The 134,341-nt window shown below is 57.2% G+C and overlaps 10 protein-coding genes and 3 non-coding genes across 20 annotated transcripts in view; 4 read left to right on the forward strand and 9 right to left on the reverse strand.

Moving 5' to 3' along the window:
• SLC16A5 (solute carrier family 16 member 5) overlaps positions 1 to 6,545 on the reverse strand; it is a 7,487-nt gene extending 942 nt beyond the window's left edge. Inside the window, exons 1-3 of one of the 3 annotated variants that reach the window (XM_040989432.1) lie at positions 6,347 to 6,545; positions 3,952 to 4,095; positions 761 to 1,579 (exon numbers count right to left, since the gene is read on the reverse strand). In XM_040989432.1, the coding sequence (XP_040845366.1) occupies positions 761 to 1,579; positions 3,952 to 4,095; positions 6,347 to 6,545 (1,162 nt within the window). Of the gene's footprint in view, positions 1 to 760; positions 1,580 to 3,951; positions 4,096 to 6,346 lie in introns of those variants that run through there. The other 2 variants (XM_040989433.1, XM_040989434.1) reach the window with 2 other exon arrangements.
• A 12,966-nt stretch (positions 6,546 to 19,511) lies between these two features.
• LOC121162442 (E3 ubiquitin/ISG15 ligase TRIM25-like) lies at positions 19,512 to 25,782 on the reverse strand. The gene is made up of 6 exons (XM_040989435.1): positions 25,132 to 25,782; positions 22,415 to 22,510; positions 22,018 to 22,251; positions 21,102 to 21,264; positions 20,907 to 20,969; positions 19,512 to 20,107 (listed from the first exon to the last, which is right to left on the reverse strand). The coding sequence occupies exons 1-6, from the start codon at positions 25,708 to 25,710 to the stop codon at positions 19,524 to 19,526; spliced, it is 1,719 nt and encodes a 572-aa protein (XP_040845369.1). The 5' UTR covers positions 25,711 to 25,782; the 3' UTR covers positions 19,512 to 19,523.
• An 8,285-nt stretch (positions 25,783 to 34,067) lies between these two features.
• Positions 34,068 to 46,605, reverse strand: KCTD2 (potassium channel tetramerization domain containing 2). The gene is made up of 6 exons (XM_040989697.1): positions 46,264 to 46,605; positions 44,651 to 44,759; positions 42,618 to 42,709; positions 38,502 to 38,597; positions 37,608 to 37,733; positions 34,068 to 35,545 (listed from the first exon to the last, which is right to left on the reverse strand). The coding sequence occupies exons 1-6, from the start codon at positions 46,603 to 46,605 to the stop codon at positions 35,516 to 35,518; spliced, it is 795 nt and encodes a 264-aa protein (XP_040845631.1). The 3' UTR covers positions 34,068 to 35,515.
• Positions 46,606 to 46,839: 234 nt separating this feature from the next.
• Positions 46,840 to 52,121, forward strand: ATP5PD (ATP synthase peripheral stalk subunit d). Its single transcript, XM_040989702.1, has 6 exons — positions 46,840 to 46,939; positions 48,403 to 48,532; positions 49,645 to 49,741; positions 51,017 to 51,088; positions 51,738 to 51,800; positions 51,929 to 52,121. The coding sequence occupies exons 2-6, from the start codon at positions 48,411 to 48,413 to the stop codon at positions 52,058 to 52,060; spliced, it is 486 nt and encodes a 161-aa protein (XP_040845636.1). The 5' UTR covers positions 46,840 to 46,939; positions 48,403 to 48,410; the 3' UTR covers positions 52,061 to 52,121.
• Positions 52,122 to 54,949: 2,828 nt separating this feature from the next.
• TRNAR-CCU lies at positions 54,950 to 55,022 on the reverse strand. The gene has a single exon. It is a non-coding gene; the product is annotated as a tRNA-Arg (tRNA).
• A 386-nt stretch (positions 55,023 to 55,408) lies between these two features.
• Positions 55,409 to 55,481, forward strand: TRNAR-UCG. Its single transcript has one exon. It is a non-coding gene; the product is annotated as a tRNA-Arg (tRNA).
• A 444-nt stretch (positions 55,482 to 55,925) lies between these two features.
• TRNAR-CCU lies at positions 55,926 to 55,998 on the reverse strand. The gene has a single exon. It is a non-coding gene; the product is annotated as a tRNA-Arg (tRNA).
• Positions 55,999 to 59,286: 3,288 nt separating this feature from the next.
• MRPL58 (mitochondrial ribosomal protein L58) lies at positions 59,287 to 64,178 on the reverse strand. Of its 4 annotated transcripts, none has more exons than XM_040989701.1 (6): positions 64,065 to 64,178; positions 62,371 to 62,407; positions 60,657 to 60,716; positions 60,142 to 60,224; positions 59,859 to 60,016; positions 59,287 to 59,590 (listed from the first exon to the last, which is right to left on the reverse strand). In XM_040989701.1, the coding sequence occupies exons 1-6, from the start codon at positions 64,161 to 64,163 to the stop codon at positions 59,506 to 59,508; spliced, it is 522 nt and encodes a 173-aa protein (XP_040845635.1). In that variant the 5' UTR covers positions 64,164 to 64,178; the 3' UTR covers positions 59,287 to 59,505. The 4 variants fall into 4 exon arrangements, with proteins under 4 accessions (XP_040845635.1, XP_040845634.1, XP_040845632.1 ...); XM_040989700.1 differs by having other exon boundaries at positions 59,859 to 60,028; XM_040989698.1 differs by having other exon boundaries at positions 59,859 to 60,028; positions 63,978 to 64,178.
• Positions 64,179 to 68,567: 4,389 nt separating this feature from the next.
• On the reverse strand, positions 68,568 to 78,066 carry CDR2L (cerebellar degeneration related protein 2 like). Its single transcript, XM_040989436.1, has 5 exons — positions 77,991 to 78,066; positions 72,292 to 72,404; positions 71,631 to 71,779; positions 70,630 to 70,815; positions 68,568 to 69,511 (listed from the first exon to the last, which is right to left on the reverse strand). The coding sequence occupies exons 1-5, from the start codon at positions 78,064 to 78,066 to the stop codon at positions 68,620 to 68,622; spliced, it is 1,416 nt and encodes a 471-aa protein (XP_040845370.1). The 3' UTR covers positions 68,568 to 68,619.
• A 13,398-nt stretch (positions 78,067 to 91,464) lies between these two features.
• HID1 (HID1 domain containing) lies at positions 91,465 to 106,403 on the forward strand. Of its 2 annotated transcripts, none has more exons than XM_040989437.1 (19): positions 91,465 to 91,584; positions 96,681 to 96,830; positions 96,977 to 97,147; positions 97,246 to 97,362; positions 97,892 to 97,998; positions 98,166 to 98,282; positions 99,310 to 99,532; positions 99,671 to 99,727; positions 99,987 to 100,127; positions 100,321 to 100,411; positions 100,516 to 100,667; positions 100,752 to 100,830; positions 102,391 to 102,555; positions 103,557 to 103,784; positions 104,011 to 104,117; positions 104,572 to 104,652; positions 105,004 to 105,095; positions 105,208 to 105,366; positions 105,726 to 106,403. In XM_040989437.1, exons 1-19 carry the CDS (start codon positions 91,519 to 91,521, stop codon positions 105,787 to 105,789), a joined length of 2,367 nt encoding a protein of 788 aa, XP_040845371.1. In that variant the 5' UTR covers positions 91,465 to 91,518; the 3' UTR covers positions 105,790 to 106,403. The 2 variants fall into 2 exon arrangements, with proteins under 2 accessions (XP_040845371.1, XP_040845372.1); XM_040989438.1 differs by having other exon boundaries at positions 91,471 to 91,584; positions 97,249 to 97,362.
• A 1,161-nt stretch (positions 106,404 to 107,564) lies between these two features.
• OTOP3 (otopetrin 3) lies at positions 107,565 to 117,118 on the reverse strand. Its single transcript, XM_040989361.1, has 7 exons — positions 117,100 to 117,118; positions 113,660 to 114,037; positions 113,446 to 113,582; positions 112,772 to 112,830; positions 112,461 to 112,579; positions 108,600 to 109,408; positions 107,565 to 107,735 (listed from the first exon to the last, which is right to left on the reverse strand). The coding sequence occupies exons 1-7, from the start codon at positions 117,116 to 117,118 to the stop codon at positions 107,565 to 107,567; spliced, it is 1,692 nt and encodes a 563-aa protein (XP_040845295.1).
• A 1,539-nt stretch (positions 117,119 to 118,657) lies between these two features.
• Positions 118,658 to 125,138, reverse strand: OTOP2 (otopetrin 2). Of its 2 annotated transcripts, none has more exons than XM_040989440.1 (6): positions 124,826 to 125,138; positions 124,151 to 124,287; positions 122,420 to 122,478; positions 121,976 to 122,109; positions 120,489 to 121,360; positions 118,658 to 118,828 (listed from the first exon to the last, which is right to left on the reverse strand). In XM_040989440.1, the coding sequence occupies exons 1-6, from the start codon at positions 125,136 to 125,138 to the stop codon at positions 118,658 to 118,660; spliced, it is 1,686 nt and encodes a 561-aa protein (XP_040845374.1). The 2 variants fall into 2 exon arrangements, with proteins under 2 accessions (XP_040845374.1, XP_040845373.1); XM_040989439.1 differs by having other exon boundaries at positions 120,489 to 121,345; positions 121,946 to 122,109.
• A 1,229-nt stretch (positions 125,139 to 126,367) lies between these two features.
• USH1G (USH1 protein network component sans) lies at positions 126,368 to 129,858 on the forward strand. The gene is made up of 2 exons (XM_040989442.1): positions 126,368 to 126,689; positions 128,628 to 129,858. The coding sequence occupies exons 1-2, from the start codon at positions 126,514 to 126,516 to the stop codon at positions 129,856 to 129,858; spliced, it is 1,407 nt and encodes a 468-aa protein (XP_040845376.1). The 5' UTR covers positions 126,368 to 126,513.
• The last annotated feature ends 4,483 nt before the right edge of the window (positions 129,859 to 134,341 follow it).

Consider the following 134,341-nt stretch of genomic DNA (forward strand, 5'->3'; position numbering starts at 1 on the left):
CCAGTGCTTTGTGGCTCTGCAGGGGAAGCTGCCACGTGCTATGCCAGCCAGCACATGGTATCAGAGCCAGTATCAGGTGCCAGTCCTGGCAGAACCACTTCTGTCCCAGCTCCCTGATGATGTGCTTGGGGAAGCAGAAGAAGGTGGCCCAAGCACTTGAGCACCTGCTCCCACCTGAAGGACCGGGATGGAGCTCCAGGCTCCTTACTGTGACTTGGACCACCTCTGGTGGTCACAGCCATTTAGAGAGCGATGGGACATTCTCTCCCTCTCACCCCTTCTTTCTCTCACTCTTTTCCTCCCTCCACTCCCCTCTCACTTCTCTCTGCCTTTCAGGCAAATAAAATGAATCTTTAAGGGAAAAAAGGAGAAAAAGAAAATCAGGGGCCAGCACGATTGCTCAGCACACTAATCCTATACCTGCAAATGCCAGCAACCCATATGGGCTCAGCTTTGTGTCTTAGCTGCACTTTCAGTTCAACTTCCTGCTTGTGGCCTGAGAAAGCGGAGGAGAATGTCGCCAGTCCTTGGGTCCTGGGAAGGTTCCTGGCTCCTCCTGGCTTCCGATCAGCTTAGCTCCTGCCCTTGCAGCTGTCTGGGGAGTGAATCAGCAGATAGTTTTTCTCTGTGTTTCTCCTTCTTTCTGTAAACCTGCCTGGAGGTGTTACCAGACTAGGCCAACTCTGGGGCGACTTTTCCCCCTTTGCCCTACTCTCCTTCCCCTGCCCCCACCCCCAGGCCACATTTCCCAGGGTCTCACCTGCCAGGGGCGGGGAGATGAGGGCAGCTATGCCATCCAGGACGGTGGAGAGGCCCAGGGCACTGGGGAACCGGTCCATCGAGACGATGTCCATGAGGACCTGGAAGATGAGGACGCCAATGCCACTCATGGACACGCTGTACAGCAGGCAGTAGGCCACCAGTACCCGGAAGTCAGCGGACGCTGCACCGATCAGGTTGGTGAGCCCGTTGAGCAGGACTGCGAGGCTGAACAGGTACTTGCGGTAGCGGGCCAAGGCCCGGTGGCCCATAAACAGCCCGCCCACGGGACGCAGGACGATGTTGCTCAAGCCGATGATGGACACGAGTAGGGCAGCCCGGTGCTCGTCCACGCCGTGCCACATGGCGTAAGGGACCAGGAAGATCTGAGGCAGTGGGAGGCCCATGATCAGGCACATCACGCCCACGGTGTACACGCAGTAGGCCCGGTTGTGTAGCAGAATGTCGAAGGCCAGGTGGCGCTGCACGGCCCGGCCGCAGGCTGCCAGGCAGCTCTGTGCAGGTGGCTTTGACAGTGGAGGAGGGGCACTTTCTGTAGTCTCAGAGGTCCGGGTGGTGGTGGTGGCCACTGGCCTCAGGAGGGCCCCGCAGACGCAGCCGTGGAGGAGGACCCCGCCGAAGATGAGAAAGGAACCTCTCCAGCCCAGTTCCTCCAAGAGGTAGCGGGACAGGAGGGGCCACAGGGTGATGCCCAGAGAGGCACCCGCTGACGCCAGCGCGTTGGCCAGCGCCCGCCGGCGGACAAAGTACAAGCCCAGCACCGTGATGCCCGACTGGAAACTGAAGCTCATGCCCAGGCCTGTGGTGCGAGAGGGGAGACCAGCTCAGGGGAGTGCCCTGGCACACCAGTACCCACCTTCAGTTGGGCCTCCGTGTCCCTGAGGGACGAAGAAGGCCTCAACCACAGGCAACCCCCTTTTGATCTGATTTCCCAAAGCTGTCCAAGGCAATCCAGTTCCCTTCTCATGGCACCACATTACCCGTCCACCACAAATATGTATTTATTTATTATCATTTTTGTTGGGAAGTCAGGGAGAGACAGAAAGTGATTTTCTGCCTGCTGTCTGGCTCACAACGAAAAGCATTCACAACAGCTGCAGCTGGACCAGGCTGAAACCAGGGGCCAGGAGCTCCCTCTAGATCACCCACGTGGGTGGCGGGAGCCGAGGACTCGGCCATCACCTGCTGCTTCCCAGGACCCACGTCAGGAGGAAGCCAAAATCAGAAGCAGAGCCTTGGTGTAAACCCAGGCACTCTGATGAGGGCTGTGGGTTAGGTCACAAGCAGTAACTTAGCCAGCTGTGCCACAGTGGCAGCCCTCACTGGCCATCTGGCCTGCACTCTGTCCTGACCCCTGCTTCCTCCCCATGCGGGCCCTGGGAGGCGGTGATGATGACTTGTTGAACTGTTCTTGCCACTCATGTGGGAGACCTGGCTCGAGTTCCTTGTTCCTGCTTTTGGAATGAACCAGGGAATGGAAGCTGTCTCTCTCTGTCTCTCTCAGCCATCTAACCCTCTTTCTATGCCAACACCCCTCCTGGGCACCGGCATGTCCTTCTAGTGCCATGCAAATACTGGAGACCTCTGTCATCCACACTTGCCTCCCCTTAGTGCTCCCATCGGGCCCTGCCACCTGTGCCAGCCTGGCTCTGCTCACAGCCTCCCATCCTTGTGGGACTCAGGGGTGGGTCTGGCCCTCCGTCTTTCTGACTCCCCTGTGCTTCCGTACCTTTTACTCACTATGGAAGGAGAAATGATTCTTGCTTCTCCTTCCGCCTCTCTGGCCAATCCTTCCTGGCTGGACCACTAGGCGTCTTCAACTCCCCACCCTCCATGCCGTGGGGACAGCAGGCAAACCTCTCCTCTCTGTGTCACCCACCGCATAGCTCTGAAGGGCTGGCTCCAGCTTGCGCCTTCTGCTTGACCCCAGACTGAACACGCCCAAACTGGCCTGGCATCTCCCCAACCTGTCCCTCCCCCATGTTCTCCCCAGGGACTTGGGGCAGCAAGTCATGGGGGTCCTCTGTTCTGCGCTCTGGCAACCTCTTCCAGCATCTCACCTGTCTGTCAGAACCTCCCCACCGCCGCACACGCCCTTCCAAGCACTCCACCCCCATGCTGTTCCCACCCTGGCCACGTCACCGCTACGCCCTTCCCCAGGGAACCACTTATCAAGTCTCCTCACCTCAAAGGTGTTTATCCGTGTCCCCCCTGCCCCGAGTGCCCCATTGAGGTAGCGACTCCCCAGCCCTGCTCTTGGCTGCCTTGGATGTCCTGGGACTTCACCTTCCTTTACTTTCCTTGTTTCATATCCTGCCAGCCCTCCTGCCCCCAAGGCCAGGAACCTGCCACTCTGTCTTCCCAAGCATCGCTGCCATCATAAATACTTGAACGTTTTCATGTATTCGTGTGGCTTTGTGTCTGCCGCACTTGGCTGTGAGAGTTCTAGAAGATTAAGAGGCTGGTCCTGGGGAGGGCAAACATTTTAAAGCGGCCACTTGGAATGCCCACAACACACATGGAGAACCTAGGTTCAAGCCCCAGCTCAGCCCCTCATTCCAGCTCCCTGCAGCAGGTGCCTGCCTCCCGCACAGGAGTGCTCGACTGAGTGCTAGGCTCCTGGCCTCTGCCTGGCACAGCCCCACTTGTTGCAGCTGTTTTTTTTTTTTTTTTTAAAGAATATACTTATTTTTATTGGAAAGGCAGATTTACAGAGAGGAGATACAGAGAAAGATCTTCATCTGCTGATTCATTCCCCAAATGGCCACAATGGCTGGAGCTGAACCTATCTGAAGCCAGGACCAGGAGCCAGGAGCCCCCTCTGGCTCTCCCACATGAGTACAGGGTCCCAAGACTTTGGGCCATCCTCCACTAAAAGCTTTTCCATGACACAGGCAGGGAGCTGGATGGGAAGTACAGCATCCTGGACATGAATTGGAATACATATGAGGTCCTGGCACTTAAAGTCGGAGGATTAGCAAATTGAGCCGTTGCACCAGCCCCTGTTGTAGCTATTTGGAAGAATGATCCAGTTATGAATAGAATCAAAGTCTCCCCTCTTCCCCCAATTTCTCTGTCTTTATTTGTAAAATAAATTAAGGTGGAAAAAGTGGTTTGTTTGCCCTGTGCACGTGCGCATGGTCTGTTTAGTCACGATGGAATGGCGGTCACCTGTGATGAATCCTGCAGTAAAGTAGAGCTGGCCGAGAGTGCTGGAGAAGGAGCTGGCCACCATGCCCAGGCTGGCCAGCAAGGCCCCCAGCATCATGGTCACTCGACAGCCAAAGCGTCCCACCAGGATGCTGCACACGGGCCCTGTGGGGAGGAGACGCCAACAGGTGGCAGGTGAATGGTGGAGGGAGAGTAATGACGGGTGAGGGAAGGAGACAATGGGCAGAGTCGGCTGGGCAGCTTCTCCAGCCCTGGAGCCTGTTGGCCTGGTTTCCCAACTCATCTCGTCACGGACTAACTAACCACGTGTTTGAGGATGACCTGATTTCGTGCTGTACCTCACTTTCCCCCCACAAAGTGAGTGGTAGGATTGGGTGGTGTTTGACCATGACAGGGGTCCCTGTGGGACCCACCCTGGCCCTGGGCTGCACTGACCGAGACGGATTCCAACTGGGTGAAAGGGGACTGACTCATCACCTGTGGGGATACTCGTTGTAAGGGGTCTGTATGTGTGTGTGTGTTGGTGGGGGAGGGCTGCATCCCAGGGCGCCCTCAGCCTCTGTGTCACTTGCCTCCTCCCCTCCAATCTTCAGGGAGATCTGGCCACAGCCCTCTTTTCACTTTCCAACGAGCAGGAGGGGGGGACCCTGGGCCATTCTGTGCCTCTTTGCATTGGTCTCTGGAATGTTCTGGAAAAAATCAGGTGGGATAGCTTCTCCTCTCCCCGTCACCTCCTGACACCAACAGTCTGCATGGGGACTTTCAATTCCCTGCGGGCCCCCCGACCACCTACGTTCTCTCCAGCCTGCACCTGAGCAAGCAGATGCCAGCCAGTTCTTCCTGGAAGCTCACAGAGGTCTCCTTCCCAGAGCACCCTGCCCCCAAGCACACGTCACGGGGCTTGTCACAGCCCTAGGGTGCACCTGCCATTGCCTGCCATGTGCAGTGGAGAGGGGAAAAAGTGTGTGAGCCAGCGTGGGTGAGAGCGGGGGGCGAGGAAGCAGCCCACTGCCGGAGACGACCACACTCAGGCTGGGAGCAGCAGGAGAGGTGAGGGTGGACACGCCCCCATCCACAGGTCCTGCACCCTGAGCTTCAGGGCTGACGCTGAAAAGGCGACTCTAGGGAAAGCCCTGAGTCATGCAGGTGGGGCGGGGCCTTGCAGGCAGGCAGGTGTTCCCTGTGCAGTGGCTCTCACCCTGCTGCTGCTGCCACTGTGGGCCGACCTTGGACCCTCTGCCTGTTTATTCTCCAGACCTCTCTAAGGTACAGGGACGGGGAGGGCTTCAGTCATGTTCAAGTTCAATACGTCTATGACATCCCTAATGAGCCTCAGCTGGAGGGGGGATGTCTACCACCATGAGATGGACACACAGGAATCCCACAGCGACTGGGTGCCTGCTAGGGCGTGGGGAGCCCAGAGCTCACTGTGCAGGAAGGGGTCCCCACAGGTGTTCAGCTCTGGTGGCCAGCCCCTTCTGGACCTGACTGAGAAACAATTACCCAAGAGCCCCATTACCTTCCCCAATCCTGCGGGCCAAAACGAAGCTGGCAAGCTCTCCCAAGCTGGGAAGGTCTTCTAGGGCCAGGTGGAAGGGGTGGCAGCAAGGGAGCTGGGGTCAGCTGGGGCAAGATGAAAGGGGGGTGTGGAGCACCCCCATGAGTTCGCCCTCTGTGGGAGTGCCCCCTAGGAGCCCCCAGGGTCGAGGACAGGCCCCTGTGCTCCAGGACTCTAGTAGAGAATGTTCCATGAATAGTTCCTGCCCTGTTTCCATCACTGGAGAGGTGTGTACATCTCTGGGATTCCCAGCCAGGACCCAGGGACGGCTGACAGAAGCAGAAGGGGGAGATTGGGGTGCCCCAGCCCCTGCCAACCTCCTCCTGCAGGGAGTCCCCGGGGACAATGCTTGCTCTTCCCCTTTCTTGCTTTAAGATTTTCTCTTACACATCTGTGCTGATAACTCCTAGGCCGGCTGAGTTCCCAGCCCCCACATGGTCTTCCCTGTCTCCCATACGGGAGATGGGCAGAATGTTGGGTGTCACTCCCATATTACAGACACAAACATTGAGGTGCAGGCAGATCGTCTGGTTTGGACAAAGGCGACAGAGCCGTGGCCGCTGCTACTGGCAGCCACCTCCTCCCAGTCTCCACACACACTTTGTTTGGCTCAGGGGTCTGCGAGGCCCCTCTAGGGACTGTGCCTAACCCTGCACCCATGGTGCTTCCCACTCACCCCATCCTCAGCCTAGCTGGACTCTAGCCAGGGGCCGGACTTTGCAGAAATCAGGGGAAATCTCAGGAATTCACCCAGGAGGCAAAGCTGGTGGCCTCCTCCTCCTCCACGGCCCCCTCCCATATCCTCCTCCTCCCCTGGCCCCTCCCCTTGCTGCTCACCTCCAGCGTGGAGCATAGCTACCAGGATGGAGGGAAACCAGGAGGTCTCGCTGTTGCTGGCCTGGAAGTCATGCTGTAACTCGGTGAAGAAGATGCCGATACAGGACGGGAACCCCAGGGTCAGGCCCTGGGTCAGCACAGCAGCCAGCAGAACGACCCAGGCCCAGCTGCCGTCTACTTGCTCCAGGGCCCGGGGCATCCTGTGGCCAGCACCACTGCGGTCCCACTGCCTGTGGAGGTACAGAACAGAGCCCCTCAGTTGGCAGGCTGCCTGTCCTCCCCTGCCCTCCTGCCACCTGCCCTGGGTAGATCAAACTGCTCTCTTCCTTGTGCTGCAGCACCAGGCATCACCTGGGGGCACCGCCCCCTGGGAGGTGGCCAGAAGGACTCAGCATCTCCTTTCACCCACTTCCCAGCCTGGCAGGAGGTGGCAGGGGTAGGGCCGGAAGTGCTGGGCTGGTGGCATAAGGCAAGTGTGTAGAATTCTTCCCAGGTATTACATCACCTGGCAGTCAGCAGGTGAATCGTCCTTGGAGCAGACCTCTGGGGCCAGGGGAACGCCAAGGTCCCCAAAGGCACAAAAATGGGACACTTTCTCCAATACTTGTGGCCAGGGTTCCTGCATAGACTTTCACAATGCCACCGTCCAGTGCTGCTGCGAAGGCCAGAGTGAGAAAGCTTGTGCTGTGTGCAGCCAAGCGGCAGACACACAGCCAACAGCTCATGGGGACACCCAAGCAGCTGCTTTCGAGGATGAGGCACGGTCGTACGGGATGGCCGTTGGAAATCACCCTACATGCTCCTCTTGCAGGGAGCTCAAGGCCAGAGTCACACCCTGCAATCAAGCTGAATAGTGAGCCACTCTGAGCAACCCCAACCTGGTCCACGCACAGAGACACGGCCGTGGGCACACTCACAGCCACAAGCCAGGACACACAGACCTGCATGAGGGCACACACACACAGGCATACCTGGGGTAGACAAACAGCCGCACACAGTGCAGACACTTCTAGACCTACACACAGAGGCAGGGACAGGCATGCCACACACACACACACACACACACACACACACACACACCCCTAGTTGTATGCCAAAAGTGCAGGCATACATACCCTCCCACCTCTGGCTCAGACAGGTGTGTCCTGCGTGTCAGTTCAGCATTGCACTCAGGCCACACTCTTCCCAGAGGGCAGCCTTCAGTTCTCCTCCCTTTCTAAATTCACAGCCATTTCCAACTCCCTCCCTCCTTTCTGGACTCTGGCTTCCTGGTGCCCCCACACTCTCTGGCCTCACCCACCCTTGTGGTTCCAGGCCGCTCAGCCACGGTTCAGCCAGCTCATCCCACAAGCTGTGCTTCTCACCACAGCCTCTCTCCCTTTGGCTCCAGGTCCTGGGGAGATCCTTGGAAACTCAGGAAACTGCCAGAAATATGAAACCCCCTATTCCTGCCTGGCCCAACCCCCACACCTTGCTCCTGGACCGGGGAGTTTTTCAAACAGGCCTAAGCTGGATCCACCCTACACACTGCACTCTCTCAGCTCGAGTCCTCCCCTCCCCACAGGGCTCCAGGAGCCCTGCCAATGTGAGCGCAGTTATCACTGCCTCAGTGTGCCTGGGAGTGGCAGCCCCAGTGTGGGCACCTCCAGGCACGCTTACCCCCTGCAGGGCACAGGTGGCCCTAGGGACCCTTCAGCCCCCAGCTCCCTGCTGGCCCAGCTCCAGGCCCTTGGGGATCCCTCCTGTGTAAACGAGCCCCACACCTCCCAGGAGTTCTGCTACCCTGGCAAATGCAAAGGTCATGGTTGCCACTTGATCCCCCAAGCTGTCCCAACGTCAAGTTTCCACACCCTTCTCCGTGGCGCTTCCCTCCCTCAGCATCCCCAGCAGCCGGGCTCTTGGCCTTCTCATCTGCTCCTAGGAGGCCCCCCTGCCCACACCAACCCTTCCCCACCCCTGCTGCTCCAGCCTGGGCACTCCATCTGCCCACTGACCAGCTGTGGCTCCTCTTGCTACTTCCTCCTCCTGCCCCCTCTGGGGCAAAAGTCTTTCTCTGTCAGTGGCCTTGTTTGCAGTTGCCTTTCTGGACAGCCTTTTTGGGGACCAGGCTCCTCTCCTTCCCTCCAGAACCCTTGGTGCAATGGATGGTGAGGCTGAGTAACCCCAAGCATCTCTTCCATTCAGGAGGTTGTTGGCCTGAGCCACACGCCAACCACCTTTTACTTCACCTGTGCTTGGTGGGAGCCCTCCTTCTCCGAAGTCTGTAGACCCTCCCCAACACACACACAGAGACACTTGGCATGCCCACATCTGCAGAACTTATGGCTAGTTGGTCAACCAGCATCCACCCCAGCCTGCTGGGTCTTCCCTCTGACCTTGGCTGCTAGGATTCCAGAATCTCAGAACATCTGATTGGTCCTTGAAGATTCAGCCCTGGCAGCATCTCTAGTATGCCACTCTGACACTGCTCCCCGCCGCCCCCCCGTCCCACTCATCTCCAGCAGCGCCAGGCCACCTATCCGTGTCTTCTCTCCAGTGTTATTCACACCACACTGGGACAGATTCTCCCCTCTTCCGACATCACCCCCCCCGCCCCCGCCGATCCCTTCTACACTAATAGTAGGGGTTCTTTCATGCACTCCCCGACTCAGCACAAAAGGGTACCCACCTGTGGTACCCACCCAGGTGGTAGGCAAGCTCAGGAACAAGGTGACTGGGTTTCCTGGCAGGCAGGTGCATTCTGGAAGGGCCCAGTGCACCACAGAAGTGGTGGGGCCAGAGCTCTGAGTGTGTGTCCTTGGCACAGGGAGCCCTAAGTCAGTGCCCTGCCTGGTGTGTGTCTGGGTGAGCAGGGAGATGGGGCTGAGACCTCGCCCCTCTCTTACTCTTGGAATGGGGCTGAGACTGGATCACAGGAGCTGCCAACCTCTGCTCTTGGGGACTCCTAAGCCCGGTGAGACTGGTTTTTAGGGCCAGGAGTCGGCAGATGGGTTTGAACACAGAACCAAAATCTAGCTGGTATTTCTGGTCCTGCTCTCAGCCACAAGCCCCAGTCTGTGTTTTGGGGGGCTCCCCACCAAGTCACAGGGGCCACTCTAGGTCCTCAGAATCCTATCTGCCACTGTCCTACGGTCCTTACAGACATAAGCACAGGGGTTCCAGGGTACGCAGGAACATGTTGTCCTGGGGGAATGGGGGTGCTCTGTCTCAGATCCCAATTGGAGCAGATTTCTGACCTTGAAGCCCCCAGGAGTGGGGAGACCCACCCCCACCACCCTCAGAAGCAGGAGAGCAGCAAGAACCTGCCTAAACTTGGAGTACCCAGTCAGCCCACAGGAGAGAGAGGCTGGGCAGTTTCTGCCCATCCCCCATCCTCCTCTCCCTAGAACTCCTCCATGTTCTGCTGCCCAGTGGGCCACAGCTTACTTGGAACGGCCTGGGCAACAGGAACTTCCTGAGCTCCCCTGGTCCTGGTCCAGTCACTGCTTCCTGCCAGGATCTGGGGTCCAGCCAGCTTTGGAGGGGGAGCTGTCCTTCTTCCCCAGGCTGTTGAGGGCAAGGAGTCCCTCAGTGGGGGTTCCCAGTCGCCCCAGGTCCTGGGAGCTGGCCTGGGTCCAGGAGAAACGTGACAGGGAGACCTCTGGGTCACTGAAACCATCCTCCCCTGCCCCAGGAAGGGACCCAGACGATCATATTAGCAGGGTCCCTGGGCTGGAGCCACTTCCGGAGGCTGTGCCTGCTGGCCTGGGAGAGATGGCTGGCTTTGTGGCCCGGCCTGTGCTGTGGCAGCGGTGGCAGGAGGGCTTGGGATGGTCTTGGAGGCGGTGGGCAGAGACCCCACCTTCCAATCTCTGTGGCACTTCCGACCTTTGGGGCAGCAGCTTGCAGGCACACGGAAGGTCACCTGGGGTCCCATTGGGGTGCAGACAATCCAGCAGCCCCTCCGGGCTCTGGACGCTGCCTGATTGGAATAATTTGCATGTTGTCAGCATTCGATTTGCATAGCCAGGACCACAGTCCTGTGAAGGGACTGCAGTGTGACCCAGAGAAGGGGGGATTAAGTGGGCAGAGGCTGATGTGGAAGATCCCTTCTTTGCTGTCTTTCACTGTCCCTGGAAGTGTTGCGGGGAGGGGATGCTCCAATGAAAACCTAGAAGGTTTATTTGTTTGTTTTAGATTTATTTTGTTTGAACCGTGGGGTTAGAGAGAAAGGGCGATGGAAAGCACTTCCACCCGTTAATTCAATTCTCCAGATGGCAGTAACAACCCGGAGCTGGGCCAGGGCAAAGCGAGGAGCAAGGAGCTCCATCCAGGTGCCCACGCACTCAGGCTGTCTTCCGCTGCTTTCCCAAGTACCTTAGCAGGGAGCTGGATCGCAAGTGGGGGCCGTCAGGACAGCAGCTGGCACCCATATGGGATGCTGGCTTTGAAGCAGGAGGCTTTCCCGCTGCCCCAGAAAACCTAGAGCTTTGAGGGTTTTATCCATTCCCCTCCCAGCCCTGTGGGTCCCCTTCCAGGATGCCTGCCTCCTTTCAGAACCACAGCCTCTTTCCAAGTTTCTCCCCAAGCCAGCCAGCCCCTCCATGTTCATTATGTAGTCAGTCTGACCCAGCCTGGCCCAGGGGTGGGGTGGGAGACTGCTGTGGATGTCCAGGGAGTGGACCAGCAGACGAAAGGTCTCTCTGTCTCTGTCTTTGAAATAATAAATTCATTAAAATGACTGCACTTAGAACAGGCAAGACTATGTGCTGCATCAGAGGGATGGAGCCTACCCCTTACAATTGCAGGCCACGCCCCAATCACTGTGAAAAAGAAGAAGCCGCATTGGCAGAACTCTGCATGAACAGGAGAGGCAACCTTTACTCTGCCAAAGGTTATTCGGATATGTACAATAACCTCATTCTTGGGCCATACAAAAATATCAACTTAAAAATGAGCCTGCTCTAGATTTGTTGAGTTTCCAGTCTCACCGGTGGTTGCCTTGGCAGGGCCAGATCAAACGTGATAAGACCTGCAGGCCTGACGATTCCCCCAAAATGAAGAATGCTGTTCTGTCTACCTCTCACGGGCATGCGCCCATAGACCACAACACTAACAGCTAAGATTTGAAAGTTTTTTTTTTAAAGATTTATTTTTTATTATTTTTTTATTGGAAAGACGGATATACAGAGAGGAGAGACTGAGAGGAAGGTCTTCCGTCCGATGATTCACTCCCCAAGTGAGCACAACTGCTGATACTATGCCAATCCGAAGCCAGGAGCCTCTTCCGGGTCTCCCACGCGGGTGCAGGGTCCCAAAGCTTTGGGCCGTCCTCGACTGCTTTCCCGGGCCACAGGCAGGGAGCTGGATGGGAAGCGGGGCTGCCAGGATAGAACCAGTGCCCATATGGGATCCCGGGCGTGCAAGGCGAGGACCTTAACCACTGCGCCACTGCGCCGGGCCTGATTTGAAAGTTTTTAGAAGAAAACTTAGCAGTCAATTAAAAACAAAAAGATTTATTTATTTTTATTGGAAAGGCAGATTTACAGAGAGGAAAGACAAAGAAAGACAGATCTTCCATCTGCTGATTCATTCCCCAGATGGCCACAATCGTCAGAGCTGGGCTGATCTGAAGCCAGGAACCAGGAGCTTCTTCTGGGTCTCCCACACAGGCATAGGGAACCAAGCACTTGATCCATCCTCCCCTGCTTTCCTAGGCCACAAACTGGGAATCAACAGTGGAGCAGCTCGGACATGGGCCAGTGCCCACACAGGATGCCGGTGCTTGTAGGCAGAAGATTAGCCAGTTGAATCATTGCACCAGCTACAGCAATAAACTTTTGCAAATGTGGGTTAGGCAGTGAATTTTGAGACCAAAGACAAGTGAGCATATAAACTAAACTTCTTCAAAATTGCAAAGCTTTTACACCCCAAACAACAAATCAAAAAGTGAATAGATAATCTAGAGAATGAGGGAAAATAGTTTCATGCGATAGATCTGAGAAGGCACCTGCACATAGAATAGATTGTCAAACAAGACAACCCCATTACAAATGGGGCAGCAATGAATGCTTGTGGTACAGCAGGTTAAGCTGAGACACCTGAACCTCCTCTAGGAGTGCCTGGTCTCAGGCCTGGCTACCCAGCTTCCCATCCAGCTCCCAGCTAACGTATCCTGGGAAGCGGCAGATGGTTCCAGGACTTGGGTCCCTGCCACACACACGGGAGGCCCCGAAGGAGTTCCTGGCTCCTGACTTTGGCGGGGACCAGCTCTGGCTGCTGTGGGTGTTTCAGGAGTGAACCAGGGGACAGAAGATGCTCTGTATCACTCTGTCCTTCAAGTAAAGGAAAATAAATGAGCACCCCCATCCCCCAAAAACTGGACAAAGATGTGAACATGCTCCAGAGGAGACATGCAAAATGTCTAACAGGCACAGGAAGACTCAGTTTTCTTGGGCATCAGGGCAATGTAAATAAGACCACGGTGTCACTTTATACCCATTGGATTAGCTCAGCATCCGGGTGTGTATGACAGATAGCGCAGTGTTGTGGCTGGCTGGACCTTTGCAGTTACACCTGCCTCACCATCCCTCAGGATGCTGCAGGCCACCCTGAGAATATCCCCATGGGGATCCTTGCCTCTCCCGAAGATCAAGCAGAAGAGGCTTGCCAGGGTCCTACTGTTCTGTGGAAGAGCCTCACCCTAAACTTTAACCTCAACTTTATCCAGATGAACTTGATAGCATTCTGGAATATCCAGAACTCTGGGTGCCTGTCTGTGGTGCAGCTTCCACAGGCTGGGGACATAGTTATTACAGCTGCAGTGCCCAGAGCTAGGTGTTCCCTGCCCCAGCCTCTGTCCACCCCATGCCTCCATCCATTGACTCTGGCCCTCAAGCACTGGGCAGAACACACAGCTTAGTTACCTGGCTTAATTTTTTTCTAGGGGAGTGGGGACGCTGTGGCACCTGTCAGAGAGCGGTGGGTGAAAACGGACTCAGTGTGGAAGGCTCATCCTAAAGAAAAAAAGACGTGAGACATTTGCCCCAGGTGGGAAGAGAGAAGCACCTGCTAAAACCCGATACCCTGAAACCCATAGCTCAGTCACCATGACAGTGGTGGCCATAGCACGCACCACCCCCATCCCTTTTGGTTGGTCCAACACCTTGAACTCCCTGTACCTGGCTGATAAGAGATTTGTCTGTGGGAGCTGTTGAGGACTTGCTCCTGGGCGTTGGGCCTCCCTGCTCCCATGTGTCTTCACACTCCTTTACTAGGAATGAGTGGCAGGCTCCGGCAGTAGGTATTTGCTGACCCTGTGCCCTTGCCCTCCCAGCTCTTGGCTCTGGCTGTGACTCTGTGATGACCTGGGCACAGCCAGGGTGCCCTCCGCAGTCCAGGCTTTCTTGGATGAGGCTGGGAGGCTGGGGCCCACTCACTGCCTTCCTAGGCACACTCCAGAGCCAGCTTCTCCAGAACCACTCTGCCCCCCACCTATACCATCATATTCACAGCGCAGCCCTGCAGGGCTTCTGGTCTACCCACTCATCGCCTATGTATCCCACAGCTGCTCATGCCCTTTCTTTCTCTTTCTTTCTCTCTTTCTTTCTTTCTTTCTCTCTTTCTTTCTTTCTTTCTTTCTTTCTCTCTCTCTCTCTCTCTCTCTCTCTCCCTCCCTCCCTCCCTCCCTCCCTCCCTTCCTTCCTTCCTTCCATCTCGCTCTTACTTTTATTGAAAAGGCAGTTTTACAGAGAGAAGGAAAGACAGAAAGAAAGATCTTCCATCTGCTGATTTACTCCCTAAGTGGCCCCAATGGCAGAAGCTAAGCCAACCTGAAGCCAGGAGTCAGAAGGTTCTTCCTCGTCTTCTATGAGGATGCAGAGTCCCAAGGCTTTGGGCCGTCCTCGACTGCTTTCCCAGGCCACACCCAGGGAGCTGGATGGGAAGTGGAGTAGCCAAGACACAAACTGGAACCCATATAGGACCCTGGCATTTGCCAAGTGAGGATTTAGCCATTGATCTAGTGTGCTAGACCCCTCATTTCACTTTTTTTTTTTTAAAGATTTATTTTTATTATTTTTTATTGGAAAGGCGGATATACAGAGAGGAGAGACAGAGAGGAAGATCTTCCATCCGATGATTCACTCCCCAAGTGAGCCGCAACGGGCCGATACTATGCCGATCCGAAGCCAGGAGCCTCTTCCGGGTCTCCCACGCGGGTGCAGGGTCCCAAAGCTTTGGGCCGTCCTCAACTGCTTTCCCAGGCCACAGGCAGGGAGCTGGAAGGGAAGCGGGGCTGCCGGGATTAGAACCGGCGCCCACATGGGATCCCGGGCGTGCAAGGCGAGGACTTAACCACTTGCGCCACGGCGCCGGGCCCCCCTCATTTCACTTTAAACACCCTCTCTCCCTCTTGTACTCAGCCTGGCACTGGTTCCCTCTGTCCTCCTCATCAACTCTAACCAAAATCCTAATGAATCTGACCCTGCCACCTCCCTGAGGCCTCTCTCTGTAGAGCCCAGAACACTCTAGAATCCGTTTTCTGCTGGTACCTCTCCTGCATCCTGGTATCCAGTTGGGTCCCTTTCCACCAAATGCTATCTGCCGGAAGGTAGCCCTCCCTGGTGTTCCCCAGCATCACAGCTTCCCCCGAGGACTCTCTGCCATGGTGTCTGCAGCATGCGGCTGAGCACCTGAGACGTGTGGTCTCCTGCAGATGCCAGAACAAAGTTCCCAGGGGCTGGTGGCTTAAAGTCACCATCGTGTACCGTCTCATGGCTCATAAGTCCAAAATCTCGTTGCTCACAGGCTTGGTCCCTCCTGGAAGCTGTGGCTCACAAACCCTCCCAGGCTGCTCTCCCAGCTTCTGGGGCTCCCAGCGTCTTGCCATTCCTTAGCTTGCATTTGCATCTTCTGCTTTCCACTTCCCTTGGTGACTGTCTCTCTTTCTCATCTTCTACACTTGATCTTAGCCAAAAGACCGAAGAAGCAATTCTGTCTCTTCTTCTAAAAGTTTTTTTTTTGTTTGCTTATTTGAAAGACAGAGAGAGAAAGAGCCATCTTCTATTGATGCCCCAAATGCCCACACCTGCCCAGGGCTGGGCCATCGGATCTTGTCATAGAGATAATTCTCAGGTGCCACAAAATAGTCATCTTTCATGATTTTTCTCCCAACTGTTAGAAAGCTGTGATACTCATGTTTGACGCAAGCAGATAAGACACCACTAGGCAGGCCTGCATTCCGATTCAGAGTCCTCGCGTCTGACTTACAGCCCCTCTTGTGATTCAGCTTCCTGCTGAAACACACCCTGGCAGGCAGCGGTGAGGTCAAAGGAACTGGGTAGCTGCCGGTTGGAGCCTGGCCAGAGACAGGCATGCTGATGCAGGATGCACACTAATCCATGGCTTCGCCACTAGGTAAAGAACTGCCCTGATAACTGGGTGTTCTGATAACTCCCCAGGCGTCATGCTTGTCCTCAGAACAGACTGTTCTGATTAGCACAGCAATCCTACAGTCCTCGGCACACATGCCTGATCTCATCAACCGTGCCAGAAATCAAGGTTCTTGCCTCTCCCATTCCCCTTGCATGAGCTGCTATGACTCCCTGCACTAGAGGAGGAGGAAGAAACAGAGACCCTAGGAGAGACGGAGAGATGGAGACAGTGGCCACAGGGATGTAGCTCCAGGAGGAAGGCTGGGCATAGCAGGGAGGGGGAGGGAGTAGGAGAAGCAGAGTGCTTGGGTTGCCCACACCCAGCAGGGGAAGCACAGGGCCAGCATCTGTTGATGCTGTTGATTCCATCTGTTGATTCATTAGCCAAATGGCCACATGGCCACGGCCGCTGAGGCAGGCCCAGGCTGAAAGCCAGGAGAAAACTTGGAACTCCATCTGGGTCTCTCCCATGTGAGCAGGTGAGCTGGTGATCTGCTGGGACTTTAACTCAGCATTCTGAAGTGGCATGCTGGCATTACAAGCAGCTGGTTGACCTGCTAGACCACAGTGCCGGCCCCTGGGTGAAGCATGGAGACAGTCTGAGGATACCTTCACCTGGGAAAAACACAAGACTGGTGGCAGGAGGAACACTTAGGGAGGACAGTGGGGAGCAGACGGGAGGGAGCCCCAGGGGCTTAGGGACAGCAGGGTCTGAGACTGGCTTCCTGTAACAATACAGCGAATCTTTCCTGAGACTTAAGGAGGAAGGGGTGGAGGAGGAAGGGTGCTCTGGGCAGACACGGGCTGCAAGTGAGATGCCCCAGGGGAGGGACAGAGCAGGGTGGAGCTGCATGGGGATGGGCAGGAAGCTCCTGGGACTCTGGAGACTGAAGTTCATGATAATGAGCTGGGGGTAGGGCTGTAGTTCTCCAGGCTGGCAGGAAGCAGTTGGGGTCTCTGGGAGCTGCCTTTCTCCAAGGAAAAGGGGCGGGGTGAGTTTCTGCTCTCTCCAGGGACACGTTTCCTACATCATAGGATACTCACTGTGCATCAAGAGGGGTCTCTGCCAGAGGCTCCAACACCCCCTTCCCCTGTCCACTGAGGGAGCCAAAGGTCAAAAGCCACCTTCTGGGCCCAGCAGCACAGCCTAGCGGCTAAAGTCCTCGCCTTGAACCTGCCGGGATCCCATATGGGCGCCGGTTCTAATCCCGGAAGCTCCACTTTCCATCCAGCTCCCTGCTTGTGGTCCAGGAAGGCAGTTGAGGACGGCCCAAAGCCTTGGGACCCTGCGCTTGTGTGGGAGACCTGGAGGATGTTCCTGGCTCGTGGCTTTGGATCAGCGCAGCACTGATCATTGCGGTCACTTGGGGAGTGAATCACCAGACAGAAGATCTTCCCTCTGTCTCTCCTCCTCTCTATATCTGACTTTGCAATAAAAGCAAAATCTTTTACAAAAAAAAAAAAAAAATGACTTTGGTAGGGTGAGTATTGCAAGCATTGCAGGTAAAGTTACTGCTTGGGATGTCCGCATCCCATATCAGAGTGCAGGTTCGAGTCCCAGTCATTCAACACCTCTGATGCAGCTCCCTGCACATGTGCCTGAGAGACTGCCTATGTGCTTGGCCCATGCCAAGCTCTTGGCTTCAGCTGCTGTGGGCATTTGGGGTGTGACTCAGTGGAGGAAAGAGCGCTCCTCTATTTTTTTTTTCTGTCACTCCACCTTTCAAATTAAAAAAAAAAAATCTTTAGAGAACAAGTGAGAGTCCTTGGGCTGGTCACTTAACCTCTTACCCACACAGTGGGAGGGGCTCATCACACCTCTGCATAGGGTGTTACGAAGATTAAGTGAACTCATAGTTTTATGGATGTTTCATTTCACAGTGATTGGTACAAAGTGTATGTGCATGTTTAAAGCAAAGTTAAAAATTTAGAAGACACAGCGTGAGCCCCCACCCGCAGCTCTGCTCAGCACGGCTCCGGGTGGCAGCCTGCAGGTCAAAGCCTGGACACTACTTCCCGTGGGAGCCGGCCAGGTGCACGGCATTCCAGAGCACCTTGTGGGGCACCTGTTGAGTTGCCCCAGGGAGTTTTCCCTGTGATTTGGGCCATTTCCTCTTGGGAGCCAATCATTAACCTTCCCAAGGGCTCTCTCTGTAGAAGCATTGGGGACAAGTGGCAGGCGGAGGTTAGAGGCGCTGGGACAGTCTCCCAGTGGCTGGAATGCTTAGCTTCCCCAGGAGATTGGGACCCCATCACTGTCCTGCCTGGGGTCCCCTGCAGGAGGGGCAGGTGGGGTGGTGGGAGCTTCCTGTGTCTACCCTTTCCTGCAGACTTGCACCTGCTGCACGGGTTGGGTGCTAGAGACCCAGGAGTGGGCACCTGCTGCACGGGTTGGGTGCTAGAGACCCAGGAGTGGGCAGAGCTCCCCGATAGGAGCTGAGTGGGGTGTTCTGTTTTTTAACGTTTGAAAGGTAGGGCCTGGCACAGTAGCCTAGTGAGTAAAGTCCTTGCCTTGCATGTGCCTGGATCCCATATGGGTGCTGGTTCTAGTTCCAGTGGCGCCACTTCCCATCCAGCTCCCTGCTTGTGGCCTGGGAAAGCAGTCGAGGATGACCAGAGCCTTGGGACCCTGCACCTGCATGGGAGACCTGGAAGAAACTCCCGGCTCCTAGCTTCAGATAAGCTCAGCTCCAGCCTTTGTAACCACTTGGGGAACCAGCAGACGGATCTTCCTCTGTCTCTTGTTTCTGTATATCTGATAAAAAAAATCTTAAAATAATTTTGAAAGACAGAATTATATATATAGAGAGAAGACAGAATTTCCACTCACTGGTTTACTCCCCAAACAGCCACAAGAGCTAGCCATGGACCAGACCAAAGCCAGGAGCTAGGAGCTTCATCTGGGTCTCCCATGTAGGCACAGGGGCCCAGGCACTTAGCTCATCTTCCACTGCTTTCACAGGCACACTAGCAGGGAGCTAGATTGGAAGTTCAGCAGCCGGGACTCAAACCAGCACCTTTATGGAATTCCAGTGCTGGAGCCGGTGGCTTAATCTGCTATACCATGGTGCCAGCCTCAGAGTGGAGTGGTTTGATGGCACTGAGGGTAGCTTTCAGAAGCCTGAGGGGGCAGAGGTGGTTCAAGGTTTACCCACCCAGGACAATAATATTTATAGCTTTGCAAGTTCTGGGCAGTGGGGTCAGCGGCCTTAGCCTGGTATTTTGGGTCCAGGATCAGCTCTGCATTGCCAAGCTATTGACTGATAATGAGCACTGCATCCCACTCCACTGGGTGCCACCTCGCAGTCTGGCTGCCCTAAGTGAGGGGAAGCTGGTAAGAAGCCACCAGGCCCAAGCCTTGCCTGCTTTCGAGTGACAAAGTCTTTGGGGACCAAAGAACCTGGAGAACTCTGGCCAGGGACTTCTGCTGGGGTGAGTAGAAGCGGTTTGGGTAACACAGTGGGACTGCGTTCTGGGGTTGGGAATCTAATCTTAAAGGTCACAGGACCCTTGGACAGGCTGCACGAGCATAGCACCTGCGGCCACGGCTGGAAGCCCAGGTCCGGCGGTCATCCTAGGAGAATTGCTTCCATCATCAAAACCTTCGAGGTTAGTGCCAAGGCAGGGGACCACTTGTGTGCAATTCCTGGGACCTGCCCCCTCCCCCCTGGCAGGTGCTGCAGGCAGAGTACCTTCTACTTGAGGTATGGGGGCATTCCCCTCCTCCAGCATGCCCTGCCAAGCCACATCAGTAGAATAATGCTTTATTGGCAGCTGGCCTGGGTTGGCTCGGTTGGCGGTAGCTCTGAGTACTGCTGCAGAGTGACAGAGGCGCCCCTGCTGACCATGACCGCTGGGTAGAGCGGCTCGAGGAAGGTGGCGAGGAAGCGGTAGATGAGGCTCACGTCATCGGCCACGCTGTAGAAGGAGAGGCAGCCGGCGGTGCAGTCAAGCACCACGCCGAGCGTGTGCTGGTAGGCGCCCTGCAGCACGATCTCGGTGTTGTTGTGCCACACAGAAAACTGGAGCGAGTCCCACTGCAGGCACCATGAGTAGGCGTTGCGGCCCAGCAGGTAGACTGTGTGGTGGGGCGGGAGGCCGCCGGGCTGGGGGCTGCGGCGGTAGGTGACGCCCAGGCACACCCACGAGTTGGACACCTTGGCCTCCCAGTAGTGGCAGCCTTTGGACAGGCTGCGCGAGCATAGCACCTGCGGCCACGGCTGGAAGCCCAGGTCAGCAGTGGCCGACGGCTCCAGCAGCACGCTCAGGTTCAGCACCGAGTGGGTCTCCTTGAAGAAGTACAGCTCCTTGGTGGCCGTGGCGGGGTCGAAGTTCAGGTTGCAGTAATCTTGGGGAGGGAGGGGTCAGGGGAAGAGAGTGAGTGCTAAGCGACATGGTTGTCGTGTACATGTGTCACAGGATGATGCGTCTAGTCCAAGCTCCTAGGGGTGGCCTGTCCACCTTGGCCATACAACCTCCCCCTTCTGCTCTGGGCATTGCAACAGAGGCTGGAGGGGTGAACTGGGTGCTATCCAGACCATGTCCAGGGAGACATGGTGGGGGGCAGGAGTTCGTCTCCCCCAGACCCTGACATAACCTTCCCTTTGTACTTGTTGGGGACACAGGGTGATCGGGGCTGAGAGACAGCCCAGCGCTCCTGTAGGAGGCCACTCAGAGGTGGACACGAACTTGACCCCTGCCTGAAAGCTTAGAACTAGCCAGTGCGGTTTTGCCCCTGGTCTGGCGGGAAGCAGCACAGCAGGGACCTGCATGGCATGGCCAGTCGCTCCTTTGTGTCTGAGGGAGGGGAGCATGGAACCACTCAGGCCAGCTTGGTCAAAGTCTGATGGGGGCGCTGGCAGGTGTCTAGTGGAGGGCAGAGGTTGAGCCACACAGGGCCTGGGAGTGCTGCAGAATGAGCCCTAGGCCAGAGGCATGTCTTCTGTTCTTATCAGCGGGCTATCTGAGGCCCCTGGTCCACAATGAGAGAGGTTGGGGCGAGACCATCCTCTGGGCTGGTACCATCCTCTGCCCACCAGCCCCAGGGCAGGTGACAGGGCCTGAATACAGGCAGGGCTTGAGAAACAGGCACGAGGACCCCAGTACTCCCCACCCCCATCAGGAAGACCCCAAGGCTGTTCACTCACACTGGAGAAGCGTCTTTCTGTCCACGGCTGGGGGCAGCACCTCATAGGAGTTCATCTTGATGCCTGGGGAGGGAACACTTGGCTGAGGAGCCTTCTGAGAGAGATCTGGGCCTGCAGGTTGGGGTCTATGGCAGGCATGCAGGCAGCCCCTGGCAGGGTAGGCATCCCTCCCCCAGGAATACAGCCAGGACTGACCCTTCTGGGGGAGCTGCGCCATGAAGCCGTGAGCCACATCCGTGAGCCACGTCTGCAGCTCGGCCATGGACTCTGGCAGCTGGAAGAAGCTCTGTGTGTCCTCACAGTTGGTGCCCATCAGGGGCTCCCTGCAGGACGGGAACTGCTGCAGCCTTTCGATCTCCTGGTAAGGCAGGGAGCGGCCAGTGGCACCATCATCAGCCGGGACCCAGGCGGAAGGTGGAGGCTCCTGCTTATGCCAGGGGCTCCCACTGGTCCAGAGAACCACGGCAGGTGGGACAAAAGGTGCCTTCCTGATGCCGGACGCCTCTCCCCCCGTCCTCCTGAGTGTTTGGCTCGGTCAGATTGAGGGAGGGGAAGAGAGCTGACCAGAGGCGGGGTCATCATGGCTAAGTGTACTGAGCAAAGAGGGTCTTTAGAAAATCAGGGGAGGATTTCAGAAAATCTGCCAAGCCTCTCACTGTTTTGTGAAGACCACTGCCCAATGCTTTCTGTTAAGTTTGGGGAAGCAAAGCGAGTAGCAACCATTCTACTTTGCAACAAGAGAGGAGCTGCGGGGCTGGCTGGGGCTGGGCATGGGGAAGGGATCTCAGGCCAGGATCTACAGATGACCCTCTGCTCCCTTCCAGCTCTGGTCTGGCCACGTCTGGAAAGACTTGAAACAGTGGGTGCCCTACGGCACACCCCACTCCCTCCTGGGGTTCCAGGAACTGAAGGCAGGAGAGTTAGGCTCAGGTTGAGACAGAGGGCTGGACAGTGTAAAGCAGCCCCTAATACGGTGGTGTTGACTGCTTTATCCGAGGTTTGGGCAGATCTGGGCATCTGTGGGCGGAGGGGTGGAATCTGGCTGGCCCGGGGCCCAGTTGGGGAGGGCGGGGTCTGGGTATGGTGTGGGTGGGGCAGGGGCGGGCCTCGCCTGCAGGAACTGCTCGTCACTGCAGTTGGTAAGCAGGGTGTGTAGCCAGATACTGTCGCCCTCCAGTTTCAGCAGCCGGCTGTCGCTCTGCTGGAGGGAGCTTGTCAGCTTGTCCAGAGTGACTGCCTCCTCTTTCTTGATGAAATCCAGAAGTTTGGCCTGCAGCTGTTGGGCCTCGTGGATGATCCCCGAGAAGCAGGCATTCACCTCATCTCGTATTTTCTGGATTCTCTTCTGGAGGGGGCAGGAAATGGCTTAGAAGGGCATCTCTGAGATGTGCGGCAGTGCCCGCATTGCCTCTGGACCGCCTGGCCTTCCACCAAGCTACCCTTCTCCACCTCCTATTGGTCCTCTAGGGCTGCTGCAGGTTCCCTAGGGCAGTGTGGGCCCCGCTTACCGACAGAAAGGCCAGCTGCCCCCGGTGCTTCTGCCTGTTGGCCGTGATGATCAGCATCTGGTTTTCCACATTGGCTTGGACCTTCCGGACTTGAACCTGGAGTGGGGTGGGTGGGGAGCAGCCCTCGGATCAGAGGGCTTGGAGACATCTGCAGACACCTTCTGCGTGCAGTGTTTGGCTCCAGTGAGAATGAGAACGGCAGAGCCGGAGGCTGGGTGGCCCAGGCCAGCCCATCCCTAGTAACCAGGTTCTTTGCTTCTAGCAATGATGCCTCCCTGGGGCAGCACTGTCAGGCCCAAGTCTTTCTATTAAACCTCTTGTCTCCATTCCTGCTAGCAAAGACCATCTGCCTTTCTTTTAGCTTTTCTTCATTTGAAAGACAGGGTGATCGAGCAAAGTTACAGGGAGAGAGAAATCTGGCTGTGGGCCAGGCCAAAGCTAGGAGCCAGGAGCCAGGAATTCTGTCCAGGTATCCAACGTGGGTGGCAGGGGCCAAGTGCTGGCGTTACTGTCCACTGCGTCTCCAAGGCACATCAGCAGTGAGTTGGGTCAGAAAAAGAGTAGCCGAGACTCCAACCAGGCCCCTGGTGGCGGTTGGACGTCTTGAGTGGCAGCTTAAACCCCTGTACCATGACGCCAGCAATGGCATTTTCGTAACTAATTTATGGGACATGCTGTTCCAAGCACCCGGCCTTGAACTACTGCTGGTCTATAACAGTGTAAGAAGTCACACCAGACTATAAAATAAGGACACAGGTGTAACTGTGGGCTGTGATTGTGTGGGTTTGGTTCCAGACCACCACAGTAAAATGAGGGTCATGATAAAGTGAGGCATATGAATTATTTTTGGTACTCTGGCCATATAAAAACTAGATTCATACCATATAAAAGCCTACTAAGTGTACAATAGCACTGAATTGGAAAAAATGTATACATTGACTTTTAAAATATTTTTCTTTTTTTAAAGATTTATCTATTTTTGGATCTGGCACGGTAGCCTAGTGGCTAAAGTCCTCGCCTTGCATGTACCAGGATTCTGTATGGGCACTGGTTCATATCCAGGTTGCTCCACTTCCCATCCAGCTCCCTGCTTGTGGCCTGGGAAAGCAGTCGAGGATAGCCCAAAGCCTTGGACCCTGCACCAGCATGGGAGATCTGAAGGAGGCTCCTGGCTCCTGCCTTCAGATCGGCTCAGCTCTGGCTGTTGCAGCCACTTGGGGAGTGAAGCAGTGGATGGAAGATCTGATTTTCCAATTAAAAATGAAAAAATAAATCTTTTAAAATTATGAATTATTTATTTTTATTGGAAAGACAGATCAGATTCACAGAGAAGAAGAAGCAGAAAGATCCTCCATTTGCCAGTTTACTCCCTAAATGGCTGCAATGGCCGAAGCTAAGCTGATCTGAGGCCAAGAGCCAGGAGCCTCCTCCAGGTCTCCCGTACAGATACAGAAACCCAAGGCTTTGGGCCATCCTCTGCTGCTCTCCCAGGCCACAAGCAGGGAGCTGGATGGGAAGTGGAGCAGCTGGGTCATGAACCTGTGCCCACATGGGATCCTGGTACTTGCAAGGCAAGGATTTAGCCAATAAGATGGTGTGCCAGGTCCCAAAAATATGGTATATTTTTGGATGCTAACCACTACCTGAATTGTTGGAAAAATGATATCAATAGCTTTTCTTAATGCAGGGACTCACAAACCTTCCATTTGCAAAAAACTACAGTCTTCAGGAGCTGCAGTAAAATGAGATATGCCTGCAGTGGACCTGTGATGCAGCGGGCCAAGTCTTGCTTGTGGGTCCGACAGCCCGCATCAGAGGGCTGGGCTGAGCCCCGGCTGCTCTGTTTCAGATCCAGTTTCCTGCTGATGCACCTGCGAAGGCAGCAGATGGCGGCCCAGGTGCTCGGGCCTCCTGCTACCCACACAGAGATGCAGATAAAGCTCAGGGCTCCTGGCTTCAGCCTGGTCCTGCTCTGGAGGTTGTGGCCATTTGAGGAATGCACCAGGAGATGGAAGATTCTCTCTCTGTTGCCCTACCTTTCAAATAAAGAAATCTTTCAAAATGAAGTATGCCTGTAGTGTTACCTTGTTGAGAAACTCTTACATTGAACAAAGCATCAGCCAAACTAAATGGAACTCAGTGATGAACTGACTGATATTGCGTCCCAAGCTCCTTGCTTTGCCATGATTGGCTGCCCGTGGCTGTTGGGTCAGCTCTGCTATAGCTACACCAGGAACAACAGCTGGAGTGGAAACTCTAAAAAGCCACACTGGGTGGGTATTCCGTGCAGTGGTCAAGCTGGTGCGGGGGCCGCTGCCCATGCCAGAGGACCCAGATCCAAGTGCTGGCTCTACTTCCACTCCTGCTCCCAGCGCCCTGCTCACGGGGCACAGCTGGAAGCAAAGGGTGAAGGCTTGAATACTCTGACCCCCCCTACCCCACCCACAGGGGAGATCCTGGCTCCTGGTCACAAACTGACTCGGCACTGGCTCAACTAGAGGATGGGAAATCTCTGTGTCCCTCTGCCTTTCAAATAAAATGCGAAAACAAATTTAAAGGCACTATTAAAAACCGTACGAATATAGAAGCATTAAAATTTGAAAATAGCAGTGGGAGGATCCACTCGCCCTGTGGTGGTGTGTGTGTGTGTGTGTGTGTGTGTCTGGACCTTGGTCCTCTCTGCCCGCCGGCGCACACTCGCTCGGGTGCCCACTCACCTCCAGGCGGGCGCGCTCCTTCTCCAGCGGCACGGTGCTGTGGTCCTTGTGCGCCTCCAGGCGGCAGGCCCTGCACACGCAGCAGCCCTCCGTGCGGCAGTAGAGCCGCCGCAGTTTGTGGTGCTTCTGGCACAGGCGGGCCTTGAGGTCCCACAGGGGCTCCACCAACTGGTGGTCCTCTGCGTGGCCGTGCAGGTGCCTCTCGCACATGGAGGCCATGCACTGCAGACACGACTTGACTGACTTGAGCTTCTGGGACGGACAGAGGTCGCAGGGCACCTCCCTGGGCCCCACCGCAGCCGCGGGATTCCCCAGGGACTCCTTGGCCTGGGTGAAGCAGGCCACCATCTCCCCCAGGATGACGTTCTTGCAGAGGCGGGGCCTGGACGGGAAGCTCTCCCGGCACTGGGGGCAGTAGTGGTCGGGCCCTGCCGTGGCCTGGTAGTCCCAGCAGTTTTGCAGACAGCTCATGCAGAAGCTGTGGCCGCAGACAGTGGTCACCGGGTTTTGGAACACCTCCAGGCAAATGGGACAGAGGACTTTGTCCTCAAAGGTGCAGGGTTTGCTCGTGGTACTCATTGGGAACTGGCTTTGGGGGAAGGCTTGCGGGCTGGGACTTGTCCTGGGCTGGCCATGGGAAGACAGAGCAAAAGCAAGGCAGAAGTTAAAGGGCCGGTGTGGAGGTGCGCTATCTGCCCTAAGGTACAAGGACTGAGTACAGTTGACTAAGTTGCTGGGGTGGGGAACGTGCTCTGGGGATTAATTCTGGATGAGAGTATGTGGGGAGGGCGGAAGGAAGCGATGTCAGGACAAAGGAAGACCAATACTCACGCAACTCTGTGTTGGGGTGGACCAGACACTCGCCTGCCTGGTCCTGACAAGGAGGGGGCTCCGAAACCCTGTGCTAGCCCCTGCTCACAGGTACCAGGGGGCCCCCCCGATCAGTCCATTGAGCACCCACTTCAAGTGCTTCGTATCTCTTGGGGTCTGCTGCCCCACTGCTCGCGTTGCCTCTGGCTGCTGTGGCAGTCTCCCTGGCAGGGAGGCGGAAGACCACTCCCATCTTTGCTTCCCAATGTCATAATTCCAGTGTGACCAGCTCCTGATTGTGATGTCATCAGGGCATAAGGGGGTGCTGCTGCAGGTCCCAGACACCTGCAGAGACCCAGGCTGAGGCCGACCCAGGCTGAGGCCGACCCAGGCTGAGGCCGACAGTTGGGAACTTCACCCTGGGTCCCTTCTGGGGATTGGCAGGAACCCAGCCCTAGCAGGAAAGTGGAACCTGGAGCAGAATCAGGAGCCAAACGCAGGAATTCCTACCCAGGACACAGATGCCTTCACCACTTCACCCAGAAGCCACCCCTGGGGGTGGGCAGCTTTCCAGGAGGTCATGCTGATGAACCATAGTTGGTTTTGGTGTTTTATTATTTTTATCATTCAATCTGCTAACATTAGGAATCTTGCATAAAAAATGGGGTGGACATACAATTTTCCTTTTTTAAAAAAAATTATTTAATTTGAAAGGCAGAGTTACAACAGACAGAGACAGAGATCTTCCAGCCACTGGTTCACTTCTCAGATGCCACACTGACTGGGACTATGCTGATCTGAAGCCAAAAGCCAGGAGCAAGGGGCTGCTTCTGGGTCTTCCACATGGACACCAGGTCCTACGGACTTCTACTGCCTTCCCAGGCCAAAAGCAGGGAGCTGGATGAGAAATGGAACAGCTGGGACTTGAGCTGATGCCCACATGGGATGCCAGCACCTTGGGTGGAGGACCAGCCTGCTATATACCACTGTACCAGCCCCTGTAGTTTTTGGTTCATGTGATGTCCTTGTGCCCTTGTCAAATGTAGGCAGTAAGTGATGCTGGCCTCATCAAGTTGTGAGGCCTTTGTTTCCTACTGTGGACTTGGACGAACGAGAATGATATTACATTTCCCTTAAATGCTGAACTCGGGGGTAAAGCGATCTAGGCCCATAGTGGGTTGCTTTGTTTTGCTTTTGGTGGGAAAAAAAGAATTATTAATCTGGTGCCCATATGTGATGCCAGTGCTGCAAGGTGCAGAATTAACACTGCCTTCCCCCCACGATTTTAATGTGTCATAAAATGTGCCACCTTGGGGCTGGCTCCATGGCTCAACTGGCTAATCCTTTGCCTGCAGGCACTGGCATCACATATAGGTGCTGGTTCTGGTCCCGGCTGTTCCATATCCCATTCATCTCCCTGCTTATGGCCTGAGAAAGAAGCAGAGGATAGCCTGATATGACTTCGATAGTTTTGAAATACTGTCGATCTCACTGATCCAAGGATGAGGTCATCTTTCCAAGGTCCGTTGGCTGACATGATCCACCCCAGTCTCCATTTGCCCAGAAATGTGCTGTCAAGCTTAGCTGGAGTAGTTGATCAATTTGTTCTGCACTCCTTCCTCAGTTATGGTACCAGATATGGTACCTCTGCAGGCTCCAGTGGACTGCCAAATCCATGTGCATCTGGGTATGTGGTCCAGTGCTCCATCAAAGCCACTGAGAGACCCAGCTCTGACACATGCACTGTCAGACCACAGGTCCTGCCACTATCCCCATAGTTGGAGTTCTGAGTCCAGTGGTTTAGTTGGGGGGACTCTCAAAGAATCTCGTCTGAGGTGATCCCAGACCTGACTTTTGTGTGTGCCTGCCTGTACAGGGTCTGGCTCAGCCTGTCACCCACATCAGCCTATATACAACCTAGTATTTGCAATTGTTAGGTCAGATCTCTCTCCAGCCCCATCTCTTATGCAAACCAATGGATGCTGCGGCTCAGCCCAGCCCTGCTCTCCACACACTCAGCCCTCACGTACAGCATGGGGAGCTGGAGCCTCATTAGAGCAACAACCAGTATCCCCCACTATCCAGCCTCCTGTCCTGGTTCCTGTGCCTGCCAGCATGTGCAGTGGACTGATGAGGTTTGTCCCACACCCCATTCAGCAATTATATACATCATTGGGCATTGAGCCTAACTCAATCCAATTACCTCTACCCTCCGACCCACACTCACGCCAACTGGTGCCATCACCTGTCCAGCTAGGCCCACCCCCAGTCCTGTTTTTCAAGTTCACCAGTGGGAGTTGCAGCCCATCAGAAAGGTGTCCACAGTTTCCCTAATGGACCCACTTCCCGCCCCACATCTTGCACTCTCTAGGTGGTTCTGCAGTCTAGCTCGACAGGACTTGCCCCAGTCCTGGCACTTAAGTGGCTGATGCTGTGGGGAAGCCTAACCAGCCTGCCTTATTCTGGTTCATGCCTGCACCAATAGATACCATTGATTAGTCCAGCCTGGTTCTCCCCCTAACCCATTTCCCATGGAGGCCGACAGATGTTGTAGCCCTTCCTGGCCTGGTCTTCCCCCGCTTCCAGCTCATGCTCACCAGCACAAGCAGTGGCCCAGCAGAGGAGTGCCTATAGCTCCCCTACTGGACTCGTACCCTGCCCCCACACCCCTTATCCTTATCTCTCTGTTGTAATGCTGCCTTTCAAATAAAAACAAAATGAATCTTAAAAAAAAAAAAGTAAGCTGAGCGTAGTAGCCTAGTGGCTAAAGTCCTTGCCTTGCATGCGCTGGGATCCCATATGGGTGCCAGTTCTAACGCTAGTGCCCCTATTTCCCATCCAGCTCCCTGCTTGTGGGCTGGGAAAGCAGTCGAGGATGGCCTAAAGCCTTGGGAACCTGCACCCAAGTGGGAGACCCAGAAGAAGCTCTTGGCTCCTGGCTTTGGATTGACTCATCTCTGGCCATTGAGGCCGTTTGGGGAATGAATCACTGGACAGAAGATCTTCTTCTCTGTCTCTCCTTGTCTCTGTATATCTGACTTTGCAATAAAAATAAGTCTTTAAAAAAAGTGCTACTTCTGAAGTGATTGGGCCCCTACACTCACAAATGGGACACAAAGGAAGCTCTCAGCTTCAACTGGCTTAGCCTTGGCTGCTGTAGTCCTTTGGAAAGTGAAGTAGGGGGAAGAAAGATCTATCTCTCTCTGTAATTTTGTCTTTCGGATAAATAAATAAATCTTTATAGCTCTAAAAAAACCTGAACTGCTCTCTGTCATGCGGGTCACAGAAGTAACAAGTGGCACAGCAGGCCAAGTTGTTGCTTCTGCTGCGGGCCTCCTCTAGCAGAGCCTTGGTACCAGTCCAACTGCACCTCGAAAGACAGAGGGTAAGGCTCAAGTCCTCGGGTGCCCGTGCTGCCATGGGAGCCTTGCACGGAGTGCCGGGATCCTGGCTTTAGCCTGGCCCAGCACTGGCTGTTGGAATCATTTGGAGAGTGAAACAGTGGATGAAAGATCTCTGTCACTATGCATTTCAAATAAATCTTAAAAATAAAAAAGTGACTCATTGACAAATCACTGTTGGTGTTTTGATCTTAGACACATCCATTCTCTCTAAACCAGACTCCAGAGCTACTACTAAAAAATATATTTCGTTGTCTAAGTCACCCAGTTTATGGTATTCCTATTATAGGAGTGTGAATGGGCTAAAACCCCAACTTCTGCATCACTCCTAACAGATTTGGAATCATTAAGCAGTATATTCCCCACCCCCACCACTAAAAATCTTTTATTTATTTATTTATTTTTTGGTCTCTGTACATTTGCCTGTTGTGAATATTCCAGAAGAATGGAATAGTACAGGGCTCGGCGCCGTGGCCTGGAGGCCAAAGTCCTCGCCTTGCATGCGCCAGGATCCCATATGGGCACCGGTTCTAATCCCAGTGGACCCGCTTCCAATCCAACCCACTGCTTGTGGCCTGGGAAAGCAGTCGAGGACAGCCCAGAGCCTTGTACCCTGCACCCGTGTGGAAGACTCAGAAAAGGCTCCTGGCTCTTGGATTGGCACAGCTCCAGCTGCTGCGGTCACTTGGGGAGTGAATCAATGGGCGGAACATTTTTCTGTCTCCTCTCTTCTCTGTATATCTGACTTTCCAATAAAAATAATTTTTTTAAAGAATGGAATAGTACAATAGTTGAGCTTTTGTGTATGGCTTATCATGTTAAGGCAACCATTCACCCATTTTGTTGCATGGGCAGGATTTCATTCGGCTAAGGCCACTGGAAGGGTATCCCACACCTTCCTTCCCATTTATCTTGACGGGACTTAAATGAACACTTTGGCTTCAACTTCTGTGCATGTGTGGAAATGCTCATACAGTGGTAGGCACAAAGGGAGCTGTGGCCTCAACCCTGAACTTCAGCCATGATGCTTGTCTCCTGCTGTGGTAGCTGGAGAGGCCTCACCACCACATCTACCTTATTCCCCCAGCTCCCTGAGAGCTGTGTGGCCAGGGGCAGCCCCCCTAACTCTGCATTGCAGAACAGGGCAGAAATACCTCACTGGGCTGTGGAGAAGAGGAAGCAGCGCAGGTGGCCATGAGGGGTTAGGAGGGCAGGAGTGGGAAGGCCTGGCTGCCTCCATCCCGAGCCCACAGCCACGGGGTCACCACTCAGTCACCCTCGGGATCCAGTCTTGTCCACTCTCTTCCAGACCGTATCAGTGCCGGCCGGCCCACTCAACCTGGCAGGAACTGAACTCACAATCTCGCCTCAAGCTGGCTGCACCTTTTTCCAAGCCCACACCTGCCCATGAACTCATGTGACTCTACCCTTCTCTAAATCCTAGAGTCAGCTCTTCAGCGTCAGAGGGGATGGGTCAGGCTCTGTCATTGTCCCTCCCCCTTCAACTGGGCCTGGGCTCTGCAGCCAAACCCTCTCCCTTGCCTGCAGCACCCTCCCCTTCTTCTGCAGGCTTCTGGGATTCGGCTATAGGTCTCCAGGGCCCTGGCCATCTGGGCATGTGTTGGTTGGGCAGCCCATGGCAGCAAGCGCACCTGTGCTTCCAGAGTGCTGGATGGCAGCCATGCTGGGAGGCCCACACCTGTGGCTCAAGTCCTCCTCCACCTCACGGTCTAGTTCAAGAGCTCCGTGGCACCTTTCAATGGCTTGGTTTTCAATCTGTGCTTGTTGGCTACATTGTAACTGAGCAGAACAGGGTGTGCTTGGAGCAGTTTTACCAGCAGTGGAGACTGCACAGTGTGTGAAGCTATTGGGGCGAAATATGAGTAGAAGTGACAGCCCAGCCTTGGAAAAGAGCACCCCAAGAGCATGCAAGGGAGCGTGCACTTCCTAGTGAGAAAGCTTACTAACACAAATGGTCATCTTCTGTCTCATGAACCGTTAACATCAGACTTAAGGCTGCAGCCTCTGATTTGTAAAATATAACACACAGAAGAGATATTAGTTATCAAAGAAAGTGTAGTGTTGGCTTAACTGAATTAAATTTCCACTGTCCATTATCTTGGAAAAAGAATGATCTTCAGATTTTCATGTTAAAAGAGAAATGGAAGGCCTGACACATGGCCTAGTACATGCAGGGATCCCATGTGGGCACTGGTTCTAATAACCCCCACTGCTTCACTTCCCATCCAGCTCCCTGCCTGTGGCCTGGGAAAGCAGTGGAGGATGGCCCAGAGCCTTGGGACCCTGCACCCGTGTGAGAGACCTGGAAGAAGCTCCTGCAGAGCTCCTGGTTTCAGATTGGCTCAGCTCCGACTGTTGCAGCCACTTAGGAAATGAACCAGTGGATGGAAGATCTTTTTCTCTGTACCTCCTTCTCTCTGTATACCATCCTTTCCAATCAAAATAATAAATAAGCCTTCTTTAAAAAAACGGAAATAGAAAAGTTGGATGCAATTTCATTGTACTGTATAGAACAATCGATTGAAGAATTAGAAACTGGCCTAATGGAGAGTTTACCCCAGGAGAAAGCTTTAGGGGTGCAAACTTTTGGGCCACCCTGTCCTTGTCAGAACTTGAGCCCTGCACTGCCCTTGGTTTCTGCAATCGAGCCCATTCTGTACCACCCAGATGACTCAGAGCAAACAATGAGGTTGCAGCTGAACTTGCAGCAGGTTCCCCCTGGACACTGGTCACACAGGACTCGGGGTCTGGGGTAGACCTGTGCTCTCTCTCAGGCAACTATCCTCCCACAGCTCTTGCGCCCTGGGAGAGACGGAACCCCACCTTCAGACTGCTGAGGGCCCGAGTGGCCTGAGCCAACCCCCAGCTGACTGAGCAGTGCCTGGCACAGCCCCACGACGGGCGCAGGTGCACTGTTCTGGCACTTTGTCATGTTGGCCAGCAGACTGTCTTTGTGTCAAGGTCCGTACTCTGTGGTGGCATGGGTGTTTCCGTCTTCTGCAAGTTCAAGTGTGTGTAGGATCGAGCCTGACTGAAGGGGCAGAGACACGGAGACACCACCCTGGACGGTCCTCTCCCAGGCCCTCCTGCACTGCTGCGGAGCGAGGCTACAGCCACGGCTCCTTCCTGTCACAGCTGCACTGTGGTGCCTGCTCCCAGGAGTGGCTGTGTCATTCACTGTGGTTCTGCCCTCCTACAGGTGGCCTCATTGAGCCCCCCACCAAGGCATCAGCATCCCCCTCCCAGAGGGCTTTGCTGCAAAGCATTGGTTTCAATAACCGCAGCCTCGTCCCAGCATCCCCTTCGCCCTTGTTTTTCCCACTGCTGCCAGCACCTGCTGAGGCCTGTCTCCCATTGGCCCAGCTGCCACACAGGCAATCACTTCTCTCATCTACATGCCTACATCCTGTCCTTGGATATGTGCCCAGCAGAAGGGCGCTATCTCATGCCATGGGAGGCCCCTGCCCCAGGTCCAATGTGGAAGTGACCTGCCCTGGCTTGGTGTTCACTTGTGTTCTTGCAGAGGAAACGTCCAGTTGGCCACTTACGCCCTGCTGGGAAGGCTCCCTCCCCTTAGAAACCACCTCCCACTCCTCGTCTCCTGCCAGCTCTCTGGTGGGCCGTCCATCTGGCCCTACCTTCTGTTCTTCCCCATCTCCCAGTCTTGTCAGATCCAGTAAAGTGGAAGCCCAATCAGTACTCCTTCCACCGCCCACTGCACATGGTCAGTCCTGCAGCTGGAGACGTCCCTCCTCTCCCTACACCAGGGGGAGTGGCAGGGTTGGCTGCCGGGCAGCTGGTGGCAAGGCCACCCACGCAGTACGGTCTCCATGGCAGAGGCTGCATTGCATTGTTATTGGCAAGAGGTCACAGCACTTGAGACTTTGTCCAGACACACACGGAAAGGGCAACCCTGCCTGATGGTCCCAGCCTCCTACCCTGTCACCCCACAGAAGGGCCGAGCTCCTGCCATCACTCAGCGATACCCCAGATTCTGAGGAGTCAGGGACATTGGGACTTCAGGCCTCCGGTAGAAAGACAGAGACAGCCCTGGCTTGACAGTACTGGGTAGCAGAAAGCCTGAGCTCCCAGTCCGCAGCGCCTGAGCTAGCAGACAGGCCTGGCCCTGCTGTCCTTAGCCTGTCCCTTACTGGCAGCTTGGAGGATAGGGTTGGAGCATCAACCACCTTCCTCCCACAGGAGGGAGCCGTGGTCACCAGCGGTCCTCTGAGAGCTCCCAAACACAAGACAGGGCTAAGCAGTGGCCTGGGTGATAAAGCTGGACCAGAGAAGCTCTGTCCAGCCCTGGCCTACCCAGAGGACACCTCCCTGGCATGACCGAGCATGAGGCCCTTCTGCTCCTGTCTCAGCTGGGCACCACTGCCTCTGAGCCCAAATTTGGTCCCATTTGGAGCTTGGGAAGCGCCTTCTCCTGAATACAACCACATCTTTTCCCTCACTCAGTTTCATGGCAGCACGAACACGTGGGACCCTTTGCCCTCAAGGCAGGTGGAAGTTCACCTGATATCTTGCAGCTGTGGGGACACAGGACATGCCCAGGCCTGAGGCGTCCACCTGAGTATTTACACTGGCTTGTGGACACATGTGCACTGTGGAAACACCTACCTGGATGCTCCCTTGCTGCTCCAGCAGGAGACAGCCATCAGGAAACAAGGCGAAGCTTAGAGAAAAGCTATGATCAGGTCAGCAGCTCAAAAGCCACCTGGCATGGGCTACTGCCGCTTCTAGAAATCTCAACCTGACTCCTCAAGGGAAGGAGGTGAGGGTGCTGGGGAGCAGCCCACTCTAAGGGTGCACACAGGGAGGCGGGGCACACGCTGCCCAGTGGCGCTGCCCGTTTGCTCTACCTCTACCAAAGGGAACAGCCCTGCAGGAAGTACTCAACACCCATCACGCTGGTGCTCCCTGGGCAGGGGAGTGATGCTCGCTGAGACTATCCAGCGGCTAGGGAGGGTCAGGCATGGCTGGAGAGGGACAGGCATGGCTGGGGACAGACAGGCACGCTGGGGAGGGACAGATACAGCTAAGGACGGACAGGCACAGCTGAGGAGGGACAGGCACAGCTAGGGAAAGGGAGAGGGACAGACATGACTAAGGACGGACAGACACAGCTGGGGACAGACAGGTAGGGCTGGGGAGGGACAGGCACGGCTGTGGATGGTGTGGTGTCGTGGAGGCCACTGCAGGATGGGTTAGACAAAGTTAGAAATCAAGAGGACACACAGCCATCACACGTCCAGGCAAGGCATTTTCAAGAGAAAAATCACAGAAGAAAAAAAAAAAAAAAACCAACACTTTTGGGTACAACAACACTTCACATTTGGCAACTCTCAAAGAAATAACCTCTTCCCCCACGACTAGAGGGCCCCCCAGTCCTCATCTTTGGTGCCGCTGGAAGAGCCAGGAGGCACACGGGGTCAGCAGGAAGGAAGCTGTGCAAGCAGCTACAACCACCACGAGCTCCCAGCCAGCTGTCTGATTCAGCACATGGCTGGCCTTCCTCAAATGCCCCTGGGGGTGGGGTGGAAGCAAGGGTCCAAGGATCCCCACTGCCTCCGACAAGGGAGGCAGAGTTGTGAGGGGGCAGCTGCGGTGTGCCCTCAGCCAAGGATGGTCATCCCCAATGTCCAGCTCCAGGCATGGACACCCCTCATTTGTATTCCCCAAAGGCCACCGCTTACAGCAACATGGGGCTACTCCGGCAGCTCTATCCTTTGAATGACACCTCCAAGCTACCTCTGCACCTGCTGCCTGGCTGTGAGGGTGCATGGGAGGAGGGCAGCAGGTGCCTCCCAAAGCAGCTACAACGTCCCACGTGCTGTGCTCGGGGGAAGCACGGCCTGGCACAGGAGCAAACCTCTCGTGCTCCAGCTGTTCCGTGGTCTAGGCCACTTCCAAGGAGCTGGGCCTTTCCCCAGCCCCCACAAGGCTCCACCCTGTCATGGTTCTGGCGAGACAAACAGGGCAGCTCTGTGAAGGTGCTCCGTCTCCAGAGGCAGCGGGTGGGGTGGGCGCCTGTGGCTTCGCCCAGGACATGTGGCACAGGGGCCGCAGCTCGGTCACTGTACAGGAGCGGGACTCAACTTCACACGGTGCTTGGCTGCACTGCTCATCACTCAGGACTCTGGGGTTTACATCCGAGACCCCCTCTCCTGAAGAATCTGAAAGTGGAAAGTGGGGGAGAAGGCAGAGGCAGTTGGGCAGATGCTAGGGCAGGAGGAGCCCCAGCTGTGGTGGGCCATGTGGTGCAGGGAGGTCAGCTGACTCTTCGGACGCATACATCTCGGATCAGAGTGGCCGGTTTGAGTCTCAGCTGCCCCTCTTTAGCTCCAGCTTTCTGGTAAGGCAGCCCAGGGGGCAGCTGGGGAGGCTGAAGTGCTTGGGTCCCTGCCACTCAGATGGCAGACCTGGAAGGAGCTCTGGACTCCTGGTCTGGGCTTGGCTGTTGTGGGCATTTGGACACTGAACCAGCAGATGGCAGCCCCATCGCTTGATTTCTCTTTCAGGTAGATGAAAATACATAAACTTTTTTTTTTTTTAAAAAAAGGAGCTTAGCTGTGCCCCTCTGGGCCCTGGTAAATAGCACAGTGATCTTGCCAGCCCAGGCAGGGAGGCAGGGATGCAGTCTCAACCACAGGAAGGGTTTCAGCAGGAAGACTCTAAGCCCCTCACTGCAATAAAACCCACCTCCTATTTGGGGGCTGGTTCAAAAAGTCCCAGCTGCTCCACTTCCAATTCAGCTCCCTGCTACTGGCCTGGGAAAGCAGCAGAGGATGGCCCAAAGCCTTGGGATCCTGCACCCAGGTGGAAGACCTGCAAGAAGCTCCTGGCTTCAGCTCAGCTCAGCTCCAGTCACTGTGACCACTTGGAGAGTGAACTAGTGGATGGAACATCATTTTCTGTCTCTCCTTCTCTCCACAATTCTGCTTTTCTAAATAAAAACAAATTTAAGTAAAGATGTATTTATTTTTTTTTATCAGAAAGCATATTTACAGAGAGGAGAGATCGACTCAGATCTCCTATCTGCTGGTTTATTCCCCAAATGGCCACAATGGCCAGAGTTGAGTCGATCCGAAGCCAGGAGCCAAGAGCTTCTTCTGGGTCTCCCAGGCAGCTACAGGGTCCCAGGGCTTTGGGCCGTCCTCTGCTGCTTTCCCAGGCCACAAGCAGGAGCTGGGTAGAAAGTAGAGCAGTCAAAACATGAATTGGTGCCCATGAGGATGGATCCCAGTGCTTTGCAAGGGGAAGATAAGTCAATTGAGCCAATGTGCTGAGTCCAAAAAAAAAAATCTGCCAAAAAAAATGGACTCTCTTGTCAATTCAGCTAGGGCTCAAGCTGCTGAACCCACATTTTCCCTGCTAGAGCAAACACCTCAGGCTCCCCACATACTGGCTATTCAGGACAAAGTGAGGGGAAGAGAGAGAGAGAGAGAGAGAGAGAGAGAGAGAGAGAGAGAGAGAGAGTGTGTGTGTGTGTGTGTGTGTGTGTGTGTGTAGGAACAGTGGATAAAAGCAAAGGTAACAGGTAAAACAATTAGCTAGGAGCCTTGGGGGACACAGTCTCAATGGGCAGAGGTTACTTTTGGGGGGGGGTTGATGTACTGTTATGATAGGCTAACCTTCCACCTGTGGTACCAGCATCCCGTATAGGTGCCAGTTCAAGTCCCAGCTACTCCACTTCCAATCCAGCTCTCTGCCTGGGAAAGCAGCAGAAGATGGTCCAAGTGTTCTGCACCCACATGGGATACCCAGAGAAAACTCCTGGCTTCTAGTTTCAGACTGGTTCAGTTCTGGCCATTGCAGACATTTGGGGGAATGATCCAGTGGATGGAAGATTTCTGTGATTTTGACTTTCATGTAAAAATACATAAATCTTTTTGAGACAGCAAAAAGCAATAAAACATAAAACCAAACAACAATTTTGAAGAGAGGCAGAGACTTCTTCCCATTTCTGAGTTCAGAGCTCCCAGGAAGTCATCAGGTACAACAGCCTCTTTTGCAACTGGGTTGACAAGTCCCCCTTCTGCAGGCTCCTGTCTGCTGAGGACTAATCCGGGCCTGAAAACCCTGACTGGAATGATAAGGAAAGGAAGACATGAAGGGGAGGCAAAGCAGTGACCTCTGGGGAGCAGCTGGTCAGGCCTGACCACGGGGCGGCCATGCAGCACCAAGCCACGCAGTGCCCAGCTCGCCATGTGTGCACATATGTGAAGGGCTCCTTACCTTCGCCTTTTCGCTCGGCTCTATAACGATGCCGTTGGTGGAATTATTCAGCTCTCTGGAGACAACACAGAGGAACTCGGCCTGGTCCTCGTTTCCATAGTTATAGGAGGAGCCGATGCTGATGAGCTGAGAATGCAATTTGCAAAGCAGAATGACCTTCCAATCCTTGAGGGCCACACACCCACACCGCTTCCTGATGAAGCGTGGAGCTTCACTTCTCAAAGGAGGAAGACTTCTTTGGAACTGTCAAGGCCCTGGAGGGCAGCTCAACTTTAGTTACAGCAACTTGAGCTTCCGAGTTCTGCCACGCCCCTCTCCCTTCTCCACCCCCAACATCATCCACAGGCAACGAAGGCAGTGACAACTACAGAAAGTAGGCCTGACCCCTGTGAGGCTGGATCCACTTTGGAAGTCAGTGGAAGAACTGAGTGCCTCTGATATCTAATGGAAAGAGACCATTAGCTTGGCTGGCAGTCTCCTAGCTGATCTTGATGGCAAGCAAGCACCGAGCAGCAGGAACCCAGCCTCATGCCCCACTCTCGTGGCACTGACTGCTCTGCCCGATACCTGCTCACCAATTGTCCCGATGGACACACAGAAGCACAGAGACAGGGAGAGCTTGTTGTCAAGCCCCTATCCTCTTTAAGGCCTCATTCTAGAATGTGTCCCCAAAGCCCTCTACAGGAATCCCTCAGAGACACGTTCCCACCTAAAGAAGCTTGCTGGTTTCCCAGGCACAGCCAGTTCAAAGTTTGGATGGAAGCGGGGAGAGCTCCCAGCTTGCCCCACTTCACCTTGCACGACTGAGTATTACATGGCCGTGTCTTGGGCCCCACGATGTCCCAGGGTCATTAAGGCGGCTGTCTGAAGGGGGATCCACGTGGGAGGGGATACCTGCTCAAACTTCCAGCCGTCAGACATGGTGGAGACCATCTGCGTGAGCTCCTCTTCCTGGCACTGCAGGACTCTGTAGACATGCTTCACGGGGCCCTGCAAGCAGCAGGCAGATGCAAGGTGCAGTGTCAGGGGCGCGGTGGTCTGAACCAACACTGCAAAGGAGTAAGCCCCCCAGCTACTACGCCTGTCAACACACAGCACTGCGGGTTTTTAATAAAACTTCCTCCAAGGAAAGAAACAAAGAAGGCCCTTGAAGGTGAATCAATGAGCAAAAGAATTCTTAGGAAAGATGCGTCTGTGAACAATCATGCTGACAAACTTGGATCTCACTCATTTCCCCAAGCAGAAAAGACAGTCACAGGCTTTTGTAAAGGAAAGCCACATTTTCCCCGGAGTGACAGCTGACATGCACGCTGCAGATGTACTCTGTATCTGGGCTTAATCAGAGTGAGGTGACGATGGAGCAACACGTCCTATGGGGACCCAGGAATTCCACAATGCGCGAGTGTTCCAGCTACCTCCACTGTGTCTCCACCTTAACAGGAACATCCTGCCACTGATGTGTACTACAACAGGCTTGGTTTCCGCCTGCATCCAGGTGGGAGTATCTTTTGCTTGCTAATGAGCTGACTCCTGCAAGTGGTAGTGGAAGCCACAGAGGGTTCAGGACGGAGGCTGCTTGCCAGAGCGACCCAGCTGATGGTTGGGGAGCTAGATCCTCCGGCCCTAAACGTGACGTCCAGGAGAGTGGGGCTCGGGGACAGGGGGTAAGACTATCTATCCCTAAGGTATACAGTGAGTCATGGCTATGGGATGAGCACCCTAACATCCCATAAACAACAGAGTTCAGTCAGCTGTGAGCTCTGGGGAATGGGGGGTGTGTGGGGTTGGGGGTGCGCAGGTGCCTGCCCTTGGGAGCCGGTGGACTCTGCTGTGTGCATGTATCCTCCCCAGGTTATCATCTGCTGCACACTTCAGGACGCACTGTGGGAGTACGCAGAGCGAGTTCCTGAGGCCTGTCAGTTGTTCCAACACATGACTGAATCCAAAGGTAGGGGGCTGTGGTGACCCCTGAATTTTCGGCCCAAGCAGGTCAGATAGCCTGAGGACCAGAATGAGTACGGTCTGTGGCATCAAACCTCAGGTTCTGGGAGGCTCGACTCCTCTCCAGACAGGCAGTGTCAGGACTGACTCAATGAAGACAATCACTGGCTGGCCACGGACTGGCTTGCCCGGCCCAGCTCTCTGGAACAGGGGTGAGGAACACGTGCAGGCCACACAAGGTCTCCAAAGTCACCTGGTCTGGCTCTGCCAAGGTGACTGCAGGTGGAACCTGAAATTCAATCAACCCAGGGCAGGCTGACTCAGTGTTGATACTTTTGCTCTATGTGGCTTGTGGCAGAAAAAGGTTCCCCACTTCCCAGTCCTGCTCTGGGAGGTAACTGGAGCCAGAACAGCAGACAGTGGCATGAGGACGGCCCCTCAACTTCAGCATGAGTGCTCCTGTGCTTCAGGCCCAGGCGACCCCTTCACACTTGCACGTGGCCCACTGGGGACCAGCAGCCAACGTGAGGTGGGGGCAAGGGCTGCTGGAGACACATTCACCAAACAGAAGCTGCTACCACTAGCAAGACAAGCAAAGGCAGAGACTAATGCCAAATGCCCAGCCACCTACCTGGGACTATTCAGCATTGGTTCCCAAAACTGCACAGCTTCTGCCCACCCTGGAGGCCACACTCGCTGGCAGAGGCCACAACAAGGATGCTCAAAATGACAACTGGGCCTGGTACAATAGCTCAACCTCTACCTCCAAGCACCAGGATCCCATATGGGCCCTGGTTTGTGTTCCAGTTGCTCCACTTCCCTTCCAGCTCCCTGCATGTGGGCTGGGAAAGCAGCAGAGGACGGCCCAAAGCCTTTGGGACCCTGCACCCATGCGGGAGACCCGGAAGAACTTTTGTCTCCTGGCTTCGGATCGGCTCAGCTCTGGCCGTTGCAGTTACTTGGGGAATGAATCAGTGGATGGAAGATCTTCCTCTCTGTCTCTCCTGCTCTCTCTATATCTGCCTTTCCAATAAAAATAAATCTTCATTAAATAAAATAAAATAACTACAACTGAGTACTTCCCTGAGGAGATGAGCGCACGGAACAATCAGTACGGGCAGTCATGACAGTCACAGAACAACAGAGCCTGGGCGAGCCCAGACCAACACAGCAGCTCTCCCAGCGAGTGCCGCCAGCCCAGTGCCTGCCCCTCCTCGGCTAGCTGAGGGTGCCGGGGTCTGCAGGGGCAACTGGCCTGCACAAGGCTGTCCAGGAGAGGGCAGGCCAGGGGAGCTCTCAGACCAGGGCCACCCGCCAACCCTGCTTCCTAAGTGAGGTACAGCAGTCACCAAGCACGGCACTGAGGTCCAACAGCTCCTACGGAAGCAACAGGACCAAGTCCTAGTTTTTAGCCACACGTGCTGGAACAACCCTGTATTACACCACCCAGCATGCCATGGAGCTGTGCCCCACGGCCCCCTGATAAGGCCCTAGCATCTAAGATGTCTTACAAGCCTCTATTTCCTCTTCCAAAGCCCCACCACCCTGATCAGTCACCCAGTCACAGCATCATACAGTGAAGCAGTCAGGACGGCCACAAAGGGAGAGGATGGGGCAGCAAAAGGGCAGTGGGTGGCAAGGCCACGCCAGGCTCTGCCCGCAGACACACGGAGGACGACAGCGCGTGTGGAAATCCATACAGGGCCACTTTGTCGCGGGGGCCATGCCAAAGAGGGGGCTTTTGAACATTAAATGAACACTTCACAGGGTCACCAAATGAAAGACCAACTCAGCATCAAAGAGCTCTTGACATTTCCAGAAGAAAAGCCTTTAAACTGGGTAGTCACCACGGAGAGAAGCCTCACAATACTAGCCAGCAAGCAGCTGATGGCCACGATTTGGGCACGGCGACTGAAATGGCTGGAATCACGTGATGTATGAGATTGCCAAAATTTATACTTTTTTTATATAATCAATCCTTTTCAGACTGTGGAGAACTGGGATAAGGCTGGATTTCCAACCTAACTGAGTACCTAGCAAGTATCTACAACAGCGCAGGACGCTGAGAATGAACGAGAGGTAGCAGAGAGGTGAGTGCCACCACGCGTCATTTCAGTTATCAGCAATCCAGCAGCAAACCACCCCTCCCCACAGAGGGAGGAGCTGGCCAGAACATGGCCTGCTCTCCCTTCACTGGCTGTCCACTTCTGTCCTGGCTGTCAGTGAGCCCCATGCTCCCAAGAGCAGACCATGGCGAGGGCAGCGTTGCTCTAAGTCTGATGCTGAGGAGTCAGGCTGGAGCCTCAGGTTTGAAAAGACACGCACACCACATTGTGTAGGGCCAGAAATGTCTGCCGCCACAGACCAAACAGAGGCGACATCCCCTGGCAGCAAGCGCTGAGTGAGGCTCAATTGTGACAGAGGACAGTTGGCCGTGGCGGGACAAGACTGCCCATCGTACCGCAGACACACCTGAATGTGTAAGGGAGTGCTTGCTTTTCCTGCCAGCCGCCAAGCTTCCTGCGGTCAAGGTGCGTCTCCTGTGGCTGCTGGCGTGCTGGGAGCCACAGACGGGCTGCCTCTTCTGCTCAGGCCAGGGGCAGTCTGGGTTTCATGTCTTTTCCCAGTTGATAAGAAGCCAGACATCATCCCCCGGAGGAGGTCCAAGGCCATCTTCCCAGCAGCCTGACCACCAAGCAGCTTCTCCACTCTACCCTGAGGCTCCTTCCCGGCTTCCAGGAAGCGGAGGGGCCCAATCGCACAGCAAAGGCTCCTCCGCACGACAAGCAGCGTGAAGAGGGAGGACTTTGTGCATGCCTCGGGTCGAGGGAGAAAAATCCCACAGAGGGGACAGGCGTAGCGACATGCTCCTTGTGCTTAGGGAGCACAGGCTGTGCTGCTTCACCCTTCCCCCGCCTCTGTCTCCTTGTTCCACACCAGTCTGAGGATACGCCATCTGCCCGGCAGACGGACCGCACTGCAGGCAGACGTGCAGCTCTAAAGGGCACGGCACACACGCACGCACGCACACATGCACGGAGGCAGCCATGTGGGATGCTGCCCCCTGACCTGCGAGGTTCTGTTCTCGTTGTCCCGTATCCTCTCCTTAACCAGCCGCACGAGGGATGCGATGTTGTAGAACTCTGCTTCTTCCAGCACGCCTGCAACGAGGAGCGGAGTGTGGTTAAGGTGTGTGGGGACGGCCTGAGCTCAGACACAGTCCTGCTTCCATCTGTTCACCGCCTGGCACTGGACATCAGCTGCAAGACAGCTTCCCCCATGTGACTGAGTGCCAGGAACCTGCCACTTTACCCAGTGTGCCCCGAAAAGAACCTGTGTGTGTACCCTCACAGGGATCAAAGTTCTCAGCATGCATATGATCTGAACAGTAGTAAAGGCAAATCTCGCAAGACTCCTCTGCTGAACAGAACCAAGGACCCTTGGCAGGACAAAAGTGGAACATGGGCTCCCGCGCTGTGAAGGCCATTGCAGTGGTGAAAATGGGCCACAAGCTAAAGATGAAACTATTCTAAAGTTGATTTTTTAAAACTATTTATTTTTATTACAAAGTCAGATATACAGAGAGGAGGAGAGACAGAGAGGAAGATCTTCCGTCTGATGGTTCACTCCTCAAGTGACTGCAATGGCTGGAGCTGCGCCAATCCGAAGCCAGGAGCCAGAGCCTCTTCTGGGTCTCCCGCATGGGTGCAGGGTCCCGAGGCTTTGGACCGTCCTCTGCTGCCTTCCCAGGCCACAAGCAGGGAGCTGGATGGGAAGTGGAGCTTCCGGGATTAGAACTGGAACCCATATGGGATCCCGGCGCGTTCAAGGCAAGGACTTTAGCCACTAGGCCATGCCGCCAGGTCCCCAACAAATAATTCTTTAAAATGACATTCTGGAAGCCAGAACAGTGGCTTGCCAGGTTAATCTCCACTTACAAGTACTGGCATCCTATTTGGTGCTAGTTCTTGTCCCAGCTGCTCTACTTCCAATCCAGTGCCCGTACGGAATCCTGGTGCATGCAAGGTGAGAATTCAGACATTGAGCCACTTAGCCATGTGCTGGGCCCTGTTTATCTTTCAAAAGTATCTGTTAGAAGCAGAGGCCAACAATTCCCCAAATGCCCACCAGGTTCTCAGAACTCAATCCAGGTCTTTGCGTGGGCAACAGGAACCCAGGCACTCTGAGCACCAGCACCTCCCACGTTTACACTGGCAGGAGGCTGGAGTCAGGAGTTAGAGGAAGACATTGTGCCCAGGCACTTCAGCATAAGGCCAGAGCCCACCCTCCAAAACTTCAGGTTTTAAAATGGTACCCACATGGGAGGCTGGCACTTTCAGGCAGGCAGAGGATTAGTCAGCTGAGCCATTGCACTGGCCACTAAAGCAGCACTTTTACAGAAAGCAGCTGCTCTTGTTACAGGATGAAGGGGTTGTCTTGCAGCAGCTGTTTAGTAGCTAGTACAGCTAGTAAAAGTCTGATTATGCAGAGCTGTATTCCCAGACTGGGGTGCCCGGAATCACCTGAAGGCCTTGGGGGAACCCACACCACTTGGGGCCACCTACAGTCCTGACATCTCTCCCACCCCTCCGTCCCACCAAAGAAAACAGGATAAGGTAAGGAGTGGCCTGACAACGAACGGGAGGATGAATTAGGTCAGCTGTAAAAATACCCAGGCAAGCAGGCGACCAGAGCCTTAAAAGAAACGAGGCCAAGCTTTTATTCTTTTCTTTATAGCCATGAGTTCAAACAAAAATCGCAAATATAAATAACTCAGTGTCAGAGATGCACTGCTCCAGGCTACGGACCGGAAGCGTCTCAATAACGGAATAATAAAAGGACCGTGAGAACCCTGCAGCTCGGAAAGGCTTCTCGAAGCGTCGGCAAGCTCAGTTCGCCATCCGCCTCCCACTAGGATGGCAGCACAGGGGCCGGCACGCTGCCCTGGACAGGACTCCCTCAGCCAAGGTGCATAACTTACACCAGCTCCACGAAACCTGCCTCTCCTCTCCCCGCAACAAAAACCCAGATCTGTAGATGTGCCACACAGCTTTTGCATCTGCCTGACCTCCAGAAACGACCCATGCAGACGGCGCCCTTACCTTCCTCTGCCAGCTCCTTGGTGATGATCAGCTTCCCGTGGCGGAGGTAGTTTAGGATGGGACCAAAGTACGTGGGGTCTCTGTCAATCAGGTAGGCCCCCGTCTCATCCTGCCGACCAAGCACATGCTGTCACTGTGGGGTCTGTCTGCAGGGGCGGCGTGGCACCGCGGAGAACCTTCCCCCAACAGCCAGCACAACTCCGATGTGCGCAAGTTTTGTTAGGCGTTGGCTGACTGCAAACTACTGCCTGGCCAGAGGGCTGACTAGGTATCTCGGAGCGTAAGCCCATTGCAGACGCGGAGTTAGGGAAGCACAGTAGTGTTCATCATCCAGGTCTTTACCCACTGGCCTCAGCTTCTAAAATTTGTGCTAGGGCAACCCCCAGGGGTCCTTCTGGGGAGGGAGGATCTGGCATTTGGAAAGGTTGGAAGAAAATGCCATTGCTGAGTGATTTGAGTCTGGGTGTGTGACGGACGTTCCCACCTCTTTCCTGCCCCTGGAACCACATTCTTAATTCTAAGAAAAACCTCTGTTCTGTCAGCAACAACAGGCTTGAGCCCAAGGCCAGTGTCTGTGGGAGCTGGCCCTGCCAGCTGTTCTCTCACCGCAGCTCTGAGCCCGAAGGAAAAGCTCGGGGCTGCGGCGACTTGGCTGCCAGCAGCTTTAAGCCTACTCCTCTTTACAGCGAAAGGAACAAGAAGCTGGCTTAGGCTGCCACAAGGTGAAGCCTAGATAAAAATAATTCCCACGGAGATAAAGGGCTTTGTAATCCCTTTTCTTTCAACTTAGGGAAAGAGGTTTTCATCAATCCTATATCAAGGGAGAGAGGAGAATAAAGGAAGTGGACAGTGATGCAATCCCAGCTCAGGTACAAAGTAACCAGCTGAGTGACAGCTCAAGCGGTTTAATTAATCGGGCCTGTGCAGGTAAAGAGAAACAGCAAACTATAGTTGAAACTGTGGTTAGGTGCCCTGTCCTCTCTCAGTCCTTAGGTTAAAAGCCATGCAGCCTGTACATCAATCTTCGTCTTAGCCCATTGGCCTAGACTCGCCTCAGTCCCCTCAAGTGGTAAAGCTTAGCTTGTTTTCAAGCAATGTATTTGATTTGATTTGGGATACGGACCTAAAACGGTGTTATGACTAAACTCAAGTTCTGGAACCAGGACGCTAGACGCGCGCTTCCTACAGGTACGGGAGCCACCATCAGGTCCCAGCTTACATTCAACTTGGCCAAGGGGTTTGGATAGCAAGTCCGAGCAAGCTACAAAGATGCCTTAGCTCACTCTGACCCAGTTCACGATTCGTCTGGCTCCGGCAGTGAGGGCAAAAAGCTCATGCAAGATCTGGGGGAGCTGGCTGGGGTGTGGGGCAGGGGGTGTGAAGCAGGTGCAGCTAGCCTAAGAAGGGAGCCGCTGGGAACGCAGGGCGGGGTCAGAGCGCACAGGGGTGTGCCTGGGGCTGGGGGACGTAGGGGACTCCTTCTGCCGCTCCGGGGGCTGCCGGGGGGAGCCGAGGGGCAGCGGGCTCTAGGACTCGGGGGGTGACGAGCCTCGGACGATCGGGGCGCGGGGGGCGTCCGAAGGGCCGGGGACGCGCCCGAGGGCGGGGCGCACCTTGTCCGAGTCCAGCTCCGGGTCCTCCTGGCAGCAGAGGCGACAGAGGAAAGACTTGGGCTCCCGGCCAAGGGTCTGTCTGGTGGTCACGAAGTAGGTGCCGCCCACATTGAGCCGCACCCAGCGGGTCGCGCCGCCGCCCCCTGCCCGCTCGGGGGGTCCGGGACCCGGCTCCAGGGGCTGCGCGGCGCCGGCGGCGGGCGGGCGCGCGTGTCCGCGGGGCGTGGGGCCCGCGGGCCGAGGACTGGGGGGCCCGCGGCCCGGCCCACCCCCGTCGCCCCCCACGCTGCCGCCACCCCCTCCCAGCCCCGCCATCGCCGGGTCCAGCTGCAGCTCCGCCATCTTGGGCCGCCGCCGCCGCTGCCCGCGTGCCGCCGGGCCGGCCCATTTCTCGGCAGGGAGAGCCGGGCCGGCCCATCGGCGGGGGTGGGGCAGAGGAGAGGGGGGCCGGCAGCGCCCCCCAACCAGCTCCGGGGGAGCGGCGAGGCGCAGGCGCCGGGCCCGCCCCGAGCCTGCCCCCGCGAGGCCACACTTCCGGAGCCAGGCTGCGTCGCCGTTTGCTGCCGCGCGCGCCTGAGCCCGCCTCCGGGGCTTTGCTATTGGCCGAGGGGAGGCCTTCCGGTGCTCCCCTTCCGTCGCTGGCTGCGGTGGACTCGAGTGTCCGGGGTCGGTGAAGGTGAGTGGGGCTCGGGGCGCCGGGCCTGCGTGGCGGTGGCTTCCTCTGCTGGGCAGCGCCCCACGCGTGTCGCCCTTAGGCCGCCGTGCTCTCGGCAGGTGCCGCTTGCGGTGCGGGTTCTTGGCTGCGCGCTGTCCTCGCCGCCTGTCCCTCCGCGCGGGGTCGTGGGGGTCGCGCCGCGAACGGGGCGGCTGCAGGCGTCGGGGTTCGGGATCGGGTTGGCTACAGGCGTCGGGGTTCGGGATCGGGTTGGCTGCGGGCGTCGGGGTTCGGGATCGGGTTGGCTGCAGGCGTCGGGGTTTGGGATCGGGTTGGCTGCGGGCGTCGGGGTTCGGGATCGGGTTGGCTGCGGGCGTCCAGCTTCGGGCAGCGCTGTCGGCTTCTGGAGGGCCTTGTGGGGCCTCTCGCTGTGCACCTGCCCTGGGCATAAGGTGCATGGAAGACGGGCCGCTCTGCTGGGGAAGCCCTCATGGCAGCTTGCTTCCCCCTCCTATGTCATGTCTGACTTCTTAGTCTTCTCCTGATCTGACCCTGAGCTTGTCTGTTTATATGTGTGTGTGTATTATACACATGGTTATTTACATATATGTGTGTATATGTTGTGTGTGTATACATATATATCCACTTACATGAAAAGGAAGGTGTATAGCGATACGTGTGTGTGTGTGTGTGTGTGTGTGTGAAGAGTCCCTTAAACTTGTGTAAGATCGGAGGGCAAGCCAACAGGTGCCGTTGCATTGGATTTTCTTACAGTGTCTGAGGTCAGCAGGGCTGGTGTTGTCTTTGTTCTACAGGCAAGGGAGCTCCAGCTCAGTCGGCCCCGTCTGACCCTCATGCAGACTGTATTGTGGGCCAGGTTCTGTCTTTCAAGGTTTATTTATTTTTATTTGAAAAGGCAGATGTGCAGAGAACAGACAGAAGGCACTCCTTAAATGGCCACAATGGCCAGGGCTGAGCTGATCCCAAGATGGGAGGCAGGAGTCTCCCATGTGGGTGTAGGTCCCAAGGCTTTGGGCCGTCCTCCACTGCTTTCCCAGGCCACAAGCAGGAAGCTGGATGGGAAGTGGAGCCACCCAGACATGAACTGACACCTGTATGGGATGCTGGCGCTTGAAGGTGGAGAATTAGCCAGTTGACCCACTGTGCTGCCCCATCAAACAATTAACTTTCAGACAGTGTGTGAGCTCTTATAGCAGATTTCCAGGTGTGCTTGGGCTTTTAAGGACAGGTAGGCGTTGGGAGCCAGGCGAAGCACAGTCTGGAGGGACCAAGTGTATGTGTGCTTGTGAAGGGGGGACGTGATGGCTTTGCAAAGCTAACCTCTTTCTCTGCCTTCCTTCCCTGGTTGGCACGTGCGCGCTGAGCACTCGCAGCCGCAGTTCCGTTGCCCGCCTTCCACCATGAGGCCCTTCCTGGGGGATTCCCTCCCAGCACTCTAGTCATCAGCCCATTTTGTTTTCCAGGATCCAAGATGGCCGGGCGCAAGCTTGCTCTAAAAGCCATAGACTGGGTAGCTTTTGGGGAGATCATACCCCGAAACCAGAAGGCTATCGCTAACTCCCTGAAGTCCTGGAATGAGAGCCTCAGCTCCAGGTCAGTGTGCTGCTGGAGGGAGCCGGGCTTGGCGCTCAACGCAGACATCTTAACTTCTAATGCTTTCTTGACAAAGATGAAGAAATCCAGGCATGCCCCATGGAAAACAGCCTTTTTGCTTTTTTTTTTTTTTTTAGGATTTATTTGAAAGGCAGAGAGTTACAGAGACAATCTTCCACCTGTTGATTTCTTTCTCAAATGGTTACAATGGCCGGAACTGAGCTGAACAGCAGCCAGGAGCCAGGACTTCTTCCAGGTGCCCCATGTGGGCACAGGGGTGCGAGGAGTTGAGCCCTCCTCCACTGATTTTCCAGGCACATTAACTAGGAGGTGGATCAGAAGTGGAGCAGTGGGGCCTGGCGTGATAGCATAGTCACTAAAATCCTTGCTTTACAAGTGCCGGGATCCCGTACGGGTGCTGGTTTGTGCTTCACTTCCTATCCCTCTCCCTTCCTGTGCCCTGGGAAAGCAGTAGAGGATGGCCCAAAGCCTTGGGATCCCGTACTGACGTGGAGACCTGGAGGCAGCTCCTAGCCTCGAGTCACTCCTTTATTGCAGCCACTTGGGGATTAAACCAGTGGATGGAAGATCTTTCTATCTGTCCTCCTCTTTGTAAATCTGACTTTCCAATAGCAAATAAACAAATCTTTAAAAAAAAGTGCAGCAGTAGGGAATTGAACCAATGTCCTTATGGATGTTAGCACTGCAGGTAGTGGCTTAATGCACTGTGCCACAGCCTTAGTCCTATCCATCTTGGAGTTTCCTTTTTTATTTTTTAAAAATTTTTTTGGAATTCAGTCAGCCAGTGTAATTTATTTCATCACAGTTGATTTTTTTTTGTGGGTAATATTATTATTTCCATATTATTTCCTTCATGTATCTGAGGTCCCCACCCAGTTTCCCATCCACCCCAAGTCCCGTATGTGGGGCATGCTCTGAGATACTTGCTCAAGTGGTTTTGATAGTTCACCACTTCTTGGATTTTCACAGTGACTTTCCAGGAGAAATGTATGCTGGCATGTCGGACCATTAGAGTCTGGAAAGGAGACTTGCCCTCTGCATTTCCTGCTGTCCGTGGAACGGGCATAATACTGGTTTTCCCCTCTGAGCAGGTTGGCCACTCTTCCCGAGAACCCGCCAGCCATCGACTGGGCCTACTACAAGGCCAACGTGGCCAAGGCGGGCTTGGTGGACGACTTTGAGAAGAAGGTGAGTTGCAGACATGGGCACTGTGGGGCAGTTTGGATAAGGAGGGGAGCAGGAGGCAGGCCAGGGCAGGTTGAGAAGGCAGGTCCTCGGGGCCGTGGGGGCGGAGCCATGGCACTGTCGCGTTCAGTGTTTCCTCTCAGTGTCCTGAGCTCCTTCTTAGCTTCCTGCTGTCTCCTTTCAGAGCAAATGTCTTTTCTGCTATTTTTTCACTGTCTGTTACTGCTGTAATGTCTCACTTACCTAGCCTCTTGTCTTACTTCAAACAAACATACATGTATATTTGAAAGGCAGAGACAGAGAAGACAGATCTCCAGTCGGCTGGCTCACTGCCCAAATCCCAGAATGACCAGGCTCGTCTGGGCCAAGGTCAAACGTCAAGAACTCCATCCGGGTCTCCCAGCTCTCTGGGCCTTGGCGCTCCCCAAGTGCTTTAGAAAGAAGCTGGATCTGGTGGGAGAGCCAGGGCTTGGACCAACATTCCAGTACAGGATACAGGCTTTCCGAGCAGCAGCTTAATGTGCTGTGCCACTGCAGCTGTCCCACTTAACGTGTTTGAATCTCAGTATTCAGAGTTCAGTTGCTTGTTCCTTTGAAGATGCAGGGTCTGCTGAAGGGCAGGCTGCCAAGGCGACTGACTCCATCGCCATTAGGTGGTCACAGGTGCTGCCAGTCAGCCCTCTGAGGTTCCACAGAAAAGCGAAATCAGATTCTCGTTAGAATCAGAAGGCTAACGAATGGTAGTTAGCATGCTCGCTCACCGAGCCCACTGTCCACACTGGAGGGCTTTGGGCTGAGTCCCAGCTCTGCTTCCACTTTCCGATTCCTGCCAGGCATGCCCTGGGAGGCAGCAGCAGGTGACTGACGGCTCAAGGATTGAGTCCCTTGGCAGCTGTGTGGGGCACCAGGTGGGGTTTGTGACTCTGGCCTCACCCAGGTCAACCTGCTGAAAGCATTCTGGCATGCAAGCCCTCATTGCACACCTCCTTGTCTTCTCTCTCCCTCTGCTTGTGAAATAGATAAAAAAGTAAGTGTTCCAGGTCTTCGAGTCCATCTGTTGTTTTCCAGCCAAAAAGCAGACGCTTGTGGGCATAAAGAATTGTCCAGGGTCCCCAGCCAGGAGCAGGGCTGAGGAGAGCGCTGGGCCCCGTCCTGTCTCGGGGTCCTTGCATCCTGGCTTCCTCGTGGAATGGAGGCCGATGCAGATGCACCGGCCGGTGACCCCATCTCTGGGCTGCGGACGGTCCTGGTGGCAGCTCACTGTCCTTGTGTTTGTAGTTCAGCGCCCTGAAGGTTCCCATGCCCGAGGACAAATACACCGCGCAGGTGGACGCGGAGGAGAAGGAAGACGTGAGTAGCGGGCACCGCCTGGCGGCGAGGGCAGGGCAGAAGGAATTCAACAGAACATGCAGGCGGTGACAGCAAAAGTAAATACTACACAGGTGAACCGCACGGTGTGCCGAGTGAAGGAAGCTGGCAGGAAACTCGATACTCCGTGATTCCGTTTTTATACAGCTCGTCTCATACCCTGGTCGGAGGGTGGGGTGGCGTCGTAAGTGCAAGCCTATCAGATGGTGCCCTTTGTGTGTGGACATACTTCAGCAAAGCTGTTGGAATCAGGGAGAAAAAGCTGTTGGAATCAGGGAGAAAAAGAATCGTCTGGTAGCTATTTGTCTGAAAGCACTGAAGGCCAGACGTCAGGACCACATGTCTGCGTCTGTGTCGCCTGGCCGGAGGACCAGCTGGCCTGGCCTGGTGGTTAGTGACCGAACTCTGTGAAGCTGTCAGTTACCTGGCCTGGGACCTGGCTGTAGAACGCTGGTCCTTCCATTGGCAGTTGGCGTTCCTGCCTGGGCTGCTTCATAGGGTGTGGGGAATGCTGAGGTTGGCTCCGCGGGCCCCAGCTCCACGCAGCAGCAGGGGCCGCTGGCCAGCGCTGTTCTGGCCCGGGAGCCCTGGGTCAGGCTGCGTTTTGTGATGGAGTCTCCACCTCTTACAGGTGCGAAGCTGTGCGGAGTTCGTGTCTCTCTCCAAGGCCAGGATTGCGGAGTATGAAAAACAGGTAAGGAGGCCCGCCTTTGCCTTGGCGTCTGCGGTGTCTGCTGGCCGCACGTCTCTGACAGCGTGGCAGGTGGTGACCCCCTCGGCGGCCCCCCTCCCTCCTCTCAACATCCCCTTCCCCGCCTGCAGCTGGAGAAGATGAGGAACATTATCCCCTTCGACCAGATGACCATCGAGGACTTGAACGAAGCCTTCCCAGAAACCAAGTTAGACAAGAAGAAGTATCCGTACTGGCCCCACCAGCCGATCGAGAACTTGTAAGCCCGAGTCGGAGCGAGCTCTGCACAGTGTGCAGTCGAATAAAGCGTACTCAGTGTGCTGTATCGGTCGGCTCTCTGCCTCGGGGCCAGGCCGGGCTCGATGTGGCCCCGTGGGCAGTCGTGTCAGGATGAACACGTGAGGAACTGTGTGTAGTCCAGAAACACAGGAGCTGGGCTCTCGGTGCTAGGCTGCTGGGCCCTGCCATGATGGTGTGGCCCAGTGAGGGGGGCACCATGCCTAGGAGGCTGGGTGACCTGGTGAACTGTGGGAGCTGCCAGCTGCAGACTGAGGGACATTTCCTGCTAGTTTTCTCCCAACAAGCAGAGGGACTAATGAGAATGAAATGAGCTAATGTAGGAAGTTTCTAGATGGAAGTGATGTCAGCCCTCGCCCCACAAGGGCCGAGTTGCTGAGCTGGCACCTGGCTGTCCCCACTCTAGGAATTCAGACAGCAGCTGAGCGAGTGGAGGAACATCCCCACGGTGCCTTCAGCGAATGTTAGGGTGAGGCTAAGGGATGCTCATGAGGCCGCCCTCCCCGCACTGGAGCCTTTGGATGCTTCCTGAGAAACGTCCTTGAACTTCAGCAGAAGGTGCTCTTGGTCGGTGGCACTTGGTGGGCCACTTTCACACCTGCCAAGGCTGCTGGAGGTCTTTGCTTTGGATGTGCAGTTTGTGTTAAAAGCAGTCACGTGCTAGAGTTATTCCTGGCAAATTGCTAGGGAGGGCAAAAAAAAAATCTATAAAGTTCCAGGGCTAAATGAAAACATGAGTAGAGGAGCAGACACAGTGAAGAGAAGGATTCATCTGGCTGGACCCAGGCAGGACCCAGGAGCAGGCTGCCCATCAGCTCAGGAGCATCAGGGTACCATCTGCCTACCTGAAACTCAAAGCTGACATTGAAGGGGAAAAGTAAGCATCCTGCCTTGGAAGCAAAGTCAGTCTGTACCTACAAGCGCAGTAGACAGGCTCACTTCCTGTCTGCACAGCAGCCAGGGCTGCGTCGCACAGCATGCTCACTCTCAAGTTTCTTTTCAGATTTATTATTATTTGAAAGGCAGAGTTAGGGAGCAAGAGACCTCTCCGTCTGTTGGTTTACTCCCCGGATGGCCACATGGGTGGCGGGGCCAGAGCACTGGGCCATCTCCCACTGCTCTGCCGGGTGCTGGACTGGAAGTCTGCGTGCTTTGGAGGGCAGCAGCTCAAGCACTGGGGTTTCAGCCCCAGCCCCAGCCCCTGCTGTTTGGTTTAAGCGAACCATGCCTTTCAAATAAAAATAAAGAACAAGCACAATTTTGCAATCCCCCATAAAATAACAGGCACGTGAACAATAAAGAAACTAAAGCTGATGGGGGGGCGTGTCACCGCCCAGCACCACATTGATGGGCCCAGCGCTTTGTGCCAGCAAGGACCAAGAGAAGTACTTGGTTCTAGGTTCAATCTCAAAGCTTTAAACAAACGTTCAGTTTAGAGGCACAATCTGGGATAGGGGGTCAAGTTCAGGGAACAGGGAAGGACAAGAAGACAGATTTAAAAAAAAAATTTACAGATGAAGGTTGACGGGTTTTTCTAAGAATAACACCAAGGCAGAATCTAGAAACGAATTAAAAAAACGGAATCTGAGGGCAGTAAACTCCATACTTGCATGACCTTTTAGGCTTATGTGGTATGACCTTGAACTGCCCAGCCAAGTCTGGGGGTGTGGTGTCCAACCCACCAAGTCCTGAGCACCAGTTCCTGCCCCAGGTGCCACTGCTGTCACCTTGGCAAGCCTGTCCTCAAGCCTGTGTCCTGATACGCTGGCTCCCCACTGCCATAGTGCTGTCCACGCGGCTGTTGAAGGGACTTTCTGGAAGGCAAACATGGTCATTTTATTCCTCTGCTTAACCCTGGCCCCTGGCTTCGCGCAGTCCCCTGGCCCCTGGCTTCACGCGGTCCCCTGGCCCCTGGCTCCGCGCGGTCCCCTGGCCCCTGGCTTCGCGCGGTCCCCTGGCCCCTGGCTCCGCGCGGTCCCCTGGCCCCTGGCTCCGCGCGGTCCCCTGGCCCCTGGCTCCGCGCAGTCCCCTGGCCCCAGGCTGCCAGCTCTCATGGCCCCGTTCACACCCTGTTAGAGCAAGCTGCTGAGTGCGCTTCCCAGGCCACACTATCATGAGACATTTGAAATGCTTGTGATTAGCTTTAGGAGGTTCTAGAACATCCTTTGCTGACTACCTGATGTGCCCATATGGGAGCTGCTCTGCTTCGGCTCCAGCTTCCTGCTACCTGGCAGGTACCCAGCGGGAAGCGCTCTGGCCCTACCTTCTCCATGGGAGCCTGGAAGGAATTCTGGGCTCCTGACCCTGAGCTGCCTCTGTCCTGGCCATTGTGGCATATGGAAGGTCTCTCCCTCCGACCATCTCCTCCCTGGCCAGAGCGGTCTAGGGATTACGCAGACACGGTCGGGAAGACCAACGCCGCTAGGGCGACGCCCTTTGGAACTCCACCCCTGGTTCCGGCCCTGGAACAAGCGCAAGCCGCTTTCCTCCCTGCGAAGTTCGGGAACGCTGCGGAAGGTCTCATCCTGTGACTTCGCATGTCCCTGCCTCTACGGAGGCCTCCCCGGGCTCCCCGGGCTCCCCGGCTGCCGGCCGCATGAGGGCACGGAGGGCCTGTTAGGGTGTGGTTCCCCTGGGCTCCCTGAAGTCGCTGCCAGCAAATCTCCGCAGCCTTCTCCAGCCTCCAGGAACCGCGTTCTTGGCCCCTTGCAGGTCCTGGAATCCCCCAGGTTGGGATTTAAGGAGAAAAGAATTCATTATAGCCAAGGCATGCAGCAAAACGTAACTAGACTGCTGCTTCAAAATGTGGAAGAGAACGTTTTAAATTGGCTGCTTCTTTCTCATAATGAGACTTCCACCCCAGATGGGACTCGAACCCACAATCCCTGGCTTAGGAGGCCAGTGCCTTATCCATTAGGCCACTGGGGCTTCACGCAGGTGACGCGCGATCACGTGCCCCTTAGGCTGTGACACCGTGTCCTGCGCGGTGACGTCACATGCGGGCTAGCGTGAATTGCCGGACCCGCGCCCAGAAAGGGTTTGGGGACACTTCGGGGGATTCCGAGGGCCCCGAGGCCAGCGCGGACGCGGCGTCCGGTCGGAGACTGGTGGTCGAGAGTTGAAAGGGACCCAAACGCCGCGCCTTCCGTCTGACCCGCGCAAGGTCCCCGAACGGCCACGGTCATCCGGGGAGTCGTGCGGCGCCCGCCCGCCCCCGGCCCCGCGCGTCGGCCCTCGCAGCCCCCCTCACGCCCCACCGAGGAGCGCGGCCGGAGCGGCGACACCTGGGCCTGCGCTTCCCGCTCGTGTGTGGTGACCGCGTGGCCTAACGGATAAGGCGTCTGACTTCGGATCAGAAGATTGAGGGTTCGAGTCCCTTCGTGGTCGGTTCACCTTTTGGGCACCGCCACCGTTCCCTGTCTAACCCCTCTGAACAATCGCGTGTTGTTCCCCAACACCTGGTCCTCGCTCCCCTGTCCTGTTCCTCCTAAATGTTCCGGATCCCTTTACTCTGGTCGGTCTACCACAGGCTGTCAGTTCTCCTTTGTCATTCCCCAGTGGTCTAATGGATAAGGCACTGGCCTCCTAAGCCAGGGATTGTGGGTTCGTAGTCCCACCTGGGGTGACTGGGTTTTTGCGTGTCCGCAAGCAGGTTCTGTGGATTGTGCAGGAATTTGAGGGAACACACCAGGGGCTAAACTGACCGTAAGGATGAAGGAGCGTCAGTCTCATTGGGGTCTAATGCGCAGGTCAGAGTATAGAACACACCAACACCCACGGGAGCTGAGCCAAAATTGTGACTCTTTCATCCTCAAAAATACGTGACTCCTCTACCCCAGGTGGGACTCGAACCCACAATCCCTGGCTTAGGAGGCCAGTGCCTTATCCATTAGGCCACTGGGGCTGGTGGCGTGGGCCTTGTCCCTCCTCTCCCCTAATAGGCACCAGGCTGGCCTCCGGAGCGGGCCTGCCCGACGCGCCAGGCAGCAGGGTGCACGCGGTGAGCTGCGGGGCTGATCCCAGCGGAGCCGCGCCGTCCAGGATGCACCCACCCGACACCGCTGCACCTCGCCACCGGGGGTGCGCGGAGACTTAGGCCTTCCCTTGCTGTCCTCCTGAGTCAGCACGCCCACGCCCGTGCAGCACACCGCGAGAGGGATCCCAGGATTCTAGGAAAGCGTAGTTCTGGGCCCCACATAAGGGTACGGGAAAGCTCTGCATCTGCGCACGCGCAGCAAGAACCGCTCCTCCCACAAATCACATGTTCCTGCGTCCAATCCTGCAAACACATAGCAAGAAAAACTGCCAAACTGATAATTCACCTTAAAAAATGTTCACCTTTAGCATGATTAAGACACAATAGAGGAAATGTTAAGAAATTGACCTTAAAGTTTTTAAGATTTTTAAATTTATTTTTTTTTAAAGATTTATTTTTATTATTTTTATTGGAAAGGCGGATATACAGAGAGGAGAGACAGAGAGGAAGATCTTCCGTCCGATGATTCACTCCCCAAGTGAGCGCAATGGCCGATGCTATGCCGATCCGAAGCCAGGAGCCTCCTCCGGGTCTCCCACACTGGTGCAGGGTCCCAAAGCTTTCCCCGACCACACAGGCAGGGATCCCGGGGCGTGCAAGGCAAGGACCTTTAACCACTGCGCCAGGTCCTAAAATTTATTTTTTACAATTGTATCTTTATTTGAAAGAGAGGGAGAGTGAGTGGATTATCTTCCATCTGCTGATTCATTTTCCAAATGGCCGTAATGGCCAGGTCTACGCCAGGCCAAAGCAGGAGTGCCACAAGGGTGCTAGGCACTCAGCACTTGGGCCATCTGCTGCTGCTTTCTCAGGTGCCAGCTGTCGGAGTAGAGCAGCTGGGACCGCAGTGGGTTGCTGGTCTTGCACACAGCAGCTGATGCCTTCTGTACAAGGAAGTCCCCTGTTCCTCCTGTTAAACACGTTTAAAATTTGTTACTTTTTTCCCAAAGATTCATTCATTTTTACTGAAAGGCAGATTTACATAGAGAGCAAGAGAAACAGAGAAAGATCTTCCATCTGCTGGTTCACTTCCCAAATGGCCACAATGACCACGGCTGAACTGATGCAAAGCCAGGCTAGGAGCTGCTTCCGGGTCTCCCACGTGGGTGCAGAGTCCCAAGGCTTTGGGCCATCCTCTCCTACGTTCCCAGACCACAAGCAGGGAGCGGGATGGGAAGTGGGGCTGCCAGGACATCAACTGGCACTTGCCTGGCACTGGATCCTGGCACTTGCCTGGTGATGGGTTAGCACTACAACACATGCACTCATTCCAGGTTGTGCCTGTGTGGAAACCCCACCCACCCACTCCTGGCAGTGCAGGTCATAGGGACATGGAGACGCTGTGTCCACTTCCTCCCTGGACTGCTGGTCACAAGGGATAGTTGAACTCACCTGGCTCCAATCTCCTGCGTCCCCTCCAGTGTGTGCATTAGTGTGTGGCTGGCAGGCAGAGGAGTGTAGACACAGGTCAGGTCCTAACAGCTGTATGTTCATGTGACATCCCTGTGCCCCCTCCCAGGCAGGAACCACCTCCCCTTGTAAACCCCAAGCCTTGCTTCTCACTGCAAAGTGCTCTGACCTGGCCTTAACCCCTGTGTAAGCAGAACTGTGGTCTGTGGTGGCTGGCATCTTTGTTGCCTTGCCCTATGGGAATTACCTGTGTTTGTTCATTCCATGACTCAGTCCCCTCTCGACCTCTCCAAATTTCTCTCACGCGGGGACCTTTGGGTGCATCCAGTGTCTCCTAGGGCCTGGGGCTCGACACTGCACACCTGGGTCCGCTCACAGGGACACCCAGCCTGCTGCCCTGCTTGCCCCATCTAACCAGGCTTCCTCTGTGGGGGTTCTCCTGGCTCCTCTCTGGGACAGCACTGCTCACAGGGCTGACTCCTCAGGGACCAGCCAAGCTACATTCACCCAGCACACCTGCCCAACTCGCTGCCCTCGGCAACTTCAGTGTCTGCAGCGTGTCCCCATCAGAACCCTGCTCCCACACCCTCCAGGCCCATCTCTGCCCCATCGTCCTCTGACCTTTCCCCTCCATCCCCATTTCCCAGACAAGGCATTGACTCCGCACAGGGGACACTTGGCCCCAGCTATGTCCACCTCGCTGCAGGCTTTCCATGCTCTACCCTGGGCAGACCCATCTCCCTGACAGGCTCCTTAAGGGCCCGAATGTCCTGGGGTGGCCACCTCCTGTCCTCACTGGGACTCATCCCAGCCACAGTAAGTGCTTCTCTGCCCCTCTGCCTGGCACCTGCCACTTCCGTGTCTTCTACAATCCAGTTTGTTTACAACAACAGCTCATTTTTCTTGGCTTTCATCACTGCCTGTCGGTTCTCTGGAACGAACCCTATGTTAACTGCCGATCCCTTGACCCAGTGTTTGGCATCCAAGAACTGCTTGTTGCATGACTGAATAAATGAACGACCCTTGCACTCCCTGCCTAGGAGCCACAGCTGTTCCTGGCTCTGAGTACCCGAGGACAGGGGTCCTGTCTTCCGGCTCCTTTGTATTTTGCAACCATCCCCAATCGACTTTCCTTCCTTGTCTGAGCTCACACGCAGGCCAAGGGGCTGGCTTGCATGAAGGGCACATCCCAGCACAACCGACTATACAAAAAAGCATGCAGCCGAGATTTGCAAGAGAATTGGGACCAAGGCAGCGTGGAACATTCTAAGAAGTTATGGCAACCCGGGCTCTCCCCAACACCCACTGGGCAATTTCTCTCCTGTCCCAGCTTGCCCTTCCTGCCTGTAAACCCCCGCCCAGTACACGCCACCCCCACATATTCCTTCCCGCGGCCAGCTCCACAGCTGCCCCACCATCACCTATTGGTGTGAGGTCTCAAGACTCAGCCCCTCACTACCTGCCCATAAGTCTGCAGGCTTCCTGGCCGCCTCCGGCAGCCCAGCCCCTAAATGGCCAGTCTTCCTCCCTGTTTTCCAGGACCCACCCAGCTTAGATAGCCACTCCCCTGTCAGCCTTCCTGCCCGACTATGTCTTCCTTAGGGGGCAGATGCTAGAACCTTCTCTCGTCTCACTTGCCTTGTCTCACAGTCAGTACTGAAGCGGTCTCTGTGAGGTAGTCGTCAGTGGAGAGGAAAGGCAGGGATTCTGTTCTGGAACATTCTGAATGAGGTGGGAGGCCTGCTGGGTTAGAATTTTATTGTAGCTGATACATGAAGAGGATGGTTAAGGCTGGACAACACGGTGAGGGCCAGTAGAGACCCCTGTACCCATCTGGGGCTCTGAGCCCCACAGCACAGGCGATGGCGCCAAGGTCACAGAGGCACCTGGTCAGCAGAAAAGGGAAAGCTCTCCAGGTGGACTCAGTCCGGGCGGCACTCCTGGCAGGCTGCCCAGGGCACAGTTTCAGTCCATCTCCACCTTCCGGCTGGTCTTCAGTACAGAATGCACCTTCTTTTGTCTCAGCCTCTCCCGGTTCCTGTTTTCTATCCTGAAAATGAAATGACTGCAGTTAGCCCCAACACTCAGTGCCTCTCAAAGTGGCAATAGGGCCAAAAACTCAGTGAGAGCTCAGGGGGGCAGCCAAACTGGCAGGTGCGCCCCCACTACACCCTGCGCCAGAGCCCCTCCCCGCCTGCCTCTCCTGCCGCCTGTGAGCTGGGAGGTTCCGCCTCTACGCCTGCTCTTTGGGGGGGCCTGTTCCACCTCTCGTATGCACATAAATCCACTGGCAGAGGTGTGGGGGCTTTTCCTGGTACCTCATTTTCCACAGCTGAGCGTCCTCCTGGGACGGCTCCTTGGGCATCTGGCTGGCCTCGGCAATCATGTCTCGAATTTTCTGTAGGCAGTCTGCCAGATTGCGGAACTGGTAACGGCTGCTCTCCGAGGTGAGGATCAACTCCCCAGACCTGTTGATCTTATTTTTGTGCTGCAGAGAACAGAGTGCAGGAAAAAAGAAAAAAGAAAGCAGCGTCCCACAGACTGAAGGTTGACTGGCCACCAAGGATTGTGCAGCGCAAAAGGGGCAGGCAGGGCGGTTACCATGACGGCCATCTTGTGCCGCACCGGCTCGGCGATCCAGTCAGCGGTGGCCAGATGGAACCTGACTTCGGCCTTGGAGTTGACTGTGGGTGAAAAGGAGAGGTGTCGGGGTGCCCAGGGGCTCTCGGGAAAGTTGAGCATGTGACTAAAATGAAGGGAGGTCATCCCTGTAGCCCGTGACAGTAGAAGGCCCTTTGGACAGCCCTAGGCTTCGGTCATGTCCCAGGGCCTTGCTGACGGGTTCCAAGGAGTGCGTGCTGCCCACCCGGGCAGCTGTCCCCAACCCCTGCCTCACTCTGCGTTCTCTTTGTTTGGCACCACAAGACAAACCCAGCGATAACCACGCACAGCTGAGAGCTCGAGGCAGCCACGTCCAGAGAATAAAGAGGATTATTATAAGCCTGTGGTGTTCCGGTAGCTGCTGAAGGCTCCCTTTATTCCCCAGAAGTGTAAACAAAGAGGCGCTCGCGGGGCCGGCCCCTCCGCAAGCAGGCGGAAGCAGACGGCACCGGTACCTTTGTTAACGTTCTGCCCTCCGGGCCCACTGCTCCGACTGTAGGATATTGTCAAGCGATCTGCAAAATGTAAGAATACATGCCACGTGAGACCGCCTGTGCTGTGGCCAAATGTGCAAACTGCCCCCATGCTGCCCAGCTGGGCGGCTGCAGCTGGCTGGCGTCTGCCCAGGACAGGACGCCTGGACCCTCCTGGAACACGGGAGCCTGGAGACCATGTGGGGAGGAGCGGTGCTGCTTGAGTGGCGGATGGACCGGCATTCTTCTTCACCTCCAGTCGTGCTGAGAAGTGCGGCCTTCCGCCTCGTCCATGCCCACACCCGAGGGCACACTGCAAACTGTACAAGGCTTCCGCAGCAGCAGCCTTGGCTCCTGGCCCTGGCGGGGGTTACCCATGCCGTAGCCATCTGGTGTCTAGGGCCACAAGCGGCTGGCCCCCGGGGGCTGCCCTTCCTCCTACCCTCTAGGAGGACTCATAAACTCAGAATCTCCAAATGAGCACATGGTTCTCTCTAGGCCACACCCATTAGGCCCTGCCTGTGCTGGACAGGCAACCACTTCTAAAGTTACACAAATGGGGCCTGCTTGGAAAGCTGGCATCTCCAATGGCAGGGCTGGTTTAAATGCTGGCTGTTTTGCTTTCACTCCAGGGCCCTGCTAAGGCACCTGGAAGGTGGCAGAAGATGGCCCAAGTGTTTGGGTCCTAGCCACCCATGTGGAAGACCTGGATGAAGTTTCCACCCCTGGCTTCAGCCTGGCCCAGACCTAGCTGCAGTGGCATTTGGGAATCAAAGTGATACAAATGGGTTACATGTCTCATGCCTGTCCCCCCCAGCTACCAAGTACCTCTCTGTCCCCTGAGGCAGTCAGGGCATGCCTGGGGGCAGGGGTGAGGTTCTGTCCACCCATTCAGACCCGCAGACAGAGCTGAGGCCTTCAGCTCTGGGCTGTCAAAGGTAAACTCTCCTACGCCTTTCCCACTCATGTGCCCAGCTAGTGTTGAGGCTGCCTGGCAAGAGCTCTTGCCATGCATATGGCACCCCAGGAGCAGGGGCACCTTCATTGGGTGGCCAGTCCAAACCATGCTACAGAGGCTCTGCTTTGTAAGTACAGGCCCAACGTGGGGAGAGACAGAGAGGAACATCTTCTGTTGATTCACTCCCTAAGAAACCGCCAACAGCCAGAGCTGTGGTGATCTGAAGCCAGGAGCCTCTTCAGAGTCTCCCACGTGGGTGCAGGGTCCCAAGGCTTAAGGCCATCCTTGACTGTTTCCCCAGGCAACAAGCAGGGAGCTGAATGGGAAGCGGGGCTGCCAGGATTAGAACTGGTGCCCATATGGGATCCTGATGCATTCAAGGCCATTGTGCCAGGCCCCGCTTTTTTCTTTTTAAATTAAAAAAAAAAAATTAATCTTTTTCCTGTTTGAAAGGCTGAAAAGCAGAGAAAGAGAGAGAATGGGCGAACTATCTCCCGTTTGTTTCCACAAACATCCACAACAGCTGGGGCCGGGTGAGGCTGAAGCCAGGAACAGGAACTCGAGCTCAATCTCCCACGTGGGTGACGGGGCCCCCCACTACTTAGTCATCCGCTGCTGCCTTCAGGGGAAGCTAGAATCAGCAGTGAAGCTGAGATTCTCTGAATTGGGTGAGGGCAGACCAGGCAGCACCTGTGCCCAACACCAGCCCCTGGCGGATTCTGATGAAAACACACTTACCCACAGGGATGTCGTTGCCAGCTTGCTTGGCATCATCCTACGAGAGAGCACATGGGATCAAAGCAGGGTCAGATCAGCCTCACCTGCTGTGTGCGACCCCCTGCTGGCCCAGGGCAACACAGGAAATCATATCACATGTGTCCCAAGCAATATCAATCCATCGGGATGACAGAGAGGGCAACTCCCATAGACGCGCCCCTTCAGGACCACACCCCTGGGCAGCACTCAAAGCCTGCATGTCCCTGAAAGCCTTCCCTCCTTCCCATCCCTGACTATCCCTGGAACACTTTGGTGGTCTATGCTCACGATACCGGGCTGGTTTAAACTCACAGATGAGGAAGCCAGACAGAAGCCTGTGGGGGCAGGGAGGGAGGGGCCGAGGAAGTCCCTGCAGAAAACGGCAGCACCCCAGTATCTGACACTCCCAGTTCCTGCCCAGGGACAGTGCACCCCAGGGACTGCAGAGGTCTTAGCTTTCCTCCAAGGCAACCACCCCACAAGAATCCTCTCTGTCCAGCACCCTATGGTGCACCAATCTGAGTTCACCGGGTCATCAAACCTTAGGAGGAATTTCAGCTGCTTCACCTCTAGCAAGCCCTTTGTCCAAGACAGAAGGAGTTGGAGGGGGGGCGAACCTGCAAGAAGAAATGTGCGGACCCCCGTTCCTCCCCCAGCCCCTTGCCTGCTCGGCTGGGTGCTGAGATCCCTGCCTGGCTTAGCAGGCGTGGTTCTCCCTTAGCCTTGCTACCTGACTTGTCTGAACAACTATCCCACTTGGCTAACAACACCTGTTTCCTCAACTCCATACCGGTAGATGCATCTGCTGTACCCTGTCCCCTCTTGGCCACCCAGCAACGGACTCCCCACCCCAAAGGGGCCCGAAGAATCCCTGAGCACTTTCCCTCCAGGCGCCCCAGCCCCTCTCCATCCCTGGCTGCGTCACACTGGCACAACAGGTAACGATGCTGGTTATGCCAAATCTTTCTCGTACTTTGCCACTTTCTCATCTCAGTTAACGCTAATTCCATCTTTCTTCGCTCAAGGTCACAGACTTCAACGCCTCTCTTATTCTCAACTCCTCATACCCATTAAGTAAATTGGGCAAGTGTAAAAACAAACAAAACAAAACAAAACTGCACCGAGGATCTGCCCGGGCTGTGGTCTCAGTTCTTCCAGGTCTTCACTCACCACACGTCACTTTCTCCCCGAGGCCTCACTACCTCTGATTCTCGCCCAATTACCATCCCACACATTCTGGGTTCTTTATTTTGGGCCGGCTTCCCTGCACTTGAATACGAGCTCCGCAAGCAATAAGAGCTTCGTTTTCCTAGCTGCTGTATCCCCTCACAGCGTAAGCTTGTCGATGGGGGGCCATGGGGCTGGCACTGTGCGCCTGGGGAGGACCAGAACGGAGGCCTCCAATTTTCTGGACGTGGCAAGTCGGCCCAAAGGGCGGCCGCCGGTCTCCAGCCACGCCGGGCAGCCCTCCCCACCGCGACCGCCACGTCCACGCGCGGCGGGGCCCTCGACGTGGCTCCATGGCTTCCGGCCATCACCTAGCAACAGCGGGCGGACCCGCCCCTTCCGCCCTGCCCGTCCCGGCTCACCGGGATCCTCCAAGCGGTGTCCGAGCCCTGAGATTCAGGGTAGAGCTTGTCTAGGCTGTAGATGCTCTTGAATTCGGTGCCGTCTGCTTGCTTGTGCAGAGCCCGGTGCGGACAACGCACGGACGGCGAGAGCAGCCAGGCTCCCGCTCGGCTCAGGCCCCAGCGGAGGCAGCCGGCGGACGCCATGTTCGGGTCTCGGGGCCACTTCCGGCTGGCGCGGGGGCTCGCGGTCCGTAAGCTCGCATTGCTGGAGGCACTTTGGTTCCGCGCTGTTACTGGTCCCCGGCGAAGGAGTCCTGGCAACGTTCCCTAGTCCTGCCTGGTCATTAGCCGGGGAGCAAACAAAAAAGAAAACTCGGATGCTGTGTCTCTCCCAAAACACATCTCACTTTCAGAGAATCCGTTCCTTCCAACTCCATGCCCGGATCATCTGCCTGCCCCTGGTTCCTGCCCCTGTATCCTGCTCAACTTAACCTGTTTTCTCCTCATTACTCAGGGTTATCCTGATGCAGTTGCCTGCCTCCTGGTCACAGGCGGCACCAGCTTGATGCCTGTATCTGACACTGGAAGATTGGCCAGGTCGGGTGGGATTGAGAGGCTGGCACCAATATTCATAAAATGTGTCTTTGTTTTGGGAAGTGGGGCTCTGGTAGGGAACTGCAGGCTGTGCCTTTCCCCCAAGCAGCCTATAGGTAAATTTCTCTTATAGGAACTGTGGAGCTGAGAGGTCAGGGGCTGTGGCCAAAAGGCACTGCGGACCAGGGGAGCAGCGGTTCCAGGAGGGAGAGTAACCATCAATCAGGATAGCGTCCTTAATGAGTTCTATTTTAGGAAAAAGCATAATTACCTAGAGCAGCGGGGCCCTGGAGGAAGCCAGCTGAGGGAAACAGACCTGTCATCAGTTCCTGCCTGCACCACCCCTGTCTCAGTGAGCTGCCGTGGAATTCTGGGGGTGGAGGAGGGGAAACAGCCACTTTCCAGACATCCGCTAAGCCCAAACTGGGAAAGGGTACTGCCGGCCTTCTCCACTGGCTCTCGGCTAGGAAAGAGAGTCCCCTGGGTGCCTGGTTGTCCTCTCTCCATCCTGAGACCTCAGAGGGGCACGCAGCATCTCCATGGCGACTGGAGTAAGCTGCTCTGGGGAGCAAAGCCTGGCAGGCACTCAGGTCAAGGGCTGCGAGCTCAGAAATAATAAAGTCGGGACTAGTCCCTGGCGTTGTCAGGCTGCACTTCACCCAGGGGATAGGAAAAGAAAGCTGCAGGTTTCCAAGGCTCCAAATGAAACAGCCTGCCCAGGCCATCTGGTGGCCTGGATTGGGGGAGAGGAGTGTAGGGAGAGGGGAGAGGGAGCTGGAGAGGGGATGACCCGCAGGCTGCTCTCACCTACTGCAGACGGGCTGCCTGCTCCCCTAAAAAGGGGGACACTGAAGTCAGCTGCCTTTGCCAAGCAAGAACATTGGCGGGGAGGGCAGGAGGAAGGGGAAGGGAGGAATGAAAGAGCTTGTGGATAGGCAGAACTGCCCTTTCTTAGACAGCCGCCATGAGCTGGAGACGTGCTGGTGGCCTGGCTGAGTGAGATTCTGTGACTTGAGTTAGAAACCCCTAGGACCCTACTTCTTGGGGATGAGCCGCTTGCTGAGGGCGTCTGCTTCGAGTCCCCGTGACACGCGAGCATTCTCTGTTTCTCTCCGCAGCCCTAGGTGGGCAGTTGACCAGCTCCATTCCAGACCTTTTTTCTCACCTTTCTCTAAGGGGATGGCAGCACCAGTCAGGAGGCCAAGCTAGCTGTAACTTTCTGAAAGGTATCCCCGTTGCACCCCATCCCCTTAGGTGCCCAGTGCCCTGAAGACACAGCCCTGGGGAGAGGGGGAGGAAGAGCTCTTAGCCTCCAGGGATTGTGGGGTGGACAAAGTGTGCTGGTTGATTCTCTTCACCCCAGTGTCTGTGACTTCGGCCTTGAGGGTGGAGGGGCAGGTGACCGAGAAAGCCCAGCTGGGTGAGGACAGTATGATGGGGCTGGTAGAAGAGGCAGCTTGGCAGCTGAGGAGGCAGGTGGCTGGAGGACTGGTCATGGACAGCATTGCTCTCCAGCTCACAGGATACAGATCACAACAGAGCGGGAACACCACCCCCTTACAAAGGCCATTGGTGGAGGCTGGCTTTCCCCTAAGCCTATGCCCAGGGGCAGATGGAGCACAGAGGCTGCCCCAGCCCCATGGTGGACTCTCCCTTCAAGGCCAGGATGGAGCCAGGTGGTCTCCTCCAGGAATCCCCACTCCCACTACAAACTGTGGGGGAGGTGGCCTCTCTCGTGGAAGGGCTGGGTTCTGAGGGTCTCCAAGGATCTGGAAGAGAGGCGTGCGGTTCCTGCTTGGAAGCACCGAGAGCTGGCTCTTTTGTCATTTGGGGGCGAAAGGCTCACCTGTGTCTCCAGCAGGTGGGTCCCTCTCCCTCCCTCAGGGTCTCAGTAGCTGGGCTGGATCCCATTACTGTCCCTTCCTCTACTATTCACCCTCCATGTAGCTGCCCAGAAGACCAACACTGTTCCAGAGTGCCCTGTAGTGGCTTCTTACACTTTGGAGACCTCCCGCTGAGTCTTTGGGGTCATGGCTGGGTTCTTACACCAGTGGGAGCTGCTCCCGCCAGGGTTTCCCCCTTGACCTGCCACTCGTGAACACTATCCACTCCCAGCCCCAGGAACGGCTTGGTCCAGACATGCTTTCCTTCCCTCGCCACCCTCAGCGCCCCATCAGCACTGGGCATCTGTAAGGTGGTTCAGAACTCGCCTCCCCTTTCCGTGGCACCACCTTTGGCTTCATTGTTTTTCAAGGTGGTTACTGTTTGGAGGGGCCTCCCAGGACCCCCCTCCCATGTTGTAACCTAAGCTCCAAGAGAGTGGGGGTCCTGTCTGCTGCACTCAATGCAGCATTCCCAGCCCCACTGGTGTAGCTGGCACACAAGACTCCTCCTAGCACCTCCTAGCATTTGGAGCTGTCTGGTACCACTGCCAGGGAAGTGAGGAGAGAGACACTGAGAACCCAGGCCTGAGCAGCCTCAGCATGATGTGGAGAGCCACGGAAGTGGACCCAGGACCCCCTGGCCTCCCGGCAGGTGCATGGGAAGCAAGGCAGTCAGACAAAATACACAGAAGCCATTTCTGCTTTTAGAAGACTGGTGCGTTTTTTTTATTAAAGAAGAGAATAAAGCATTTGTAAATATATCTCTCATGTATACTTTAACAGTGATGCTACTCAGTGGTTGCTACAGAACCGGGGAGCCAATGGACCGGAACTCTTCCCCATTCCCTCTCCGACGGAGACATGGGGGGAAGGCCAGGAGCTCTCCTTCCCTCAGCGACAAAACGTCCAATGGATCTGAGCCAAGTGCCAGCTCACATCACAGTGCCTCCTGGAGGGGCAGGTTGGTAGCTCCAGGGAGGTCGGGCATGCGTGTTGGGAAGACCCCATTATCCATTAGAAATAAATAAGGCATGAAGTTTCCCAGTGGGGTCTGCTGCTCTTGAGGGCCACTGTGGGGCTCTTGTGACCCTCAGGGCTTCAGGAAAGGCAGCCAAAGAACTGGGAGCCCCGAAGGATGGCCCAGGGCATCTTCTAGTTGAAGCTTCACTCTGTGACACCTTAAACCAAAGATGGAACCCTGGACTCTCTTAGGTCCTCAAAACACCCCACACACAGGACAGGAAGGCAGGAAACATGGTCTTTGCCTGCCTCGCTGTCCTAATTCAATGCAGAGTGGGGATCTTGGGCAGTCTCCAGTGAAGGGGGGTCAAGGGTGGACACTGGGCCCGCTGGCTGGTGGCATCTGCCCAGAACGACATCCTGGAGCTGGGACCTGTGCCAGGGTGGGCCTGTGGGGAGTGTGGAGTGAATGAGACGTCATGGTCCCTGAGATGGGGAGCAGGTGCAGAGTAGGAGGCAGAGGCAGAGTGCAGACCAGCGGGGGCTCCCCACACCAGGCCCCCCAGAAGGCTTATTGCCCAGAAGGTGTTTCTGGGGCAAGTCTGGTCCGGGCCTGGCCCCAAGACTCCATCCTCTGATTGGCTACAGATCTGTGGTGGGCGGAGGGTCCTGGACAAGAAAGGGGATGGCAGCCAAGGGGGACCTGCTCAAGCCCCTGGGGCGAGCAGTTGGCACTAGGGGACTGGTGGTGAGGCATGCCTGGTAAGAAGCAGTGGGGTGGTCCCAGAGAGCCCAGAACCTGCCATGGCCGGCTCTGAGGACACTTTCAAGTGTTTCCAGTTGTAGCAAGGGGTCAATGAGAAACCTTGCCTTGGGAATCTCAGAAAAACTGAAATTTGGAAAGAAAAAAGAGCCAACCAAGACAGAATGGCTTTAGAAGCTGGGCCCACACCCCATCTCAGGGGGAGATCCAGGGTCAGGAAGCCAGAGCAAGGGGAGCTTGGGAGTCCCCTCTGCCCCCTCCTGCCCCGCCACCCAGGGTGGGGGAGGAAGGGGGACATTTGGCTTTGAAATTGAACAGGGTCATCCGAGGCAGAGCAGGCTGGCCAGCTCCACATGGAGGTGGCTCCAGACAATATGGCCACCAACTCTCATATATTGCTCTCTCTCTTTCTGGAGGCAGCAGGAGGCCCATAGTGGGGGTGGGGAAGGAGGAGGGAGGGTCACTTGGTGCTCTGAGTCTTGAGTTTGGTGGCATTGATGTCCGCCTTGGTTTTCTGGATCCTGGAGAAGATCTCCTTGAAAAGCGCCTTGTACTCAGGTTGGCTCTGCTCCAGCCGCTTGTCCACTGCCTCCACGTGCTGGCTCAGGCTCTTCTCGCCGGCCTTGGCCTCCCCAAGGCCCTCCTCACTCCCGAGCAGGTCCCTCCACGAGCTGTCCCGGGAGATGGGTCGCGAGGTCTGCACGCCGGTATGCCGCACCCCAGCCCCGTGCTGCCGGCACTTGCTCAGCAGCTCCTCGTACTTCTCCAGGAGAGCGTGGTACTGCTCGTCCACCTCGCGCAGGATGGACATGCCGCGTTTACGCACGCTGTGGGCGTGCAGCGTCAGGTTGCCCACGTGCCGGCTGGCTGGGTCTTTGGCCACAATGGCGTTGAGTGCCGTGTCACTGCAGCTCTTGCGCACGGCGTGACCTGGCGTCGGTGGTGACGACGAGACACCATCCTGGATGCCCGAGTCGTCCTCGCTGCCCAGCTGAGGGTCGTCCGCCTCAGGGGCCTGGGTGAGGGGTGCGAGCAGGGCCTCGGCCAGGTGGTCCTCCCGGCCCAGCAGGTAGGTCTTGGCTTGCTTCATCTGCTGCAGCTCCAGCAGCTCGGCCTCCAGCTCCTGCACGCGCAGGCGGCAGCTCTCCATGTCGCCCAGCTGCCGCTCGAGCTCTGCATACTCGTGCAGAACGGCCGTGTACTCGCGCTCCGCCCGCTCCTTGCGCTGCCGTTCCTGGCTCACCTGCGACCGCAGCACCCCGACCAAGGTCTGCAGCTGCTTGTTCTCCTGCTCCAGGGGCCGCGGGCCTAGCTCCAGGGAGGAGCTGTGCAGGCGGATGGCATCTTCACACCTGGGGCGCCGTGGCAGAGGGCAGAGGTCATGGCCTCTGATAGGCTGCATCTCTCTTGTCCTCTGTCTGCCCCTCTCCAGATGCCCGCTTTACTCTAGGGCCCAGTGAGCCCTAGATTAGGCCAGTGAGCACAGGTGGTCTTGGCCAGGGTCTTACACATGTAGCAGCTGAGCCCAGAAATGGGAGGTGCAGGCAAGAAGCTCCAGGTGGGAGCGAGGGGGAGGAGGGGTGCATCGTGCATGCCTCCCTCCCCAACTCCTTACTGGTTAGTGTTGTCTGGAAAGCCCCCTCTTTCCCTTCTAAGCATCCATCACTTCCCTGCCCTGACCCCTTGCAGCCCAGGTAGTAGCTGTTCTCTTTGGTTGCAACCCTGTGTACCAGGTGGCTTCCCTATGCCTTGCCCTCTAACCTCCCTGCCAGTTAAACTGGGTGGGAAACTGCTTCTTATAGGAGCGTTGGTTCAATTCCGGGTTGCTCTGTAGTTTCAATCCAGCTTCCTGCTAATGTGCCTGGGAGGTAGCAGCAGATGGCCAAGTGCTTGGGTTTCAACCCCATGTGGGAGATCCGGGGGAAGCTCCTGGCCCCTTGCTTTAACGTGGCCCAGCCTGGGCTGTTGTGAATATTTAGGGAGTGAACCAGCACACAGATTTTCCATCTGCTGGTTCACTCCCCAAATAACTGCAATGCCTGGAGCTGGGCAGGTCCAGAGCCAGGAGTCGGGAGCCCTGCCATGGGACCATCTTCCACTGCCTTCCCAGGTGTATCCACAGGAAGCTGGATCAGGATGATGGCGCCGCCAGTGATGGCTTTTACCTGGTATGCCACAGTGCCAGTCCCAACTAAATCTTTAAAAAAATAAAAGGAAAAGGTGACCTCGGCTAAGACACCCTTGGAGCCTCACCTGAGACATGGACATGATAGAACACACCTCTGGGTACCACATGAGAATGACATCAGCAGAGTGGTATAAACACCAGTGCTGAGGCCGTTGCTAGAACAGTCCCTCTCCTAGCCTGGACTGTGCACTGACTCTAGTTCCCTCCTGCTGCCCGCTCACTCCTTCCTTCCTAGCTGCCTGCTGCCCACCCACGCCCTCCTCCCTGGCCGCTGGGACCTACCTGGGACTGGTGCAGAGCTCCTTGAAGCAGGGGAAGGTGTGGATGGTACGCCTGCGCTCCCGCTTCTCCTGGCGTACCCGCAGCTGCTCCAGGTCCCGCAGCTGCTCCACCTGGGCCTGCAGCTCCTCCACCTGAGCCTGCAGCTCCTCCACCTGGGCCTGCAGGCGCTCGATGGTCTCCGTCAGCCTGAGGATGGGAATGGGGATAGGGGAACACACGTGGGAGGAGGTACCAGGAGACAGGGCCAGCCCTCCTCCCTGAAGCTCTGGCTCTAAGTCGCACTGCCTGGGGCTGAAGCCACATGGACACGCCCTGCCAGCCCCAGGACCCATCTCATCCCAGACCTCCCTAGCTGAGCTGGTCACTCCTCCTGGGCCACCCAGCCCCTTGAGTACTGCTCTACCACAGCTCGTCCCGTGCTGCAGTAAAACCTGCATGGTGGCCTCCCCCCGCCTCAGACTGCAGTGTGTGTGTCCTCATTATATCACCAGCACCCCAAACTCAGCCTGCTATGCTGGTGCTAACCTAAGGGTTGTGGGGGGCCAGTACTGTCGTGCAGTGGGTTAAGCTGCTAACCGCAATGTCAGTGTCCCACAGGAGTGCCATGTTCTAATCTCAGCTGAGCAAATTCCAAACCAACTCCCTGCTCGTGTGCTTAGGAAAAACAGAGGACGGTGGCCCCAGCGTTTGGGCCTCCACACTCATGAGGGAGACCCGGACAGAGTTCCAGGCTCCTGGTTTCCGCCCAGCCCAGCTCTGGCCAACAGAACCATTTGGGGAGTGAGCCAAGCACATGGAAGACCTCTCTCTTTAACTCTGCCATTCAACTAAATAAATAAAAGTTTAGGAGCAACAAAGTAGAACAGGGGTGGTGGGCTGGGTGTTGGGCGCAATGGGGAGGGTGGTACCATCTCGGGTACTTGCAGCAGTGTGCAGGTCACCCCACTCCCGCCTGGCCGTCGTGCACACGCCCCCTGCCCTGCCCGCAGCCTGGCCCTTACCCGTGGATCTTCTGCTGGGCAGCCTTACTCTCCACCACCAGCTTCTGGTTGTTCAGCTCCAGGTCCCGCGCAGTGACATCCAGCTGCTCATACACTTTGGCGTGCTGTTCGTTGACGTGCCTCAGTGTATCCAGCTGCTTGGTCAGGTACTGGGGGTGGGGAAGGGGGTAGGGTGAGGTTTCTGTACCCTTTGCAGTGGGGGAGGGGGCTTATGTCTTCCCCTACCACCTTTTTAAATTTTGAATTTTATCATACAATTCTGTATAGTCTGGGATTCCCCTGCTCCCAATCTACCCTCCAGACTGATTTTTCCCATATTGTCACATTTCTTCATAAGGAGTTACAATGCCATCAGTCTGCTACTGAGGTGTGCCCCGACATTGCTGGTACAGACAATGTCAGACAATCCATCATCCCATTGTCTAGATATGTCCAACACTTTTTTTGTCCAACATTTTCACTGGGAGTCCATCTTTTGTTGGGAAATAGGGATGCATGCTGCATTGTGTCTTCACATCTGGACCCCCAGCACCTTTAAGGACAGGTTTGCCTTGAGGAATGTTCTTGTTTTTGAAGTGCCCTCGGTGGTACGATCGGGTCGCCTGGGACAGTTGTGCAGGCTGTGCAGTGCATGCGGCTGCTGGGACCCGGGACGCCTCACCTCAATCTCCTGCACCTGCTCTTCGTTGGTGGCGTACATCTGCTGCAGAGATTCCTCCAGCTCCTTGTTCCTCTCCAGCAGGGTCTTCCCCAGCTCTGCAGCCAGGTGTAAGTCTGCAGGGGGAGGGTGCGGAAAGCCCGGTTACTGCTCCAAGTCCTCATTCTGTCTGGGCGCCTCAGTGATCCCACCAACACGGAGACCCCGGGGCAGCTCTGGGAATTCAGTCTTGGCATGGCCAGCTTTTCTGTTTGAACCCTCCCAGCATTCACTTCCTTGCCTCCATCAAATCTGTGCTCAAGAGCTACCCTCTCTGGGCTGGTGCTATGGCATAGCAAGGTAAGCCACCACCTGTGATGCCGGCATCCCTTGTGGGCAATGGTTCAAGTCCTGGCTGCTGCACTTCTGATCCAGCTCCATGCTGATGTGCCTGAGAGAGCAGTGAAAGATCCCCAAGTCCTCTGGCCCGTGCCACCCACAAGAAAGATCTGGTCCAGCCCTGGGCCACTTTGGTCATATGGAGAGTGATCCAGAAAAAGGAAAATCTCTGTTAATCTGTCTTTCAAATAAATAAATGAATCTTTAAAAAAAGAAGAAGAACTTAAAATGATACCTTCTATATCATCTTAGATCCATCCCCAGGAATTGTAAGGAGAAATGAATGGGGCCTGAAATGGTTTTGAAAGTATAATATCTCCTTGACCCTTCCCACCCTAATCGGTGGCCCACATGGGTATGAATCCTTCTCAATGATGTAAATATCATCAAAAATAAAATGAATTTATTATTTTAAAAAAGTAGGATGTCATTGCATTCAGGGAAATAAACCATGCTGTGTGTGAGAGAGAAGGGGCCTACTCGGGGAGGAGACACTGCAGAGAAAAGCACTGCAGGCATCCTGATAGCCTTGAGGTAAAAGGCAACATTCAGTGCCAAACCGGATCATGTTTCTTCACCCTTCGTGTCCTCCAGTGACAGACACAAGTGGTCTTCTGTGTCACACAGACCTCCAGGTGCAAAAGGGGGCTGGTGTCCCCCGGTAGAGCACCCTACTGAGTACAAGTCTCTAAGAAACCACCTCAAACAGTCCTTATTCCATTTATAGTTCAGATGTGGGGAAGGGGAGATCTAGAACGATTTCCAAATTCTTCTCTTTTAAAATCAGATTGCCTAGTGGCTAAAATAAGTCCTTGCCTTGCATGCGCAGGGATCCATATGGGTGCCAGTTTGTGCCCCGGCTGCTCCACTTCCCATCCAGCTCCCTGCTTGTGGCCTCAGAAAGCAGTGGAGGACGGCCCAAAGCCTTGGGACCCTGCACCCGTGTGGGAGACCCGGAAGAAGCTCCTGGTTCCTGGTTTTGGATCGGCTCAGCTCTGGCTGTTGCAGCCACTTGAAGAGTGAACCAGTGGCTGTAAGATCTTTCTGTTACTCCTTCTCTCTGTAAAATCTGCCTCTCAGATAAAAATAAATAAATCTTAAAAAAAAAAAAAGAACCCGAGACTGCTGTCAAGTTGGGCACATAAAACCTTCATGCACGTCACTACCTGTTTCCTTGGGACACTTACTGGAGGCTGACTCACCGTCAGATGCTGTGGATCCACCGCACCCGGACGCCTACAGGCAAACCCACCGGGTGGGGGAGGGCACACCAGCGGACCATCCAGAGATCCAGTTCTTAAAGAACTGGCTTTCCCTTTCAGGCCCTGGGAGGATAATTCTAAGGCCCCTGGCTGCCTGGTGGAGCTGGGGGCTGTCCCCTCAGGCTGGTTCTGGTCAGCAGGCCTCTTGGTGGGCAGACCTCCTGGTGGGCAGGCCCAGGCAGAGCCTCCCGGGCTTGCTTTCAGCCAAGCAGGAGGCAAGACTGACCCTGATGAAAGCTCAAAGCACCTGACCAGGCCTGGACCACAGGCCACACTGCCGGCCAAGAGCTGATCTGGCTCTGCCCTCACGCCCAGAGGTATTGGACCAGCCAGAGCCAGGGGAGGGTCCTGGGTCCAGGTGTCACCTGGACAGGGGGGTTGTGGTACAAAGATGCCCCTTAACCCCAAAGCGAGGATGCTACAAACCCAGGCTGGGCAGACAGAAACCACTTTCCCAACCCCTACCTTGGCCCCTAACTTGGAACCAACTCCAAGTTCAAAGCCAGAAATCACAGCCTTGAGCAATGAACTTGTCCAAGAGGGTGCCAAGAAAAACAAGTTACTGGACATACACTTGGTAAGGCAACGAGGCTGCTTGCTATAGGAACTGATTAACCTTAAGTTGGGACATGCATCCTGGGGGACTAGGGCTATGTGTGACACTGCGTGGGAGCCTGGCAGGCCCAGCTTGGGTTGTGATGACCTCACCAAATGGAGGCCTTTCTCTGGATCCCTGAACGTGTCAATAGGACCCGATTGTTCAGGTGCAAGGTGGAAGGACTGAGGGTCGCCTCCTGAGTGTGCCCTGCCTGGGGAACTTAGGCAGATGCCACATCCTACAGTGGCGTCAGAGGATGCATTCCATGTAGGTGGCTGGCACAGAACCTCACCACAATCCAAGGCCACAGTGCCAGAGCATGGCCACATCCTGGTCCTCCTTCATATGAGTGTCTGGGCTGGGGTCCCTGTGCCAGCCCTCAGGCTGCAGGGCCTTGCACAGGGAGGGACCTGGCCATGCAGATGCAGGGATGCTGGGGAGGAAGGCCAAGGAAGCCACTGGCAAGTGAAGGGAGAAGAATCTTGGGCCATTTCAAGGAGAGTGGACCACAATGCAAGCTCAGCTGGTCAGAGCTGCCAGGAATACTCACAGGAAGAATCTAGAAGCTGAGAACTGGGGACTAAAAGGAGCCAGTGCTAGGAGACTCGCAGGAGAGAGGGGTGGTGTCCACTTCTGCCTCAGAGGACCCAGGCCTGGGAGCATAGGGAGGCTGAGTGGCCAGGGCAATGGGTCACACTGGACCCAGCCAGGAGAGGCACTGGGTCTAGCCTGCTACCTGCCCTGCCTGGACCCTAGGATTTTCTGGGAGCTCCTGCAGGGGGGCTTCGCAATGGCCCAGAGGCCTGAGGAGGAGCAGAGGTGGGGGTAGCTGGGCCTGAGGGGTATCTTTGGAAAGAAACCTCCGAACCCCACCGCCCCTATTGGCTAGAGCTAATGGAATGCAACCTTCACAGCAGAGAGGCAAGAAGGGGCCTGGCACGGGGAAGAGAGGTGCAGGCAGAGGGAATGGTGTGTCCAGGTGGGGGACAGGCTGAACACCAGGCAGGGCAGGGATGATGGACAGAACCACACACAGCCTCCAGGGCACGAAGGCCAGGAACCAGTCCACAGAACCAGGTCAAGTTGCCTTTGGGGTCACAGGGTGGAGGAAGGCCAGCTCTCCCTCCCATGCCTGCCCTAAGGGGGAGGGCTCAAGGTCATCTGGGCAGGTGCCTGCAAATGCATGCCTCAGCAGTCAGACCTCGGCCTGCAAAGTGGTGCCTAGAGGGCCTGCCAATCCTGCCCTGGGTGAGGGAGGGAAGGAGGGAGGCAGGACTTTTCCATTTCAGTAGGGGCAGGGCGCTGGCCACACAGAGCACATCTGGAACCTCGTCCGTCCCAGGGAGAGTGACATCACAGATGGCATCTCCACCCTGGGCACCCTGGGCACCCTGGGAGGTGAGGCCAATGCCTCTCCCCAGCACAGATGTGGATGGCAGAGCCCTAGCTGGGCCCTTAGGAGGCAGCTAGGGGAGAGCCGTGCAGGAGAGAACCTGGGGGTTCAGTGCAGGGAAGGAGGCTGAATGGGCATCTGACCCTCACTGTGGCTGATCTTGGCCCACGCTCCACTGCCCACATCCGTGTGGCTCCAAGCCCCAGTCCCAGTATCCGGTCCTTCTCCCTGGAATCTTAGTCTACCCTTGCCTGGGGCAGGGTGGGGATGGTGCCAGCTCCCAGGGATCTTGGCATGAACCTTTCTCACTATCACTGGCCCCTAGCAGCTGCCAACCCCTCACACTCTGGCACAGCTGTTAGTTCCATCCCATTTCTGTCTTGGGGGTATGACATGTTTGGAGAGTGGAGCCCAGGCCCCATGGCAGCAAGTGGCCACCCAGTCCGACCTCTGAGATGCTCCTGTCTCACACACCAGCAGGGGCCTGCGGGAACCACCTGCAGCACAGCCTCAGAACTGGGCCACCCAGCCCCCCCCCCAATCTCACCGGACACCTCTCCCTCTCAGGAAGCTGCCCACAACTCCCACCCTACCTACATCCCTCTTCTGGCCACATCTGGGTTGGGCATGGTACCAAAGCCTTCATCGGCAGAAGAGGACTTCAATGACAGGGTAACAAGTTCAGCCTCTGCCTCCCCAGGGGCCAATTTTTCCTTCTAAGCCCATCTCTTTCAGGAAGTCCTCTTTACTGCTTCCCATGCTGGTAACACTGTATCACCTGCCCTCAGTTACATGTTAGCCTCCTTCACTTACCCAGGGAAACCTAGGGAGCCAGAGCCAGGACCACAATCGGATCTCAGGATGGTGGGGTCCCAGAGGTGCTGGGTGGGGATAAATTGGAGGGTGTGTCAAGGATAGAGGAGGGGCTTGTCCCAGCCCGTGTGGGTCAACTTGCTCCAGGCAGGGGTGCTAAGGATGCGGTACAAAGCACAGAGCTTTTGGCAGTCTGTCCTGGTACCCCCACCCCATTTCTCCCCATCCCCCCGCTCAGACTGGCACTGGTTCTCTGGAGACTCCTGCTAAGCTAGTGCTCTGACAATGCAGCCTCATCTGTCTGTGGATCTTGGCTGGGCGGGGAAGTGGGTCAGGGCCAGAAGACAAAGATTCCAGGGTCAGTGCAGGCCAGAACGCCCAGGCTCGGCAGATGAGAGACGGGGCACAATGCCACCGCCGCACCAACCTCATGCCCACACCCTCAGGCTTGCTGCTGACCATGGGAAGGTCACCTCTCCTTGGGGCGTATCTCCTTGTCCCCTCTACCTGCGGCCATTCAAGGATGTGGCAAGCGGGTCGGGGAGAGGGTAAGGAGAGGGAGAACGTGACTCAAGTCTTAGCGGGCCTTGGCCCGACCCTCTCAGCCCTCCTTCCTGTCCCATGCCCCACCCCCCACTCCCAGTGATGTCACTTGGGCCACCTCATCACCGGCTCCTGACCCCTTTCCAGCCGCCCTCTCTGTCCTCCAAACCAGGGGCAGAGATGGTTCCAGATCCAAGCCCACTGTCGCCAGTCCCCAAAGATGCCACTTGCCCCTCTGGCTCCCCGTGAGCCCACAGAGAGGTCAAGGAGCCCCTCAAAAGGCAGCCTGCAGCTTGCACTGCCTGCTTCTCCCCCTGCTCTCGGTGTAAACGGGAAGCGAGTTGGGGAAACTTTCCGGGAGTCCTGGCAGGCACGCGGGCGCCTGGATCTGGAGCGAGGCGACTTTCCGCTCCACACACACCCCACCCTCCCAGGAAGGAGCCACCTCTGGGGCGCCGGTACTCGCCCTGCTCTTGTCCCCCCAGCCATCGCACGGCACCCGGGCGACTGCCGCCCCTGATGCTCGGGAGGGGGATGGACACCCCGTGGCCTCGACGACAGGACGACCTCCCCGTCCACACCACAACAGCAGGTCTCCCGGGCCCCGGGGCGGGTCTGCATGGTCCCAGTCTCTCCTCCTCGGAATCGGGCGTCCAGCCCTCCGCCGAGTGATCCCGCCCAACAATGGAGTGGCAGCCGGCGTCCCCGCGCTCACCCTGCTCCAGGTCCTGCGGGTCATACCAGGGCTCCTCCTCTGCGGGAAAGTCTTCCATCCCCGCGGCTCTCCGCATGGCCTCGCAGAGGTGGTTGCGGGTGGGCGCGCACTGTGGTGGCGCGGCTCAGGGCCGGCGCGCAGGGCCCGGGACAATGCGGCGGAGTCGGCGCGGCCCTCCCGTGTGGCCGACTCGGGCTGCAGCGTCCCGGACCGCGCCACGCCCTCTCGCCATCGGTCGCGAGCCGGGCGTCCCTTGGGGTCGGACCCCCAACCCCCGCACCGGGGGGTCCCGCGGAGCCCGGGCTCTAGGCGACGTCTGCACAAAAGGCTGCAGGGGTGGGGACAGCGGGCGGGCCGAGGGCAGGCGGGGCTGGGCGCCGCCGCCGGGTGCGGGCCGCTAGGGCTGCACGGGGGCCCTTCGGGGCGCACCCCGCCTGGCTCCTGCCCGCGATGCCCGCCGCGCGCCCCGCGACACCCGGAGCCGCCGCTGCATCTTGGCCCGCCCGCGGCTTCCCGAGCTGCTTCCCCAGCTGCCCGCGCCGGGGGGCGGGGCCCGGCGGCGGCGGCCAATCGGGAGGCGCATGCAAAGACGGGGGCGGGCCCGGGGGCGGGGCCTCCCTGGAGCTTGGCCCTGGGAATTGCTGGCTCAAGTCGCAGGTTCTCCTGGCTTCCACGTCCGACTTCAGCAGTGCAATGGACGTCTGGCTGCTTCGAGATTATTCTGTTTCCCTGGAGTTATCGCTCCTTGGAGATCTCCTAGAAGCTAGGACTTTTCCGTTCTTCACAGCGAGGTCCTCAGTACTTGGAACAGGCTGGCCCACTGAGAAGTTCCATTGGCTGTCGGTGAATAAATGCATTTTAAGAAGCTCAGAGTTTTAAAAATTGTTTATATATTTACTTGAAAGACATATTTACAGAGAGGAGAGACCCAGAGAGTGAGAGAGATCTTCCATCCACTGGTTCACTCCTCAAAAACGGCCAGAGTTGGACCAATTTGAAGCCAGGAACCTGGAGCTTCTTCTGGGTCTCCCACATGGGTGCATACAGGGACCCAAGCACTTTAGCTGTCTTCCACTGCTTCCCCTCCCATATACATTAGTAGGAAGCTAGATTAGAAATGGAGCAGCTGGAACTCCAACTACAGCACCACAGGCAGAGGCTTAGCCCATTGTGCCACGATGTCGGCCCCAGTAACTTGTTTTCATTGGGACCCATTCTGTGCTCGCACTGTGGAGGCACTGAGTTATGCTGCTCTGAATGTATGCTGCCAAACATCAGACCAAGAACTTGCATCTAAAAGAACACCTGAAAATCCTTAGGGAAAAAGCAATCAAACCAGTAGAAAAGTAGGTAAAAGACTTGACCAGGGGCTGACACTGCGGTGTGGAGAGCAAATGCCAACCTTCCATGTAGGCACTGGTCGGAGACCTGGCTGCCCCACTCCCCATCCAGCTTCCTGCTAATGAGCCTGCGAGAGCAACAGAGGATGGGCCAGGTCCTTGGGACCCTGCACCCACACGGCAGACCCAGAAGCTCCTGGTTCCCGGCTTCTGATCAGCTCAGCTCCGGCTGCCGTGGCCATTTGGGCAGTGAACCAGAGAATGGAAAATCATCTCTGTCCCTCTATAAAATCTACCTTTCCAGTAAAAAAAATAAATCTGGGCCTGGCATGGTGACGTAGCGGCTAAAGTCCTTGTCTTGAACGTGCTAGAACCCCATATGGGCACCAGTTCTAATCCCAGCAGCCCCACTCCCCATCCAGCTCCCTGCTTGTGGCCTAGAAAAGCAGTTAAGGACGGCCCAAAGCCTTGGGAACCTGAACCCCTGTGGGAGACCTGGAGGAAGTTCCTGGCTCCTGGCTTCGGATTGGTACAGCACTGGCCATTGTGCTCATTTGGGGAGTGAGCCAGGGATGGAAGATCTTCCTCTCTGTCTCTCCTCCTGTCTGCATATCTGACTTGTAAAAAATAAATCTTTTTAAAAATAAATAAATCTTTAAAACAACAACAGCAAAAACGTGGGGGGTGAATGTCAGGGCAGCTACCCTGGGGAAGCCTTGTAGTGCCCCCGTGGCTGTGCGTGGCTGCCGTAGCCTGCACCAGCACACAGCAGGGCTCAGACCCAGCTTAGTATGGGGAACGTGACTGGGAGCCCTGGCAGGGCAGAAGGCAGGATTGGGCAGGGGGAGAAGTGAAGTTGAGCCTAGAGCCTTAACAGAGGTCTCTCCTGACCCCGAAAGAGCTCTGAGTTTGGGGTAACTCTTCAGAGTGACGCCAAGGAGCGGGGGAGAAGGGCCCTTTTATCTCCCTCCTCTCCTTCTGACACTCACTCACCACACAGATGCAGTCAGCTCCTGGGAAGTGTGTGTGTCCTGGGCCAAAGGAATTCTTTTCAGCTAAGCTTAAAACTCGGCGAGGCCTTTCAGCTGAGGACCAGCCCCCCAGCAGCCGTGGGGAGTCCACCTGGTGACGGAGTGGCAGGGGTGCATCACAACATTCATTCCATGTAGTTGACCTCCAGCCGTTCCTCCCATACCCGTGGGTGTGCACACATGGCCACATGTGAACGCCAAAGCAGGTGCTGGAAGGTTCCTGGCAGCCCACACTGGAAGCACAGGAGAAGGAAGGTGTTGAGCAAAAGGTGCTGGACTGAGTGCAGGCTCATCCTGTAGATTTCCTGTTGCTTCTGGCATCAGTCCCCCACCGCCCGTCCGTGGCTTGAAGCAGCACAGGTTTATAGCAGCTCGGATTATAAGGCTAACACAGACTCTGCTGGCTAAGACCTAGGCAAGAGCTGCATCCTTCCGGAGACCCCAGTCAGAGAATGCTTCCTGGACTTGTCTGCCCGCACTGCCTCACCTGTACTCCCACCCGCTGAATCAGAAGTGGAGCTGGGGCACACGTGGGATGCTGACACCCCGGGCGGCTGCCTTATGCACGACGCCAGCCCGTCATGTGTCGTTATCTCAGACATTTTCCCAAGAACTCTGCCAAGTTCCTACATACTAAAACTGAAAGAACAGAGAGAGGATTATCACGGCCCCTATGCAAGGAGGACACACAAGAACTCCACATTAAAAAGAAAAAAAGTATTTGAGGGCCCAGTGTGATAGCATAGTGGCTAAAGTCCTCACCTTGAACGCGCTAGAATTCCACATGGGCGTCAGTTCTAATCCTGGCAGCCTCGCTTCCCATCCAGTTTCCTGCTTGTGGCCTGGGAAAGCAGTCAAGGACAGTTGGCCCAAATGCACCCACATGGGAGACCCAGAAGAAGCTCCTGGCTCCTGGATTCAGATCGGCTCAGCTCTGGTCATTGTGGACACTTCGGGAGTGAATCATCGGACAGAAGATCTTTGTATCTCCTTCTCTTTGTATACCTGCCTCTCTAACAAAAATAAATACATCTTAAAAATGAAAAAAATAATAATTTGGGGGTGGTGCAGTGGCTCAACATTCCATATGGGTGCCAGTTTGTGTTCTGGCTGCTCCGCTTCCACTCCAGCTTCCTGCTTGTGGCCTGGGAGAGCAGTGGGGGATAATGCAAGTCCTCGGGCCCCTGCTTCTGTATGGGAGAACTGGAAGAAGCTCCTGGCTCCTAGCTTCAGATTGGTTTAGCTCCGGCCATATCGGCTATTTGGAGAGTGAACCAGTGGATGGAAGACCTCTCTCTGTGTCTCTCCTCTTTGTAACTCTGTGATTCTAATAAATGTTCAATTTTTTAAAAAATTTGAATCATTTGAAAATCAGAGAGATATCTTCCATTGCAGATTCACTGCCCAGGTGCCACCAAGCCAGGGTTGGGCCAAGCCAAAGCTAGCAACCCAGAACTACATGAGTCTCCCACACAGGTGGCAGGGACCCAAATGTTTGAGCTGCCTGTCAGGATACACAGCAACAGGAAAGCCGAGGTGGGACTCAAACCCAGGCACCAGATGCTGTGTCCCAAGGGGCAACTCAAACCGCTGCACCAAATGCCGGTCCCCGATGAGTGGTTTAGAGTCGGTACTCAGGACAGCCCTCCCAGAAGGCAGCAGCTAAGCTGACCCAAATGATGAAATGATGTTGACCAATCCCTCCACCCAGCTCTGCTCACTTTTTTCCTGTAGCCACCCTTCCCATGCATCAGCTACCTTAGCATTGCCTGGCAGGGCCAACCAGTGGGCACAGGAGAAGCTATAACCTCCGAAACAGGGTGGGAGGACGTTGGAGCCTCAATCCTGGGCCCTTGCGTCGGACAGGGCCATGCCAGCTGCAAGCGGCCCAGGAAGGTGGGGGTGGTGGGGCTGCAGCTGACCACAGAGCCTGCTAGGGTTGGGGTACTACCTCGTCCCACTGCGCAGGGCAGAGATGAGCTGGAGCCGCGGGTTAGCTGGGAGGGGCGCCTGCTGCACCACAGGCCATCCCGGCTGCCTGCCTGATTGGGGTCGGGAACCTGAGTATGCTGTGGAGGTAAGGCCTCTCTCCCTGTGCCTTCTGCAAAACTTGGCGGGGGAGGAATGTCAGAGCTGCTTTGCAAGAAGGAACTTTCTCACTCTCCCGCCCTGGGACCGTTTCATTCACTGCCCAGGGAGGACAAGTGTAAGCCAACCATTTCTGAGCCAGGAAACCTGTTTTGGGGTGTCCTTGTCCGAGGCATCAAAACGTGGTGCCACCTGGGCCATGGTGGATCGCCTTGCTGGAGCCACGCGGTGAGGACCCCGTGCTGCCGCCAAGGCGGGACGGATCCGCAGCCCGCGGACATCACTGTCCACTCGGGTCTGGATCCTCCACCTCCGCACCCAGCCCGAGGCCGGCCGGAAATGACGGCAAGCGGGGGCGGGCGCTGACGTGAGGGTCCTGGCGGGGCAGGGTGGAGTGAGGTGAGGGGAGGTGGGCGGACCTCACTAACTGAACCTCTCAGATAGGGGTCGATGAGGTCCCCACATGCTCGCAGGCGGTGCCTCCCTCCCTGTCCGCTGACAGGGGGCGGGGTGCAGGGTGGGAGATGGCCAGAGCTGGGCACTGGCAGCCTCGCCTCCTGCATCCCCTCCGTTAAGGCGGCCTGCAGGCGCTCCCTGCATTTGAATGAGTCTGGCGTCCAGCCACTCCCCCACTCTGATCCCGCAGGCCTGGGGTGGGGTGAGGGTGGGGTGAAGGTGGGGTGAGGTGGGGTTGCGGCCCCTCCCAAGGCTTTCTTGGTCCTTGGTTTCAGCCCTGCGGCTGAGGTGGGCAGTCACCTTTGGGATGCTGACCGGAAGGGCCCCCCCGACCCCGACTTCTCATTTTTCAGAGCCCCTGCCAGCCCCTTTAGTGTCTGCTGCTGGGATCCTATGTTGTCGCTGTATGTCATTACTCCTTGCTGGTTCCTGGTGCTGAGAGGGACTAGAACCTCTTGTCTTTCTGGTCAGGGAGGCCTTAGAGCCCAAGGCCAAGGTGCCAGAGCTGAGCTGCGGAAGCAGAGACCTGTGGGGAAGCCCCAGGCAGCTGTGGGTGCTGCAGGCTGCCCAGGATGTCCTGTTCTTCTTTGCACAGCCATCTCACAGCATGAGGGCCCACCACCTGGGCTGAGAAGTCCGTGAGGGCAGGAGCTCTGGCTGGCACAAGGAAACTGGACAGACGTTAGAGAACTGGTGTCCAGACCCCAGGCCCTGGTTCCTTGTGGCAAGCCTCACAGGTTCCTTCATCCCTTTGCCCCAGGTCAGGTCCACCTGTCCCACCTGCAAATCTCCCAGAAGAACTAACAGGTGGATCTCAAAGCACTGGTCAAAGGGTGTGGCTGCTATTGGCTGAGGTGGATCTCCATGACGGCCCACCTGCTCTGATCATCCTAGCCGGAGCCCAGGAGGCAGCCGTATTAATTTCCCCTTTAAGCACCTGTAAGCACCTGTGTGGGGCCCAGTGATGTTTAAGCTCTGAGGATGCGAAGATAGAGACTGACCTAGTTCCTGGATTTGAGACAAATAATAAAGCAGAAGGTGAGGAGGGTGGGAATATGCTCCAAAACCCCCCGGGCGAGGGGAGGAAGAAGCTAGGGGATTGGAGGAAAGCAGGAAGACCCCTGTGAGTGGAGGTGGGGGCAAGGGCAGGGCTCAGAGCTCCGTGTGCATGCTTGGGGGTGCTCCCAGGGTCCTTGCTGCAGGATGCCAGACCCCATGCTGAGGGCATGTGTTCAGGTTTCTGTCTTGAGTAACAGCTGAGCCCGGCTTTTGTTCAACCCAGGCACCAGACAGGTGCACAAAGAAGCCTGCAGGTGATATTGGCTCTCTGCCATCCCAAGGTCACCACTGCCCCAGTCTTTCTGGTCTTCACTGCCGCTGCTGTGCTGTTGGTGAAGCTGATGCTTGGAAACTGTGAACATAATCAATTGACAGCTATGGGAGGCTGTTTGGAACAGCTGGAACACACACCTTCAGTTTGACACCCCTGTCCAAGAATCTACCTGCAGGGACTGGTGCTGTGGCAGAGCTGGAAAAGCTGCCCCCTATGATACCAGGAGCCCATGTGGGTGCTGGCTCATGTCTTGGTTGTCCCACTTTCCCTCTAGCTCCTTGCTAATGGCCTAGGAAAGCAGCAGAGGACAGCCCAAGTGCTTGGGCCCCTGACGCGTGACACTCAGGGAGGATGAAGCCCCTGGCTTCCATTTGGCCATTATGACTATCTGGTATTCTGACTTTCAAATGAAAATCAATATTGTTTTGTCTAATTTTTTTCTTTTAAAAAAATATTTATTTATTTTTATTGGAAAGGCAGATATACAGAGGAGGAAAGACAGAGAGGAAGATCTTTTGTCTGATGATTCACTTCCCAAGTGACTTCAACAGTTGAAGCTGAGTCAATCTGAAGCCAGGAGCTAGGAATTTCTTCTGGGTCTCCCACGTGGGTGCAGGGCCCAAAAGCATTGGGCTGTCCTCAACTGCTTTCCCAGACCACAAACAGGGAGCTGGGTGGGAAGTGGGCCTGCCGGGATTAGAACTGGTGGCTCTATGGGATCCTGGTGTGTTCAAGGTAAGGACTTTAGCCGCTAGGGCACCACGCCAGGCCCTGTTTTGCCTTATTTGTTTGTTGTTTAAATGGTCTACCTGCTTTCTTACTCATCATTCCACCTGTGGCTGTCTGGGAGCTAGCCCTGTCAGTTTTCACCTGCCAGGCAGCAGCCCTGGGTCCTGAAGTCTTTATCTATCTTTCTCCAAACAGCCAGGATGACTTAATGGCAGCTGATGACATCATGGAACGGCTTCAAAGGCTCTTTATTGCTCACAGAATCAGATGAAAGCCTCTTATCAGGATGTGTGCAGCCCTTTATGGCTTGCTCCAGCCCTGCCTGCTCCAGCTTCCCCTCCCTCTCACTCCTGCCAGGGTTTCTGTTCCCTGAATGAGCCAGGCGTCCCTGTGCTTCTGGGGCTTTCTAATGACAGTTAACTGGATACTGGGGCTTTTTAAAATTTTTATTTTAAAAATTAGATTTGGTTTATTCGTGAGGCAGCAGGCTAGAGAGAGAGGCAATCGGGCACCAGAAAGAACTACCATCTTACTGGCTCACTTGACAGATGTCCACAACAGCCAGGGCGGGCCTGGAGCCTGGGACTCAGTCCAGGTCGCCCACGTGGGTGGTAGGAACGCAGTGGCCTGAGCAGATGCTAGAGATTTTTCGTTTGCCCTTTCTGATCTTTTCCCATCCTTTCTGCTCCGGCAGGCTGCCTGTTTTCTATGTATGCACCTGCTAGGAGGTACCAGCAGGAAGCAGAGATGGGAGAAGAGTGAAGGTGGAGTATGTTCCTGAACTCTTCCCAGCCTGGGCAGGCCACAGTCCTCCGCTGGGCCCCTCCTGCCACAGGGCTCCCTTTAGCTCCGTTCTGGTCATCTGTCCTTTGCCAAGGCTCCTCCCTCCTGCTTCCTGCCCTGTGGTTCTCTCCCTGACAATTTGCTTTGCTTGCTAGGTGTGAAGGTCCAGTCAGAATCTTGGCTTATTCTCAACCACCTTGACTCAGGCTTGACCCAACTTCACCTGGGCAGATGTCCACTCCCGATCCCCAGACTCTGCTACCTGTATTGTTTGATATTTACTTGAAAGTCGGATTTACAGAGAGAGAGGGAGGGCGAGACAGAGAGAGAAGTCTTCCATATGCTGATCCTCTCCCCAGATGGCTGCAATGGCCAGAGCTGGGCCAGGTTAGAAGCCAGAAGCTTCTTGCAGGTCTCCCGTGGGGACAGCAGGGGTCCAAGCACTTGGGCCATCCTCCATGGCTTTTCCCAGACTCATCAGCAGGGAGCTGGATTAGAAGCCGAGCAGCTGGGATGTGAAGCGGTGCTCATATGGGTTGCTGGCATCACGGGTGCTGGTTCACCCCTCAGTGCCGCAGTGCTGGTCCTGCTGCTGGAATCGCTGACTTGCATGCCTACTTCTGATTTGTCTTTGCAATATAGTTTCTGACCCCTTGAGGCTTTCTTAGCAGGTACCAAGGAACTGTGTGCTGCTTGATAGAGGCTCCAGGGATGGCCATGGGAGCCACAGGCCAGTGAGGCTGTGTAAGGGGAGAGCATGACTGATGTCTGTGAAAAAAATCAGAGCAAAAAACCTACAAGGAAATCAGGAAACGAATAAAGGTGACATGTTTTCTTTAAATGCTCAAACAATAGGCCTCTTGCAATGGTTCAATGGCTAAATCCTCATCTTGCAAGCACCAGGATCCCATGGGCTCTGAGTTTGTGTTCCAGTTGCTCCACTTCCCATCCAGCTCCCTGTTTGTGGCCTGGGAAGGCAGTAGAGAATGACCCAAAGCCTAGGGACTTTGCACCTGAGCTGACTTCGGATCAGCTCAGCTCTGGCCATTGGAGTTAGACAGTGAGCCAGCAGGTAGAAGATTTTTCTGTCTCCTTTTCTGTAAATCTGATCTGCCTTTCCAATAAAAACAAAATTTTTAAAAATGCTCAAAAATCTTTGCTTTAGTTACTAATAAATATTTTAATTTACTAATAAACAAATCAGCTTCTCCTGTAGGCCTCCAGACTTTGTCTTATGAGTGTTTACCATGAGGGCGGGCATAATAGCTCAACTGACTTTTACCTCCAAGCACCAGAATCTCATATGGGTGCTGGTTCGTGTCCCAGCTGCTTCACTTCCCTTCTCTAGTTCCCTGTTTGTGGCCTGGGAGACAGTGAAAGATGGACCAAATCCTTGGGACCCTACATCCACCTGGGAGACCAGGAAGAAACTCCTGGCTTTGAATTGGCTCAGCTCCGGCCATTGCAGTCATTTGGAAAGTGACCCAACGGATGGAAGATCTTTCTCTGTCTCTCCTTTTCTCTGTAAATCTGTCTTTCCAAAGAAAATAAACCTTTAAGAAGAGTGTTTTCTATGGAGTGGGTGTGTAATACAGTGAGTTGAGTGGCGGCTTGGGAAGTGATATTCTCATATGGGCGGGCGTGCCCCGTGCAAGTCCCAGGTGTTCAGGGGTGCTGTGCTTCCTTTCGCTTTTCCAGGCAAAAGTTTTCTTTGTGAACGTGAAAAGAAGAAAGGGGAAAGTAGAGAAAGTACCTCCCGGGGACAGCCAGGATGGGGCGTCTCTTGCAGGGAGACATCCTTTGTGTGTTCTGTATTTCCAACCCAACTTCCTGCTGATGTCCCTGGCATTAGCACGCCCAGGTGCTTGAGTTCCTGCTGCCGGTGCAGGAGACCTGGCTTCAGCCTGGCCTGGCCCTGGCTGAACTGATGGACTGGCCCTGCGGACTGATGGAAGCTCTTTCGCGCTCTCTGCTTTAACATATCTAAAGATATTTAAGGGCCCCGGGGCTGGCGTGGTAGCTCAAGTGGCTAATCCTTTCCTTTTTTTTTCAAAGATTTATTTTATTTATTGGAAAGTCAGATATACAGAGAGGAGGAGAGACAGAGAGGAAGATCTTCCGTCCAATTGTTCACTCCCAAAGCGACCGCATGGCTGGAGCATGACCTGAAGCCAGGAGTCAGGAGCTCTTCCTGGTCTCCCGCAGGGGTGCAGGGGCCCAAGGCTTCGGGCCGTCCTCCACTGCTTTCCCAGGCCACAAGCAAGGAGCTGGATGGGAAGTGGAGCTGCTGGGATTAGAACTGGTACCCATATGGGATCCCGGGCGTCCAAGGCGAGGACCTTAACCACTGCGCTATCGCGCCAGGCCCAAATCCTTCACTTTCAAGTCCTGGTATTCCACATGAGTGCCAATTCATATCCTGGTTGCTCCACTTCCATCCAGCTCCCTGCTTACGAGCTAGGAAAGCAGCAGAGGATGCCCCAAGGCCATGAACAGCGAATGGAGTCTCTTCTTTCTGTAAATCTCCCTTACCTTTCAAAATAAACAAATCTTTAAAAAAAAAAAAAGGATGTTTAAGGGCCAGCACTGTGGCATTACTAGTAAAACCACCCATATGACATTTGGTTCAAGTCCCTGTTGCTCAGTTTTCAACCGTTCCCTGCTGATGCACCTGGGAAAAGCAATGGAACACAGCCCAAGTGCTTGGACCCCTGAACCCATGTAGGAGACCCAGAAGCTCCTGGTTCCTGGCTTCCAAATGACCAATTCCAGCCAGGTGGCCATTTGGGAAGTGAACCAGTGGATGGAAGATCTCTCTTTCTCTCCTTCTCTCTCTCTGTAACTCTGCCTTTCAAATAAATAAATTGATCTTAGGGCCCGGATCGGCAGCCTAGCAGCTAGTCTTCACCTTGAACCCGCTGGGATCCCATATGGGCACTGGTTCTAATCCCGGCAGCTCTGCTTCCCATCCAGCTCCCTGCTTGTGGTCTGGGAAATCAGTCGAGGACGGCCCAATGGGACCCTGCACCCGCTGGGAGACCTGGAAGAGCTCCTGACTCCTGGCTTTGGATCAGCTCAGCACCGGCCATTGCGGCTGCTTGGGGAGTGAATCATCAGACAGAAGATCTTCCTCTCTGTCTCTCCTCTATATCTGACTTTGCAATAAAAATAAATAAATCTTTGAAATAAATAAATAGCTCTTAAATAAAAGCCAGGTATTTTGATGTCCTATTTGCATGCCATAAAATATAAGTTCTGAATGGGCACTTGAATGTAACACTGCCATGGAAGCAACAGCACAAACACACAGCACTTCCTCGTCCACGAGAGATTCACCCCCTGCCCTTCCTTAGCCAGTCCCGTTGCCTTACGGGTCAGCCAGAATGTCATATGGATGGGCTAGTGGGGCCCACGGCCGTTGTGTCGGCTCCACCGCTTGACGCAGGCACTTGCTGCTACCTGCACGCCTGCTGTATGCTTTGGAAATCGTCTGTTTTTATTGCTGGGTACCAGACTCAGGATGCAGATGAGCCTGATTTGATTCAGCTGATGAGTGTTGCTTCAATTCTTCTTGATTGAGGAAAACCTGGCTTTGGCCTCTTTTCTCGACATTGTCAATGCTCTCGAGGGCGGCGGCCAGAACATTCATCTGCACCATTTTGGTGGCATGGAAAGACGGCAGAGAAAGCCACTTATTTTATTTTAAAAGCACTTATTTATTTGAAAGTCAGAGTTATATAGAGAGTGGGAGAGACAGAGAGAGATCTTCCACCTGCTGGTTCACTCTCCAGATGTCTGCTATGGCTGAAGCCAGGTTCAGGAGCTTCATCTGTGTCTCCCACGTGGGTGCAGGAGTCCAAGCTCTTGGCCCATCCTCCACTGCTTTTCCCAGGCCATCATCAGGGAGCTGGATTGGAAGTGGAGCAGCTAGAACATGGAACCAATTTTCATATGGGATGCAGCACTGCAGGCTTTACTTACTAAGCCACAACACCAGCCCCCATCTACTTAACATCATAAGGGGCCATCAAAGTGTTGTCCAAAGAGTCATTTCTAATGATTTATTTTATTATTGGAAAAGTCAGATACACAGAGAGGAAGATCTTCTGTCCGATGATTCACTCCCCAAGTGGCCATAAAGGCTGGAGCTGCACTGATCTGAAGCCAGGAGCCAGGAGCTGCTTCTGTGTCTCCCATGCGGGTACAGGGTTCCAAGGCCTTGGGCTGTCCTTGACTGCTTTTCCAGGCCACAAGCAGGGAGCTGAAGGGGAAGCGGGTCGTCGGGATTAGAACCGGTGTCCATGTGGGGTCTCGGCACATGCAAGGCGAGGACTTTAGCTGCTAGGCTGCTGCACCAGGTCCTAGAGAGTCATTTCTACCAGCCACATGTGAGGGTCCCAGCTGCTCCTCATCCTCACCAGCCCTTCGTCCTTTGGAGTCTTTCCGGCTTCTTTGACACGCTCGTAGGTATGTAGTGGTTTCAGCTTGCACGTCACTCAGGGTTGCAGTCCAGGTCCAGTGTGCTCCGTGTCATTCTGGCATGGACTTGGCTAAGCGATTTGTAGAATGGGTTTGATTTTTTTTTATGCCAGAGAAACTATTTATGCATTATCTGGGAGAGATTCGAAAAGCCACAAGGCCTGCTAAGGATTTTGTCCTGGGTGGGAACAGCCTACCTGGGGAAGGGCGAGAGCTACTGTCTGTCTGCTTTCCTGGTCACAGTGTGGACCCCATTCCCTTCTCCCACCCACCCATTCCCTTCTCCCACCCACCCACTCCCTGGCTGCACCCTGCTCCTAGGCCACACGCGAGGCTGCCTCCTTGGAGCACACCTCCTTCGTGGATTTCCTGTGTAAGCTAAATGTCACCTCCTTCTGGAAGCATCTGCAATTTCCAGAAGCTTCTAGACACAGCAGGAAGAGCGGCGTGGAAAAGAAGTCCGCTGTTTTGGAGCCTCCTTGATTTGCTCTTTGGGGTTGCTTCCTTATAGCTGGATGCGGCCTTGGGCAGGTCAATCAACTGACCGCTCAGTTGTGCCATGAAGCAGAGAGTGCAGAGTGGATGATTGCTGCCAGGGATGCCACAGCCACCCACCCTCTTCCTCCTCGGTCAAAGGCTTGCCTTATTTCCACCCCCGCCCCCCGGCTAAACGGGCAGTCTCTGTGACTTATACCACCTGTTCCAGCCCTCCCCCAGGTGGCCTTGCACCAGCTCCTCATCAGGTGGCTTGAAGTGGATGGGCCTGGAAGGGCCTCCCACCGGGGGTCCAGCTTGAGTCGCAGGGACGGCAGTCAGCGCCTCCTCTCCACGAAGCCGAGGACTGAGCCCGCCAGTTAAGAGCTGCCTGAACAGCTGTTTCAGCAAAAGCGGGACCAAGAGAACAGATGCTGAAGACAAAAAGAATGGGGAGGAGACTCGAGCGGAGATGAAGGGGGGTGGATGAGGACCTGGATGACTGCAGGGGGACCGGCGGCAGCGAGAGGGGCGGGACGACGTTCCAGCGCAGGCGGAAGGACGCAGGCGCGCCCCGCAGTCGTTGGGCAGGACGCGGAGCCCGCGGCCGCCCCGGTCCACCGGGCGCAGCGGGAAGCCGGAGCCTGTGGCAGGTGCAGGGGGCGGAGCCACGCGGGGCGGGGCCGCGGGGCGGGGCCACGGGGCGGGGCCGGCGCGCGGGCGGGGTGCGGGGCTCGGCTCCGGCACAGCAGCGGGGGCGGCGGAGCCGGAGCCGGAGTCCGGGCGGGGGCCGGGTCGGTGCGGGCTCCGGAGACATGGGGTCCGCCGACTCCAAGCTGAACTTCCGGAAGGCGGTGATCCAGCTCACCACCAAGACGCAGGTGCGTCGGGCCCCAGCCTTCCCCATCCACCTGCCGGGGTCGGGGGCTGCGCTGACTTGCCTCGCCTCCCCCTAGATGAGAGGAGGTCGGGCCTGGTGGGTGACGTTGAGACCAGGGCCGGAGCTGGATCCCTCGGCTTGTATTTCATCCCCTGGCTCTAGAGGGTCCTCCGTCCCCATTCCCCAACCTCCAAGACACAGGGACCCCCCACCCCCACCGCCTCCAGTCGCTGCTGCCTCCACGGGCTGACGTGTGCTTAGCCCTCCAGGCAGCGCTGCTGCGGGGCTCCCCCTGCTCCGCCCCCCCAACCTCGCAGTTCAGCCTTCCCCCGCCCCCATTCCTTATCCGCCACCCCTGCTCCGCTTTCAGCCCTTGGGTGCCCATGGGTCCGGACTCCCAGCCCCTGCTGACTCAATACAAACAAAGGCAGGGAAAGCAGCTGGTGCGCGGTGGTGGCACTGGCCTGGCTGGGCCTCAGTGGATGCCCGAGGCCCCGGGAAGGCCTGGGTTTTCTTGGGAATCCACTGAGCCATGGGTAGTGCTGCAGCCTGGCTAGGGGGACCCGTCACCGGGCTTGGGGCCCCTGTGGTGCGGGCCTTGGTCCCAGAAGCCTTGTATGGGCAGTCCTAGGCTGCTGGTGTTTATGCTGACTGGGAGATGGAGACTCTGAGGATTGCCCCTGGTTGAGGATGAGGGACTTGGGGTACCTTTCACCCCATCCATGCTTGCACGTCCTCACCTACACGTGGAACGGGGCCTCTTCCCTGTCCCCAGCACACGACCTGGCTCCAGCAGGGCTCCTTCCCTGCCTGCTCCTCTTCTTGCTGTGAAAATCTGGTTACTCCAGCCGTGCAGGTGCACAGCCCTGGCTCCCAGGTACACAGGAGCCAAGACCTGCTGCCATCTGGGACTCCCAGCCCCAGGGTACTCTCGCCCTGGGAATTAAGTGTGGGGTCCAGGAAGCCATCTCCCAACAGCCAGCTGGCCATAACTCCAGAGGCCAGATCTCGTCCCATGCTGTTGTCCCTGCCCTGGGAGGGACAGGTGCCTGGCAGACACAAGCGCAGGTCCTCTGGGGAGTGGGGCTCCAGCCACTGGGGACAGCTGGGCTTGCGTCTCCTCACTGTCCCCCCACCACAGTTCTGGGTTAGTTTGGGAGCTTGGCTTTCTTAGGATGGAGCTGTGGGTGGCAGAGAAGGTGGCACTGGGCCAGTCCTTCCCTGTGGGGCCACAGGGAGAGAGCAGGAAGGGGGGGAGGGAGGCTCTCATGTTTACTTACCTGGGGAGGAAACACCTCACAGCAGGAAGGGCAATGGGCCCAGCAGCCGAGCCCTTCTCCAGCCCTTCTCCCAGACTCCCAAAGCGTTGGCAGTGGCCTGGATTCCACCTGCTCGGATTCCCTCCCCAAACTGCCAAGTCCCTGCATGGTCTCTTGGCCACAGTCCCAGGAGCTGAGAGTGGGAAGGGTGGAGACCAGCCTGGGGTTCCTTCCTGTAGGTGAGAGGCACCACCTCAGAGGCTGGAGGGAGGAGGAAGGGACCCCCAGCAGCTGAAGCCTGGGACCTGGACTGGACAGCCTGGGTTTGGGGACCAGAGCCCAAATGGCTGTTTCAGGCCTCCCCACTCGGCGTGCCTGAAGGACCTCCGCTCTAAGGCCCACAGGACAACCTCTGCTTCCAGGCTCTGGATGAGCTGTGGCCAGCGAGCGGACACAGCCGTCTTCCCTGGGGCCAGGGCTGGGGCTGTCGGTGCTCGACCTTGCCCCACCTTCCTGCATCCTGTTTTCTTCCTGCCTCATTGCGTCCAGCCCTGGGCCGGGCTGACCCTGGTCCCAAGGTCCAGTGGCTCTGTGTGCTTGCTGGTCCTCTCCCAGGCTCAGCAGGGCCCTTGTTCACATGTGTGCACATGCGTGATTGCTAGACATGGTTACATGTCTGTACATGTGATTGCAGACATGGTTACATGTGTGCGTGTGTGGTTGTTAGACACGATTACGTGCTTGCTAGACATGGGTGCGTGTGTGCACACGTGATTGCTGGACATGTCTGTGTGTGCGTGGTGCTCACCCTCAACCTGGAGCCTTGTGCTTGCCCTTTGCTCTGCCACTCTTACCCACAAAGGAAGCATCCCAAGACGTAGCTGGTCCCCCTGCCCGCACAGGTGCCTGGCTGGGCCAGCTGAGCAGCACGTGGTTCCCGCTGGGGCTGGTGGGGGCTTGCTTCCTGTCCTCTTGGCAGCAGGGCCTATCTGCTCCAGCCAGAACGCTTCGTCCTGACAAATTCCTTCTGATTCCAGTCACTTTCTTGGGTTGAGGAGGCTCATCGGGCTGAGGCAAGAGCTGAGCTGGGGGCCTCCCCTGGGAAGGCCCAGTGACCTCAGGCCAGCCTAGCAGTGTGGTCAGGAATGGCCACCAAGCCACAGTGTGGCCAGGAGAGGGGGCCCGAGTTCCATTTCTTGAAATTCAAGTTCAAGGCTTTCTTCCTCTGCTTCATGCAAGGGGCCCCACCCTGGGGCCTCCTAAGTCCTTCCTAAATCCCTCTCCTCCTTTTGCTTGTGGTCCTCAGGTGGCACTTGCCTAACTTGGCGCTTGAAGGGAGTAGTGGTACCCAGGAGGGAGCAGAGTCAGGTGACAGCTTCCCGGGGGTGCACTTTGGGGGGTGGAGCTCTGCAGGTTTCCTGGCCTGTCCTTTCCCACCCTGCCCTGGCCTAGGCCGCCTGAGTTGGGTTGTCATATCCCTGCACCCAGGGCAGGGGGGTAAGGGGGCGGGGGGGGGGCAGTCCTGGCCCAGGGCATTAGGGCCAGCAGGCTCCAGTCCCAGGGCCCCTCCTTCTGCCTTTGTTCCTCTCCTCTGGTGAACTCGCTCTACCAGTTCTGGGACTGAGTAGCCCTATTCCAGGCCTGTCACAGGGCCACGGGTACCATGCCGTTCCTGGGCTGGGCTGGGCTATGCCTGAGGCTGACTTCAGACACCTTGCTACCCCGGTACTCGGTACTCGGTCCTGACCAGCCACCAGGCTGAGCTGGACTCAGGACCAATCATAGCTCCAACTGAACAAATACTGGCTGACTGTCACCTGCAGGGCATGGGAGGCAGGGCAAGGGCGCCTGCACCTGTGGGTCAGGGTCTGGGACGGAGGGTAAGCTTGAGATTCCTGGGTGGGAACAAGCCTGCCTATCTGGGGCTTTGGGGAACTTGGAAAAACCTTTAGATTACAGAATTCAAAATTGTATTTTGTTTGAAAACATGTTTGAAAGGCAGAGTGACAGAAGAGGTACACAGAGGGAGATTTCCCATCCCCTGGTTCACTCCCCAGATGGCTGCAGTAGCCAGCCAAGACTTTGCCAGCTGAAGCCAGCAACCTGGAACTCCATCTGGGTCTCCCATGGAAGTGGCAGGAGCCGAAGGACTTGGCCATCTTCCGTTGCCATTCTGGGCACGTTCCTGGGGAGCTGGGTCAGCGGCAGAGCAGGTGGGACTCAAACCAGTGCTCTGAGAGGGCGTGCCAGTGTTCCCCGTGGGGGCATGACCTGGTAAACCACAAGATTAGTCCCAATAGATTTTTTTTTAATGCATTTTTTTTTTTTATTTAAAAGGCAGATTTACAGAGTGAAGGAGAGGCAGAGAAAGATCTTCCATTTGCTAGTTCACTCCCCAAATAGCTGCAATGTCCGGAGCTGAGCAGATCTGAAGCCAGGAGCCAGGAGCTTCTTCCTGTGTCCCAAGGTTTTGAGTCTCCTCCAGTGCTTTTAGGGAAGGATTCTTTTTTATTAACTTATTTGTTTATTTTTAATAAGTTTCACTACTGAGCACTTTTTTTTTAAAAAAAGATTTGTTTATTTTTATTGGAAAGGAAGATATACAGAGACAAGGAGAAATACAAAGATCTTCCATCTACTGTTTCACTCCCCAAGTGGCCACAACGGCTGGTGCTGAGCCAATCTGAAGCTAGAGGCCAGGAGCTTCTTCCGGGTCTCCCGCATGGGTGCAGGCTCCCAAGGCTTTGGGCTGTCCTCTGCTGCCTTCCCAGGCCACAAGCAGGGAGCTGGATGGGAAGTGGAGCAGCTGGGGCACGAACCAGTGCCCACAGGGATGCTGGCGCTGGAGTGGAGGATTAGCCAGCTGAGCCATTGCATCAGCCCCAATACTTGGGTTCATTCTCACCTGGACTTTTATTAAGACAGAATTGTAACAATAAAACTGATTGTCCCTTAGGCAGCTTCCTAGTTTGTCTCCCCCCCCCCCCCACGTAACGTTTCCCCCTAGCTGATCTGTGAAATGTGAGATTGGTGGCTGCGTAATATTCCAGGGCACAAGCTGTTGCCAGTGGTAGGTGGTTCAGCTGGAGTCCAGCTTTCGAGTTGTATCAGTGTTAAACATCCCGAGTCATTTCCTCGGGGGAGGATTCTGGGAGCAACTTTCCGATTTCCCTGAGGCCGGCGTCTGCCTGCGTGTTTTCCAACACGCTGTCTCCATGGACCGGTGGGACTGTGAAGTGTGTTGCTGGAAGGTGGGCAAGGAGAGGGTGCAGGCTGTGCCCTGGCGATAGCAAGGGCAGGTGCACGTGCGCAGGTGTGTTGAGGGAGCGGTGGAGGGAGGCTTGGCTTGCACCCTGCAGGTGGTAGGGTGCCCCTCTGGGCTGTGCTGTGAGGGCACGCGGCAGGAGGAGGCCCCTCTGGAGGGGCCGCCAGCCAGGGTGCCGAGCCCCCCGGGAAAGCTTAGGAGGCTGAGAACTGAGAGTGCGCGTTTCTGATGTCATTCTCCTCTGGGGACAGTTCCTGGGGCTGGTTCCCTGGACAGTTGGCTTAGCTCTGTGGCCTGGGGACTTGCCCACGTGTGGGTGGCCAGCCAACAGGACAGGGACTGGGCCAGAATTGCAAGGACCCTCTGGGACTGGGCTAGGCTTTGGGCACCAACCCCAAGCATGCACAGACGGAGTCCTGCACCTTGACTTACAGCACAGACCCACGTGGGCAGCGTCTTGACCTGAGGGGCACAGGGGCTTCCCCCTGGGGCAGGGGTGGGAGTGTCTGCTGGCGGTGTGTTGGGGGAACTGGCCAGGGGTCATGCAACTCTGGACACTGGGATCCCTCGCAGCCTGTGGAAGCCACCGATGACGCCTTTTGGGACCAGTTCTGGGCAGACACAGCCACGTCAGTTCAAGATGTCTTTGCACTGGTGCCGGCGGCGGAGATCCGGGCTGTGCGGGAAGAGTCGCCCTCCAACCTGGCCACCCTGTGCTACAAGGTGAGGCCTGCCTGGAGCCCCGCGGAGCTCCTCCCACTCCCCACCTCCCCAGGTCCTTCTCTCCCAGGCCAGACTGTTAGTGTCTCAGGGGTTCCGAGGTCAAGGCGGGTGTTGCGGGTGAGCAAAGCCTGCGGCCTCTTCCGCAGGCCGTGGAGAAGCTGGTGCAGGGCGCCGAGAGCGGCTGCCACTCGGAGAAGGAGCGACAGATTGTGCTCAACTGCAGCCGCCTGCTCACGCGCGTGCTGCCCTACGTGTTCGAGGATCCAGACTGGAGGGGCTTCTTCTGGTCCACGGTGCCGGGGACCGGCCGCGGAGGGGTCAGTGGGTGTGACCTGGCGGGAGGCGGAGGAGCAGGGACCGGGGCGCTGAGTAATGGGGTTCAGGCTGGCGACACGGGCTCCCACTGTGTCCCCAGCAGGGGGAAGAAGATGATGAGAACGCCCGGCCCCTGGCTGAGTCCCTGCTCCTGGCCATCGCTGACCTGCTCTTCTGCCCGGACTTCACCGTGCAGAGCCATCGCAGGAGCGCCGTGGTGAGGGCCGCCAGCTCCCACCCCTCATCTCTGGCTCTGTGGGGGCAGGGAGACTCTGACTCCCCAGTGTGTGTGTGTGTGTTGGGGGCAGACTGGCCGACAGGGTGTTGGGCAGGGCTGGCTTGCCTGGGCACACACAGCCCCGGGGCTGGGGTGGTGGCTGGCTCTGCTGGAGAGGGGCCAGCTGGTGCCCGGCCCTGCCCGGGGCCTCCAGTGCCCAGGCACAGGGACCCATTGTCTTCGTCCCCTGCGGTAGTTGCAGGTGCAGGGCTGGGTCAGCGGCCTTGGCTTCTCACTTCCTGTGGTTGGGACTAGGGCTGGATCCTGAGGAATCTGGTGCCCCCAGGCCCACTTACCCTCTCGCCCTGCCCAATGGAACAGGTGTCAGACTAAACAGCCTGGAAGTTTCTGGAAGCCTGAAGGACCCCTGGGCCTTTTGGGGCCTGCCTTTAGGAGGAAGTGAAGGTCCCCAGGCTGCAGTGGCTGGGCTCAGTCCCCCACCCGTTAGCTCTCCCCGTCCCCACCCCAGGACTCGGCGGAGGATGTCCATGCCCTGGACAGCTGCGAATACATCTGGGAGGCCGGCGTGGGCTTCGCTCACTCCCCACAGCCCAACTACATCCATGACATGAACCGGTGAGCTGGACCCTGGGCCGTGCCAGCCGCTCCCCTCTTGGGGGTCTAGCCTCAGCCTTCTGTGGTCACTGCTTTCTGTAAGGCCGGCTGGGGTGCTGGGTGGGCAACACTTCCTTGCAAGGGGGTGGAATTCTAAGACCCTCCTCCCCAAACCCTGGCCCCCCAAGGATGGAGCTGCTGAAGTTGCTGCTGACCTGCTTTTCTGAGGCCATGTACCTGCCCCCAGCGCCAGAAAGTGGCAGCACCAACCCGTGGGTTCAATTCTTTTGTTCTACAGAGAACAGGTGAGGGGCCCCTGGCCTTCCTATCTGTCCCAGCTGCTTGGATCTTACTCAAGGGGAGCTGCTGCCCCCTGGTGGTGCTGACCTGTAACGCACCAGAAAATCCTCATTGCAGCCAGTCCTGGGGACCCTCTGGACCCAGGGGGATGATCCATGCCTGAGTCCTCCCTTTAGAGCTGTGTTAAAAACTAGTAGTATTTTCAGACCATATGTGACATTTTACAGTTTAAAAAGTAGGTCAAACACATTTTGCTAATATATTGTATTCGCTTCAATAATAGCTGCGCATGTCAGCATTGAACATGCAACCAGCACATGCTGCCACTGCAGCATTTCACATTCTTCTCTCACGCTCGTTCCCCAAGTTCTGCATGCATTCCACACTTCCAACACACACACTTCTGTACGGGCTGGTGGGGATGTGTGTGACAAAATCCCCAGAGGAGGGGGAGCCTGGCCCATGTGGGCAAACGGGAGTCAGCCTGTGGGGGCGGGAGGCTCACCCCAGAGGTGCCCCAGCAGCCAGGGCTGGTCTGTCCCTCCTCAGGCGCCCCCCGCATGCCGCCTCCTGCAGGTTTTCCCGGCCGCCTGCCCAAGGGCCTGGGTGATCCCTGGTGGAGGCCATGGTCATGGCCGGGCAGGTGTTTCTTATCAGGCAGTCTGCAGCCTTGTCGCTCACTTAACCTCCATGGGGCCCAGTTGGCTCATCCGTAAGATGAGCAGCCTGAACTCTGATGTCCCACAAACTGGAGTCAGATCTGGAATAGGGAGTGGCAGACCCCAGCCCCCATCCCACCCCATCCCGGGGGGTGGTGATGCAGTCTCCTTTTGTGCTGTACGGCCTCACAAGGGCCTGCGGCAATGCACTTGTTTTCCTGTGCAGAGCCTTGCATCATAGGCCACCATTCCCCCTGCCCTTGGCCTGGCTGGCCCCCAGGGGCTGAGCTGGACACAGGCATGGATGAGCCAGAAGAGACGGGGTCCCTGCTCCCAAACTCCTCCTGCAGTCCCCTCTTCCTGTCCCACACAGACACGCCCTGCCCCTGTTCACCTCCCTGCTGAACACCGTGTGTGCCTATGACCCTGTGGGCTACGGGATCCCCTACAACCACCTGCTCTTCTCTGACTACCGGGAGCCGCTGGTGGAGGAGGCTGCCCAGGTGCTCATCGTCACGCTGGACCACGACAGTGCCACCAGTGCCAGTCCCACAGTGGACGGCACCACCACGGGCACTGCCATGGATGATGTTGATGTAAGGAGGGGATGGGCAGAGAGGGCATGGAGGGGGGTCCTCCCTGTTGGAGGCTGTGTTTGAAGCACCAGCCGCCAGGCCTGGAGCAGGGACATGGGGCATGGGACACCTGCTTATTCGGGGGCTTCTCCCTTGTAGCCTCCAGGGCCCGAGAACCTGTTTGTGAACTATCTGTCCCGCATCCACCGTGAGGAGGTGCGTTGCTCCACTACGGTGCCCGAGTCATCGATGCCTGTGTGTGTGGGGGTGTGTGCAAATGAGACAGGTGTAGGGGTCGGAGTTGGAGGGGGTGCTGGGGACCCCTGACCCTTGCCTGAAGGAGCCACCACCTTCTCTGGGAGACTGGATGCAGCTCCTGAGGTGGTTATGGCTCGGAGGGCGGGATGCGTGGGGCTCTGGGAAGCGGCGGTGAGGAGGCTTGGCTGGACAGCTCCCCTGATGTGCTGTCCCTCAGGACTTTCAGTTCATCCTCCGGGGCCTCGCCCGGCTGCTCTCCAACCCCCTGCTGCAGACCTACCTGCCCAACTCCACCAAGAAGATCCAGTTCCACCAGGAGCTGCTGGTCCTCTTCTGGAAGCTCTGTGACTTTAACAAGGTACGGCAAGCGAGGTGGATAGCCTGGGATAGTCCAGGCTGTGGGGCTGGGGGCAGACACAGTGACCACCCAGGTAGGCCAGGATAGCCCAGGCTGGGGCCCTTGGCCAAGTTCCTGCAGACGGGATGGGGGTGGGGCAGAGCTGTGCTCCCTCTGACCCCACCCACCTGTCCCCTCCTCCTCTCGCCCCCAGAAATTCCTCTTCTTTGTGCTGAAGAGCAGCGATGTGCTAGACATCCTGGTCCCCATCCTCTACTTCCTCAACGACGCCCGAGCGGACCAGTGTGAGATGGGGTTGTGGGAGTGTCGGGGGGCGTGTGTTGGGGGTGGGATTCAGCCCTGCAGCCCCTTCCCGTTCCGAGTGACGCCTCCACGCCTTCTGCTGTAGCTAGGGTGGGCCTGATGCACATCGGGGTGTTCATCCTGCTACTTCTGAGCGGGGAGCGCAACTTTGGGGTGCGGCTGAACAAGCCCTACTCGGGGCGCGTGCCCATGGACATCCCGGTCTTCACGGGCACCCACGCCGACCTGCTCATCGTGGTGAGGGCTCCTCTGGCTCCGGGGAGTGGAGGTGTGGGGGGACCCCAAGGACCCCGTGGTTGCCATGCTGCCTTCCACACACAGGTGTTCCACAAGATCATCACGAGCGGCCACCAGCGCCTGCAGCCGCTCTTCGACTGCCTGCTCACCATCGTGGTCAACGGTAAGGGGCCGCTGGTGCCGGCCTTCCCCGCGCGCGCCACCAGGGGGCGCCAGGCCACAGGCCGCCTGTCTTGGGGTTCAGGCGAAAGGCACCCACTGGAAGCAGCGGGAAACCAGAAAAATGAGCAGTGGATGGTGCAGCACAGAATCACAAATGCAAGCAAACGCCACCAAAATGTAACTTCTGATTCCATTTTTCCATGAAATTTTTGAAGATTTATTTTTATCGGAAAGGCAGATAGACAGAGGAGGAGAGACAGAGAGGAAGATCTTCCATCTACTGACTCACTCCCCAGGCGGCCACAATGGCTGGAGCTGAACCAACCTGAAGCCAGGAGCCAGGAGCTTCTTCCGGGTCTCTCACGCGGGTGCAGGGTCCCAAGGCTTTCGACAGCTTTCCCAGGCCACAGTAGGGAGCTGGATGGGAAAGTAGGGCTGCTGGAATTAGAACCAGCGTCCATATGGGATCTCGGAGTGCTCAAGACGAGGACTTTAGCTGCTGCACTATCACACCAGGCCCTCCATGAAATTGTCGAAGTCCCCTTGTGAACCTGTGTACTGGTTTGTTGTTGTTGTTTATTTTTTAGAATTATTTTATGTATTTGAAAAAGAGAGGGAGAGACAGAGAGAAGTCTTCATCCACTGGTTCATTCCCCAAATGGCCCCCAACAGCCAACCCGAAGCCAGGAGCCAGGAGCTGCTTCCGGGTCTCCCGTGTGGGTGCAGAGGCCCAGGCACTTGGGCCGTCCTCCGGTGCTCTCCCAGGGGCATTGGCAGGGAGCTGCATTGAAACCAGCTCCAACCAGCGCCCGCGTGGGATGCTGGCGTCCCAAGAGCAGCTTAGCTTTATCCATCCGAGGTGGGAGAGTTTAGGGCAGGTGACCGTGGGCTAGGAGATGCTAGTGTAGGTAGTTGTGTGGCGGCTGACATGGCCACTGGGGTAGGGGTCCCAGGGTGCCCTCAGCCCATGCCTGTGCCTTCCTGCCTCCTGTAAACCTTGACTTGGATGTCGGACTCTGAGCGTGTGTGCCCCAGGTCACCTGGCACTGCCTGTCCAGGCCTCAGCCTAGAAGAGAGGCAGCTCTGAGTCCAGAAGTGTAACCTCCCGCTGTATTCCGAGTGGTACCTCCCTGCCTCCCGCTTTGCATCCCGGGCTGTGAAGAAAACCAGCAACCATAAATGTATCTAAGGATGTGGAACTTTCTAGAAAGACCTGAGTTTGTGTTGCCTCAATTGTTATGTTCAGGGGGACTCTGGTTAGGTTGAGGTCCTCCCTGAGCCTCCGTTAGCTCACCTGTGAAATGGAAATAATGTTTTGACAGAGGATTGAGGGAGAGGACAGGGCTGTGGTTCTGTCCATCACTCAGCTGGCCACACGGTCAAGGCCCTGTGGCCTCTCATGACTCTGTGCGTACTTGGCCTTGACGGCTTTGTAGGGAACTTCACATGCTGGGGTCCCCGGGGGTCAGGGGAGCAGAGCTGTGCTGTTCCACCCAGGCCCAGGGAGCGCAGGGCTGGCTGGCCTGGGCTAGGGCAGTTGTGAGCTGGCACGTTCCTGTAGTGTCGCCCTACCTCAAGAGCCTGTCCATGGTGACTGCCAACAAGCTGCTGCACCTGCTCGAGGCCTTCTCCACCACCTGGTTCCTCTTCGCTGCCGCCCAGAACCACCACCTGGTCTTCTTCCTGCTGGAGATCTTCAACAATATCATCCAGTACCAGTTTGATGGTGAGGCTCGGCCGTGTGCGCCCACGTGGGTCTGGCCCGAGGCAGGCAGGCAGGGGGCAGGGGGCAGGGTGGCCAGCAGGGGAGGGCCCCTTTCCACCTGAAAGGGGGACAGGTCAGGGCCGTCTGCTGTCTGGTTTGTTCATCCTGTGTGCACGCATTGAGCACCTGTGGTATACCTGGAGGCAATACAGTGGGAGACAAAGTTGTGCTCCCTGCCTGTTGAGCTCATGGGGCGCCCAGTGGAGCCTGTAGCCTCAGAGGTCACCCCACAGAGCTGCCTGGGGGTGGACAGTGATGGCTGGGCCAGCTGTTACCTTGCCAAGAAGGGACCCCAGAGCTGCAGTCAGACCCTGGCAGACGTCACTGCGGCCACAGCACCCACATGCCTGGGATCTGCTTAGGCCTTGCTGCTCTTGAGTTCTGTGACCGTGAGCACATGGCTTAACCCCTCGGAGCCTCGGTTTTCTCATCCCTGCAGTGGGTATCACCAGGATGTGCAGTCTGCACCCCAGAGGGAGCTGAAGGGCTGAAACCAGATAACTGACCCAACATCCAGCAAGCGCGGGGCTTCTTCTGCCCTGGTGATTTGGGCTGTTTCCAAAATAAATAATACAATCTGTCCTGACCAGAGGGATAGGAAAAAAGCAACTATGGGAAGAGGAAGGGGGAGGGATCAGCATGTGCAAAGGCATGGCAGCGTGGTAGGAGGCAGGACTGGACAGGGGCCGCCAGAGCCCTTTGTGTCTCCCTAGAGAGCTGCGGAGTCCGGGGGCGGGAGGGTGATGGACAGGAGACCCACAGAGCCGCCTAGGGGTGGACAGTGATGGCTGGGCCAGCTGTTACCTTGCCAGCTCTCCTCCCTCTGGTGCTGGGATGGGAGAGTCTCCTAGCAACCAGGAGGAGTTGTGCACATCCCCTATCCTGACCTCCAGGAAGCCTGCCTGGATTGTCAGGCAGAGCAAGGGAGACCCCGCTAAGGCCAGGCCTGCTCCCTGCCACAGGCAACTCCAACCTGGTGTACGCCATCATCCGCAAGCGCAGCGTCTTCCACCAGCTAGCCAACCTGCCCACCGACCCACCTGCCATCCACAAGGCCCTGCAGCGGCGTCGGCGTGCGCCTGAGCCCCTGTCCCGAACAGGGTCACAAGAAGGCGCCTCCATGGAGGGATCCCGCCCTGCAGCCCCTGCAGAGCCAGGCACCCTCAAGGCCAGCCTGGTGGCCACTCCAGGTCTGGCTCTGTTGGGTGGGAGTGGGAGGGTGTGTGTGGACGTTGGCATGGCTGGGCACAGGGCACACAGGCCTATGCTAGGCAGCAGGGGGTGGGGTGGGTGGGCAGAAGGACTGACTGGGTAGGGGCCAGGGCATGGGAGTGGTGGGAACGTGGTGCCTCTGGGAGGGGTGGTCAGGTGGGGGCACTGAGGCAAGGTCCTCACCAGCTCGCGTGTCCCACCCAGGCATCGACAAGCTGACGGAGAAGTCACAGGTGTCCGAGGACGGTACCCTGCGGTCCCTGGAGCCGGAACCCCAGCAGAGCCCGGCGGATGGCAGCCCGGCCGAGGGGGTGAGTGACGGGGACAGCTGGGCTGGGGCGAGGCCGGGCAGCCACTGCCTCCTCATGGGTGTGAGCTAGGGTTCCAGGGGCAAAAGTGGGGGTGTCCTGCATGCAGCAGCGCTGACCACCCTGTGGAAGGGCCCGCCTCTGTTTCCCGGCCTCGGTGAGACCTTGGCCTGGAGCCTCCCCGTCCATCAGCCTTATCTGATGCTGGCCTTTACCCAGCTGCCCTGTCAGCCCCAGGCCCTAAACCTGTCAGCCGGCTGGGCTGGGCTGGACCCAGGGTCTGGGGCAAAGTGTGCTGGGCCGGGCCCTTGTGCTGTTGGGAGAGCCCCTCTCCTCCCCCCGCCTACCCTGCCACTGCCACCACCACCAGATACGGGGGGCTGGGGGGAGACCACACCCCCTCCCCCCTCAGTTCTATACTCATTCCTTTCTTCTTTTGTTCCTCTCTGGGTTCCAGGAACCTGGCCGGGCCTGGAAGGAGCAACGGCGACCATCCAATGTGTCGGCCAGTGGCCAGTGGAGCCCGACACCCGAGTGGGTGAGGAGCCGGGGAGTGGGAGATGGGCAGATGGCATGGAGGCAGGGCCAGGACCTCCCGCACCCATCCCCAGCTCCAGAACAGCTCAGCTCAGGTGGCGGTGGAAGTGTGACCATGCTGGGAGTGGGGGAGGGTCTGGGCTGGCCCTCCGTGCTGTGTGACCCATCCATGCACTTGGCTTGGCCAGTGTCTGCCATGTGTCAGGATGCCCTGCTGACTGCACCAGTTAGGCTGCCAGGAGTCGACATGCCTGCAGCCTTAGGGACCCCAGGGTGGATCGCGAAGCCCCTGGGGAGTGCTTCCCAACCCCCACAACCTCGCTGCCCTCACCCCTTTCCCTGCCGCTGGCAGGTGCTCTCCTGGAAGTCCAAGTTGCCACTGCAGACCATCATGCGGCTGCTTCAGGTGCTGGTGCCTCAGGTGGAGAAGATCTGCATTGACAAGTGAGCTGCCCCGGCCCCCTCGGCCCCCTCGGCCCCCTCGGCCTCGCGTGGTGTGCCCTGTGGCTGCAGGGTACACTGTGAGTGAGCTGGGGTGCGGCTCTCTCGCCTGCAGGGGCCTGACGGATGAGTCGGAGATCCTGCGCTTCCTGCAGCATGGCACGCTGGTGGGGCTGCTGCCCGTGCCACACCCCATCCTCATCCGCAAGTACCAGGCCAACTCGGGCACAGCCATGTGGTTCCGCACCTACATGTGGGGCGTCATCTACCTGAGGTAGAGCCCGGGGAGGTGTGGTCTGGTCTGGCCCAGGACGGAGCGGGCTGCGGGCTGCGGGCTGCGGGCTGTGGGCTGCCGGCTGTGGGCTGCCAGCTGTGGGCTGTGGGCTGTGGGCTGTGGGCTGCCGGCTGTGGGCTGTGGGCTGTGGGCTGCGGGCTGCGGGCTGCGGGCTGCGGGCTGCGGGCTGCCGGCTGCGGGCTGCGGGCTGCGGGCTGCCGGCTGCAGGCTGCGGGCTGCGGGCTGCGGGCTGCCGGCTGCGGGCTGCCGGCTGCGGGCTGTGGGCTGTGGGCTGCGGGCTGCGGGCTGCGGGCTGCGGGCTGCAGCCCAGCACCCGGTGATGGCCACGCCCTCTGCAGGAACGTGGACCCCCCTGTGTGGTATGACACCGACGTGAAGCTGTTTGAGATCCAGCGGGTGTGAGGCCGGAGTCTGCAGGGGCTGGGCCGGGGTGGGTGGCCTTGGTCTCTGAGGCTCCCGCCATTGCCTTCTGAGGTTGGAGTGGCCACCATCAGGGCAAGGGCAGTCAGAGTGTCCGGATAAGACCCTCCCCATGTGGGTGGACTCCCGGGGCTCCTGTTTCCAGGGCACGAGGACCCTACCCATGGCATCCCCTCAAAGACCTGTTTCTATACCACCACCCATGCTGTCCACTCGAGAAGATGCTGAACCCTAGTGAGGTTGCCCAGGAGGGGTCTGAGGGCTGCCCCTTGCCCATCCCCACCTCCTAGCCTGTGCCAGGCTGCTGGCTGCCCAGACCTATGGAAGGAGGACTGAGGGTGGCCAGGCAGCTCACGGAGGGGCTGGCAGGTTACAGAGCCAGCTGGGGGACCCCAGGTGATGGATGGGGCATGAAAGACGCCCCTGTATCCTCCTGGATCAGCGAATGTAGCCTGGCTCTCTGGATCCAGGGAACTGGGGACAGCTCCTCAGTGCCCGCTCCCTGTGTGGGTGGTGGGCTGGGCACCCTCCGTGCTCGCCGACTCTGGGTCCTCCTGCACCGAGTCAGTGCAATCTTTGCTCCGTACAATCGGCTCCTTTGACAATAAAACCTCCCTGTGCACGCTCTGTGTCCGTGCCGAGAGGCACTCAGTGTTAAGACTGAGGGGAGGGGGCGCTGGCATTGGTTGTTTTCTTGGGGGACAGAGCAGATGGGGCATTGGGCCTTTGGGCTTTGGTCACTCAGAGAGAGGAGGCCCAACTGGCCATGGAGGCCCCTGGGAGCGTCACTGTGCCTGCCAGTGCCTTGCTTTCAGGAAGAGGGCGTGGAGTGGGGCATGGCTACACCTGTCTGCCCAGCACCGCATCAGCTGCTCTTGGTGCTGGGCTTAGGGAGAATGGGCTGTCAGCGCCCCATCACATGCCCCACTTCTTGCTGTGTGTTGGGTTGGCTCAGGAACCTGTCATTCAGACACTCCAGGCCACGTGGGGGGCCAGCCGGAGGCACATGCACCCTGTCCTAGGGAGAGTGAACCGGCAGGGATGGGGTGGGAAGGCCACCCTAGCCTCCTCTTTCCCATCTCCTCCCCTGGATCAGGCAAGGGCAGGACAGGGTGTGGTGTGGATCCAGCCCAGAAGTGTCCCTTCCCACTGAGCCCAGAGTGGCAGCTCTGTCCCTGGGAACAAACACCAGGAAGACTCAGAGTAATCGATCAAACAAACAGGCTTTATGGCAGCCAGGGAGAGCTGTTGAACCCTGCCTGGCAGCTAATTAATGAGCTCATTAGGAGACAGGGGTGGGGGACGCAGGGCGGGGCTGGGCGGGGCTGCCTGCCCAGTGAGGCTCAGAGCTGGGAGCTGGGAGCGGGGATGGACTTGGAGGCAGATCCCAGGGTGTAGCTGACAGAGAGGGGGCTCCCTCTCCACGCCCCTCAGATTCAGGCATTGACTTCTGCCCTCCTAAGAGAGTAGGTGTGTGTGTGTGTGTGTGTGTGTGTGTGTGTGGCGGGGGTCTCTGCTGGCATCCTAGGGTGTTCCCTTGGCTGTCCAGATTGTGGTGGTTAAGGCAGGGGCCAAGGCTGCACGTGGGCATCAGATCCAGCATCCACACAGGCAGTGCCGAACCCTCTGGGGAGCAGGAGGCAATGGGGCCCCCCCCCGCTCTGCCCTGCCCTGGTGCTGGCCTCTGCACCCCTTGGAATGAGGCCTCCTGCACCGCTGTCTGCTCCTGCACCTCAAGGTCTCTGGGTTCCACACCCTCAGGCCCCCAAGTAGACCTCCACCAGCCCCCCAACCGAGTGCATACGGTAGAAGACCCCCAGGGGGAGGCCAAAGTTGACGATGGTGAACCATGTGCGGTAGCCGTAGAAGTCTCTTTCCAGGCCGTTCTCGAACTCGGGGTGCATGCCGAACGCTGGCATCATCCACAGCTGTGGGGAGAAGGTGCAGTGAGCAGGGCAGGGGCAGAGAAGGAGTCCCCCAGGTCCTGGACCTGCAGTTTCCCCGGTGCTCCTCTGCCCACCCCCACCTTAGGTCTTCTCCTGGGTTTGCCTGGGGCCAGCCTGACCTGCAGACAGCTCAGGAGACACCTCCTCGCCAGCCATGATACATAGTAGGTGCTCCCAGCATGCAAAGTGCTTTGGCAAGCTGGCCAGCACTCTGCTCATTCAGGGCCCTGGCCAGCGCCTCCAGGTCCACCACACCAAACCTCCTCATGCTCTCCTAAGGCCCCTGGGGCTCACTTGTAGCTTATTCTCCGGCTGGACAACATGGGGGCAGGCATGCTCACCTGAGCCTTGTTGTCGGCACGTGTGCTAGGGATGAGGGGTCTAACACACTCAGGCACTGCCATGTGTGTGCTAGGAGATGTGGGGCAGGTTGTACAGCTGAGGGTTCCCCAGCTGTCCCCCCAACAGCACCAGTGACCACTGCATTGGGTCACCGAGGTGGTTTGGGGGGATAGAGAGACACTGCATGGAGAGCCGGGTCCAGGACTTGGCAGCCACCGGCAGCCGGGCCATCATTGTCATCCTCCTTTAGGGCACACTCACTGGTCTTGTGGTTGAATTCAGTGGAAGAGAACCGTAGTGGGAATTCCCTCACCATCTCCGTGGGTCGTGCCCAGCTGGAGAAGCGTATCAGCTCTGAGAAGGCACAGACCTTAGATTTGCTTGGAAGCAGCCCTTGGCTCTGTGTGCTAGCCTGACCCCGCTAGGCAGCTGGCAGGGAGCACATGTTCTCAAACACGTAACCTTGGTCCACTCCTTCCAGGCACACCTGTCCAGCCCACTCACCGTGATGTTGCAGAGGATGAGGAAGAGGGAGATCTCTTTGAGCATCCGCCGCTTCCAGTTGAGGTGGCTGTAGGAGTGGATGTAAGCCAAGGAGGCCCGCTGCAGGTCCTGGCCCAGCTCCAGCAGGGACCCCCTCCGGGGAGCCTCCGGGAGCTTCCCCGCCAGGGCCTGGGGGACCGCCTCCCAGAGCGGACGCCGGTGCAAGCCCTCGATGATGAAGAGGTTCTGGGTGATGTGTTGCAGGATCAGCAGCAGCGAGTAGGCCAGGATGAGGCGGTTGAGCAGCTCACGTGGGTTCGTGGCCACGATGGCCACGATGGAGAAGTAGGAGATGCCCATTTGGCCCAGCGCAGCGCCCATCAGCAGCACCACGTCCAGGCTGCGTGTGGGGTTCTTGAGCGTGTCCAGCTCCCGCTCCTCCAGCCCGTGGACAGCTGTGCCCACCAGGCATGCCAGGCTCATGGCGGGCAGCACGGCCACATAGTAGGCATAGTAGAGGGTGAAGTAGCGGCGGCCGATGTTGGGGCCACTGGCCTCGATCTGGAAGAGCACAAAGATGCTCACTCCGGCCACCAGCGTGACCAGGCCCAGCAGTGGTCCGAAGATGACCCCGTGCAGGCGGAAGGATGGGGCACCAGGGTGGACGCTGGCATGGGGTGCCAGGGTGCGGCCTACATTCTTCCACATGACGAAGAGCACGGCGCAGCAGATGAGGCAGTACTCAGTGCTGAAGGGGTAGAGCATCAGGTAGCCCTTCTGGAAGACCTTGCACACCGTGGCGTTGATGCACAGACAGGCACTGTTGTTGCCTGCGGTGGGAGAGGGGGAAGCAGGGTAGGAGGGGACAAGCTTGCAGGTGGGCCCAGCTCTAAGGATGCACGCCAGCTGCCCCGGTGACTTCCAGACCCCTCCTGGGACATGCCCGGGGCTGGAGGTTTGGCAGCTGGGGCCTAGACACAGATACTGGAACTCAGACCAAGTCATTCTTTTACCAAAAGACTCCAGGTGTTGTTGGGGGGTGGGGGCCTATGTTAGGGTGCAGCAGGTTAAGCTGCCACCTGGGATGTCAGAATCCAGTGTGAGCACCAGTTCAGTCCTGGGGCTCCGCTTCTGATCCAGCTCCCTGCTAATGCACTTGGGAAAGCAGTGGAAGACGGCCCAAGGACATGGGCCCCTGCACCCACTTGGGAGACAAGGATGGAGTTCCTGGCTTGTGGCTTCAGCCTGGCCCAGCCCCAGCTGTTGGGGCATTTGGGGAATGAACCAGTGAATGGAAGATCTGTCTCTCTTTTAAATTCTGCCTTTGAAAGAAAGAATTTTTTTTTTTTAAATCTCTTGGGTACCCAGCTTATTATGTTCCTGGTGCCGACTATTCCCTCCACCAACTGCTTGTGGGACAGGGAATCTGGCCCCAGACCTGAAGCCTTGCAGTCACCAGAGGGCAGCGCCTCAGACCAGGCCCCTGTGAAGCACTCCGTGTCGCCTGCAAAGTGCCAGCACCACCAGGTCTGACCCAAACCCAGTGCTTCCAAGTTCTAGGGAAGTGGGTAAGAGGAGGACAAGGTAAAAGTCCCTGTTAAGGACGTGTCTTGGTGTCATTAGGAAAAGGGACATGAGAGATGTTACCGGATGCATGGCACGTGTGAACCAACCATGAGATGTGCCGTAGCAAGCTGGACAAAGCAGGAGGGAGGTGGAGAGAGAAGCCTGGGGATTTTGTTAGCAATTATACAACATTGTGGTAATGTAAAGAAAGACACTTTTGAAAGATGACTTCTATTTATTTGAGAGGCAGAGTGACACAGACAGGGAGAATCAGAGAGAGCGAAACCTCGCACCTGCTGGTTCACTGCCCACATGTTCACAAGACCCAGGGCCAGGCCAGGTGGAAGCCAGGGGCAGCTCTGTCTGGGGCCCCACATGGGTGATGGGAAGCCGCCATAGCCGCCTGCAAGCATGAACGGGACGCGGGGCGGGGCCGTCTCCAGCAGCAGCCTCTCCCGCTGCACAGGCTCCAGTGTTCTTATCTGTGCAGATATCTACCAAAATGTTTCGAGACAAAATGCCTTCACCGCTGTGATTCAAAGACTTCAGCAAAACATTAAAATATTGTAAATGTTAATTACAGCGTCCACAGGACAGGCGCATTCTCTTCTATTCATCTGTGTATTTGATTTTTTTAAGTTTCTTTTTTTAATTTGAAAGGCAGATTTATAACAGAGAAATAAGGAGAGGCAGAAAGAGATCTTCCATCCACTGCTTCATTCTCCAAATGGCTATAACACCGGAGCTGGTCCAGACCATAGCCAGGAACCAGGAACTGCCTTTGGATCTGCCATGTGAGTACTCAAACACTTGGGCCATCCTCCGCTGCTTTCCCAGGCCATAAGCAGGGAGCTGGGTGGGAAGTGGAGCAGCCAGGACTCGAACTGGCCCCCACAGGGGATGCTGATGCCACAGAGGCTAAGCCTACTGTGCCACAGCGCTGTCCTGATATGTATTTAAAGTGATTAGACGTCTCCATCACAGGCCTGGAGTGGTAGCCTAGTGGCTAAATCTTTACCTTGTATGCACTGAGACCTCATGTGGGTGCCGGTTTGTGTCATGGCCACTCCACTTCCCACCTAGCTCCCCACCTGTGGCCTGGGAAAGCAGCAGAGTGCTTGGGCACTCACATGGGAGACCCAGAAGAGGTTCCTGGCTCCTGGCTTCAGACTGGCCCAGGTCTGACAGTTAGGACCATTTGAAGAGTGAATCAACAGATGGAAGAGCTCGCTCTCTCTATTATAACTGCCTTTTCAATTAAAGTTTTTTTTTTTAAGATTCCATCATGAGGTGAATGGTTAGTCTGGTGGTTGAGATGCCCGCTTCCCCATCAGGGCACTGCTCCCATGCCCAGCTTTGGCTTCTGGCCCCAGCTTCCTACTCAAGCACACCCTGGGAGGCAGGGGGTGACGGCTCAATTGCCTGGGTTCCTTCCACCCATGTGGGAGACCTGGATTGAATTCCCAGCTCCCTGTCAGCCTCGTCTGTCATAGCAGGCATTTGAGGGGTGTACCCGTGGACAGGATCTCTCTCTAATTCTCAAGTTTAAAAAAAAAAAATCACTTGCCAAAACTTCTCAGCACAGCTTTTTTGATAAAGTGAACAGAGCACAGAACATGCGTGATGGCCAGGCACTCCATGATTTATGTCATGGGTGTGTGAGTGACTGGGCTGGGAGGGTCTGGCTGCAGCAGGTCAGGATGGGGCCTCTACCCTGGGGTGGGGTGGGGTGTAGACACACAGGTGTGGCTGAGTCCCACAGACGCAAGATTCCCACGTGCATCAACAGACTGTGGCCTCTCAGGGGGTGGAGAGACTGTGTTTGCGGGGGTGGTTAAGCATGGGACAAGTGGGGAACCTGTTCTCCCCAAAGCCTTCCCCACCTCTCTGTCTAGGCACCTAAACTTTCACCGGGAAAACTTTGTGGTAAGTCCTGAAGGCTTTTCAGCTTTTACAAGTCCGATGCAAACACCACAAGGCAGACGCACACCTGAAGGGCGCCCAGGAGCTGGCTGGGCCAGGGTCAGTGCTGACACTAGCACCTGATGGCACTGGGGACCACCCGCCAATCAGTTTCTTCATCAGGGTCTGACTTAGACTATGCCCTCAACTGTACGTCCCTGAACCTCACCTGTTCCAGGGACGTGTGTATGTGTGTGTCTCTGTATATACACACATGTGCATGTTCTTGTGGTTGTGTGTCTCTGCGTGCCCACGTGTATGTGCACCTGTATGTCCACATATGTGTATATGTGTTGTGGTATGTATGTATACACGTGTGTGTTTGGGGAAAGGGGTGCAGTCTCCTGCGTGTACCTGAGAACTCCTCCGTGAGGGCGTTGAGCTCAGCCTCGATCTCACGGTGCATGGAGTCGTTGGTCACAGCCAGGACCCACAGCAGCAAGTTTGTGGCCAGGGTCAGCATGAGCCCACACCTGGAGGAAGGGCCACACTCAGCTCACACACCTGCTGGGGGGCCCTCCAGCTGCTCCCCCCTCACCAGACTCCCCTGGACTCCTGCTCTCCCAACTCCAGGTCCCACATCTCCGCCTCCCTCACAGCCCCACGCCCACCCTGCCAAGGAGGCTGTGGGCAACAGGGGCAGGGATGCCGAGGGGACAGCTCACCTGGTGAAGTTGGTCTGCACCTGCACACAGTCCTTGCAGTGTTTCAAGAGCACCCAGGTCTGAAAGAGATGGCACCTTGAGGTGGGGGCAGGTGGGGGCTGGGAACGGGATGTGTGCCATGCAGCCCGTGGGCACGTACTATGGATGGCACGGCCAGGAAAGCAGGCTCGGTCCTCACATTTCCCTGCTGCTTGGGTCTGGGCTCTGGAGAGGGACCACATGCCCACTGCCCTGGGACGCAGGGGAGCACCTACTTGTCGGGGGAATGAAGAAGATGACGTAAATCAGGCAGCTAATACAGTGCCTGGTGCATAGCCGAAACTCATGAGAGATTTGACCTGTTTTTACCGCTGCTGTTACTGGGAGAACTGCTCAGCTGTGGCCTGTGCAAGCGCCAGGGTGTTTCAGCTTATTTGCATGCGAAAGGATTAAGATCCACTTGTTTCTTTGTAACATGTATCTCCCAAGAGTACAAGGGGCCTGGCAGATGTTTTTGGGAGTGAGTGAGCCAGAGCCGCTGCTGGCACCACAGGCCATATGGTTACGGGCGCGGGGGGAGGTGCTTATGCCCTGGGCCATGTGGGGGACTGGCTGCAGCTGCTGTTTTGGCGGCTTAGATGGGGTAGGATGTGTGTTGGCCACACCGGTGGCCCGGGGACAGGAGAGCCTATCACCTGCACGCCCATGAAGATGATCTCGATGATAGGAAAGACGACCTCCACTTGTGACCTGCAGTGGCCGTGGCTCACGTCGTAGCCCACACGGAAGATGTTGAGGCAGACAGTGCAGCTGCCAAACAGCACCAGCGAGCCTGGCGGGAGTGGGCAGATGTTGGCACCTCCCCAGCTTCCCCGCCTCTGTTCTTCCCCCCCAGTCCCCAACACTCACCCCGTACCCAGATGGGCCCGGCGTGAGGGTCCCGGTGGAGCACAGCGTGCGGCCGGCGGGTGGTGCCCAGCAGGTAATAGAACAGCCAGAGCAGTGACAGGCCCTTGAGCACGGCCAGCAGGACCCACACGTCACCCAGTGTGATGGCCACGCTGTTGAAGATCATGCTGCCGATGAAGGCCCCACCCAGGAATACCACGTTGACGGCCAGGAGCCCCGAGAAGAGCTGCCCGGCCTTCTGGGCCAGCTGGTCCCGCCGCAGTAACAGGGACAAGTACAGCACCAGCCAGGACTTCTGCTGGGTGGGGCTGGCTGCCCCGGGCTCCTCAGCCTGTGTGTCCAGCTGGTTCTCTTGGTACACTCCAGTCTCCCAGTTGTCTGGAAGTGGTGTGGCAGGAGGCTCTGCAGCAGGGACTGGATAGGAATGAATAAAGAGTGCTGGGTTGGTTGCTAGGTTAGCTTGGGGGTTATGGCACTACCTGTGGATATAAAGTGTTCTAAAAGGCCCAGCCAGCCTTCAGCAGGTTCACACCAGGAGTGTCTCCTGGGCAGGAAGTCTGTGCTGTGATTAGGAATGCGACACTTTTTGTTGGTTTGACTTTTATAGTGTGTGTGTTTGATTAGCGTATTACCAGGTTGGTACCTCAGCATCCCATATGGGTGCCAGTTTGAGCCCTGGCTGCTCCATTTTCTATCCAGCTCCTTGCTAATGTGCTTGTGAAAGCAGTGGAGGATGGGCCCTTGCACCCACATGCGAGACCTGGAAGAAGCTCCTGGCTCCTGGCTTTGAACTCGCCCAGCCCTGGCTATTGCAGCCATTGGGGAGGGAACCAGCATATACAAGACCTCTCTGTCTCTGTGTGTCTTTTTGTAATTCTTTTCAAACAAATAAATATGTCATTTAAAAAGGTAATGTATTAGTCATGTAAGTATATTTCATTTGCAAGTACATGAACGTTTAGGGGGAGAGTCGCGGACTGGCTCTGCACCACCCCTCCCCAGCGGGGTTAGCCAAGCACTCCTGCGACCCCCTGGTCCCGAGCTGTCCCATCTCACTTTTGGCTCAGCCCCGCCCTCTGCCCCTCCTGCCTCCTGGCCGGCTCCAGCTGCTCCTCGGGACTTGCAGCAGGGACCCTGTCTCCTCTAAGTCTTTCCCTCTGAACCCCCCAAAGCAAGGTACCTCCCAACCCGCTCCCTGCACCCCAATCACTTGCTGGCAACCTCACTCCATGGGTTCCATTGTAGCCAGCTGTGCTTCACTCTGGCTCCCTCATTTTGTTGTTGTTGTTTAATTTTTAAAAATGTACTTATTTTTATTGGAAAGGCAGATTTACAGAGAGAAAGAGAGACAAAGATCTTCTGTCTGCTGGTTCACTCCCCAAGTGTCTGCAATGGCCAGAGCTGAGCTGATCCAAAGCCAGGAGCAACACCCCCGCCCAGTTTCCCATGTGGGTGCAGGGTCCCAAGGCTTTGGACCATGCTCAATTGCTTTCCCAGGCCACCAGCAGGGAGCTGGATGGGAAGTACAATAGATGGCACATGCACTGATGCCCATATGGGATCCTGGCACATACAAGGTGAGGATTTAGCCACTGAGCCATTGTGCTGGGCCCTCTGATTCCCCCTTTAGACCCTGAGCTCCAGGGACTTAAGACTGTCTCTCACTACAGCCACCCTGGACTCTGCAATCGCACCTCTGCAGACCCCACAGGCCCCTGTGCGCCGGCACGATGTCCTTGTGTTCTCCTCTGGGCAAATGGAGTGACAGTGCGTGGGTCTCTTTTCAAGGCTGCATGCTTTTTGTGCATCCCCACCTGCTCACTCCCTGTCAGCTCCTGGCCTTGCTCCAGGCACCTGCCTCCCACTGCCTGCCCCAGGCCCAGGCAGAAGGCTCCTGATTCCTCCTGAGGGCTCCTGACCCCAGCCAGAGCCTCGAGCCAGTTCTCACCCCTAGTCTCCCACTCTCTCTACCCGTCTGCTGGTGGCCGCTTTGCTGGGGCTGCTCCGCTCTGCTGAGAAAGCGTGTGACCTGTCTGGCTTGCGATGGGTGTGCTCAGTTCCTCTCAGGGCCAGCACCTCCTCCAGGACAGAGACGCACTAAGCTGACCTCGGTACCATGGATGTGACGTGATGCTTACCCCCAGGGACACCCGTTGACTTTGGCCGAGGCAGTTTCAGCACCAGAACGGTGGACAGAGACCCTTCCCGTTTAACCCTTTCCACCCCTGGCCAACCCCCATCATTTCCTTCCAGCCCCGTTGAGCAAGGCAGAGGCCCCAAGGACACCTCCCCGCTCCTCTCTGCCATCCATCACCACTCCTCCTTGCCCTTCCCAGAACCTGCCCAGCGCATGCTCCCAGGCAGGACAGCCTAATGGTTAAGGGCTCAGATCCGGTCACTTTCTACTTCCGCAGACCTCAGATGCCTCAGTGTTCTCACCTGTGAAATGGATCCACAACTAAGGACTTAGTGCCTAACAGAGCTGCTGCTACTACTACTAATCTTGGGAATGAATAAAGGAAGGAATGTGTGATACCTATTTGGCAGGACTAAATGATTTGATAAGCACCCTTACCTAGTTGGCCCTCTGGGCGTCTCCCTCCAGCTCTCCGGGGCCTGGAAACACCCACAGGGTCAGGGCTGGCTTTCATTTGGGGGGGAGGGGCTTGGTTAGCGGTTGTTTTTGCTCAGACTTCAGGCCTAATGGGTTCATCCTAGAGGTACAAAATTCCTGGCCCTCTCCCTCGGTGCGGGGGGCGGGGGTCCGGCCCACTACCAGACTCCCACCCTGGGCTCCAACCTTCCTTCGTGGTAGGGCAGCCGCGGAAAGTAACATTGACTTTGCGACTGCACAGGATGCAGTGGTGGGCGTGAAGGGGTCACAGGAAATGAATTAGGGCGAGGGCGCCCGGAACTGACGCACAGGCGTCTGCCGCCCCCTGGCACGCCCCACGGCGGGATGCCAGGCCTAGGGAGGGCCCAGACGCCAAACTGGTTTGTGGGCTCTAGGTCGGTGATGAAAACCGCGGAGCTGAGCTGTCGGGGCAGGGCGGAGGGGCTGGGGGTGCAGGACCAGCTCCAAGCGGGCTGCTCAGCGCTGCCCCGGGCCTTCGGGTTTCCCGCGGAGGCTCCTGAGCGGCTGCTGGACTATGTAGCCTGACCCCCGGGCGTCCAGGCAGCCCCCACCCCACACCCCCTGAAGCAGCCGTCATCTTCCTCTCCTGGCTCCTTCCTGGCTTTGTGGGGTGGGGTGGACCTCGTTAAACCTCCACAGGCAGGTGGGGGAGGAGGTGGATGGGACCGGGTGGGTTGGGGAGCGCACAGGGCCCAACCGGGGTCGCAAGATGCTGCCCTCTCCCTGGTGGCCCCAGGGCTCCCATTCTGAGTCTGCAGTTACCAGAAAGGCAGGACCAGCGGCCCGAGGGCGCCGGGAACCTTACCTGAGTCCTGGGCAGTCATCGCCGTCGGCTTGACCATTCGTCCAGGTGAGGCTCAGCCACCCAGGCTGACCGATGCCCCTGGTGCCCTCCTCCCCCTGTGTGTGGGTGCTCAGCTGCCGCTAGGCTCCCTGGCCCATCGATTTTTCTGTTGACTTTGGGAATCTTATTAATCCCTCGTTAATTACAGGGCTCGGGCCCAGACGGTGCAGCCAATGGAGGAGCTGCCCAGGGAGTGTGCAGGCGGAACTGGAGGCGGGCCCAGCAGGCAGCCTAGCCTTGCACTCCTGCCGGCCCTCACCCTGGCTTGGTCAAGAACCTGCTGGGGTCCAGGTCCAGGACGCACTTTGCTCAGGGGCCCAGCTGGGGGTGACACCCTGTGTTCCTGTCCCCTACCTGGCACCCCTCAGGGGTATGACAACCTGGAAGGACTTCTCTCTAAGAGCCAACGTGAACTTGGGGACAAGGTCCAGCCAGGATTTCCTTGGAAGTTCCCTATGCTCCAGTAACGACTGTTGCCAGCTGGCCCCCAAATGCCATCTGCTCGCACCACAGTGGCCACCGGGCCCTTCATCTCTCCCAGCCCTTGCCCATTTTGGCCTCCTTTCCAACCTTCTCTCACCCCCTGACCTTCTGGGAGGCCTCCCTCCTATATGCCCATCCCTGTACCCCTTGTGTGTCCCCGAGAGGCTGGGTTGGGGTGTGTGTACTAAGGGGAGGCCCAGGCAGTGGAGTTCTGAGTCCCCCACTTGCTGATCTACTCCAGCCGCCGTGTGTGTGTGTGTGTGTGTGTGTGTGTGTGACAAGCATGGGTTCTGTGATCCTTTATTTGAAGGGGGAAGTGGCTCTGCAGCTGGGAAGGTGTTAGTCGTGGTAGAAGCATGCTGGTGTTCTGAAGCTTTGTGACCCTGGGGGTAAGTCACGTCGCCTGTCTGGGCTTCTGTCTCCTTCTTGGTTGAATGTAGACATAGACCAGGCTGGTCCTTCCAGCCTTTTTTTGCGTCATGGAATACAACAGGATTACATGTGTGTACCAGCTGGAGAGAGAGAACTGGAAGGTGGCAGGTGGGAACTCTCAGCTTCTCCCAGCTACACCTCTGTTAGCTAGCCTGTAACTTGGACTTGGCTCAAGCACTGCGAATCCCCAGGGATGTTCCAACGCTGACCACCCCCAAGACCCTCTTGTGCAGCCATCTCAGGAGACCAGCAGGGGGAGCCAGGGGCTACATGGCAGGTTTATTAGTTCCTTGCTGCAGGTGCACACTGGGATGAATCATAGTGCCCTCCCAGTCGGCATTTGCAGATCTTGCCTCTCCAGGGAGAGCTGCAGGGAGATGCTGCTCAGCCCTTGGGGTCACGCTGGGGTGGCTGAGCACCTCTTGATTGTGATCTAAAAACTCATCCTGGAAAAATAAATTTGGTGCAAATTCCACTCTGAGGCCAGCAGGGGGCGGGGTTGGTCGTATGGCTCCCTGGACTGCCAGCCTGGGGTTTGCTCCTGGAGGGGACGGCTGGGTGCAGGAGCTCCCTGCGGCCTTGCCCCGAGGCTGGACCCATGGCTTCAGGACAGCACATAAACCTCCAACAGGCTGGACACGGCGTGCATGCGGTAGAAGATGCCGAAAGGCAGGCAGATGTTCACGATGGCGGCCCAGAGGGAGTAGCCGTAGAAGTCCACCTCCACCGTGTTGCTGAAGTGAGGGCGCGCCCCAAAGGCTGGCATGACCCAGAGCTGTGCAGACAAGGAAGGGTGTCCATCAGACCCTGCTGGGAATGCCTCCCCGGGGATCCTGGCTTCCTGGCTGGATGTCACCCTGTGGGGACCCCGCTCTCAGGAACACAGAATGTGTGAGCTTGCTCACTCCTAGCTGGGTCCTGGAGTCACCTCTTCCACCTGCCCTCTTCACTAGCCCACTTGTGTGGATTGACAGTTCTACAGATGATGGGAAAGTGGGGTGCAGTTGATTGACAGAGCAGCTGAAGAGCTGTGTGCACAGGGTGCAGTTGTGGTGGTGGGACCAGCAGATCCCCGCTCACATCTGGCAGAAGGTGGAATCTAAAGTCCTGCTTCCTCTCCGGCTATGCATTCACCTGGTGCAGCTTGGGGGTGTGTGTGGGGGGGAATTAGGCAGAGAGTTGAGGTGTATGGCTTGGCTTCCTCTCTCCCCCACCTACCCCTCTCCAGATAACTGTGGGGGACACACCCAGCTTCCCTCCAGCCTCATTCTGCCCTGAAAGGTGATGGAGATAGGGATGACACTGCCCAGGGGCCTGGCATGGCCCAAAGCTGGCCCAAGCCATGATGTGCTTTTTGAGCCTCAGGGCTTCTAGTGGTATGTGTATGGACCGTGGCTGCACGAGCGTTTTCCTGTGGGATGAGCTACACCCTGTGCACCTGTCGGCGGGGGCTGTTGGTTTCCTCATGGCTGAGCTCACCCTGTGGTGGTTGCTCTGGAAGGGTGGAGCCTTGTTAAGCTCCATCTTTCTACTGCAGGTGAGAACTGAACTGGCTGGCCTCATAGAACGCTCAGTAGCGGTGTGTTTCCCATTGGGGCGTGATCTGCAGGTGCTGGGCCCCTTCCGCACTGCTGCATAGGGTTGCCTTGGCCCCTGCTCCTCTGCTGCCTGCGTTTCTAGACCTGCAGACACGACACATGGTGCTGATTGTCTAAGGAAAACCAGCAACAGAAAGCCCCTGCTGGGTGCAATCTTTGCTTCTGAATATTTACCTTCCTGGGTTGATTGCATCTGGGCATGGGACCTGTGGATCCCCATGGGCATGTGTCTCTTTCCTGGGGTCGTTTTAACACTGGCCACTTCTATCTTGGGGTGTAAACCAAGCTAGAAATGTCTACACTGGGCTGCTTTCTGCCTTGGGGTGTCCCCTACAGAGAGGGATTGGGCTGAATTCTCTTGCTGCTAGCAGGTGGCTTTGCTGAGTCACAGGGGAGGGTCTGCTGCTGTAGCTGCCCTCCTGCTGCCTGCCCCTCACCTTCCCAGTGGGGCCACCACTGCTGTGCCAACAGATCGCTCACACTTAGGCTGCTCTCTGCTACTTCCTGATGGTGCTCCAATTATTCTGAGAAGCAGACAGGTCACAAGTTCCCAGGAGCAGTCACACCTCCCACTTGGGGGTGAGGGCCCCCCTTTTCCACATCAGCATCCAGCTCCCTCTCACCTCTGCCCAGCCCCCACACTGGCATGTCCTGAGACCCCTCTAACTGCTGTTTGCCTAGGGGCTGGAAGATTGGTATTTCATTCCCTCTGTGTGCCCTGAGATGCTGTTGGCCCACGGACCCTCTCTGGCCAGCTGGGTAAGACAGACAAGCCAATGTAGCCTTCCTCAACCTGCTCTTCCTCCTCCCCCTCCCCAGCCCCGCTCAGCTACTCACAATGACATTGCAAAGCAGGAGGAACAAAGAAATATCCTTCAGACACCGGCGCCTCCAGTGGCTCCTGGGGGTTGAGATGATGGCTGCTGCTTCTGGAGGGCCTGCTGGGCTGGGGATGGCCAGGTCAGGTGTTGGGGGGCAGGCGGGCAAGGTGTGGAGGGCATCCAGGTTGACAAAGGTGAGGCCTTGGCAGGGCTCCTTGGGAGCTGCCTGGGGGGACTCAGCCCCAGGTGGTCCCCGGTGCAGACTCTCAATGATGAACACATTCTGGAAGGTGTGCTGGGCGATCATGAGCAGGGCGTGGGCCAGGTTGAGGCCGGTCAGCAGGTCCCGGGGAGTGCCCACTACCACGGCCACGATGGAGTAGTAAGAGATGGCGTACTGGCCCATGGCGGCGCCCATCAGCAGCGCCACGTCCAGGGTGCGGGTGGGGTTCTTATGTTGGTCCATGGCCCGCCGGTCGAAACGGTAGATGATGGAGCCGCTCAGGCTGACCAAGGTCATGAGCCCCAGGCAGACGATATGGAAGCTGTAGTAGGCGACCAGGGCCTGCTGAGTACGGGCCCCCTCCTCGCTCACATGGACCTCGTAGATGATGAAGACGGCCAGGCCCACCACAAAGAGCAGCAAGCCCAGGATGGGGCCAGCAAAAAAGGTTTCACGGAAGAGACTGACCCGAGACGGACTGTGGCCATGGCCGTGGCCTTGGGGGGCGGTCAGCAGCCTACCCACGTTCTTCCACATGACGTAGAGCATGGTGGACGCAAAGAGGCTGTACTCGATGTTGAAGGGGTACAGATAGAAGTATCCCTGCTGGAAGACCTGGCAGGCTGCCGTGCTGCAGGAGCAGGAGGAGTCTTCAGCACGTTCCACTGAGGGTGGAGAGACAGAGACCTGCAGGGAGGCGCCTCTCCCCTGACCAGGATCTCGGTGAGGGCAGAGTCTGTGTCTGCCATACTCAGCACTGTATCCCACTGTGCTGGGCCTGGCACATTTGTTCCTTCCATGCATGACTGTCTACCAAGCACCTGCTATGAGCCAGCCAGCACATCACTGCTCAATTACAACCGTGCCAAAAAAGGTCTAAGCCAGAGCACTGTCCTCCTGCCACCACTGCATCCCTTCGGTCCTGCCCATAGTGGCCCTGGAGACATACACGTTATAGAATGGGCATGCGAATAGCACCTGTCTCATAGGGAAGCTGTGGGGTTGAACTGTGCCATAAAGCTGGGGAAATTGCCACCACTGTCACACCCCTGGGGCCCCTCCCTTGCAAAGCAAGATGGAGAGCTCAATAGTGGCACCCAGGCTGTACCCTTGACGGTCAGAAGATGACCTTGGAGCTCCCTCTCCCTGCCCCTCTCCCCCTTGCCACCCATACCCAGATGTCGGAGGCAGAACCTGAGGCAGGAAGAGGCCCTGGCTTTCACCCTTGTCCTCAGGTTGGCACGGGAGACTGACCCAGCCGAGGGCTGGCAGGCACTCACGGTCAGTGGCCAGGCGGGAGTAGCTGGTGTTGCTGGGCGAGTTGCTGTAGGAGTGTGACTGGTGTATAGACTCATCCACCACGGCTGCCATCCAGATGGCCAGGTTGGTGGTGAGCGTGAACATGAGCCCAAACCTGGAGGGGCGAGAGAGGGGCAGACAGGGGCCCTGTGAGTCCCTGCTCATTCTGGGGAGATGGTGCTGGGGGCGGAGAAGGCCCCTCCCCATGTGCACATGGAAGCTGAGTTTGGAAGAAGCACGTAGCCTGGCCGGGAGAGTCACGGGGATGTTCCTGCTGTCCTCTCTCCTGGGGACAGCATGGGGGGCGTGGTGAGGCCAGGGGGTCCTGGCAGGAGATAGAGGAGCAAGGAGCCCTGGGCGGGGACGGGGGTGTAAGCAGGGTGGGGCCCTGGCATGCTGGGAGGACGCCGGGCTGCGGCTCTCACCGGGTCAAGTCCAGGTGCACGTGGATGCAGTCCTTGGCAGAGACCCAGAGGAAGTAAGTCTGTACCAGAAGAGAGGGTGAGGGTCATGACCCCGGGGTGGCAGGGCGCCAGGGAGCCCGAGTCCAGGCCTGTGCCCCGTGTCATGTTCCCTGTGCCCCAGGATCCTGTCTTCGCTCATCAAGTTGGTTTCAATAAAACGAGACCTGAAGCATTCTCTCCTTCTAGGCTACCACACCATGGCACAACATAAGGACTCTGTCTTCAAACATTTGCAAAATGTCCCCTTGGAAACTCTCCAGCTGCAGTGGGGTTTGGACGGTGAAGACAATGGGGCTGAGCTCGGTTCTGCCCGCCTGCTTTGCTCTCCCTGGGAGCCAGGCCAGCCTCTGGTTGGACCTCACACCCACCTGACTGCTCGGAAGCTCTGAGCTGCAGCTTGTGGATATGGGGGTGTTAGTCTTCTCATCACAATCTCCAAACTCATAACAGGTAAGAGTCTGGGGCCTCTACATGTCAAAGTGACACGTGTGTTCAACTGTGGAGACCCCAGGCAGCAGGGGAGGTCCCCACCATGGGGCCACTGTGGTCAGGGTCCAGGGCTGGGATCCATTCTGGTCCCAGACAAGACCAGTTCTGCCTTAGTTCAAACAGAAGAGTTTTCAAAGAGCTATTTAGGTAGCAAGTTGAAAAGCAAAAACGAGAAACACCTGAACCCATGTGAAAAATCAAAGTTGGATCTGACATGATGGCTCACTTGCTAATCCTCCACCTTTAAGCGCCAGGATCCCATATAGGCACAAATTCATGTCCCAGCTGCTCCACTTCCCATCCAGCTCCCTTCTTTATGGCTTGGGAAAGCAGCAGATAATGGCCCAAAGCCTTGGGACTCGGCATCCCCAGGAGACCCAGAAGAAGCTCCTGGCTCTTGGCTTCAGATTGACTCAGCTCTGGACATTGCAGGCATTAGGGGAGTGAACCAGTGGATGAAAGATCTTTGTCTCTCTATCTCTCTGTAAGTCTGCCGTGAAAGAAAAGAAAAAGAAAAAAAAAGAAAGAGAAAGAAAAGGAGAAGAAACCCAGAGTGGCAACATGCCCCGTTTCCTGGACTAAACCGCATGAGGGGCAGCAGGGACTGCTGCTGTAACAATGCAGCTTGGGGCTACTCCACAGGGCAGTGCTTGGGTTGGAGTCCTGACTCTTCTGATGCCAGCCTCCTGTGAATGCACACCCTGGGAGGCAGCAGGTGGCAGCTCTAGTAGCTGGGTCCTTTCCATCCCTGCGTGAGACCCAAATGGAGTTGCAGGCTCCTGGCTTCAGCCCCACCATGCCCTGGTTGCTGCAGCAGTTGGGGGGAGTGAGCCAATGGGTAGAAGATCCCTGTCTTTCAAACGAAAATAATAACTGATAAATATATAAATAAATAAAAACACAGACTGTGGCTGAAGCCAAGCCAGCATGCTCCCAGCAGAACCCTGGGCTGACACAAATGTTGTGTGTGGGCACCAAAGAGGGCCAGACCAGCTGCCACACTCACACCTCCCAGGTGTTAACTCCGGGCATACCTTCAGTAGGACTGGCACTGCAGGGCCCCTAAGCAGGTGCTCACATTTGGATTACTGCATAGAAACGGCTTCCGTGCTTACAGTTGCCTGGTGCCCACGCCAGCCCTGTCCCCAGTTTCATTGCCCAGGTCTCCTGAGCCCTCGCTCTCAGGGCCACCTTCCTGCCCACCTGGAGAATGACAAACACAGCCTGGATAAGGGGGTACAGGATATTGATGGCCGACTGGCACTCGAAGAAACTGGAGTAGTAGCCGGTCTTGAAGACATCCATGACGAGTGTACAGGTCCCAAACAGCACCAGCCCACCTGGGAATGAAGGGGACCATGGCAGGAGGGTCAGGGAGGGAGGTGGAGCTAAGGCAAGGGTGAGGGTGGATGAAGGGGTGGGAAGGGGAAGCAGGTGCATGGATGCATTGATAAGCTGGATGCGGATGGATGGGTGGCCCAAAGCATGAGGCTGTGATTGGGTAAATGATGGGCAGAGTGATGGTTGAGATGGACGGGGGATGGGAGGCTGAATGTGGTGGGTGGAAAGGTCTCTGGCTTGCTAGGACCCAGCCATATGCTCACCCCAGCCTTCTTGGGGTGCAGAGAGGGGAGTGGACCCTGAGTGGGCACCCTCAGCTGCTGCTCCCCTCCAAGGTTCTCCTACAGCCTCCAAACTCTGGTCCAATTCCTGCCCTTTCAGGTCCCTCTTCCTCCCTGCTCTCCAGCACCCTGTAGGCAGCCTCACCCGTCCCCAACCTCCACCTTCATACTGCTGGACCCTTAACTCGCAAGGGAACCTGCGGCCTCGAGCTCAGTCCCTGCCATCTCTCCTCTGCCCCCTCCGCCCCCGGGGCACCTCGGAGCCAGATGGGACCGGCGTGCGCATCGCGGTAGGGGACGGCGTCGGGGCAGCGTGCCGAGCGCAGGAGGTAGAAGAGGATCCACAGCGCGGCCAGCAGCATCATGGCAGTGAGCAGCGCAAAAACGTCGGTGTCGTACACGGCCACCTTGTTGAAGGCGCCGCCACTGACCAGTGTGCAGGCGAGGAGCAGCACGTTCACGGCCAGGAGCACCGACAGCAGGCGGCCACCCTTCTTCCACACCTCGCGGGGGCCAGCGCGCGGCGCCGGCGGCCGCTCCTTGGGGCCGGGGGCCGGCTCCTCCGACATGGCCGTGGGCGGCAGGAGGCGGCTCGGAGAGGGGAGGGTGTCACTGCGGGGCAAGAACAAGCAGGGCCCCAGGTCAGCCTCCACAGCGTGCTTGTCCGTACCGCATCCCTAGACGTGGGCACCGAGGCGTTTGTCAGCCAGAGCCGGGACAGGGACGCCGCGCTTGCTGGAGGAAGCGCTCGACGGGAATGCGAAGGGACCCCCTGGGATGCGTTCGCAGCACCAGCGCCTGCCCTGAACCGACGGCCCCCTGCCCTGCCCCAGGTACCCTTACCTGGCTGCGTCGGGAGTCCACGCTGCGCTGGGGGGCAGGGTGCGGCGAGTGTTTCCTCTGCCCCGTGCCAGGCTGGACCGGCGATTTATACCCCGGAGGGTAGGGTGATTTACAGCCGTGGGAGCCCGGCGCCATAAATCCCTCAGTCCCACTCACATGATCCATCTTTCCTGGGAGCTGAATTTAAGGAAGAGAGCAAGGGAGCCAGATAAGGCGCAAAGGGCCCCCACCCCCGCCCCGACACCCGGGCGCCGCCCTAGCCCCGCACTGCGGCACCCGGAGGGCACCCTGTCCCTGGAGCCCACCGCGCACAGGGTCCTCAGGGCTGGCGCTCGAAGGATGCTCCGGGACCACCATGCCCCCAGCCCTGGCGCACCTGTACCTCCGTGCTTCTCGGCTGGTGGCCCCCTCCTTCCGCCGCCGCGCCTGCTGCGCCCCAAGTTCCTGCTTCCTCTGTCCCTCCCGCACCCCATGCCCAGCTCCACCGGGTGCCAGGTCAAGCTGCGGACGAAGTTCCCACGCGGAGTCCGCAGCCAGGCCTCTGTCGCCGCCTGCTGGCCGGTCCTGCCCGCGGACCGTCTGGGGGTCGGTCTGCAGGCACCTGCAGGCGCACGGTCCCCCTGGAGCCTGCCCTTCCACCCGGCCCCCCACACCCCTCCCCAGCCCTGCCCCCTGCTCTTTCGACGGGAGGAGAAACCGCGAGCCACAGCCATCGGGTTTTCGTCAGCATGCACCCCGAAGTCTCCCGCAGACTGAGTCTGTTTCATTTGGGAAATGCCCCGCGGTGGGTACTTTTCGGGGGAGCAGTCAGGGCCGTGCGTGGGCCACGTCTGCGCGCGGAGGGAGGCGCAGGGTATTTAGGACCCAGGGGAAGCCCGGGGCGGTGCCCTGGGCAGCGGGAGGTGCCCCCTCCCCCGCACCGGGTGAGCGGCTCGGGTGTCCCCCGCAGCTGGCACTCCGCAACCACCACCTGCGGCGGCAGCGGGGGGCTGGCGGCCCCGGCCCCTGCCCGGCCCCCTCCCCCAGCCCCATGCCTCGGCCCTAACCCCGCCGCCCTCCCCTGCGGAGGGCGCTTCCCCGCGCCCCCTGCCCGCCCCGTCCATGCCGGGCGCCATGAACGACCAGTACCACCGCGCGGCCAGGGATGGCTATCTGGAATTGCTCAAGGAGGCCACCCGGAAGGAGCTGAATGCCCCCGACGAGGATGGCATGACCCCCACGCTCTGGGCCGCCTACCACGGCAACCTGGAGTCGCTGCGTCTCATCGTGAGCCGCGGGTGAGTCTTTGCGCCCCCGCCCCCACTATGCACCTCCATTCTTGCTGGCTGACTGTCCCCTTGGGTGGGGGAGGGGACGTGGGACGGACCCTGGACCCCGGTATGGGGAGGGCGACACGTGAGGGGAGACACGGGTGCGCACGTGACTGTTGGGAGCACCATGTGGAGTTGATGGGGTCTGAAGTTTGGGGAGCCCATGTGAGGGTGCTGCAGGATGAGGGGCAGGTGAGAGAGATCTCCTGGGTGGGGCTCACCTGCAGGCAAGAGTGAGGGGTCAAGGGGGAACCCAAGGGCAGGTTGAGGTTCCTTGGGGACCCCACAAATGGATGCCAAGAAAGAGAGGGTCTTGGCTGTCTACCTGCCCCCAGAGAACACCCAAAGGGCTGTCCTAAGGGCCCCAAATCTTCCTGGGACCCCATCTCTTACAGCTGTCCCTGCTCATGCCTTGAATTTGTGGGCACTGTCCCCTTGCCAAATGTCACGGTTCAGCCATCCCATTAGCTCCTTCTGTCCCATTAGCTCCTTCTGCAACCCCCTCCCCAACACACAGTGGATGGCTGTGGTGGGCTCAGCTTGAAGGGGCTTCTCTCCCTCTTCCCCCCTCCCTCTGGAACAGTCCTCAGGGGGAGGGGTGGGCAGGGAGTCCAAGGGTCAGTCAGGAGTCAGAGGTAACGGCTAGGCCATGCAGAGCCCAGGGCCACTACAGTGGGCTTCTGGTGCCAGGCCCTCTGCCTGGGCATGGAAAACATGGCTTGGGCACCCGGGGTCTTGGCAGGAACAGGGCTGTCACCCCCTACCCTGCCACCTTGGCCTTCAGGCTCAGCAGCTGGAGGGAGCAGCCTGTAAGATGAAGCAGTAGAGCTGTTCCCTGCATCCCTCCCTACCCAGGGGGTCCAGAGAGACACTGGTCCCCACCTGCAGCAGAGGACGTTGGCCCCTTGGTGCACTGGAGCCGCTGGCCCTGACAGGGGCTGAGGACCGTGCTACATGGGTGTGGGCCTGACGCCAGGAGCCCCTGTGGCTGGCTGGCCAGCAGGAAAGCCACGGAGACAAGAGAGTGATTCTTCTCCCAGCCTGGGGAGGCCTCATGGCCTCATTAGGACACAGCCATGGTGTTGCACCAGCCCCAAGCGAGGCCAGGGCTCAGGAAGAGCCAGGTGGGGGAAGGGACTGCCCCCTTATCCCGACACAGGCAGGTGGGGAGGGGGCCGTCGGAGTCTCTTAGGGCCCTCGAAGACCCTGAGGAAGGCGAGGAGGGCAGCTGAACGCTTAACCTACATTCTCTTCCCCCTCCCATCTGGCTGCCCCCACAGTCCCCTCCCAGCCCGGGCCAAGACCCGACACCTACTCTCACACTCAGCCTTGCCAGGCCTGGCCCTGCTCCCTGCAGCCAGGGCCAAGCCTGAGACACCATGCACGGCCTTGCCTTGAACACCCCCCCCCCCCCAGGCTCAGGCAGGGGTACCCACCACCCCCTCTGTCTGTCCCCTTTCATCCTCACCATACGTGGCCACACTCACCCTCACACTTGCCTAGGGCCCCAGACTCGTCCTGGCCCACCACCCCACCGGGCCAGCTCCCCGCCGAGCCCCATGAATAATTCACTCCTTTCTCTCTGGGCATCAAATATTTATCCCCTGAGATTCCCAGCCCTCAGTTCTCTGGGGGAAGGTCCCGCCCTAACCCCGCCCCCACAGGCCCCGCCTTCCCCGTACTCCGCCCCCTTCTCTGCAAGTGCGGGGATGGGGAGTGGGGAGCGCGAATCTTCTCCCTGATTCGGAGGGTTCAGGCCTACCCAGCTCCCAGGCAAAGGAGAGCCGCTCGCAGGCCCACTACTTTTCCAGGGCTGGGAGTCCAACCTTCCCTGCCCTGCACCTGCGGGCCACCCCACCTGCAGCCGCTGCCTCCCTCACACCTCCTTTTGTGCTGTCCCCGCAGGGGCGACCCGGACAAATGTGACATCTGGGGCAACACGCCCCTGCATCTGGCAGCCGCCAATGGCCACCTGCACTGCCTGTCCTTCCTGGTGTCCTTTGGGGCCAACATCTGGTGCCTGGACAACGACTACCACACGCCGCTGGACATGGCCGCCATGAAGGGCCACATGGAGTGTGTACGTTACCTGGATTCGATCGCGGCCAAGCAGAGCAGCCTCAGCCCCAAGCTGGTGGGCAAGCTGAAGGACAAGGCCTTCCGCGAGGCGGAGCGGCGCATCCGCGAGTGCGCCAAACTGCAGCGCAAGCACCACGAGCGCATGGAGCGGCGCTACCGGCGCGAGCTGGCCGAGCGCTCCGACACGCTCAGCTTCTCCAGCCTCACGTCCAGCACGCTGAGCCGCCGGCTGCAGCACCTGGCGCTGGGCAGCCCCCTGCCCTACTCGCAGGCCACGCTGCACGGCACGGCCAGGGGTAAGACCAAGATCCAGAAGAAGCTGGAACGGCGCAAGCAGGGCGGCGGCGAGGGCACCTTCAAGGTCTCCGAGGACGGGCGCAAAAGCGTGCGCTCGCTCTCGGGCCTGCAGCTGGGCAGCGATGTGATGTTCGTGCGCCCTGGCACCCACGCCAACCCCAAGGAGTGGGGCCGCGCCCCACTCCGGGATATGTTCCTTTCGGACGAGGACAGCGTCTCCCGTGCCACGCTGGCGCCCGAGCCCGCCCACTCGGAGGTCAGCACCGACTCCGGCCACGACTCCCTCTTTACCCGCCCCGGCCTGGGCACCATGGTCTTCCGCAGGAACTACTTGAGCAGCGGGCTGCATGGGTTGGGCCGCGGCGAGGACTTGGGGCTGGACGCCGCGGCGGGCACGCTGCGGGGCCGTCTGCGGAGCTCTCCTAGCCTGGACGACGACAGTCTGGGCAGTGCCAACAGCCTGCAGGAGCGCAGCTGCGGGGAGGAGCTGCCCTGGGATGAGCTGGACTTGGGCCTGGACGAGGACCTGGAGCCCGAGACGAGCCCGCTCGACACCTTCCTGGCCTCGTTGCACATGGAGGATTTTGGTGCCCTCCTGCGGCAGGAGAAGATCGACTTGGAGGCGCTCATGCTGTGCTCTGACCTTGACCTCCGCAGCATCAGCGTGCCCCTGGGACCCCGCAAGAAGATCCTGGGCGCCGTGCGCAGGCGCAGGCAGGCGTTGGAGCGCCCGCCCGCCCTGGAGGACACGGAGCTGTGAGTGGTTGGCCTGGTGGAGGGGCGGAAGGGGTGAGGAGGGGTGAACCAGAGTGGGAGGGGACCTTGGCAGGGACGGGGCTGGGAGTATGCACTGAGTTTGTAACTTGAATAGTTGACAACTGGGGGAGACGCCCCTGTGCCCCTTGCTCCTTGCTGCCTTTCTTTTGGCTCTCTGGACTGTTCCGTGGTCGCAGGAGGCAGCAGTCCCTAAATGAGGCCAACAGGGATGGGACCCTCCCCACCCAGGAGGGCCCAGGAGGGACACTGCCTCTTCCCCCATCCTGCTGAGAGGTTCCCACTTCATTTGCCATCAACTTTGCAAGAGGTACCAGCCTTGACTGTGACACAGGGCTGTCTTGTCACATCCCAGCCAGGGTACCTGTGGGGCCTGCCACCTCCCCGGTCCTGGGGCTGTGCTTTGAACCAGTCCTCTCACTTAATCATCCCGCGTTGGTGCGTGGTGTGCACTCTGTCACCCCCACTTTACAGTGGAGGGGCCCGTGGGAGCCCCGAGGGGCTGGACAGCTTGCCACAGTGCCGCATCTGCTCAGGGCAGAGCTGGACCTGTAGCTCTGGCACCCAGGAACGTGGAGACTCTGTGGGGTGTGGGCGTGCAGCCGACAGGCCTTCTCCAGGGACAGGCTTTCCCCGCCCAGCCTTGGCGGTGGACTTGCTGCATTCCCGGTGAGGATGCCTGCTTTCCTCGGAGGCATCCCTGGGTTTGATTCCAGTTTCCTGGGAGGCAGCAGGTGATGGCTCAGGTTGCTGAGTTGCTGTCACTCGGAAGCAGGCCTGGCTGTAGCCCGTGCCTTGGTGCAGTCTTGTCCATTGGGGGAGTGAACTCTATCTGCCTCCTTCTCTCTCAACTGAAAGGTGGAGTTACAGAGAGGAGAGACAGAGACAAAGATCTTCCTTCTGCTGCTTCACTCCCTAAGATGACTGCGAAGGTCAGAGCTTTGCCAGTTCAAAGCCTGGAGCCCGGAACCTCCTCTCAGTCCCCCACATGAGTGCAAGGATCCAAGGACTTGGGCCATCCTCTGCTCTTAGGCCATTAGCAGGAAGCTGGATGGGAACCGGAGCCCATAGGGGATGCCAGTGGCACAGTCAGAAGCTCAGCCTACTATGCCATGACGCTGCCTTCCCCCATCCCCCGCCCCTTGCTCTGTCCCTCTGGCCATCACAGCTGTTCAAGGCCACTGCCATTCTCATGGAGCTCAGGGCTGCTCCCTGCCTTTTCCGTGCCTCCAGACATCCCACACACCCCACAAGCAGTGCCTCTGCTTTCATGTCTGGGATGGGCATGCATGTGGTGCACAGTCTGCTGTAGAGTTAGGAAGACAGGAGTCAGCCTCAGGCCCGTGTCCCCCAGCCCAGCTGTCACCCTGCTTGAGAGGGGGCTGAGTTGGTCCTGCTGGCAGATACGGTCTTTCTGAGATTGGCCTTTCTCTTCCTCCACAGGTAATCCGGGGCTCCTCTCCACAGACCAAAACGGATTGCAAGGTGCCACAAGCCACAGTGTGGGGGTCCGAGGGCCTCCTCCGTTGCCAGCTCTGTGCTCCCACCCTTGCCTGGGAGCAAGGACCACATAGGAGAAGCCTGTCCACTCCCACAGCCCTGAGCTGTCCTATTACCTGGAGGTGAATGCAAGCGCAGCCCCAGAGGGAGGGCAGCTCCAGATGCCGTCAGAGCTGGATGGGAGCAGGCGGCTGGCGGGGGCGGGCACACACTTGCTCCAGGATGCCATTGTCTTTCCTACCTGTCTCCCCACCCCTGTCTACTTCCTCTGTTGTTTTGTGAAAGGAAGAGTTTGGGCTGCCTCCCCTTCCCTGTGCACCCCAAAGGGGGAGTCCCCAGCATACTCTTCAGCCAAAAGTCCCGACTTTCAGTTCCGCTCCCCCACCTCCACCCTGCCACCCAGCACAGGGCCGTGGCCAGGAGGGGGTAGGGGTGATGGCACCCTTCCCAGCTCACCCTGGGGGTGTGGGCAGAGTTAGGTTGGCTGCAGCCCCAGCCCTGCCATGCCCTCCTCCAACCTCCCCCTCTTCCCCTAGGGCCAGAATGCTGGACATCAGGTGCCAGAACCCCGGCTGCAGTATTAAGGCCCCCAGGCCTGGAGGGCACCTGCTGGGCCGGAGTGAGACACTGTCTGCCAACTGCCCCGGGTTGTCTAGGCCTCAGGCAGGGGCGTGGGACCCCATGGCGGCCTGCTGTGTGGACTGAGCTGGTGTGTGTCCTGGGGAGGGACACGGCAGAGAGGTTTCCCTTGAGATCTGGAAGGCCCCGATTTTGGCCGGGTTGTCTGTGAGTCTCGTTGTGGGAACAGAGAGGACAGCAAGGGAAGGTCAGCCCCGGGTCCTCAGAGCTCACTTGTCCCCAGTTATGTGACCTCAGAACTCTCCTACCACACCCAGATAAAGGAGAGTCCCCCAGGAGCCCTCCTCTGTGCATGCATATTCAGGCCCAACCCCTGGCCTTGGCTGCAGCTGGGGAAAACCCCCTGGTGGGGGCATGGCCAGGACCTTGGGCCCTGGGCCCGCTCAGGGCTCCATCCCCTCTGCCTGAGGCAGCAGGTGAAGGCTGGAGCTGCAGGATGCTGCAGGCCTGGCCGCCTGCCCCGGCCACCCGGGACCCTTCCCTGTCCTTCTCCTTCCTCTTCTCTAGGCCTGAGACTGGGGCCACCTCCAAGTGCCGACTCCCCTGTCCTGGGGGGAAGGGGAGGGCCCAGGTGCGGTGGTCTCAGGCGCAGCCCCTCCCACTTCTGCCTGTGCTGAGGCGGGGCTGGCCCCGTGACTCCTACCGCTGCCCGGCGAGCCCCTCCCTCGGTTTATTATAACTTTTGTAGAGAATGTTCTGCGTCATGGTTGTCCTGTGTCTTGTTCTATGCTCAGCCGAACCCCGGGGGAAGACAGCAAGAGGGAGGTGGGAAGATGGGGGCCTGTTCCTGAGTGGGGCAGGCGTGATTCTCGAGCCCCCCCCCCCACGTGCCAGGCTCACCTCCCACATCCACGTGGGGGACCCGGGTTAGGAGAGCTGGGACAGAAGAACTGCCTGCAGGAGGAGGGGCCAGACCCAGCCCTGAGTCCAGTGCCTGCTGCCCCTTCACCTTCCCCAGCAGATTCTGTCTGGATTTTTCTTGAGCTGAGTGGATACTACACTGCTGAGCTTGCCTTGTATCACTGGCCTTGGGCCCCCTCGTCCAGGGACACCTCCTGTGGGGGCCTCCATTTCCCCACCCCAGGCAGTTTTTGGGGAACCCAACCTGGAGCCCTTCTTTCTCCTGGGATTTGGTTCCTCCTTAAACAAGGGGATAGTGGGCCCTGCCTCAGTCACGGCTGTGGGGAAGGCCCTGGAGTTATCCTGCCTCCTCCTGGAAGGATGTTGTACTGTTGTTGACACCAGGAGTTGAAGATGATCTTAGCACCCACGCGCCTTGCTGCTGGAAGCTGGTCAAGCAATCAGCCCAAGGGTAGAGGTCACCTCCTCCCATTTCACAGAAGGGAAAACTGGGGCCCACAGAGGGGAAGGGCCCGACGCAGTGCGCGGGCATCCCAACTGCTGTCGTGTTTTGTGCACATCCAAGGCACCACCCGGACTCCTGCACTATTCCCCTGAGCCATGCTCTCACAGCGGCCCCTGCTGGCCCTTCGGGTCACTGCATTTACCTCCCAGAAGGTCCCCAGGAGCGGCTGGAGGCCATGGGAGTGAGGAGGGTTGGCAGGGACCGGGATCCGGGATCCGAGGCCAGGACAGCTGCCTGGTGACAGTGGGAGCGGTGTGGCTGGAGGCAGACGCCTGGGCGGTGGTCGCAGGTGCAGCTCCAGACAGCCCAAGGACTCTGCAAACACAAGCAGAGGCAGTATCTCACTCTCACGGCCTCGGATGTCTTAAATTCTTAACGCTGAGAAGAATATCCAAAGGGCTTTGGCCTTTCTGGAATAGGATCTGGTAATAGCGGTGGACAGGTTTCCTAGAAAAATGCATGTTGGGCGCACAGACGTAAGCAGCTTAGCTCAAGAATCCTGTCTCCATACCCCCAGCTTTCTCCAAGATATTCCCTCTGGTTGCATGGGAGGTGGCAGTACCCCGGGGGGGTATGGAGGGGTTGGGGCGGCAGGACAGGCTCTGGCCCTTGCTGTGTGGCCTGGGGTAAGTTATTCAGCCTCTCTGTTGCCTCACCTGTAAGGCAGGTGTTGTAATAACAGTGTAAACCCCACAGGTTATTAGGAGGACGAAAAGACAATGCATGCAGCACTCACCTGATGCTTAGTGCCCATCAGCTAATGATGGCCATGGGAGTCCCCTACCACCCAGCAGGTGCGTCCTATCCTGGCCTGGAGAACTGCACCTCTCCCGAGGCTGCACTGGGCACTTCCTCACCTGACCAGCAGGGGGCATCACCCCCAGCAATGGCTGGTGTTGCGATCAGCCAGGCATGAGAAGGTCCAGGGTAGGAGGGACACAAGAGGGGAGGGAGAAGTTTTGGG

Source organism: Ochotona curzoniae, unplaced genomic scaffold, assembly GCF_017591425.1.
Source record: "Ochotona curzoniae isolate NIBS_2020 unplaced genomic scaffold, NIBS_Ocur_1.0 contig_523, whole genome shotgun sequence".
NCBI classification, from domain to species: domain Eukaryota; kingdom Metazoa; phylum Chordata; class Mammalia; order Lagomorpha; family Ochotonidae; genus Ochotona; species Ochotona curzoniae.

Coding starts and splice junctions, on each gene's coding strand:
- OTOP3 (XM_040989361.1), bottom strand. Junction 112,831..113,445: donor TCATCTTCATGGGCGTGCAG/GTGATAGGCTCT, acceptor CATCTCTTTCAG/ACCTGGGTGCTCTTGAAACA. Junction 107,736..108,599: donor TCATCCTCTGCAACATCACG/GTGAGTGGGCTG, acceptor TTCTCCCCACAG/CTGTGGATGATGCCAGCGTT.
- CDR2L (XM_040989436.1), bottom strand. CDS start 78,066: ATGCGGAGAGCCGCGGGGATGGAAGACTTTCCCGCAGAGGAGGAGCCC. Junction 72,405..77,990: donor CCCGCAGGACCTGGAGCAGG/GTGAGCGCGGGG, acceptor CTCCCCCTGCAG/ACTTACACCTGGCTGCAGAG. Junction 70,816..71,630: donor GCCCAGCAGAAGATCCACGG/GTAAGGGCCAGG, acceptor TCCCATCCTCAG/GCTGACGGAGACCATCGAGC.
- HID1 (XM_040989437.1), top strand. CDS start 91,519: ATGGGGTCCGCCGACTCCAAGCTGAACTTCCGGAAGGCGGTGATCCAG. Junction 97,999..98,165: donor TACATCCATGACATGAACCG/GTGAGCTGGACC, acceptor TGGCCCCCCAAG/GATGGAGCTGCTGAAGTTGC. Junction 103,785..104,010: donor CAGCCTGGTGGCCACTCCAG/GTCTGGCTCTGT, acceptor TGTCCCACCCAG/GCATCGACAAGCTGACGGAG.
- LOC121162442 (XM_040989435.1), bottom strand. CDS start 25,710: ATGAGTACCACGAGCAAACCCTGCACCTTTGAGGACAAAGTCCTCTGT. Junction 22,252..22,414: donor GGCAGCTGGCCTTTCTGTCG/GTAAGCGGGGCC, acceptor TGCCCCCTCCAG/AAGAGAATCCAGAAAATACG. Junction 21,265..22,017: donor GTGACGAGCAGTTCCTGCAG/GCGAGGCCCGCC, acceptor CTGCCTTACCAG/GAGATCGAAAGGCTGCAGCA.
- USH1G (XM_040989442.1), top strand. CDS start 126,514: ATGCCGGGCGCCATGAACGACCAGTACCACCGCGCGGCCAGGGATGGC. Junction 126,690..128,627: donor CGTCTCATCGTGAGCCGCGG/GTGAGTCTTTGC, acceptor CTGTCCCCGCAG/GGGCGACCCGGACAAATGTG.
- OTOP2 (XM_040989439.1), bottom strand. CDS start 125,138: ATGTCGGAGGAGCCGGCCCCCGGCCCCAAGGAGCGGCCGCCGGCGCCG. Junction 122,110..122,419: donor GTGCACCTGGACTTGACCCG/GTGAGAGCCGCA, acceptor TCGCCCCTCCAG/GTTTGGGCTCATGTTCACGC. Junction 121,346..121,945: donor GCCAGCCCTCGGCTGGGTCA/GTCTCCCGTGCC, acceptor AACGTGCTGAAG/ACTCCTCCTGCTCCTGCAGC.
- ATP5PD (XM_040989702.1), top strand. CDS start 48,411: ATGGCCGGGCGCAAGCTTGCTCTAAAAGCCATAGACTGGGTAGCTTTT. Junction 49,742..51,016: donor TGGACGACTTTGAGAAGAAG/GTGAGTTGCAGA, acceptor TTGTGTTTGTAG/TTCAGCGCCCTGAAGGTTCC. Junction 51,801..51,928: donor TTGCGGAGTATGAAAAACAG/GTAAGGAGGCCC, acceptor CCCCGCCTGCAG/CTGGAGAAGATGAGGAACAT.
- MRPL58 (XM_040989698.1), bottom strand. CDS start 64,163: ATGGCGTCCGCCGGCTGCCTCCGCTGGGGCCTGAGCCGAGCGGGAGCC. Junction 60,225..60,656: donor AGGGCAGAACGTTAACAAAG/GTACCGGTGCCG, acceptor TTTCACCCACAG/TCAACTCCAAGGCCGAAGTC. Junction 60,029..60,141: donor GGCACAAGATGGCCGTCATG/GTAACCGCCCTG, acceptor TGTTCTCTGCAG/CACAAAAATAAGATCAACAG.
- KCTD2 (XM_040989697.1), bottom strand. CDS start 46,605: ATGGCGGAGCTGCAGCTGGACCCGGCGATGGCGGGGCTGGGAGGGGGT. Junction 38,598..42,617: donor ACGAGAACAGAACCTCGCAG/GTCAGGGGGCAG, acceptor TGCTGCTTGCAG/GGCCCCGTGAAGCATGTCTA. Junction 35,546..37,607: donor AGCCGAGCGAAAAGGCGAAG/GTAAGGAGCCCT, acceptor TTCCACTTTCAG/ATTCTTCAGGAGAGGGGGTC.